We start from the raw sequence: 144179 nt of genomic DNA on the forward strand, positions 1-144179 counted from the left end.
TTGGTGTAAGAAATGACTTCTTCCATATACTGGGAAATTTGGCTGTTTTCAGAGAAAGTTTGAATAAAAACGTAAGGGGTTCAACTAAAGCATTACTATACTTTTTTAGTACTATCGGGGGAATACCATCAGGACCGGCTGAGCAGTCATCATTTAACGCAGATAAAAGATCAAGGACCGTACTCTGTAGCACAGGTATGTGACTACAGCTAGTTTGCGAAAAAATGTGAAGATTATGAAAATATACTTCATCAACTTCTTAACAAATGACTCACGGAAATTTGATGCGAAAGCGTTACAGATATCAAAAGTTTTATCTAACGAAAGGTTCTTGTAAGTGAAGTTAACTGGAAAGCCATCTGATTTTTTCTTCGAGTTTACAAAATTCCAAAATTATTTATGATTCTCTTTCTAAGAGGTAACATCAGTAACATACCAAGCATATAAACAATTAGAAAGAGATTTAAATTGGTTAAAGAGTTCAACATAAAAAGAGAAGTTGACTGGAGACAGAGTTTTGAGATATGTTTTCCAAGACTTATTTCTTTTGTTACGCAGTAAACGCAATTCTTTCGTGTACCAAGGATGGCTAAAGTTTGTATTTCTTGATTTCTTTATCGGTACATTTTTTTCAAAACAACAATTAAGGATCCTATAAAAAGTTGAAACTGCTTCGTCAATGTTAGAAAATGCTAGTGTATCAGCAATTCCGGAAATGGTTAAATCTTCAGACAACTGCTGGAAATTGGCTCTTCTGAAATGAAAATTATATAAGCAATCAAAAGAATTACTGTGATTAGTAAGGTGATTACTTAAGTAAAAAAAAATGTCCAAAGGGGGGTGATATTTGTCAATATTAGTAATTCCTGATCTAGACTCTAGAACAAGAGTACTAATAGCGTCAGAAGAAAAGACTAAATCGAGAATTCGATTCTTTGAGTTTTTAATACAGCTTGTTTGCTGTAAGTCAGTAAGAAGGACTTTATCGAGAAGAGATAGTTCCATTTGTGAAGAAGAAGAAGAGGCTTCAAGGCAGGATTCGTCTTCGGATGGAATCCAGTCAATGTGTGGTAAATTAAAATCACCTAAAAGTAAGATATTGGTGTCAGAGCTGGACAAATTTATAAGATAGTCTAATGCCAAGGAGAGATCGTTATAAACAGACTCCAAACTTTTTGGAGGAATGTAAACGTTTAAAATGAAAAAAGTCTTAGTCTGTACCATTATCTTTACACATACCAGTTCAATTGATAATACAAATGGAAAAGATACAGAAGAAGAGAAATATGTATTTTTTACCGCTATGAGAACACCTCCACCTAAATCCTTTGCATTACCAACATGACGATCTTTTCTGTAAACTTCGAACTCTTGACTAAAAAGTTCTGTGTCGGAAAAGGTTGAATTAAGCCACGTTTCTGTCAAAACGAAAACGTCGTGTGGAAATGATTGGGAGTTAAGACAAAAAAAAAACACTTTTTCTAGAAGCTGGTTAGCTGATGTTGGTTTACAAAACCATATTCTTAGAAAGTAAGCATAGAAATATAGGAGTTTTTAAGTAAAAACTTGTACTTGACTGTAGAACTTTACATAGAGCGTCGTAATTGTCGCCCCATTAAAAAGGCAACAACAATTTTAGTGCAAAAATTTAATTCTACACTTCTGCGTTTGTCAAAATGTCGAAAATATCACTACCATTCAGACGTCCACCCTTTTATCAAAAATTAAGCATCACTCAGACCACATTATGGGGTATTTCGCGTAAGAATCTTTGATTACGCTTATATAAAATAAAACTGCCACAAGAATTGAAGTCGAATTATTGAATTGAAGCACCGCGCCTCATTACAAAGCACTTTATTATAATTCTGTCTAAAATCTCTTGCCCAGTTAACTATAGCAGTAAAATCATTCCTTTTTGGTGGAATGAAGAACTGTCCAGTATAAGGAAAATGAGGAGGACAATTTTCAATATCTGCCACAAACATACGTTTTACCAACTGTATAAGGACTCTCTTAAAATTTACAAGCAAGCCCTGTCATCAGTCAAAAGACAAGGCTGGAGAGAATACTGTCAATCAATCGAACACATAAAGGACTCCACAAGGCTCAGCAAAGTTTTATCGAAGGAACATTGTAATACTTCATTTAAAAAAAAAGGCTGATAGAACATGGACAGCCTCTCTAGCCGAATCTCTTGAGCTACTGATGAAGACGCACTTTCCGGGTTGCGAGAGTGATAACTCCGAACGGCTTGAAACCGTTATTACCAGATAAAATATTTTGTGGGCCATCAATACTTTCTCTCCATGTAAATCCCCAGGCATGTATGGCATACTGCCTGTTATGCTTCCCAAGTTGCATGATGTGGCAGCTCCATGGCTTTAACAAATTTTCAAAGGATGCCTCCTTCTAAACCATGTTCCCATGTCGTGGAAAGTGGGTAGGCGAGGTCATGAATCCGCGAAGGATTTCAGACCAATATGCTTAACATCTTTTGTGCTGAAAACATTGGAGCACATTCTTGATTACCATATTAGAGAAATCCTAGTTGGACGACCTCTCGAAAGCTCTCAGCATGCATGAGGTAGTGCGTACTGTAGAACAAATAATCCATTATAAAGAATTTACTCTTGCCACCTTCTTAGACATAGAAGGTGCTTTTAACAACGTCCTTACTGAATCCATAGAAGAATCGCTCGTTAAGTTCGGTGTAGAAGACTTCATTTGAGAATGGATTATTTCCATGCTCAGTGGTAGGAAGCTTCGAGGCGCTCTAGGCAATACAATCGCAACAAAACACGTGAGTAGGGGAACACCCTAGGGTCAAATCCTATCATTGTCTTCCAGTGCAAAATATTTGGGAGTTATACTCGACCCTGAACTAAACTGGAAAGTAAATATTGAAGTACGGGTTAAGAAGGCCTGTGTTGACTTCTACGCCTGCAGCAAAATTTTCCGCAAAAAGTGGGGACTTCAGTCGAAGATGATTTTATGGACGTACACAGACGTTGTACGTACTTGCCCAACGGACGCCTTAAACGTTATTTTGGATCTTCTACCAATCGACCTTTTTATTAAATACATAGTTTCCTGCAGCGCTATTAGGCTGAAGGAATCAAATAGCTGGTTGTCAAAACCTTATGGTCACAGCAACACTACGAAATTGATTCCCTCAGATATTATCTCGGTAGACACTGACTACTGCACTCCTACTTTGAGCCTTAGTAAAGGTTTTAAGGTTATTTTCCCATCCAGAGAAGATTGGGAGAATGACATCGTGTCGATAGGTTTTGACACAACCATCTTTACTGACGGCTAAAAGATGGAGTGCGGAGTTGGTTCTGGGATCTTTTCTGAGTTTTTAAATGTAGCCAAATCCTTTAGGCTTCCTGACTTTGCTAGCGTTTTTCAGGATGAACTGCTGGCAATAAGGGAGGCATGTAAAATACTTACAAATCAAATGGGGTGGCGCAACAGTCCGTTGTGAACCAGGGCCTAGTGACTTACAACTCTCAACCATTCCTGTGTGCGAGTAATGTTGTCAGGAATGGAAGGGACCTACAATTTAAGGCCGAATCCGAACGGCTAGTTTGAGAAAGCACTTTTTCATGACAAGAATTACTCTTGAAGGAATTGTCAATTCCTCGCAAGAGGCAGTACCCGCGAAAATTATTTTTTTTTAAATTATGGTGGCACAGGCAGGGATTGAACCCAAGACCTCTTGCATGACAGTCCAACGCACTAACCATCATGCTACGGGTACTACGTAAAATACTTACACAAAGCCCAAAAAAAACCGAAATCCTGCTATCTTTACAGACAGTCAGGCAGCTGTCAAAGCCATTGACTCGGCCACATCCTCATCTAAATTGGTCCAGCAAAGTCGCGATGAGCTTGCGAGCCTCGGTGTCACCCTGATCTGGGTTCCGGGTCATAGTGGTATCGTGGGAAATGAACGGGCTGACGAGCTAGCAAAGCAAGGATCGGCCCTTCAAAGCTCACTTAAGGAAATGGTTAACATTCCTCCTGGTGCTATGAAGGGTAAAATCTTTTATATCTACCACAATGAATCAAACCGAAGGTGGGGCAATTAACCCAACTGCATTATATCTAGGAAGATATGGCCCACCTATAATAAAACCCGTACAAACGATCTTCTATGCAGGCCAAGGCAAGAATAGCCAGGATTGTTACGGTTTGTACCGGACATTGGCCTATAGGAGTTCATGCAGAGAAGTTGGGTATCTCTTACAACACCTTTTGCCGTAGTTGTAGTGACCAAAGAGAAAGTGAAACCATAATCCATTTCCTCCGCAAATGTCCTGCTTTGGCAAACACTAGAATGAAATGCTTTGAAAAAGCATTCTTTCACGAACTTGATGAGCTATCTTAGACAAAGATTAGAGACCTAATCTTTTTTATCAATGCGACAAAATGGCTCTTACATAATCGCTATGAAGCTTCTCTATAAATCTGTCTCTTTCAATCGCAGGTCAAACGAGTTTTTGGTATCAAAACGGCACTTTACAGCGCTAATTGGATCTCAGGCTAGGTTGCCTTGAGATCGCCATTTCTACCTTAATACACAATTCTGTCTAAATCTACATAATTATAAATTCATCAGAGTCAAAAGAATTGCAAAACTTGTCTTTCAAATGATTCAAAATTAATTTTTTAAGACTTTTAGCACAGTAAGGCCGAGAGTTTTCTTAGTTTACGACACAAAATAATTTTGCAATTTGGGGTTTGTATAAAGTCCGCCTTTAGTACCCGTAGCGTGATGGTTAGTGCGTTGGACTGTCATGCAAGGGGTCTTGGGTTCAATCCCTGCCTGTGCCACCTAACTTTTTTTCACGGGTACTGCCCCTTGCGAGGAATTGACAAATCGTCCAAGAGTAAATCTTGTCATGAAAAGTGCTTTCTCAAATTAGCTGTTCGAATTCGGCATTTAAACTGTAGGTCCCTTCCATCTCTGACAACATTACTCGCACACAGGAATGGTTTAGAGTTCTTAGTCACTAGGCCTTAGTTCTTAATGGACTGTTGCGCCACATAATTTATTTATAGCGTCCGCCATCTAACTTTTTTTTTAACTAGTGCTTATTTTGTGAATTGTAAAACTTAGCTTATGTCTGATTTGACAGATAATTAGTTTTGTCCTTCCTCTGGGAACAACGCTTAGAGAAGATGCCGATTTTTCCAAAAATATCATCTTTTCAGATGAATTATTTTGATCTTGGCGGGTATGTAAACAAGCAAAATTGTCGCATTTGGGTCACAGAAAATCCGCAAGCGTATACACCCAAAACGCTTCACTGTTTGGTGTGGATTTTGGTCCAGAGGTATAATTGGACCATTTTTTTTTCGAAAATGGGCAAGGAGTGGACGTTACAGTCAATGACGATAGGTATCGAGTATTTTCAGAAATAAATTAACTAAATAAATTGGGTGGCGCAACAGTCCGTTGTGAACCAGGGCCTAGTGACTTACAGGTTAGGTTATAGTGGCTGTCCAAGATGGAAACGGACACACTTAGGCCAGTTTAATGGCCCATTGTGATACCACATGATTCTTGAGGCTTCCTCCTAAGCTCAATGGAAATAGCTTGAGTCCCTTACGAAACGTGAAAGGCTGATTATACCGATATGATTTAGATCGTTTAGATCGTTAAAGAAGAATTCACCTAGGTAATTCTTGCGTTTTCGAGCTAGAGCAGGGCATGTGCAGAGAAGATGAAGAACCGTTTCTTCCTCTTCCTCGTCCATACAGCTTCTGCAAGTCATTTCAGAATACGCCTAGTCGCGTGTCGTGCTTTCGTATTAGACAGTGTCCGGTTATGACACCTATTATCGAGCTTATATACGATCTGCTCAGAGAGAGCAAGCACCTTGAACGTTTTAAATCCAGTGTTGGCCAGATGTTTTTTGTGGCTTGCCACGTGCTGATGTTGTTCCACCTGGTGCCTGCCCTCCCCGCAGCGTCTTGCATTAGCAACAGTTTACAAGTAGCGATTGGTATGCCAGTACTTGCCAAACGTGGTAGGATAGGCTGTACTGTACCGTTCCTGGCAAGTTCATCTGCCTTGCAGTTATCTGGAACGTCTCCATGGCCCGGCACCCAGCAAAGGTGAATATTAAACTGTTGCGCCATCTCCATTAGAGATGATCGGTTATGGACTGTTATAGATTTTGTAGAGACAGAGTCCAGAGATTTGATAGCGGCCTGGCTGTCAGAGAAAATACGGATATAAGATGTTGATATCACGTTCGGTCTGGAACACGCTACAATGATTTTGAAGGCGGAATGAGAGACTTAATTTCAGTCGTTCAGAGTACACACCTCCACCAACCCCTTCTTTGGGTTTCGAGCCATCTGTTTAAAAATGGATTGACTCATCCTCCAAGAATGTCCTATCCTCCCAAAAAGATCTGTTAGGTATAGAAATCTGGAAGTTTCTGTCGAATTGTAGTTGGGGGATGGTGTAGTCTGTGTGCTTTGGAATTGATTCTAAGTACCTTAGAATTACGGAGTGGCCAATCTTGTTGTTAGTCCACTGCGACGAAGCATTGAGGCGAATAGCAGAACTTGCAGCTATTTTTTTGCTAAATATGTCAAGAGGTGTAAGGTAGAGCAAGGTGTCCAGTGCCGCAGACGGGGTCGTGCGAAGCGATCCGCTTATACATAGGCAGGCTGAACGTTGGACTTTATTTAACTTATCCCTGTTTATATCTTTCTCTAAAGCAGTCCACCATACTGCCACACCGTACGTTAAAATCGGTCTGATTACCGATGTGTATAGCGAATGCGTGATTCTGGGCTGTAAACCCCATTTATTACCAATAGCTTTTTTGCAAGAAAAGAGAGCTACAGTAGCTTTTTTGACTCTTTCCTGTATGTTGCGTTTCCAATTTAGTTTTTTGTCTAAGACAAGACCCAGGTATTTAGCCTCGTCTGAGAATTTTAATTGGATTCCTTTAATATAAGGAGGGTTGACAAATAGAATTTTGTATCTCCTCGAAAATAAGACTAGACCGGTTTTGTGTGGGTTAACGGGGTCCACAACCGATCAGCCCAAAGTATTAGTCTGTCCAAGGCATTTTGTAAGAGTTCTTTTAATATGTTAAGATGCTTTCCTGAAACTGCTATAGCAACGTCGTTCGCATAGGCTATCACTATGAAATCCCCCTCATTCAGACTAGTTAGACGGAAGCTCTAGTTCAATTATCTGAACATTTGCTTTGTCTGACAGCTCATCAGCTGTAAAAAAAATGTCAACAAACAAAATATTTGCTCTTTGGAGGGATGAAATAATAGAAATGTCATTCAAAGCAACCTCGAAGCAGGCCCACCGTAACGCAGACGAAGCCGAAGCTGAAGCGTGTTTGTGATTCAGCCATTAGGTATAAAAAAACAACTTTAACTTCTCTCCATACCGAGGGAACATGGACCAAGTAAAGACAGCTGGTAAAAATTGCCTCAAGGATTGGTGCAATAGTGACTTACAACTCTCAACCATTAATGTGTGCGAGTACTGTTGTCAGGAATGGAAGGGACCTACAATTGTATGTCGAATCCGAACAGCTAATTTGAGAAAGCACTTTTTCATGACAAGATTTACTCTTGAAGGATTTGTCAATTCTTCGCAAGAGGCAGTACCCGCGTAAATTATTTTTTTTAAATGAAGGTGGCACAGGCAGGGATTGAATTGAACCCAAGACCCCTTGCATTGGAATCAGTATATTACACTTTCATTTTCGTTACAACAGTACCGATTGATTTAAAATACATCAGATCGCCTGGTAATATCTGTTGTATCTGGAAGTTAATTTCGTCGACTTCCGCATTTCTGCCAAATAGCCCGATGTCTAAGCCAGTTATTTTACTCTAAATCAATTCATTATTTTTTTCGTTAAAAAAATTCCGAAATTGCCTGTTCTATTTTACCGTTCTTAATATCTAGTAATGGTTCTTTAAATATTTTTGCTAATGCATTATTTTGCAATCCTACGCGCATGTTTATGGTCAATCGAAGTGTTTTAACAGTTCTCTATAACGATGATTGTTTAAAACATGCATTTATCTCAACAGCGAAAGTAGAGCGAGGTATAACTGGTAAGGTCTAGCGGAAATCACCAGTAAGAAAGTTTATCACTGCATGCCGTTTAAATCTAGCATAGTTCTGGTGGATGTATATTGGTTATGCTAACAAATTGTAGCTTATGTAAAACATTTCGAAATGTGACATAGCGCCATCTATTGAATACTTAATCAATCCAGTCAACAGATGTCTCCATCTATTGTTTGGAGCTAACAGATAATTGTGACTGTCAAATAATAAACAAATAATCATAAATTGAGATGTTAGGTATCCTATCTCTCAAGTTAGACCAAACTGCACACGGTTGATTAAAATCGGTTCAAATATCGTGACACCTAATTGCTTTTTATTGCAAGCAGACCCCTCTTTACCACTGGGCCCCGCAATCCTTGCTGAACAATTTAAATCATATTCCCTGTGAAATTATATGTACATAATATGTGGATCCGAGAAAAGGAAGAAATCTAAACAACAGAAAGAATTAATTGAAAAATTACCAAAACTGACATCGTATTTCACTTCAATTGCAGGAGAAACGTCTGCCAGTAATTAATAATCAATACATTAATACAGAAATTTCAATGCGCTTTGATGCCTAGTGTCCAAACTTCATTCTAAAAAAGAAATTAAAAATGTTCAAACACACATTTTTATTTCATAAGTCAGTTTATTCAGAAATATGTATACATTTATTTTTATTTAAAAAGGCGAGCTGCATGACTATAAGTCGTCATCTATCATCTTCCCAAGTTGAAAAAATTTCGTCCTCCACATTTTCTAAAAATTCCGAAGATGAATCAAAAAGCCAAGGGCAGGGCCCTAATCATGAAACTGCAACAACTCGGATTGTAGCTGTTGTAAAGTTTTTAGTTCGAGAGAGCTTCCATTTCACGGTGACAATGAGATCCTCGGATCTCCCAATAACGGGAATTGTTTGGGATGCATTGAGTTGCTTATCGAGTTTGACCGGTTTCTCGCAGATCATTTAAGAAATTTTGGAAATCCAATAAGTGGTCATGCGTTTTTTCAGCAAACATCTGTAATGAATTTTTTTATCTCATGGGAAGACAGGTTTTGAAGACAGGTTTTTGTAAAAGAAGTAAAAATGGCAAAATATTTTTCAATTAGCGTTAATAGTCTCATATTGATCAACTAACATTTATTATTCGCTACGTAGAACGAGCCTGTTGAAAGGTTTGACTTTATTCCAATAAACGAAGATCAGATTATTTAGCGGAAACCATACTGAAGTTTTTGGAGGATCATGATCTGATTATTTAGCGGAAACCATACTGAAGTTTTTGGAGGATCATGACATTTTGATAACAGATTGATAACAGATTTCAGAGGCCAAAGCTGCGACAACGCGGCAAATATGTCGGAAGGTTTTCTGGTCTGCAGGTAAGAATGAAAGAAAAATGTAAATTTGCCACTTTTGTACCATATGCAGGGCACTCATTAAACTTGGTAGTGCATGCCCCTGGGTGCCGCTGGGTGTGTCTTAGAAGCAACCAAATTCTTTGACATTGTTCAAAAATTGTATTACTTCTTTTCGGTATCTTCTCATCAATGGAGTGTGTTGACTGCTCATTTAGGTCCAAAAAAAGTTTTAAAAAGTCTTTCTCAAACAAGATGGTTGGCACGAGCTGATGCACTAAGCGCCTTATATAAATGTCATCAAGAAATTGAAGAAGCTTTGATGTCTATAGCGAACGATTTAGGACAGGCACGAGAGGCCAGAGACGAAGCATTTAGTCTTTGCAAACAAATGTCCAAGCTTGAATTTACCATACTTACAGAACTTTGGAAATCTGTATTGCAAAAAATTAATAAAACAAGTACTTTACTTCCTAACCAAAATATTATCCTAGATAAATTTGCTGAGTGCAATAAATGAATTTATAATTGGACTCAGGGACAATTTTGATAACTTTGATTCATCAGCCAGACAAAAACCCCGGATTCCGAATATAAGGACCTTTCTGAAAGGATGAGGTGCAGAAGCTCACACCATACTTTTTTTGACGGCCCTGGACCCTCAGTAATTCTGACTGGTAAAGAAAGATTTAAAATTGAAACCCTTCTTCCCATTGTCGACACACTAAGCGTTCATTTTAAACAGCGACTAGGTTCGTATACGATTAAAAAATCTAAATTCAGAAGACTTAAAACAGAACTGCAAATCTTTTGCTTGATTTTACACTATGAAAAAAGACCCCTTCATTAAATTGTGTTTATTTTATTTTGAATTTTTATATGAAATATTTATTTTTTTGTTTTTATTTTTACTTTGTTTATGTTTATGTTTTAAATGCTGCAATAACTAATTATCTTTTTATTGAATTAAAAAAAAATATTTATTTCAAAAACAAAAAGAATAAATATCAATTCAAAGCTATGTTATTTTTTCTGTATACCTTTTTACATAACATAACATGTTTATATAATCATAAAGGGGTCCCATTTTCGAACAGTGCCCAGGGCCCCCAAAAGGGTAAAGACGGCCCTGATTGCAAGATGTGAACTTTGTTGTTTTAATTATGATGAAGATGATGAGATGTAGGTAAGGATCTCATTTTAAATAAAACAATTCCTTTGAGGAAGACAAGCTACCCAGTTATTCTGCGACAATCCGGACAAATGCTTTATTTATTTTTTGAAATGTACTCGTAACAAAAGCCATTACAAAGCTTTAAGAATACAAACCAAGCTGACAGTTACTAAACCATTGAAATACCGTTAAAATCTATGTATTTTCATTTCCACAGTACTATTTTAATAATTATCAAAAGAGTTAAATGCTTTTATTTACCTTTTCTTTGGGATAATAACAATCATTAAATACAAATTATAATTGCAAATTATTACATAATTTCTAAAACAACTAATTAGTGTTTTACTTTCAATTTTTTGTTTACAATAAATAATAATAGTAAAACTACATTATTTGACAGTATGATAATTTAAGTGCGGACAGTGATGAGTAAATAAAAAATAGTATTCAATGAAAAGTGCATTGCATTTAATATTGTAAGATTATAAATTAAAAAAAAAAGATTCAGAAGATACAAAAAATGCACATATGTATGAACATGATGTACATTTATAAAAAAGCAATTACAACCTGACTCTGATGCTGATGTTAGTGGGAAAAGTGCCCAATGAGAGCATTGAAAGTATTCTTTTTTTCAAAAGTGGTTATGGAAATGTCAGTTTCACCTTAACCTTCGCTATATTGATCCGTAAGCTGGGCAATGATAGTTTAGTAATATTCTAACACCGGAGAGTAGCGTTAGCTAAGTGCGGTAAAAAAATTAAAATGTACTGAAAATTGATTGATATTGTTTTTAATAACGTATAAATAAAAAAAAATATTAATTGAAATTGTATTTTGAAAACAAAGATAGTAAAATAATTGGAAAAAATTGAGTAAGACTTATTATTATGGAGCTTGAAACTGCTGCACCACCTAACCGCGATGTAAGTTTTGGTTCAAAAATTGTATTTCCTGTTAACAATTTTAAATTATTTCTTTTCTTTTGAATCAAAAATAATAGTGAATAGTGAAATAGGCTCTGATATGAGTAAATTAAAAAAACTTTGCATTTTCAACTTGAAGGCGTCTAGAGAATTTAACGACATAAACTATACCGCACATTTATTGTTATAAGTTAAATTACGTAATTTTAAAAATGCATTACATTCGTAGTTCTGATGTCTATAAAAAAGTGATTGTTATTCATAAAAACAAATATATTTCAATTTTTACGGTTTGTTTCTGGAGATATAATTTTTCATGTTTAAATATTTATATCCCTATTATGTAAAAATAGTTGTTATATTATACTAAAAATACAATTTTTATTCACTATATTTGATTTAAACTGTATTAGAAATTATTCTAAAATACCAAATAACGAAAAATTTTCAAAGATATAAAAATTCATCTCAATTAGATTTTTGCAGATATGTGGTTAGATTTCAGTTGCGAGAGAGTAATTTATTTTGTGACAACTAGTTACGTATATTCAAGAAAAACGAATTCCTGATATATTGTTAAATAAATTAAGTTACCCATTTATTAAATTAAACTTGTTTTTTTTATTTGCATTTAAAATTAAATACAATGAATCATTTTGTGACTTTAAAGCGTTCCTATGATACTTAGGAGGTTCTTATTGAGATATTTAAATTTAAAGAACCTTACAAAAAAGTAAGATAGTTTTATGTAACTTTTCCTCATTAAAATTTTGTTCTATTATTTATTTTTACATTTCCTTTTTCTTGATACCAAAAAGCAATTAAACAAGCATTAAAATTTTAATACCTAGTTCCTAAAAAACGGAGTCCATTATTTAAGGGTGTCAATGTCAAGTCTTTGTAGTATTGGAATGTTATAACTTAAAATCCAAATTAAATCGTCTGGTAGGAATTATGTGGCAAGTTTTGCATTCGTGCAAAATATGCAACCATGATATTACGATGGTAGAGAAGTCGAAAAAAGTTGTTCCCGTGATTCAGTCCGGTCTGTTTTGTCTGTCTGTCCACGATCTACAGCCTAAACCATTGGGTTGATTGAGTTCAAACTTGGAAGTTAAGGTGTTAAGCAGATTCACGTTAGGCGTTTTTTTAAATTTTTTTTAAGATCAAAACTAACAGTGACCCTTATACATTTTTTTTTGTCAAAAAACGAAAATTCGAATTTTCTCAAAAACAAACTGATAGATTTTTTTTAATTTTCTCTAAAATCTTATTTTTTAACTTGGCTTCTTTTAATAAGAAAAACATATTTTTGTATTGCTCAGGAGTGGTACCACTCATAGAACCGTTATTTAGTTTTTTTAATTTTCTCAGCAACTTATGAACTGATTCCAATAATTTCAATAACTTCTGAATAAGCTCTTATATTGCCTTAACAATATTTGATTATCGAAAGTGCAATTTTGTATTGTTTGGGTTTTTAAAAAATTTTGAATTATTTTTTTTTTCAAAATTCGACATCTCAAAAACGGGACAACATTTTTTTACGTAATGCAAATGTATAGCGTATATTTTCAATTTCTAAACATCTGCATACCAAAAATATTTTTAGAACAAAATTGAAAAATTTTATACATACAAAATTAATTTAAAAAAAAACGCTATAGCTAACGATTTTTAAAAACAAAATTTGAAAAATCAAGGGTTTTTTTTATTTATAAAATGGCATTTTTGAAAACAAACTTATTTTGCAGGTAAAATTTTGAATCTTAAAATAGTTTTTTTTTTTAATTATTTTAACTGTATTAAATGTAAATTATTTTGACAAAATTTTAGTTACATTCCTATCTTTTTTCGAAATTATTGCATTTGGTACATTTTTATGTATTTTTATAAGTATAACTATTGTAAATACCAACGATGGCCGTCCGTGTAGCGCCAATGCATCGGATTAACGAATATGATATGTTTAATCAACAATCTATTTTAAAGTGTCTATCAAGAAGTATTATCTTGGTACCTATGACTTTAAAGTATTATTCTTTAAGAATAGAGTTGTTTAACAAATATTTTACTTGCCTTCGCCTATATAAAAGAAAGAACCAATCTTCATAACTAAAACTTGACAAGAAGTCTTAGACATAACTCTTGTCTCAGATAGTATACACCATATGATCTTGGACTGGAAAGTATCCAAAGAACACTCGTTCTCTGATCATAGATATACCCAGTTCAATATGAATGTGGATGATAACCCGAGTCCATTGACTTTTGAAAATTATCGGAAAACTGACTGGGCTTCATACAGGAACTCATTACAGAGTTAACTAGAACCTGGACTATCTAGTCCTTCCTCTAACGCTAACGAACTTGAAAACAAAGTCAATGACCTTACCTCAGCTATGAACAGATCGCTAGAAATTGCTTGTCCACTTATACACATAAGAGGAAAGAGGAAACCACAATGGTGGGCCTCAGAGCTTGACTCACTCAGGAAAGAATGCAATAAACTTTTCAACCGGGCCAAAGCTGCATGACTAGCCTATCATTGGGACTCCTACAAAGAATCCTTAAGAATCTACAAGAAGGCACTAAAGAAATCCAAGCTATCTTCTAGGCGATCCTTCTGTGGCATGATAGAAGAAACTTCTCAAGCCTCTAGGTTACGGAAAATTCTTTCAACTAGTCCAGCTATGCCAAGATGCTTGAAAAATGCAGACGGCTCTTGGACAAATTCAAGTAATGAATCGCTGAACTTACTATTGGACACTCACTTTCCTGGTAGTTCTCTTACCGAAACTTGCAACAGTTTAATACGTTCGAGTTCAAATACAACATATCCACAAGGTCTGATCACAAAGAATAAGCTACAATGGGCTCTCAACAGCTTCAAACCATTTAAAGCTGCAGGACCAGATGGAATAATATCAGCCGAGTTACAGAAGACTTCTGACATAATTGCACCAATCCTTGAGGCAATTTTTACCAGCTGTCTTTACCTGGTCCATGTTTCCTCGGCATGGAGAGAGGTTAAAGTTGTTTTTATACCTAAAGCAGGTAAATGCTCCAAAGTCAATCCTAAAGATCTACGACCTATAAGTCTATCATCATTCCTTCTTAAAACCCTGGAAAGATTGATTGATATCCATTTAAGGGCACGTATCGATACACGACTTCTGTCTTCGTCTCAACATGCCTACTGTAAAGGTAAATCGGTGGAAACAGCGTTACACACTTTAGTACGCACCATCGAATATTCCCTCCACCATAAAGAATTTACTTTGGTTGCTTTCCTTGACATCGAAGGTGCCTTTAACAACGTGGACACATCTGTAATCACATCTGCACTGACATTTCTAAATGTAGAGAGTTCGCTTCGGGAGTTAATTCATTTAATGCTTATTAGCAGAATAATTAACTCAAAACTGGGCAACTCTTCTAGCAGACGATTCGTTAGTAGAGAGACACCGCAAGGTGGTGTTCTATCCCCTCTTCTCTGGAACCTAGTGGTGAATGAAATCCTAACTAGTCGGGATGCGGAGGGTTTCAGAGTGATAGCCTATGCGGACGACGTTGCCATAGCAGTTTCAGGAAAGCATCTTAATATCCTAAAAGAACTCTTACAAAATACCTTGGACAGACTAATACTTTGGGCTGATCGGTGTGGACTGGGTGTTAACCCACACAAAACCGATCTGGTCTTATTTTCGGTCTTATTATAACAGTCCATAACTGTCGATCATCTCTAATGGAGATGGCGCAACAGTTTAATATACACCTTTGCTGGGTGCCGGGCCATAGAGACATTCCAAGTAATTGTAAGGCAGATGAACTCGCCAGGAACGGTACAGTACAGCCCATCCTACCACGTTTGGCAAGTACTGGCAATCGCTACTTGTAAACTGTTGCTAATGCAAGACGCTCTGAGGAGGGCAGGCACCAGGTGGAACAACATCACCACGTGTCAAGCCACAAAAAACATCTGGCCAACACTGGATTTAAAACGTTCAAGGTGCTTGCTCTCTCCAAGCAGATCGCATATAAGCTCGATAATAGGTGTCATAACCGGACACTGTCTAATAGGAAAGCACGCCACGAGACTAGGCGTATTCTCAAATGACTTTTGCAGAAGCTGTATGGACGAGGAAGAGGAAGAAACGGTTCTTCATCTTCTCTGCACATGCCCTGCTCTAGCTCGAAAACGCAAGAATTACCTAGGAGAATTCTAAACGATCTAAATCGCTTTACAATTTAAACATACATATTCTTCCTCTTTCTTATCTTCAGATAATTTACTTTCCATCCTGGTTCTTCTTATATGAAATTAAAATAAGGCTATCCAAAGGAAAAAGCTTTGAACGAAATAGTTGAATATATAAACAATTGTTTTCGTTAAGTACGCTTACAAGTAAATTTGACTTGCGGGATGAAATGTCCTAGGATGAGTTGTGTGTCTTGGGATGAATTGCGAGTTTTTTTTAACAAATCAAATGGCATTTATATCTTTGAAGACAAACTTATTTTACAGGTATATTTATAAATATTATATTGTTACTTTTTTAAACAGGCTTTTTGCATACAGGAGCAAGTTCGTGCGACCCAGTCGTGTATTTTATTTTGAATGCCTTAATTATTAAAATAATAATTAAGAGATAAAGGATTTAATTATGATTTTTTTGTAACAGATGCGTCTAGACGTAGGGTTGTGACTGTATTTGCCCTTCTTTTGTTGTCAAAAAATCAATTTTTGGTTAGGAGGCTGTAGCCGGGTGAACAATATATACAAAAATACGAATTACAATCGTTCTTGCGCCACAAGCTCACAACTACTCGTATATATTACAAAAAACACAGACAATCCTGGTTACAAGAAAGGTTTAAACTGCGCCACATACCACCAAAGGTCTCTAAAAAGATATCAAAAATCACTTTTTAACACCAGTGTTAGTTGTACGAATATAATCTCATTATTTTTATAATTCCTAAAGGAATGACATAAAAAAAAGAACAGAATAAAACAATTTGCAAGTTCAAGTGACGTAAGGGACTTGAAGTTAAGTCAAATTTTTAGTATCTGATTGGCCAGCTTGCCAAAAAAATGGTCGCAATCACAAAGGTAGTGGCTACGTAGTCAAAATTCAACTAGCTTCATTGACAAATGTTAATATATAAAATAAGAAATATATTTGATTTGATAACTTTAACTTATCTTTTGTGTTTTTTAATTCAATAAAATCAAATTTAGACACAATTTGATTTATATTTATATTATATACTGCCTCTTGCGAGGAATTGACAAATCCTTCAAGAGTAATTCTTGTCATGAAAAAGTGCTTTCTCAAAACTAGCCGTTCGGATTCGGCCTTAAATTGTAGGTCCCTTCCATTCCTGACAACAGTACTCGCACACAGGAATGGTTGAGAGTTGTAAGTCACTAGGCCCTGGTTCACAACGGACTGTTGCGCCACCCCATTTGATTTGATTTGATTTGATTTGTATACTTATGTCAAAATGAAAGCTGATCATGTTTTTCATTCACCTAAAAGCTGGGGAGTCATTCCGTAATTTCCGATACAATAATCGTCAAAACATGTTACATGGACTGCTAGTGGTGTGATTTTTTCATACAAAATTTGAATAAAAATGGTTCCACTTCACATTACATAGCTACACTAGCCCTTTCAGGCACAGTGGCAAAAAAAGTTATGAAATATTTAGCGACATCTGTTAGTTTTTAGTTGAGATAAGCTTTTTCTGACATACATAGAAAGTATTGACATCTAGTATAATTTGTTGAAGACAAACGATGTCATTTTTTTTTGTATGTTATTGAACAATTTTGACAGTTCGTGCAAAATGAAGCAGAAGCAGGCTGTGCGCTGTGACTGTGAGTATTAAATGTAAATGTTACACAATTTTTCCGCATAGCCCTTTTTGCGCTAGTGTTTTGTCCGTTAAAAGTGGAACCATCATGAAGTTAGCTACTAGCAGTCCATAATTAGTATGTCAATGATTCTTAAGGCCCAACTATAATAGGCATAAGGTAGCATATGCGCGCATAAGTAAACAAAGAATCTCAATACGAGTGAACATAATGGAGTCTAGCTCCGTTTCGTTCAATTTTTCTCAGTTTCGTTAACTTAAGCACACTTAAGCAAGAGCGATCCCAGTCGCTCGCCGCATAAGTAAAATCTGACATGTAGATACGTGAGCAAAATTGCATTATGGCTATCCCAGTAATTTCACAAACTTAAGTGAATTTTCGTTGGGTTTTTGAAATAAGCTTATGTTTGCTTATGTCTATTATAGTTGGGCCTTTATACTATGACTGAAATGTGAAAAAGAACTCAACGAAAGATAATGCTTGTTCAATAACTTGAAAATGTTATTAAACTTGTTTTTTTCTCTATGGGGAAATTTTGAAAATTTTCAAAAAATGTATTGTTAATAAACATTCCAAGGGAAGGAAGTGAAGACTCCATTTTATTTACTGGGATAAAATAATTTTACTTTGGATTAGTGCTTTGTGCAAGAGCGATACAAAAACCGTTGCCTGTCGAATATACCAATGTTATTCTGCCCCAAAGTTTCAATAGTTACAGCAAATTTTAATATTGAAGGTATATACGTTATGTATGTAGAAGGAAAATCGTCTGGGAAATTTATTGTTTATAATATAGGTTAGAATAGAAAGAAGGTCCCATCAATCTCTTAATTTTCTTCGTAACCGAATTCATTGTATTTTTATGAGTTTTTATTTTCATTTTGTAACCAAACTAAACTAGTTATCTATCGTTTTGACGATATCACTTTGACGATTATCGTCTTACATGAAGTGAAACTATCGTCGAAACGCTATCGTCTAACGATTATCGTTTTACGGAATGACCCCTCTGAACTTCATAACTCTGTGACTTATTTATTAAATTCAAAATTTTATTTAAAGTTTTGTATTAAAGGGTTTCTTGTCAAATTGGAAAAGAAATAAGAAATATTTATATTTCAAAGAATTCAGTTGACTGCGTATGAAATACCTTATGTAATCTGAACCTGCCCAAAGAGTTGTTTGATTAGAAATATTTCAATCCTAGACTGTTTAAATTTTAGCTTTTTTTTTTTTGGGTGGCGCAACAGTCCGTTGTGAACCAGGGCCTAGTGACTTACAACTCTCACCCATTCTCAATTTGAGAACCCATTTTTTCATGACAAGAATTACTCTTGAAGGATTTGTCAATTCCTCGCAAGAGACAGTACCCGCGAAAATTATGTTTTTTTTAAATAAAGGTGGCACAGGCATGGATTGAAGCCAAGACCTCTTGCATGACAGTCCAACGCACTTTTTTTTTTTTTTTTTTAAATTAATTTTTATTAGTTCATTCTTAAACCTATCTTAAAGCTAGACAAAAATTCATAAAACTAAACTAGTTATCCATAACTTACAACTAACTTAATGGTCCTATACGGACACTCTAAGTTAAACTATAACACTTTCTACTAATGCCTTTCGGCCCTAAGATCTATTTTAACTTCAATTCAATTTTATTTATTTTTGTATTAATTAGAAAATTTAAAAAAACTAATATCAATATCTTTTTTATTTTTACTTAAAAACTTAAAACTAACTTAAACTACCTATTCTTCCTATAAACTACTTAAAACTAGAACAACCACAGCAGCAAATCTAACTATCTAACATTTTTGTTTTCCATATTTTGTTGTCTTTTTTTTTATTTTTATTTATTTTTTTTGTTAATGTTTTTTTATTGTATTTTTTTTGTATTTTGTTTTCGTGCCACCATGCCTATTCTACTTAAAACTAAACCCTAATACTATTAAACAAGTATGTAAGCCGGCCAAGGCTTTAAACCCCATCTCGACTACCCACTATCAAGTGCCGATTGAAGCCACCAAAACTGGTTCTCCTGCTTCACCCTATCAGTTCGGTCCCGTTCGGACACAGCCCTACTGAACCCTCCGCCTTGTGCCATAACGTCCCGATTGTACAGGAGTCGCCTATCCACGGTTCGTCGTCTGACGTGGTAGATTAACGGAACAGCCAATCTATCCTGTATCAGACCGCATCTATCTAAAAAGAGGAATGCCTCTGGGGGAATGAAGCCGCTCAAGCGTGCACTCTCAAAATACTCGTAGTTCGGATAGAACGCCCCGAAAATTAAATTCTTGGTCGAAGACATAGATCTTGCAATGTGACCTCGAACGAGTTTTTATCACGAAATTGTCAATTCTGTTGATTCGAGCCCCTTTGTATATATACAGGTCCTATAGGACCTCGTTGGAATAGTAATTCACATAAGAAGATTCGGCTGTTCGATATAACCCGGTACAGCATCGTAAATACTGCGGCTCGAACACCCGAAACTTCTCCATCTGGGAAGGGGCAACGTTGAATCACACAGGACAACCATAAACGATCTTAGGCCGTATGAGGGCCATGTAGCAAATTACCTTCACTCTGGGGTCAAGCCGACTGCTAAAAAACAGCCGTTTCCCCAGAGCGAAGGCTCCTCTGTCTGTCGAAATATAAATACTGATCTAACCAGATACCGAGGTACTTCACTACACTTTTGCTCGCTAATGGCTGCCCGTGAAGATCAACGATGACCATCTTGCGCCAATTCTTACACCTATCCCTCATTTATTTTCAGTTTCCAGTCGTCGCAATATCGCTGAATATTGTCGAAATCACGCTGCAAGAGAATTCTAATAACCTCAACCTTTCGGGCCGTTCTGTACGCAATTAGATCGTCGGCGTACGCAATTGCCTTTGTAAGACTACCTATCAGATCAGATGTTGTTTTGATTTATTCCATTAGATATCAGAAACGAGTTTAGACGCAGCATGAATTGTGCCATGACCCGCCTTGAACCCGAACTGTTTATGCGGAATTATTTTGTTGTCCGCAGCCCACTTGGTCAGACCCCTATTAATGATCTTTTCGAAAACTTTACTGATGCCCGGAAAAAGACTTAACGACCGAAGATTTGACGGGTTGGAGTTGTCCTTTCCCTTTTTCGGGAGAGGATGAACCACAGCGGTCTTCCAATGCACTGGATAATATGCAGTATTCAGTGCATTATTGAAGAGCGTGGTGTATATGTAAATTGCTTCCATCGGTAAATGTCTTAGTACAACGTTGGATATACCATCGACACCTGCTGACTTTTTATTTTTTATTGAATTGAAGATGAGTTGAAGCTCAACCTTCGTCACTAAAAAGGGACTTGGTCCCATTTGCTCGGCGATTATGGCATTTCCCAAGGAATCGTCATTGAACCGCATGAAACCGCAGTTCTTAGATCGCCATTGTGTCATATCATTTCGAAGGCAAAAGTGATTAAGTAGGGCTCTGTTTTCCAGGTCGTGGTTGGGGCGAATGCTAACATGCACCTTGTACACTTGCTGGAAAGCAGCTCCCACCGCCTCCACCTTTTTCCTTCGGATCTTCAATTATGTAAAAGTCATCGTCAAAGATGGCTTCCTCTGGATCTATTTGCGCTGTCATGAGTACGTCTCTGTTCTCTTCAGTTCTTTGGAGTTTAAGACACGTGTTGTCAAACTTTCAGAAAACTTAATAAAATATAAAACTTAGAGCTTCTTACAACTTTACAAAAAATACTTTATTCATTTAATTTTATAAAAAAGATATTTTGCCAGTTGGCTTAAATTTTAGTTTGTTCTCGCTCAATCCGTGTTGTCTTCGACGCCGCCGTTATTCAAATGCAGAATTCTAAATCTTAGTCCGTTATCCGAAAATTACATATGTATGTATGTAAATAGACACATATTTAAGGATGTATGAGTGAGGAATCAAAAAAGGCAGAGGCGAACGGAAGTGAAATAAAAATTGGCAACTAATACTAATGTCAAATACTGGCCGTAGCCAGGCAGAATATTTTAAGTGGTTATATTCAGTCGAGGTTTTTCTGACATTCTCCCCCTCGGTACATTTCTCTAGGCTTCTCACAAATGTACCTCTTCCTTCGCTGATATATTCAACTTAGCAAGCTTTACTGAAGGTCTTTGGTAGATTCCGGATTCAGTTTGTACGGTTGCACTGCGTACCTGACCGTCTTTAGTGGCGTTGACTTTTATGATTCTTCCCTTTTGCCATTGGTTGCGAGGGCTCCTTTCATCAATTATTAGTACGATGTCTCCAACTGCTAATGGTTCAGTCTGCATGTCCCACTTTTCTCGCCTAGTTAGTGTAGGTAGATACTCGGCGATCCAACGTTTCCAAAAATGTCTCGCGTGAAGCTGTGACATAAGCAGATTTGATTTAAGTAGCTTTGTATCATCATTGAAGTTGCCAAGTGGTATCATCCCTCCAGGTGACTGACGAAGAAAATGGTTAGGTGTTATGGCTTCGGACTGTTCGCTGTCGAGTGGTAGATAGGTTAGTGGCCGAGAGTTGATCATGTCCTCAACCTCCATCAAAAAACTACGAAAAAGCTCATCGTTAGGTTTATATGATGTTACGTTGCTCACCGCGTATAAGGCGATCTTAACAGATTTTATAAGCCTTTCACAACATCCATTCATGTGAGGTGATGCTGGAGGATGAAAATGCCATTCCAGTTCTGAATTCACAAACTTTTCCGCAATAAGTTGATGATCGACTGATTTTAAGCTAGTTTTTAGTAATTTTTCAGCTCCGATAAAGTTGGTGCCTCGGTCGCTAAACATTTTTCTCACTGACCCTCTTCGACATAAAAAGTTCCTGTAGCAAAGTATATATGAGTCAGCGCTGCAACTGTAGGCAATTTCGATATGGATAGCTCTAGTTACCAGACATGTAAATAGACAGATCCACCTCTTTTCTACTTTTCGGCTATTTACTATTTCAAATGGGCCTCCATAGTCCACTGCAGTGTTAGAAAAGGGAGGTGTAAATGCTTCAACTCGTATCTCTGGTAAAACCGCCATTTCAGGTGGAGTAGAATTGGCCATTCTTATCTTGCAACGGTTACAAAGTTTTCTAGCTCGTTTTAAAACCTGTCGTATTCTCGGAATATAGTACTTTTTTCTTAATTGATTCACCACCGTTTCATGATTAATATGACGGAATATTTCGTGATAGTTTCGTACCAGCAGCAGCGTCCCATGATGATCATGTGGAAGAATTATTGGCCGCCTCGAGTTAAAGCTTAAACAACTTGCGTTGTCTATACGGCTTAGTGATCTTATCACTCTATTCTCATCCAAATATGGTTTCATTGAGAATATGTTACTGGCACTATGGGGACGTTTCTTTTTTGATATGAGGTTTTCTGGCTTTGAAAGATAATTAACTTCGGAAGACAATCCCTCAAGTTGAATTATTCTGAAAATCACACGTTCTGCTCGCTGATACTCTTGTGATGAAAAGGAATCGTTTCCTCTTGTCGTACCACCTAGGGCATCTATGTATCTGCAGACAAATGCGGTAACTCTTAACATCTTGTTTCAATTCTCAAATCTTTTTATTGAAATCACTGGGTCTGTTGTTTGATGTAATGTTTCGACAGCTGTATGATGGCGTTCCTGATGTAAAGATATATCTTCAGGCCATTCTAATTCGGATTCATAAAGAAACTGCGGTGCTTGCATCCAACGATCAGTCATGTTCAATGATGGTTTCTTTTTCCACTTAGTCGCGTCATCTGCTGGATTCATTTCTGACGGTACGTATCTCCAGTTGGCGATGTTAGATATCTCTTGCACTTCTGCTATTCTGAAGGCTACGAATTGCCCTTTCACTGATTTTGCATCGGTTCTTAACCAGCTCAGAACTGTTACTGAATCCGACCAGAACACCACGCGATGAATACGGATTGCTAGAGATTGACGAATGCTATTGGCGAATCTTGCTCCAATCAATGCAGCAACTAATTCCAGTCGTGGAATCGACATAAGTTTAATGGGCGCTACTTTTGTTTTTGAACCTAACAATGAACAAGTAATATTATCTTTTGACTGTATGCGAAGGTATGCCACTGTAGCACTGCAGGTGTTACTAGCATCGACAAAGACGTGAAGGTCTGTTTCTGCGAGATCCCATGTTGATTCAGCTAAGTAACATCTTGGGATGAGGACTGATTCAACTTGCTTCAATTCATTTAACCATCGAAGCCAGCTTTCATGATGATCGTCTTCAATTTCATCATCCCAATGAACTCCAGACCGCCAAACCTCTTGCATGAGAACCTTCAAGTAGCTGGTGAAGTGACCTATCAAGCCGAGAGGATCGAAAATGGACATCATCACCCGTAATACTTCTCGTTTTGTTGGTTTACGATCACCGCTAAGAACATCTTTGTTGCCTTTGTTAAACTTTAAGGAATATGTAAGTGAATCAGTTTTGGTATCCCACCACATTCCTAATACTTTTTCGGTATAATAAACAGTTTCCTTATCTAGGTCAAAATTGTCACTAACCTCCGAAGATTCTTCTCCTAAGGCAGCCATCACTTCTCTTGAGTTAGATTTCCACTTCCTGATGTGGAATCCTCCGGCTTTATGAATCATTTTGACATCTTTGGCTAGTGCAATTGCCTCTTCTGGTGTTCTTAGACTATCGAGCAAGTCGTCCACATAATGGTTCTTGATGATCGCTTCAACTGCTCTTGGATAATCTTTTTCATATTTTTTGGCATTTAGGTTTTTGACAAACTGAGCGCTACTTGGTGAACACGTCGCTCCAAATGTCATAACTTGTGTGATGTATACTGCTTCTCCATTTCCGTCATCCCATAAAAATCTGCAGGCATGTTGGTCTTTAGGTAAAATTTTGATCTGATGAAACATTTCAGAAATGTCTCCACTAATAGCGACTGCATTTTCCCTGAATCTCATAAGAATGCCTAGTAGTGATGGAAGCGCATCAGGACCTTTAAGTAAAAGTGAGTTTAATGATACTCCATTTACTTTCGCCGCTGCATCCCAAACCACTCTCAATCTTTCAGGCTTGTTCGGATTAACCACTGGAAACAATGGAAGATACCAAATTCGCTTGTGGTTTTGTCGTAACTCTTCAGCGGACAGCTTACGGACGTATCCTTTCTTGATGTAATCATCGATTTGATTTTGCATATCGCTTTTCAGTTTTGGATTCTTCTGCAGTCTACGATTCAGTGACAAAAGTCTGAAGTTGGCCATGGGTCTACTGTCTGGAAGTACAGGATCATCGTAGCGCCAAAGTAAGCCGGTTTCGAAACGATTTTTATCGAATTTTGTTGTCTCATCCATTATCATCTTAGCACGACTTTCCTCTTTAGATATCAGGTCATATTTTGGTATTTTTACTCCCAAACTATCCACGGAGAAGAAATGCCTCATCATATCGTCCAAGTTTTCATCGTCTGGATGTGAATACTCTTCAATGTGGTAATTTATATTCTGGCTTTTGGATGAGCTACTTGAACCAAACACTGACCATCCCAGCTTACACTTTGTTGCCACAGGATCATTCCACTCAGCTAGTCGAGTCCTACTAGGAACAGCAAGATGCCAGTCGCTTAGGCCTATCATTATCCTTGGTTGTTCTTGAATATAAGAATTAACTGGAAGCCCACGTAGATGAGGATGTACTCTGGCAAGGTCATCATATTTTAGGGTTTGCCTTGGTAAACCTAGCTCCTTTATTGTATGAGCAACAGGTATTTCGAATTCCTTGGCACCTTCGTATACCCCTGAAATTACCATTGAGACCTTAGTAGAATCCTCCTGTCGACGTACGCCTGCTGTCCATTTAAGGTGCAATACAACTTTAGGTCCATTTAATCCCAGTTCATTTGCAACACTTTCTTCTATTCTTGTTCCACTAGAACCACCATCGAGGAATGCCAATGTAGTAACCCTTTTGTCACCCTTACGAAGTGTGACTGGTATATACTGGAACTGAAAACAGTCACCCTCATTGGTATGACTGTTCTGTGATGTTACTACTATTGGTGTGGTACTGATGACATCTTGATGCATTAACGGATGATGTTTTCTCGTACAACCGGTGAAACTACATTTGACTGCCTTCTTACATACAAAAGGGTATTTAATTGCATGGTCAGTCAAACACTGGCGACAGAGTCTTAACTCCTTAACTTTTTCCCACCTGGCTAAAGAAGACATTTGTTTAAAAACATCACATGCCTCTAGACTCTTACACTGGCTTGCACATACTAAACAGGTTGAATATGGTTTAGCTTGGATGTGAACATTGACCCTACTTTTGCTATTCGACTTTTCGTTATGAACAACTTCCCTCCTACTAATACTTAACTCAGAAATTGGAAGTACTTCATACACCTTTTTTGCTTCCAACTCTAACCAGGAACCGAACGCAATAACACCTTTAACTTCCCTGTCCATTGAGAACGTAGCCCACTTCATCTTCATATCGTTTGTAAGTTTCTTGAGTAACTCTTTAAGAAGAAGTGGGTTATCATACTGGCTCGCGAGTCCCGAAGCCTTCATCACCGCATTGAGATTTGTTACAGCAGTGGAAAACTCTAGGATGGATTCTAATTTATCGGGTTTGACTACAGAAAGTTTAGCGAATTTTTCTAATTGACTTTCTAAAATTACGTTTGGTTGGCCGAACGCTATTTCTAAAGATTTTATAATTTGTGGTACACACGATGGCTCTGCTAATTGGCCGGAAACCAGGTTCCGTGCCCTTCCTTTTAGCGCTTGTTGGAGACGCATAAGATTTTCGTCAATGCTGTACCCACAAGCTTGAGTGGACTGGTCGAACATTCTCTTGAAGAGTGGCCACTCCTCAGGATTGCCAGTAAAGGTTAGAAGTTCCCTATAAACCTTCCTGGCAGCCAATTCCCTCTGGCTCAGTGGTGTTGGAAGTTCAAATACGGTTGGTTGATGCAGCATTGGTGTAGGTATTCGCTTAAATGCAGTCGTAGATGATGGTTTGAAAGCAGGTGCCGATGGGTTCATAACTTGGTTCCTACTACTACGGATGGGCACCTCGTCATTGATCCATCCCACATCGTCCTCGCTTTCTGACATTTCGTCAATGAGTTCTTCTTGGCGTTTCAAAAGTTCTTGCTCTTTTTGTAGATTGTCTCGCTGTTCCCTTAGTATGTCACGTCGTTGTTGAATAAGATTCAAACGCAAATTTCTTTGTGTTGACGAACTGCTTATGGAGGACACTGAACGTCTATCCGATTCATTGTACAAGCCTGTCGAACCAACAGAAACTAACCTGGGCTCAGGAAGCGGAGCACCCTGGCTATCTACAAATGATCCTTTCAAATTTATATAATCCTCTTTAAACCCTAACCATTTCTTATAAGAATTATTTATAACTGTTTTACGTTTTTTCTCAAGAACATTTTTTTCTACTACCTTCATCTGATTTATTAGTTTTATATGTAGTGCATCAATTTTCCTCAGATTTAATATTGAGCACTCCTCGCAAAACCACTTAGAAATAATTTCTGCCTGACTACGACTTATATCTACACAAATATAGTGATACCAATGTTTACATACCCCGTCGCAGAACACCATTTCCTGGTTATACCCTTCTCCACAAATCCTGCACTTTGCTGGATTCCTTCTGGCCTTTGGTGTCTTATTTCGTGGCGCCTGATGGTGTTGCTGCTCCTGCTGCGGCTGATGTTGTTGCAGCTCCTGGTTCTGCTGATGTTGTTGCAGCTCCTTGTGCTGCTGGTGTTGTTGCAGCTCGTTTTGGTCATCATCTTGAATTGGGTGGCCTGCCTCATTATCATTTCCTTGAGACACAGGCGGTGGCGTTCTATTGATGGGCATATTTTTGAGCACGAATTTATTAATTAAAATTTAAGAATGTTGTCAAACTTTCAGAAAACTTAATAAAATATAAAACTTAGAGCTTCTTACAACTTTACAAAAAATACTTTATTCATTTAATTTTATAAAAAAGATATTTTGCCAGTTGGCTTAAATTTTAGTTTGTTCTCGCTCAATCCGTGTTGTCTTCGACGCCGCCGTTATTCAAATGCAGAATTCTAAATCTTAGTCCGTTATCCGAAAATTACATATGTATGTATGTAAATAGACACATATTTAAGGATGTATGAGTGAGGAATCGAAAAAGGCAGAGGCGAACGGAAGTGAAATAAAAATTGGCAACTAATACTAATGTCAAATACTGGCCGTAGCCAGGCAGAATATTTTAAGTGGTTATATTCAGTCGAGGTTTTTCTGACAACACGGAAGGTCATTATCGTTTTTTTTCCTGAATATCTTGTTGATTTTGGGGAATATACTAGGGTCACTCGAATTAACTGACCGGATCTTGCGGTCCCAGTACTTGTTAATTGATAGCCTGTAGTTCTCCTTAATCAACAGATTGACATTTTTTATTGACGACTTCAGTGTCCTAACCTCCAAGTCGTGTGGGTCTGTCAGTGGTCTGTACAAGTTTTTGAGTCTTGTCAACTTGTCTTGCCACTCTTGTGCCTAGGTAGTGTGTCAACTGTCGCGTTTCTGTAAGCGTCCATTTGGTCCCGTTCTCTGTACTTTGGAATTGTCCGTTCCATCGTTCGTTGCAGTCCAACGCACTAACCATCATGCCACGGGTACTATTTTAGCTTGTCCCTTATGTAAGCAACAAGTGACAGTTTCGATGAAACTATTTAAAATAGGGGAGAAACAATATAAACATTCTTTATAAAATAAAACACTATTGCCCGATTGATAATTTTATAAAAAAAATTCGATCGTATAAGCTACTTACTCTTCTTACTATTTAGCATATGAAAGATTCAAAAATAAACCTCCTCGAGCGATTAAATGATCGAAACATTTCTCTGTAATAACTTCTACAAGTTAATCGTTTCGTAAAAACCAAATACTTATTAAAATTTATTTGATCATCGTTATAAAATCCCGCCAAAATTATCTTTCAATAAAACCACATACTAAATCTCTGTCTCACTCTCTAATTAGTGTCAACATAAACATTTTCCGGCAATAGTACCCCCTTGTACTTACCGATTTTTTCCTTTTAAAGTGGGAAAATCTCAAACCAATGACATTCATCTTGATGGAAAAAACAGACAACATGTAGACAGTTTATCAAACCTGTTTTTTTGCAGCTTGTATTTTGTAAATTACATTTTCTCTGGAATTGATTTATTGCAAAAGTTGAATGCAACAAAAAAAATTCTTACAATAATGTAGGTAAACGAATAAAATTATAGCTATAGAAATATAACTATTATTAAAATAAATAAATGGCGGTTACAATTTTAATCGTGGGAAGGAAGTCGAAACCTTTCTCTGTAAAAATCGCACATGTTAGTTTAGAAATAAAATGATGACAACCCCCCATTGTATAATTTTATCTATAATTTTTAATTAAGTCCCATACATATGTATGTAGGTGTTTATCGTGTACTCAAATATGAAATCGTTACTATAATATTAAAATATTCATATTATGATACTTATTGAAGTGTTTATATTATATAGTATATTGTTTATAATTGTTGTTATTGTTTGAAAATACAGTTGACATAATAACGTCATTAGAAGATTTAAAATTATAACTTGTAACAAGTTATACTTAAACTTAAATGTTTTGTTAGAAAAGTCGTCTTGTTTAACTAGTTATTTGTTATTTAGATTATTAAATGCAGCTGAATTCCATAACTAAACTGATTTACAATCAGACAATTTTCTTTTTATCAAAGACTTGAGTAAGGCGTGTAATGGAGGAGTGTGAACTTAAATATTTAGGTTCAACTTAACTGACACATAAGTTGTTATGTTGAGCTTGAATATAGTAATGAGTTACATAAGTTTAAACAATTATTCAATAGGTTAAGTTATTGCTGTGAACTTAATTAAAAAATATATTAATTTATAATTTATTTCTTTTTTGATGATTTACGGTAGTTGCTTTTTATGTTCCTAATACTACGTTTCCACCGGGCACTAAACCGAGATTTAGCTAGATTTGTCACAAATCTCCTTGAAATCTCACAGATTTACAATATAAATTTTAATCTCCTCAAATGAAGATTTCAAATAAAACTCATTGAAATCTACTTGGAAACATTAGTTTGTCAAATCAAACAAACTTTTGTTTCGGAGAATAATTGTTGAACCGACCCATGGAAATGTCAACAAAAACTATCTGCCTCACCATATGATTCAAATTGAAAACAATAAACAATAAACAATTTAAAAACGAAAACGAAATAAAATGTAAGTATACAAAAATAATAAATACATAGGTACAAGAATAAAATAAAACTAATTACGATTGGTTGTCATGACAACGTCAAATTAATCTAATTTTCTTTGGTGGAAACACCTCATGATTTATTTTAAATCATTTGCCTTAAATCTCGGATTATTTTTTGGTGGAAACGTACTATAAGGTTGTTAAAAAGACGTTCGTTAAAAAGTTAGTAATTTTTGAGAATTGCACTATTTTCAGATTATTTTGTCCTCATATACAAATGATTTTATACGCCTTCGAACCTAAGAAGAGAGAAGTTCATTGACTTCACATAGCATATTGTCAAATCATGATATCGGGTTTTTCAACAAGGGCGGGTAGATGTTGAAATGAAAAAAGAGGCTGGGATACGACCCACACTGATAACTTCCCATCCCGTCTGTCGATTTGTCTTGCTTACAAGTTTGTCTATATGTACTCGTATCAATTTTTACCAAATTTGCGTACTATTTTTTGTAGATTTTATTTAAACAATAGTTTTTCAAAGATAAAAGTAGTTTAAAGCCAATATCTCAAAGTTTTGAAAAGATATTTGAGTAGAAAATCAATTTTTACCAACTTTTATTACTTTGTTTTTTAGGTTTTTATTTTTTGTAAAAAAACTGTCACTTCGATTTTTCTCAACATTTTTCAGAATGTTAAAAACAATATTTCTTATCAATACTTTTTCTACATATAAATCCCCAGGCATGGATGGCATACTGCCAGTTATGCTTCAAAAGTTGCATGATGTGGCAGCTCCATGGCTGGAACAAATTTTCAAAGGATGTCTCCTTCTCAAACATGTGCCCATGTCCTGGAGACAGGTCAAAATAGTTTTCATCCCGAAAGTGGATAGGCGAGGTCACGAATCCGCGAAGTTTTCAGACCAATAAGCTTAATATCTTTTGTTCTTGATTACCATATTAGAGAAATCCTAGTTGGACGACCTCTCGAAAGCTCTCAGCATGCTTATCTTAAGGGCAAATCTACGGAGACTGCTCTCCATGAGGTAGTGCGTACTGTAGAACGAACAATCCATTATAAAGAATTTAATCTTGCCACCTTCCTAGACATAGAAGGTGCTTTTAACAACGTCCTTACCGAATCCATAGAAGAATCGCTCGTTAAGTTTGGTGTAGAAGACTTCATTCGAGAATGGATTATTTCCATGCTCAGTGGTAGGAAGCTTCGAGGCACTCTAGGCAATACAATCGCAACAAAACATGTGAGTAGGGGAACACCCCAGGGTGGTGTCCTCTCGACTCTTCTATGGCTTCTGGTCATGGATACAATTCTCGTTAAATTAGAGAGATGTGGAGTGAAGGCGGTAGCCTACGCGGATGATTTGGTACTATTGGTGTCAGGAAAGTACACCTCTGTGATTAGTGAAATCACGGAGTCAGCTTTGAAGAAAGTTAGCAGCTGGGCCATGAGTTGACTAGGAGTTAACCAAAGTAAAACTGGACTGTTGCTTTTTACCATCAAAACTAAAGTACCGCCCTTCACGCTACCTCGACTCAACGGTCAAATCCTATCATTGTCTTCCAGTGCAAAATATTTGGGAGTTTTACTCGACCCTAAACTAAACTGGAAGCTAAATATTGAAGTACGGGTTAAGAAGGCCTGTGTTGCCTTCTACACCTGCAGCAAAACTTTCGGCAAAAAGTGGGTACACAGCCATAGTACGCCCTATCTTAACATATGGTTCAATTGTGTGGTGGCCTGCTCTTAGCAAAGCCTATAACATTAATAAGCTAAAGAAGGTTCAGAGAATAGCTTGCGTGGGCACCACAGGGGCCATGCGTACTTGCCCAACGGACGCCTTAAAGGTTATTTTGGATCTTCTATTAATCGACCTTTTTATTAAATACATAGTTTCCTGCAGGAATCAAACAGCTGGTTGTCAAAACCTTATGGTCACAGCAATACAACGAAATTGATTCCCTCAGATATTATCTCGGTAGACACTGACTACTGCACTCCCACTTTGAGCCTTAGTAAGGGTTTCAAGGTTATTTTATCATCCATAGAAGATTGGGAGGATGACATCGTGTCGATAGGTTTCGACACAACCATCTTTACTGACGGCTCAAAGATAGAGTGCAGAGTTGGTTCTGGGATCTTTTCTGAGTCCCTAAATGTAGCTAAACCATTTAGGCTTCCTGACTTTGCTAGCGTTTTTCAAGATGAACTTCTGGCAATAAGGGAGGCATGTGAGATACTTAAACAAAACCCAAACCAAAACCGAAATGTGGCTATCTTTACAGACAGTCAGGCAGCTGTCAAAGCCATTAACTCGGCCACATCCTCATCTAAATTGGTCCAGCAATGTCGCGATGAGCTTGCGAGCCTCGGTGTCACCCTGATCTGGGTTCCGGGTCATAGTGGTATCGTGGGAAATGAACGGGCTGACGAGCTAGCAAGGCAAGGATCGGCCCTTCATAGCTCTCTTAAGGAAATGGTTAACATTCCTCCTGGTGCTATGAAGGGTAAAATCTTTTCTATCTACCAAACTGAATGAAACCGAAGGTGGAGCAATTTACCCAACTGCATTATATCTAGGAAAATAAACCCGTACAAACGATCTTCTATGCAGGCCAATGCAAGACATAGCCAGGATTGTTTGCAGTTTGTACCGGACATTGGCCTATAGGAGTTCATGCAGAGAAGTTTTGCCGTAGTTGTAGTGACCAAAGAGAAAGTGAAACCATAATCCATTTCCTCTGCAAATGTCCTGCTTTGGCAAACACCAGAATGAAATGCTTTGGAAAAGCATTCTTTCAAGAACTCGATGAGCTATCTGAAACAAAGATTAGAGACCTAATCTTTTTTCTCAATGCGACAAAATGGCTCTAACATAATCGCTATGAAGCTTCTCTATCAATCTATCCCTTTCAATCAAAGGTCAAACGAGTTTTTGGTATCAAAACGGCGCACTACAGCGCTAATTGGATCTCAGGCTAGGTTGCCTTGAGATCGCCATTTCTACCTACCATATTTCTTATAAGATAAAATAAGTTTGAAGCCTAAATTTCAAGTTTTTGAAAAGATATTTGAATCGATATTAAATGTTTACGAACTTTGAGTATTTTTTTTTAGATTTTTATTTTTTATAAAAAAAGCTGTCCATTCGATTTTTTCAAAATTTTATCAGATGCCAAAAAAAATTATTCTTCGTTGCACAAAATTGTTTTAGAGATGAAATCATTTTTTAGTCGTACAATTTTGGATTTCGTTCATGTTAAATGTCAATCGTTGCGTTTGCTGTGTGGCACGTAGTGCTGTCCTGCTGAAATCACATGTCTTCTAGGTCCATATGGTTGGTGGATTGGTGTTTTCATATAGAGGGCAATTTTGCTTGTTAACACAGCCATTCATTCAAAAATACGCCTCTTCACTAAGGATGATTTTTCGGCCAAAATTCTGGTTCTCTCCCAAACGATTCGGAGACTAGTTAGCGAACAAACGGCGTTGTCTATGGTCATTAACTTTAGGCTCCTGGATCAGTTGGATCTTGTAAGGGTGTAGGCCCAAGTCCCGATGCGAAATTCCCCAAGTTGAAGTCTGCGAAAGGCCGAGTTCTTGTGCAGGACGACGAATAGACTGCCTCGGGTTCAGCTGTAAATTTACACGGACCGCGGCGATGTTCTCGGCCAATCTTACGTACGGGTTTTGACTGATTGTTTACTGAATCGGTCGTCTCAAATTTGGCCACCAAACGTTGAAGAGTCAACTAGGAAGGGCCACCATGTCTACCGTAAAATGGGCGCAATGTGCGCAACGTTTGCGTTAACGAACACTCATTTTGATAATAAAGTTTTATCATTTGAACGTGTTGTTCAATCGTGTAACCATGGCATGATTATTTGGCATAAACAACTGAATGATAAAAAAATATTTGACAGATCTCGCCAAAACAAAATGGCCGCCACGGAACGCCAAAATCTCCCCGCGCCGCCTGTTGAAAAACCCTTTATAATGAGCAAGTTCAGGCAACATAAGGGACTCTATTTGCAGTCAACTTTATTCTTTGAACGTACATTTTGACCAAGGCAACTAGTGTCATGAATTTCAAATTCAGAACTTTTCATCACAAACCTCTACATTAACACCAAACCATTATTATCTACAAAACACTTCCCAGACAAGCAACAAGTCCATTACGATTTGTCTTTTGTATTGTAGAGAAATATTACTTAGTTGTTTTTTTAAATTGACAAGAAGCCCTTTTACAGAGAACATTAAATAAAATTGTGCAGAAAATAAATAAATTATAGAGTAGTAAAGCTCAGCTTTCACTTGAATAAAAAAAACATGATCAGTGGTAATTTTGACATAAGTTGACATGACTTGATAGTTATTGAGATTTTTCTTGACTAACTTTCCAGACAATTTTCCAATAAAGTTGCCTTATTTGGAAAGCATTTTTTTGGCAGCTGGCCAATCAGATGCCAGGAACTTGCTTTACTTTAAAGTCCCTTAAGTCGCCTGAATCTATACAATGATATTTTATCTATGCCCTTCGCTAAGCCCTTCTTTGGATTTATGCCAATGAGTCTGAAACTAAACTGCAGTTTCCAAATCCAACAAAAGTTGTTTCCGCTCGTAGCCGACTTTTTGTATGCTATAACTTAGCTTGAGGCCCCCAAACCACTTGAGAGGACGTGTGACCACCATATTACCGAAAAGAATGAACAATTCGGAATACTATACAAGTATTTGTTTGCCTTAAGGGATTAGGCTAGGTGCCTCAAAAGTCCGTAGAGAACCATATTGCCTAGTGATTTACAACTATCGACTATTCCTGTGTGCGAGTCATTTCTAAAATGGAGTAGACCAACAGTTTATATGCCGAATCCGAACGGCCAATTTGAGAAGGAACTTTTAATGACAAGAATTACCCTTGGGGGATTTTTCAATTTTGTGCCACTGGCAGGGATTGAACCCAAGTCCTTAAAATTTACAAAATTTTAAGTCAAATTGTAAAAAAAAGTATCAGTATTGAGATAAACGTGTTTCAAGTTTTTTATAGTAGAAATTGATGGGTAACTTTGCAATACCTTTAATTAAAACATTTAAAAACCGACCATTAAATGGTTTTCCATGCCATAATATTTTGACACAATATTTTTAAAATCTTAATAAACAGTTTAAGACAAACAAAAACCCCATTTTTTCAAAAATTCTAGTGTGGCCTAAACCCTTAAGTCAGTGGTAAAGTGCAAGAAACCAATGAAAGACGTTGATTCTTTCTTCATCAATGCAAACAATTGAATTTTTAAAGATTTAACAACTTATTGAATAAATGGATCCGGGTTCAAAGCTGGGGCCATGAATTTCGTGCTTTATTTAACATTAACTTTCTATTTGTTTTTATAACAGGCCGTAGATAAAGATAACAAAAACAAGACCGAATCTGATGAATCGGGCAGACCAAATTGGTCAAATGGACTAGAGTTTCTTATGTCCTGTATATCAATGTCGGTGGGCTTGGGAAACGTATGGCGATTTCCCTTCACTGCTTACGAAAACGGCGGAGGAGCGTTTCTGATTCCCTACATTGTTGTTCTAATACTGATTGGTAATACAAATTTCTAACGAAACATCTAACAAAAGTTCATTTTTTTAATAACTTGTTTCTCCATATTTGTAGGAAAACCGATGTATTATTTGGAAATGATTCTGGGCCAATTTACAAGCAGAAGTTCAGTAAAGGTCTGGTCAGTTTGCCCGGCTTTTGTGGGTAATAAAAAATGTATTTTATTTTTAATTTCCTTTATTTAATTGTTTTTTTTTTTTATTTAACATAGGTGTTGGAATAGGTCAAGCGTACGCAACAATAGCCATTATAACTTATTACTCATCTTTGCTATCATTGACGCTTTACTATTTCGTGGTATCATTTCAAGCTGTTCTCCCATGGACTTATTGCAGAGATGAATGGGGTCCACAATGTGTTCCGTCAAATGGAAGCAGTAACAACTTTTCTGATGTCACCGAACAACTACAGACCAGTTCAGAAATGTACTTTTTGTGAGTCATTTTAGATGCAATACATTTTTATAAGAAAAACCACATTTTCAGGGAAAAGTACATTTATTTTTAAATTTCTATTTACATTTTTGCAGAAAGAATGTGTTAAACGAGAAAAGTGACATCACTGATGGAGTTGGTTATCCCAATTTAGATCTAACAGGTACCCTCTTTGTATCATGGATTGTAATTTTCTTAGTCATAGCAAATGGTGTAAAAAGTTCTGGGAAAGCGGCTTACTTCTTAGCCCTGTTTCCTTATGTAGTTCTAATTGCTTTGCTTATTAGAGCTGTAACTTTAGATGGTGCAGTAGATGGAATTATATTTTTCTTGAAGCCAAATTGGTCCGAATTGGCCAATCCAAAGGTTTAATAATGCATTTGTCTTATGAATTTCCTATTGTTACTAAGAAAATTGTATTTTGTTTTGCTTTTTTAAGGTTTGGAAGGAAGCTGTTGTTCAGTGTTTCTTCTCGTTAGCTGTTGGTATTGGACCAATAGTAATGTTTTCGTCTTACAATAAATTTAACTATGGAATTTACAGGTATGAAGTATTTGGAACAACAATGAAAAACATTCTATTAATTTATTTATTCTCTTATTTTTTTTACCAAAATAAAGAGATGCTATGATTGTAACGACATTGGACACATTTACAAGTATGTTAGCAGGTATAACAATCTTTGGAATCTTGGGGAATCTGGCACATAATCTAAATACTGAGAATATATCGGATGTAGTAAGGGGTGGAACTGGGTTGGCATTTATATCATATCCAGATGCTATAGCGAAGTTTCAATTTATACCACAGGTAAGTCTTTTGGAGTACAAACATCATTGACAACTTTACCCTCTGAAAAATACAAGCTAACCAATTTACGCCTGCTGACTAAGTCGGTTAAGGAATGAGAAGCTATGGTTAGGTTAGGTTAGGTTATAGTGGCTGTCCAAGATGAAAACGGACACACTTAGGCCAGTTTAATGGCCCATTGCGATACCACATGAATCTTGAGGCTTCCTCCTAAGCTCAGTGGAACCAGCTTGAGTCCTTTACGAAACGTGAGAGGCTGATTATACCGATATGATTTAGATCGTTAAAGAAGAATTCTCCTAGGTAGTTCTTGCGTTTTCGAGCTAGAGCAGGGCTCGTGCAGAGAAGATGAAGAACCGTTTCTTCCTCTTCCTCGTCCAAACAGCTTCTGCAAAAGTCATTTCAGAATACGCCTAGTCGCGTGTCGTGCTTTCCTATTAGACAGTGTCCGGTTATGACACCTATTATCGAGCTTATATGCGATCTGCTTCGAGAGAGCAAGCACCTTGAACGTTTTAAATCCAGTGTTGGCCAGATGTTTTTTGTGGCTTGACACGTGGTGATGTTGTTCCACCTGGTGCCTGCCCTCATCGTAAAGTCTTGCATTAGCAACAGTTTACAAGTAGCGATTGATATGCCAGTACTTTCCAAACGTGGTAAGATGGGCTGTACTGTACTGTTCCTGGCGAGTTCATCTGCCTTACAGCTACCTGCAATGTCTCTATGGCCCGGCACCTAGCAAATGAACATTAAACTGTTGCGCCATCTCCATTAGAGATGATCGACAGTTATGGACTGTTATAGAGATTGTAGAGACAGAGTCCAGAGATTTGATAGTGGCCTGGCTATCAGAGAAAATACGGATTTATGATTGACTTGGGAGCATTTACCTGCTTCAGGTATAAAAACAACTTTAACTTCTCTCCATGCCGAGGGAACATGGACCAGGTAAAGACAGCTGGTAAAAATTGCCTCAAGGATTGGTGCAATTATATCAGAAGCCTTTTGTAATTCGGATGAGAAGCTAAAGGTCGATGAATTTTTTGTTTTCTTTTAGAGCAGCAGATCTTGAAAACTAGAAATGTTATTTGAAAAATTCATACCCAAGCTGGGGATAATTTTTTTTAAATTAGAATTACTTGCGAAATGTAGAGGGGTTGGAAAAAGTGGGTCCTTTGATTCCGATCGTCTGTCTGTCCTTGTCCCAACAGCCTGCATTTTTTTCATTTTTTTAAGGTAAAAATATCAGATGTCCCTATAAAAATTTGTTGGTAAAAATTGAAAATTCAAATCTTCTCGAAAACTGTTGTTCTTAACATGGCTTCTTTTAATAGTTAAAAAAATATTTTATTTTTAATGCCTATTTAACCTATTTCGATAATTTATTAGTTGATTTTAATTTACCTGCTGTAAAATGGGTCTTTGATCCGGAATATAAATATTTAATACCATTTAATGTTATTAGTGATTGCGAGAGTGTGGTTGTTGATACTCTAGGTGGATTTGGGCTCAAACAAATCAATTGTTTTCGTAATAAACTTAATCGTTATCTTGATTTAGTTTTCACTGATAATGAGTTCGGTGTGAGTATTGACAGCCCTACTCCACCTCCTTTACCTAACTCCGAAAATCATCTTGTACTTTGCATATCATTTGAATTCTTAGAATATATAAAGCAAACTTCTGAAACTACTTCTTTTCTTAATTATGATAAATGTAACTTTCTTTAATGTCTCAAATTTTTTGAATAGGGTTGATTGGTTTTCTATGTTTGAAAATGTTGATGTAGAGGAATCGTTTACTCTTTTAACCCATTTGTTACCAAAGAATTAAAAACTGAAAAATTTTAACTTTTGTTGACATAACTTTATTAAACATGGGTTAAACAATACAAAAATATTTTTTTTTTTAAGTTTGAATAATGTTTTTAGGCTCTCTTTCGATGCACAGAGCTATGGCGCATAAATCACAGGTCCATCTGACTCGCATATGGCATACTCTGCACCTAAGAGGCTTTTCAATTTTTTTTTGGAAAATGGTGTTCTCCACTATAGGCCACGCTGGAGGCGATAAAGCGTTTTGATGTTGTCGGTTGGCGAATTGTATACCTTCTAAGGTAATGCCTAGCAATATTTATTTGGAAAGAAAGCAAATCATCTTCGCAATTAACTGCGACTTTATACAGTTTCCAAGCATTCACCAAAGTAGAACTCAGCATTGAAGTAAAAAGCAGCCACCACCATTTTTTGCCTCTGATTTTTATTTTATATGCATTGACCGATTGGTCACGCAAGTCAACGCCACCCATTCCTTTATTGTAATTTGCAATAAGATTGGGTTGTTGAATATGTACTTTTTTTCTCAGCCGATGACCACCGTTTGACAAAATTTATTGGCTGAATTGTGTCAAAATTTGTACCCATGGTGACAACGTTGTTATCATTCCACTTGACGAAAAGCATTTTATTATTGGCATCGTAAATATGTTCAAAGTGACCACGTTTTTCTTTTTTGAATTGTTTTTTTGGCTTCAACGGACATTTTTTTGTTCCTTGCTGTGCCAGTAGCTCTGAATCCCTTGGCTCTCAATAACCGCAAAAGCTCATGAGACGTAAAAAAGTTATCAAAATAAATAACATGATCAGTAGGGTATGGGATTGTTTCTAATAGCTCAAGTACAAGTCTCGATCCCAATGGCATGTGACTTATTTCTGCTTTCACATTTTGTGCACCACAATACGTGTCAATCCAAAACGACAAGGCTTACCTCTTATAAACTACTTCGACGAGTAAGTTAGTTAAGAGTTATCCGCAAAATGAATAAATTTTTTTATTTCAAAAAAATGATTTCGCGGCATGTTGTTGGCTACTAATGCCGTTCTCGTATCTTCATCCAATTTCCAATACATAGATTCACTTGGCATTGAGTGATAACCACTGTAAAACAGAATACCAATAAAGATTTCGAGGTCTTCTTTGTTGAAATTGAAGTTGTGATCATTATGTTGTGAAGCGTAAAGACGACTCTAATCCAAAATTAGTTCCATGACATCATTATCAAAAAGAGTTTCAAAAATTTCCACTGGAGATTTGTTTTCCAAAACAGCTTTCATATTTTTCGTCTTTAGCTCAAAAAGTTGAAATAGTACATTGTCATGTTGACACAACTTTCGGACCATAGTCGGTGAGTTTGGGATTCCCTTCGTATGGAGGCCCTTATCTCAGACAATGGAACTTCGTCCTCACTTTCAAAATCGTCATCTCTAATGAACACTTCAACATTACCTGGAACATCATTGGGAATATGATTATTGTCCAAACTTTCCGTGACTATTTCTTCTTGGTCAGTGTTGAAATCTGCATCTGGGGGTATAATTGCAATGTCAAATACTGCATTGCGTTCATCTTCTTCGATTGCATTTAAAGCATTTGGAAGGTTTTCGAACCTTCTTCCATAAAATGCTGCTGTTGAAAATGCTTTGAAATCACATTTTCCCATTGTACCCAAGCGAGTACAGAGCTGACTTTGCGATTACTTACTATCGTATTAATAAAAAAACCTGATATTTAACTTTTAATAGCTTATCCTGTATGTTCTTTACTTGATTGCAACAAATTCAAATCGAAAGTAATAAAACATATATCTGTTTTTTGGCTCAATATACACCAACCACTGAAAATCGGGGAAAACCCTAATTGCACTTGATGTGGAGTACCAAAAAAATCTACAAATTGTGCGTTTTTTAAATATTTTACAAGCCTACTTACTCAAAACATGTGAGGAAACAAGAAAAATCTAAATTATTTGAAAACAAAATTTAAGTTAGGCTGAGGTTCAACCGTAAACTTGTTCAATTTTCTGTACCCAAACAGGTACAGTGGGAGTATATGGGTTAACGAATCTACTGGGTGAGGCAATCAATTTATATAAACGGTGATTTTTTAAGAGCTTGAGAACTTTTTAAAAAAAAAACGCATAAAATTTGCAAAATCTCACCGATTCTTTATTTGAACCGTTGGATTGGTCCATGACATTTACTTTTTGAAGATAATTTCATTTAAATGTTGACCGCGGCTGCGTCTTAGGTGGTCCATTCGGAAAGTCCAATTTTGGGTAACTTTTTCGAGCATTTCGGCCGGAATAGCCCGAATTTCTTCGGAAATGTTGTCTTCCAAAGCTGGAATAGTTGCTGGCTTATTTGTGTAGACTTTAGACTTGACGTAGCCCCACAAAAAATAGTCTAAAGGCGTCAAATCGCATGATCTTGGTGGCCAACTTACCGGTCCATTCCTTGAGATGAATTGTTCTACGAAGTTTTCCCTCAAAATGGCCATAGAATCGCGAGCTGTGTGGCATGTAGCGCCATCTTGTTGAAACCACATGTCAACCAAGTTCAGTTCTTCCATTTTTGGCAACAAAAAGTTTGTTAGCATTGAACGATAGCGATCGCCATTCACCGTAACGTTGCGTCCAACAGCATCTTTGAAAAAATACGGTCCAATGATTCCACCAGCGTACAAACCACACCAAACAGTGCATGTTTCGAGATGCATGGGCAGTTCTTGAACGGCTTCTGGTTGCTCTTCACTCCTAATGCGGCAATTTTGCTTATTTACGTAGCCATTCAACCAGAAATGAGCCTCAACGCTGAACAAAATTTGTCGATAAAAAAGCGGAATTTCTGCCAACTTTTCTAGGGCCCATTCACTGAAAATTCGACGTTGTGGGAGATCGTTCGGCTTCAGTTCTTGCACGAGCTGTATTTTATACGGTTTTACACCAAGATCTTTGCGTAAAATCTTCCATGTGGTCGAATAACACAAACCCAATTGCTGCGAACAGCGACGAATCGACATTTCACGGTCTTCAGCAACACTCTCAGAAACAGACGCATTATTCTCTTCTGTACGCACTGTACGCATTCGTGTGGTTGGTTTAATGTCCAATAAAGTAAATTGAGTGCGAAACTTGGTCACAATCGCATTAATTGTTTGCTCACTTGGTCGATTATGTAGACCATAAATCGGACGTAAAGCGCGAAACACATTTCGAACCGAACACTGATTTTGGTAATAAAATTCAATGATTTGCAAGCGTTGCTCGTTAGTAAGTCTATTCATGATGAAATATCAAAGCATACTGAGCATCTTTCTCTTTGACACCATGTCTGAAATCCCGCGTGATCTGTCAAATACTAATGCATGAAAATCCTAACCTCAAAAAACTCACCCTTTATTTGAAGAAATTTCAAACTAAGCCCTGCTGGTTCAATAAAAAGCTTAGGTTAGGTTAGGTTATAGTGGCTGTCTAAGATGGAACGGACACACTTAGGCCAGTTTAATGGCCCATTGTGATACTACATGAATCTTGAGGCTTCCTCCTAAGCTCAATGGAACCAGTTAGAGTCTCTTACGAAACGTGAGAGGCTGATTATCCCGATATGATTTAGATCGTTTAGATCGTTAAAGAAGAATTCTCCTAGGTAATTCTTGCGTTTTCGAGCTAGAGCAGGGCATGTGCAGAGAAGATGAAGAACCGTTTCTTCCTCTTCCTCGTCCATACAGCTTCTGCAAAAGTCATTTCAGAATACGCCTAGTCTCATGGCGTGCTTTCCTATTAGACAGTGTCCGGTTATGACACCTATTATCGAGCTTATATGCGATCTGCTTAGAGAGAGCAAGCACCTTGAACGTTTTAAATCCAGTGTTGGCCAGATGTTTTTTGTGGCTTGACACGTGGTGATGTTGGTCCACCTGGTGCCTGCCCTCCTCACAGCGTCTTGCATTAGCAGCAGTTTACAAGTAGCGATTGGTATGCCAGTACTTGCCAAACGTGGTAGGATGGGTTGTACTGTACCGTTCCTGGCGAGTTCATCTGCCTTACAGTTACCTGGAATGTCTCTATGGCCCGGCACCCAGCAAAGGTGAATATTAAACTGTTGCGCCATCTCCATTAGAGATGATCGACAGTTATGGACTGTTATAGAGTTTGTAGAGACTGAGTCCAGAGATTTGATAGCGGCCTGGCTGTCGGAGAAAATACGGATATCAGATGTTGATATCACGTTTTCTTTGAGCCAAGACAAGACTTCCTTAATCGCCAAAAGTTCCGCCTGGAACACGCTACAATGATTGGGAAGGCGGAATGAGAGACTTAATTTCAGTCGTTCAGAGTACACACCACCACCAACCCCTTCTTTGGTCTTTGAGCCATCTGTGTAAAAGTGGATTGACTCATCCTCTAAGAATGTCCTATCCTCCCAAAAAGATCTGGTAGGTATAGAAATCTGGAAATTCCTATCGAATTGTAGTTGGGGGATGGTGTAGTCTGTGTGCTTTGGAATTGATTCTAAGTACCTTAGAATTACGGAGTGGCCAATGTTGTTGTTAGTCCACTGCGACGAAGCATTGAGGCGGATAGCAGAGCTTGCAGCTATTTGTTTACTAAATATGTCAAGAGGTGTAAGGTAGAGCAAGGTGTCCAGTGCCGCAGACGGGGTCGTGCCAAGCGATCCGCTTATACATAGGCAAGCTGAACGTTGGACTTTATTTAATTTATCCCGGTTTATACCTTTCTCTAAAGCAGTCCACCATACTGCCACACCGTACGTTAAAATCGGTCTGATTACCGATGTGTATAGCCAATGCGTGATTCTGGGTTGTAAACCCCATTTATTACCAATAGCTTTTTTGCAAGAAAAGAGAGCTACAGTAGCTTTTTTGACTCTTTCCTGTACGTTGCGTTTCCAATTTAGTTTTTTGTCTAAGACAAGACCTAGGTATTTGGCCTCGTCTGAGAATTTTAATTGGATTCCTTTAATGTAAGGAGGGTTGACAATGGAATTTTGTATCTCCTCGAAAATAAGACCAGATCGGTTTTGTGTCCACACCGATCAGCCCAGAGTATTAGTCTGTCCAAGGCATTTTGTAAGAGTTCTTTTAGGATATTAAGATGCTTTCCTGAAACTGCTATAGCAACGTCGTCCGCATAGGCTATCACTCTGAAACCCTCCGCATCCAGACTAGTTAGGATTTCATTCACCACTAGGTTCCAGAGGAGAGGGGATAGAACACCACCTTGCGGTGTCCCTCTACTAACGAATCGTCTGCTAGAAGAGTTGCCCAGTTTTGAATTAATTATTCTGCTAGTAAGCATTAAATGAATAAACTCCCGAAGCGAACTCTCTACACTTAGAGATGTCAGTGCAGATGTGATTGCACATGTGTCCACTTTGTTAAAAGCACCTTCGATGTCAAGGAAAGCAACCATAGTGAACTCTTTATGATGGAGGGAATATTCGATGGTGCGTGCTAAAGTGTGTAACGCTGTTTCCACCGATTTACCCTTACAGTAGGCATGTTGAGACGAAGACAGAAGTCTTGTATCGATACGTGCCCTTAAATGGATATCAATCAATCTTTCCAGGGTCTTAAGAAGGAATGATGATAGATTTATATGTCGTAAATGTTTAGGATTAACTTGGTAGCATTTACCTGCTTTAGGTATAAAGACAACTTTAACTTCTCTCCATGCCGAGGGAACATGGACCAGGTAAAGACAGCTGGTAAAAATTGCCTCAAGGATTGGTGCAATTATATCAGAGGCTTTTTGTAATTCTGCTGGTATTATTCCATCTGGTCCTGCAGCTTTAAATGGTTTATAGCTGTTGAGAGCCCATTGTAACTTATCCTTTGTGATCAGACCTTGTGGATATGTTGTATTTGAACTTGAACGTTGAAAGCTGCTAGTTTCGGTAAGAGAACTACCAGGAAAGTGAGTGTCCAATAGTAGGCTTATAAAAGTAGGCCAATAAAAAGCTTATTAATTTGAATAATCGAAAAAATAAAGCTTTCAAACTTTATCGTGATTTTAGGGATGATAATAGTCTATACATCAACTATCTTCGGTGTAATCGTGAATTCAATTTTCTCAATAAATTCTTATACAACCAATATATTTTAAGTATTGAAATAAATAAAATAAAAATAAATAGTAAATATTTCTTTAAGTTTATAAATGACAAAAAAAGTTCCACCGGAATTCCGAATTCTATACTTTACGTTATACCGGCCAAACATCAAGTGATCTGCAATTTTTTGCTGACTTTTTTCAATCCATCTTTAATCCTTCTTATAATCAAACGAGGCCTTGGTTGATGTCTTCATCTCAATTGATCAATATAAACCAATTATCAGTTGATAAAGAAGATATTATCTGTGAACTTTTAAAGTTACATGAAGATAAACACTCTATTTCTGCTCTATTTCCTTAGCAATCCCCCTTGAAATCATTTTCAACCGTTCTCTCCGTGAAGGTTGCTTTTTAAAACAATGGAAGAGTTCTTTTATTTATCCCGTTTTTAAATCAGGATCCAAAAATGATGTAACCATAACCAACTATCGTCCGATTTGCAAAATATCTGTGATCCCTAAGCTATTCGAAAAAATTATTTTTAAAAACATACTTTTTTCTGTGAAAGAAATAATCTCGCCTTTGCAGCATGGTTTTATCAGTGAAAGAGCAACTACAACTAATCTTATAATTTTTAGTAATTATGTACTCAAAGCTCTTGAACAAGGAAACCAATGTGACGTGGTGTTTACTGATTTCGCGAAAGCGTTCGACAGAGTTGATCACTCAATATTAATTTCCAAATTGCATAACATCGGTTTTCATTCCAATTTATTGAAATGGTTTAAATCTTACCTTACTGGCAGAATTCAATATGTTCGTATTAATAATGTTACTTCCAACCCTGTTTTTGTTACTTCCGGTGTCCCACAAGGAAGTCATTTGGGTCCTCTCCTCTTTCTCTTGTTTATCAATGATATTCCCAGTTGTCTAAAAAATTGTTCTTATTTGATGTATGCTGACGACCTTAAATTATTCCTGCGCATTAATTCTATTTCCGATTGTATAAAGCTGCAGAATGATCTTAATAATCTTTTCGTTTGGTGTTCTAACAACGATCTTCATTTAAATGTTTCTAAATGTCATATAGTATGTTATTCTGTCGCGGCACCTCTCCAATTATGTTTTCTTACAGTTTACTTGGGTCAACCTTAACACAAGTCACTGAGAAAAAAGATTTGGGTGTAATCTTTGATTTAAAATTCGAATTCGCTAATAACATTGAATATATTATTTCAAATGCCAGTTCTATGCTTGGATTTATTTCCAAGAACTCTAAAGACTTCTCTGATCCATATGCTCTTAGAGCCTTATATTTTTCATATGTTCGCTCAATTTTAGAATACTGCTCATCTACCTGAAATAACTTATTCGGCGAGAATTGAACGAATTCAGAAACGCTTTACTAGAATTGCAATTCGGATATTGCGTTTTAACACGGATATGCCTTCATATAACACCAGGTGTTTGTCGTTGGGTATTCTATCTATATTATATTTAAGTAGGGACTGTTTAAATAAAAATTGTTATTAATAATAAACTTCGGTGGTTAATGTTAATTGTACATTCTTTTTGTTTGTTTTGTTTAATTCATTATTATTTATATAAACTTACTATTGTTCTAAGTAGTCTTTAAGAGTTGTGCCTCTGCTTGATGAATAAATAAATAAATAAATTAATGAACAAAATACATTTGTTTAAAAAATTCAATATATCGAACAAAATATTTTTATGAAAATCAAAAATAATATGAATATTCATATATTCTAAATAACTGCGTACCAAACATATTTTTAAAAAAGAGGCTGGGATGCGAGCCACACTGATAACTTCCCATCCCGGCTTAAAAGTTTGTCTATATGTACTCGTATCAATTTTTCCCAAATTTGCGTATTATTTGTTGTAGATTTTATTTTTTATGAAAAAACGGACTTCTGGATTTTTATATAAAAATTATTGAATATCGAAAACAATATTTTCTGTGAAATAAAATAAGTTTGAAGGCAATATTTCAAATTTTTGAAAAGACATTTGAGTCGAAAATCATTTTTTACCAACTTTTTTTTAATTTTGTATGGTTTTTAATTTTTTGTAAAAAAAACTGTCCATCTGATTTTTTTCGAAATTTTACTGAATGTTGACAACAATATTTTTTGAAAGATAAAAGTAAATTAAAACCAATATCCCAAAGTTTTGAAAAGATATTTGAGTCGAAAATCAATTTCTACCAACTTTCATTAAATTTTTTTTAGGTTTTTATTTTTTGTAAAAAACCTGTTAATTCGATTTTTTTCAACATTTTTTTAGAATGTTGAAAACAATATTTCTTAATAGATAAAATTAGTTTGAAGCCTAAATTTTAAGTTTTTAGATAGATAGATAAGTTCTTTATTTTTTCAATTTTTTTATAAGTACAATATTTCATGATAAAAGATATACAAAGCATGGCTATATAAGCCGTCTGCCGGGAAAAAAAAACTAATTAAATAAACAACCAAAAAAAAAAAGTACAATTTGAGTAAAAAGAGAGAATATTTCACAAAATAAGTTTCATAGTTAAAAAAAAAGAAAATGTACATATAAATATAAATATTAAAGAAAACAATTTTTTTTTTAAATTATTATTTTTATAATGTGACTTTTAGTTTAGTCAAAACAAAGAAAAAAAAAAAGAAAACATTGAACCATATGAAATAATGTTCACCATTAAAGTATATTTTGATATATATATATAGTATAAAGCAAGCAATAACAGGTATTTATAAGTTTAATAAAAAATGTGACTTTTAGTTTAGTCAAAACAAAAAAAAATTAAGGAAAAAAGAAAAATATTGGTAATGGGCTTTTAGTTTAGCTAAAACAGATAATGGTTTGTAAGTGAGAAAAAAAAGCAAAAAGATAGGAAAAGAACTGTATATTTCTCAAGTTTTTTTTTTTTATTTTAAGGACTTTTAATTTGGTTAAAAACAAAAAAAAGAAAGGAGAAGATACAATCACATTAACATCGTCTTACAACTCAAAACAAACTCAAACACTCGTTTCGATATTTTCCAGCCACGATCTCCGTTTAGTACACTGACACATTCCTCTTGAGAAAGAAAACTAGAATAAAAGTAGAGCCTTCGGATTTCCTGTAATATTGGACAAAGTGCTAAAAAATGCAAAACATCTTCGTTTTGACTAAGGTTGCAAAGGCAGCACACAGGGTTTAAGTCTGTTCTATGTGGTCTATAATTCAAATCGAGCATTTCCGTTCTTATCTTGAAGATCAAGCTCATTTCAGAAACTGTAAACTCTTCTCTAAAATAGTTTCTTTCACCAAGTTTCAGATTAAGTTGTCTGTATATATTCCTCGATGTTGATGCAGTCCCTCTCGCTACACAAAGCCTATACATCGAGTCATCTATAACAGAGATACATTCATATAATGCATTTTTTATTGCTTCCACATTGTCCACTGGCAATGATATTGAAAGGTTATGTGCTACAGCAAGATCATACCAATTTTTGACCGGACTATATCCACTACTAAAACAAATTTTAAGGAGTCTGTTTTGCAAGTTTTGGTCAGATCGCTTCATAACTCTGATCATAAAATCGGCGTTAGCCTTTAAGTTTTTCAAGAAAATTTGAGGTAAGCCTGTCTCTAGGTGGATAGCATAATTAGGAGTGTTAATAGGTAACCTAAAAATTCGCTTGAAAAAATACCTCTGTATATTTTCCATTTCCTCCAACTGTTCGAAACCATATACTTCATTACCATAGCAAAAACAAGTATTCACGGTGGCATTGAAGACTTTGAATTTTGAGATTAGATCTAAGAGTTTATTTGCGAAGAACTGGGACCACATTGTATTTATTGCAATTTTTGCAGCGGTAGTTTTTTCTTTTATAAAGGTTTGAATTTTAAGATTATATGTCATTGTATACCCAAGATACTTAAATTCATTAACAACCTCAATTATCTCACCATCTAAAGTCCAATTCCGCCCATAGCCAGTTGATCTATTTCGAGATCTAAAAACCATTATTTTGGATTTGGTGGTATTTATTCTAAGATCCCATAGATCACAAAACTGTTTCAGCTTGTTTATCTGGAGCTGTAGAGTAAGCGGACTGTCTGATAAAATCACTAAATCATCAGCATAAAACAAGACTTTAAGTGTAATATCCCCGAACTGAACTCCCCCAGGTATACTGTTTTCGACATCGTTCATATACAGTGCAAACATGATAGGGCTTAGAACACATCCTTGAGGGACACCTGCTTCACAACTAAATTCTCTAGATACTTTTCCACCATTCTGAACATATGCCATCGTGTTTTCGAGAATTTTTTCGTAGACTCTGATAAATTTAGTAGATATGCCAATTGCTGAGAGCTTATAGAGTAAGGACCTCCTATTAATAGTGTCAAAAGCCACTTTTAAATCAACGAAAAAGGCATATAAGTTCTGTTTTTTATCAATATATCGCCTAGCAGTGGTGCTGAGTACAAAAATTTGATCAATAGCTGAAAGGTTGGCTCGAAAACCAGCTTGAAAGCAACTAATTATGTTATTATCTTCTAACCAGGTCGTAAGTCTAGTATAGAGTATTTGTGTAAACACTTTTTGTAATGAGTTAAGCACAGCAATTCCTCTATAGTTCTCTGGCAAATCACGGTTACCTTTCTTAAAAATGGCTGTAATTCGAGACAGACGAAAATTTTCAAGCACTGTCTCTTCAATGAATATTCTATTGAAAAATTCTAACAGATATTCCAAAAACTCAGGAGTAGCATGTTTATAAAACTCTACTGGGATCCCATCAGATCCAGGTGCTTTGTTATTTTTCATTTTTTTTAAAGCAGCTACTAATTCAACCATTGTAAGATTGGAATCCAGTTCAGGAATAATGACATTAGGGAATGCAAAGCTCATTGTGTTTAGATTAGGGTCAGGCAGAAGTAGAGTTTCAAAATAATTTGCAAGTAGATTTTCATCAATTGTGAACAATACCCTCCTATTCCGCCCACTCAACACTTGTACTGTCTTCCAAAAAGATTTCGAGCCTTTGCATTCAACGAGCTTAGAAGCAGTGTTTTTTAAATAAAGTTCTTTTTTGAGATTGCATAACCTTTTGTATTCTTGGTTTGATTGTAAATACAGTGATTTAAAAACTGCGCTATTTGTTTTTCTATATAGTTTTAAGAAAGCGAAAGATTTTCTCCTATTTTTTTGCATTCTTCGTCGTACCATACAGACTGAAAGGTATTTCTACGTTGGGAAGAAAGTTCTGCAGACTGTCTAATCACTGAAGAAACTATGTCAGTTATAGAGTCTATAGAGTTAGATTTCACACTTGGCATCGCAACCAACTGATGATTAAGTTTAATTTTATATCTATTTGCATGTCTTTCTTTCCATTTTAATTTATCATTTCCGGTTGTTTGTAGATTTACTAATAGATTTTCTAATTTGCAAAAGACAATTATAGGGAGATAAGACGAAAAATTAGCTGGATAGGTCTCAAAGTCATCAATTATACTTAGCCATTCACCTTTAATAAGACAGTAGTCTATTACAGAGCAACCCTGAGCAGACACGAAAGTGAAGTTTCCGTTTGAGTCACTTTGAGATGTTCCATTTAAAACGAAAAAAACCAAAGTCTTCAATCAATTCTAATAAAAGTTTCCCATTTTGATTTAGACAATTGTCAAAAGATTGTCTTTCGCTAGAAGAGTGGAAATTATTTAAGACCGAATTCTGATAGTCGCTTATACGACCATTTAAATCTCCGATAATCATCATATTTTCACAATTGTAGATAGTTAAAGCGCGTTATAATTTATGCTCCATTCATTATAATTTAAATAAATAGGTAAAATTTGGAAATGTTTTGTTTCATAAGTGATGTCAATAACTATATAATTCTCGCAGATTTTATATTTAATAATATTATCAAAGCCAGTGTTTTTTATGCCACACATTATACCACCACTAGTTCTACCAACTCTATTGTTTCTAATTGCTGGTATACTTTTTATGTTATAATTTTTAAAAGAAAACTACTTTGTTTGCTTTATAAAAACCTGTCTTATTGCTTTTTTAAAATGTAGGTTACTTGATAAGCGGGTTACTAATATTCATATGGCACTTATATCGTACTTTGAGCAGTGTTGTTTTTCCTTACAGCAATATGAATGACCCGTTAAGAACTGCTGGTTTTCTATCATATCGTATACATTTTTTGAGTGTACCCGTTTTAAAAAATTACCAAAATACTACCAAAGTGATCTCTGAAATCCATTCTTTTATGTTTATAATGTGGTTCTATAACAATTAATAACTTATTTCTGCTTAAAAAGTACGCCTCGTCTTCCGAAATAATTTATGATGTATTTCCTTTCCTATTTGATTTCAATTTATCAAGTTTGTAACCTTAATTCTTATATTTTCTCTAATCTGTTTGTTTTTTGTTTGTTCCATAGTTATTTGCAGTACTATTTTTCTTCATGTTGTTCGTCTTAGGAGTGGGTTCGATTGTTGCACTGCAAAGCACAATAGTTACAATAATTTGTGATCGATTTACTTCGTTAAAATTTCCATATGTGGCCTTTGTAACTTGTCTCCTTGGATTTTTCTGCAGCATTGTCTATGTGACGCCCGTAAGTATTTTATTCAAAACTTATTCACTGTTCAAATTTTAAACAATTACGAATAATTTTACTTTTCAAGGGAGGACAATGGATTCTGAATTTGGTTGATTTCTTTGGTGGAACGTTTGTAGTGTTCGCTTTGGCAATTTTCGAAATGGTTGGAATCGCATGGATTTACGGTAGAAAATAATTTGTTGTATATTTATAGCTTCCTTAAAAATATGTGCATATTTTTTGTAGGATTACAAAATTTCTGTGATGACGTGGAGTTTATGATGGACAAGAAGGTTTCCACTTATTGGCGGTTATGTTGGACAGTTTTTACACCCGGTCTTATGATCATTATATTTATATATTCTATGGCTACATTACAACCATTAAAATACAGTGGATTAGAATACCCTGAATCTGCGACAAGTGAGACGAAAACGCTTATTTTTTTCTTTCTTATGCTCATTATTATTTTCTTTCGTTTTCAGTTGCTGGATGGACTATATTAGCAATTGGATTTGCACAATTTCCCTTATGGTTCATTTGGGTTGCATCTCAACACAGAGCTAGTAATCCGTGGCTGGTAATTACTTAGCTTTTCTTCTAATATTTATTTTACTGACAAATTCCTTTATTTGATTTAGACATTAAGAACTATAATGAAACCTACTGATGATTGGGGACCACTTGATCCAGAAGTGAGAACAAGTTGGATTCTTTTTAAATATGAATTGGCGGAGAGTAGAAGAAAAACAAATGATAATAACAAGATCAGTTTCTTTTGGCAAAAAATAAATAACCTATTGGGTTAGGTTCTATACAAATAAGTTCCCAGACTGAAAAATTAGATTTTAGATTAAACTAGTTTTTTATAACGAACCTAACTATGTTAAATTTAAGCATACAACACAAATGTTCTAAATCCTTTTAAGCTTAAAATTCAAATAAACAATTATAAAAAAAGAACATGAATATCGTATTGATGACTGAAATTTGCGAACTCATTTTCCAAATTTCTAAATTTTTAAAACGAACACAGTTTTGAAGGGTAAAAATATATACAAAATTATATAAAACTAGCGGACCCGACAGACGTTGTCCTACACGTCTTTAATTTGAAAATTTCAAACTTTTTTTAATAAGCTAAAACATTCTGGACCATTTTGATGAAAATTATTATTCAAATGTTATAACAATATCTAACGTCATTACATGTAAATTTATTACAATTAGACTAATCGATAGCGTGTGAGTATGTGTAATGAAATCTTCAACTTGTTTTAATTAAAGGTAAAAAAACTTACACTCAAACTATTTTATTCAAAAAAATATATTTTTTTATTTACAAAAACTTAATTTATCGTAATGCCATTGGATGTACAATATTTTTGGTTAAACCCTGAGGTGTATAAATAAATAAATTCGATTGTTTTCCAACTCTGGAACACGCAACATATACATAATTGGCCGTGAGAAAAACATGGGTTTTCTAAATCTAAGCCACAAATTGTCATTGTTTGGCCAAGCGGATTGTAAATTGTAAACGTTTAAATGGTATAGGCGAATCTGAAGGAATCATTGGGATCCGTGGTAAAAGTACAACTTCATCTTGAAATTTTCCACTCAAAATAATGGCTTCAAGAATGTTGCCCATGATTTTTTTACAACTAATCGCGTGCCATTACACAATTTTGGGGCATTTAAATTTCGAAGCAAAATTATAGGTGAGCCAATTTTCAGTCGCAAATTATGTGGTGGCATTCCAGGTAAATCTAGTGAACTTAGAAACTCTACAGGATAGTTGACAACTTCGTCAGGATCAACAACAGTGTCAATCGACTTAAATGTAATTTCATCACCAGGCAATAACTGTTGTATTTTAAAATTGATGGCGTCAACATCTACATTTTTTGCGGCTAAAATAGCTCGCTCTCGCAGCCATTCATGATAAGTATAATTATGTCTTAAATCTGGAAAGATACTTGTTATTAACTCATCTTTGGTAGCCACCATGTTGCAAAAATTCTCTGGAAGTTGAATATATTGTGTATCTTCATACAATTGAATTGTTCAGAGAATCCTGACGCTAATGGATCATTTTGATGTCGAACGCGCATGTTCATAGTAAGGCATAATTTAGTGACACTTGGCCATAGATAAGATTCTTTCAAACATGCGTTTATTTCGTCTGCATATGTCGCGCGTGGAATGACTGGTAATGTTTGTCTGAAATCACCAGACAGCAGCAGTAGAGCACCACCGAAAAGCCGAGCATTAGGGACCTGTCGAGGGCTTCAAGCGAATGCTTGTGGGCCATTGTACATTCATCCCAGATAGTAATTTTACATTTTCTCAAAACTTCAGCCATGCCTGAATGCTTCTTTATGTTACACATTGCTTCGGGATCCGTCAACCATCAAGTAACGTTGCTGCAATGCCTGATGAGGCAATGACCAATGCAATATGATTTTGAGATCGAATCCGCGCAAGTATCGGTGCGATAAGAGATGTTTTACCAGTGCCACCTGGAGCGTCTAAAAAAAAGAATCCACCTTGTTGTGCTGCAATTAAAACGTTAATTTGATCATATACATTTCGTTGTTCAGCAGCAAGCAATTGTTCATTTTCCGCAACAAAAGTAGCCAAAGAAGTCTTATCGAACTCTTGTTCACGTTGAACATCGCTGTTGATGATGTCTACTGCTGGGCGATTCGGCGCTGGCATTTCAAAATGGATTAGCGGCATGTTTGAAATAAGAATACAAATATCCTCAATCATTATTATTGACTCGTTGTATATTTCGGCGGAGAATTCAATATTAAGATTTTTATTAGTAATTCTAGTCCGATGCAAAATATCCTCACTCATTGAGCCTTTATATTTGTTCCACAGAGCAGATGCATCAGACGAAAAACACGTTGTCAATATTATTGAAAATAATTGACGAATTTTTTGTGGAGATGAGCTCAGTGCTGCATCTGCAAGTGTGAGATCCCAATGGTTATCATCCTCCCATAAATGTAACTCACGACACGCATCGATAAAAGAGTCGTATGAAGTACCATTGACTTTTCGCAAATATTGGAAGGACGTCGGTCGGTCCAGGAACGTTAACCAATAATAAGCGCAAAAAAAAACATTCGCGTTGCTTAGGATGAACTGTATATAATCGACCTAAAGTTTTTGTCATAAATATATCAGCGAATCCTGGTACTGGAATGCCCCGATTCCGCGGTTCCCAATTCTTTGATTGTTTATTCCATGTAAACAATTTAGAAACATCAGTGTACATCAACGTATTTGCGAATTGACCAACAGCATCTTGTCGACTACAAAGGTTAAAAAATTGAGTAAGAGTTGTTTTTGGACCCGTCAAGCCTGTTGTAGTGCAGTTTCTTCTGTAAAGTAAACACGCTGTCCGTTTTCAGATGAACAACCAAATGTATAACAGCAGGATCCCTTTCATGTAAAGGGAACGTAAAAATGCGCCAAATAGCTTCGTTGCTACTTATGTATCGACCCATTTGATAACGTGTTATTTCGTCATTGTCGTTAACATTTTGAACAGCAAATATAGCTTTATCACTACCCTTGTGAACATACTTACAAATGTATTTGATAGACTTCACCAAACTGCATAGTTCAACGTTTATGTGCTCTTTGTAGGTTTTGCACAGCAATGGCGCCAATGGCGAATATGGAACTACCCAACGATTATCAATATCTACTCTCACACCATTTGACAGACGCAATTCATATGATTGACCACCATAGTCTACGTCTCTACGTCGATAAGATGGATAACCGTCCATATTGGTGATAGTGTCAGTTTCAGATGGTTTTGGAAAAATTTTTTGTACACTTTCAATTATCCATACATGGCGACATCATGTTTAGAGTGCCACATGGACCATGGATTATATTTGTAGTAACAATGCTAAACAATTCTGGATCAACATTTGGATCTGGAATTTCCGCTGAAATAATTTTATCAATTTCTTCTGCGCGTATTTTATCCACCAAACAAATTAAAATATGCGCATGAGGTAAACCTCGTTTTTGCCATTCAACAGAGTAAAGCCAACAACGCGTTTCACCAAATACCGAGTAACACTGCGATGGTAACGCCGTCTGTCGGATCCAATATAAAACATTCCAAAATCAACAACTACTAATAAATTAAAAATTAATTAAAAAAACATTGTCCAGCGGACAAAATTGTGAATATAAACCATTCTCAGAACCCCTTGAACACACACAAAAAATGTCATTAAAATCAGTCCAGTCGTTTAAGAGAAGTTCAGTGACATACACACTTACAGAAGAATTGTATATATTAAGATGTAACAAAAATATTTATTTTTTTTAAATAGAAAAACAATTATAAATATGGATCCCAGCCTGGGTACAAACGACATAAATTATGAACATTCATTGCTTCATTAATGAGCCTTTGAATTTGTACTTCCACATTAGGAGTGCCCATTTTCCCCTCCTCTTTGCCTTCCAGCTTATCTTGAACTCGCAGCAAAGCACGTTGTGCAGTGAGATTCTTCCCTTCACCTGATTGAAAAACAAGAAAAATCAGCACAAATTTACAAGTCAAATTAATTGTTCATACTATCTCCATCCTTATCGGTGTCCAGATTTTTTTGAGAAGACCATTTCCATACATACAATGGATCGTACAGTAATACTTCTAATATTGTAGTTAGAAAAACTTGATTTTTTCTTAATATCTTCATGGTTTTCTCACAAGCCCTTCGAAATACTCCATCCGCTTCGGATATTCCCATTGGAGCAACGATGTCACGGGTTAAACGGAATGGTACTGTTTCTGGAGTCGGCATGATTTTGCCTTGTTCAAAAGCAATTCCTAAACAAAATTTTAAGTTATTACTTAATTTTCAAATATTCTCTTTCATCAAAAGTTTATTTATTTTTACCAAAGTCTATGTGAATAACTTCAGCAGTGAGTTCGTCTATTAAAATATTTTGAACATGTCGATCACCTAGGCCAAGAATAAATCCAACAATAGAAGTTGTTGCAATACTAAAAACATAAGTTTATTCATCAAATATTTTTAAGGAACAAAATATAAAATAAGCTAAGTATGTAATGTACCTTTTTGTGTAAGCAAGCCGACGTTCAAACCAAATACCCGGGACTAAAAATTTCTCGAAGAAAAAGTAATGGAACACTGGTTTTATTTTTTCACAAATATGCTGATAGACTTGTAGGCGTTGGTTGAAATCTTGTTTTTTTAATGCATCCTGTAAGTAAAAATAATTCAAATATTTAGTTAAACTTTTTGAATGGCCCTTTAAATGACTTAGGGGATTTTAACATGCATCTTAATGCATCTTTTCGATATTGAGTAAGGTTTTTCTTTTAGTAAAATAGCAGAATTTTGTAAAGAAAAAATTCAAATAACTAACAGAGTGCCTTTTGAAAAGCGTTGTAGAAGAAGTGCACTTACCATTGACAAAGACCGGCATTTGGCAACAGTATAATCATTTGGTCTATACTTTTTGTGAGCACCATCATTTTTCTTATCTCCGCAAAGATAAAGCCCAATAGGAACCGTATTATCACACCATTCTAATATACCACTTCGCTTTAATGAAATTAAATATATGTCTCTTTTTAGACTTTTATTCAAAAGAATAAATATGTTAATATATTATTTTGAATCACAATTACCATAGAAAGAGGCACAATTCGATAAGTACGCAACATTAGTTTTTGATCATTTGTTTCAGGATCACTTTTCAACAATTCATTAACCATTGAAAGAACTTGTTGCATAACTGCATCTTGTCGAAGATCATCTTTGCCTTTCAAAAGTTGTGGTCGAGAAACACCATCAGAACAAACACACATTAGTTTCTTGGGAGCGTTTATTCCTCCAACTAAACCAACATGGTCTTCCCATTTTCTGATGTCTATAAACATTTTTTTTGGAATAATAATAATTTATTAATAATTTCATACTGAAAATGGCCACAAATGTAGAGTAATGTTTACTTACAAGTTAATAAGTACGATTTGTTTACAGAAATTGGTAAATCCAATGTTGGGCATTGTACATTTTCGAGGTTTTTGAGTCTTTTTACTTTATCACTTAGTGACAATGATGAGCTCTTTCCACTTTCTTTGTTCGCAAAGTCGATAAGAGCTTTGCATTAAAAAAATAAATATATTAATATTTTATTTTGTGATTGAATGAATCTTACCTATAAACATAGATTCCATTTGTTTTATACAAGATGTATGCATTTTGTTCTTAACTTTGTTAATCATATTTTTTGCTATGTCAACACGATCAGAAGATGTAGTGTTCCTTAATTGAAAGAATTTCAAATAGGAATTGAAAATAACCCTCTTTTTTATTACAATTAACAACTTACTTTGGGTCGTCAGCATATGCAAAGACTAAAGCAAAAATTTTATGTAATGTATGATGCGGATGATCTTGAATGCATTTAACTAAAAGTAAAAGACAATAATTATATTAAAAATTAACAAATACCTATAGACAACATTTATTTACTCAAAATCTCTTCAAGAAGTTGTAGAAATGATGGGTTTTTAGAACTTAACCTTGCAGACATTTGATTAAGAACGCAAAGGAATTTATAGCTGGGTATTGCATTAATGTTTTCCTTGATTTTTGCGTGCAATTTTTGATCATGCTTATTTGCGAACCATAGGGCTATTATTCGATATACAGCGGGACTAGTTATATCTTTATCCAGTTTACAAAACTGAATGTAATTTCTGAAAGAAAGTTAATTTTGAGTTTGAAGCGGGTATCGGTTATATGCATGTAGTTATTTTTTTTAAATGTTTCTTTTTTTTTTAACAACAAACTTAAATCTATATAAATTACTTACTCTACTGCAATACACAAGTTTTCTGATCTCTTCAATTCCATCATTTTGATTTCTTTGTCATCGATACCACAATTCCTTAGCATAACATTTATTCCAATTGATTTATCGCGTTCTTTAGATTGCCGGGCAAGACTTTGTGCTTCTTCTTTATTCTTCATCATAATTTGTACTTTAGTGCGGAATGTTTCTGAGTTTAAATAAGTATCCAACTATTTGAAAATACACTTACTTATTTTATCCTGGCTAGAATTTAATTTGAATCACAAATAATTTTACCTGCATGTACTCCTTATCTGCATATTTAGCTATAGTGGCAAAAGCTAATTTACGACTTTCTATGTTGAAAGTCTCAAATTCTTTAGCATCAAACGATGCTACTTTTAAAACCTTTTCTCTATGTTCAGAGTATTTGTTGAGAAGCTCCATACAGCGAATGAAGAATTCTTTATGAACAACTTCAAACGTTTCGTTGTTTGTCTCAAGCAATAATTCGCCATACATCCTATTTTCAGAAAAAGTTTATGTTTGGGAACATTTTTTTTTATGATATATTTGAAGAGATACCTATGGGCCTGAATTCGTTCAAGGCAATAAACAAAATCCTTGTTGGACATAACATTGTGAAGTATTGCCTTTGCCATTCTTGATTTTCCAGTTTTCCAACATATATCTGCATCTTCTATTAATGCTTTTGCCTATGTTTGATGAGTTAATTTATTTATTCAGCTTAATACAAGCTATAACTTATTCGGACTCAAAAAGGGAAAAAGTAAAGGGTATCTTTCAGGTGGGATTTGGAAATGTTAAAATCGAAGACTACTATAGCAGCGTTGCAGTGACGAAGTATTCTGGACATTGGTTCAAAGTGCCCGTAATTAATGCGGTGATGAGGGATATAGAAAAGGGAAACGGATCGCAGATTTCGAGGAATTGTGTTAAGATGAATATCACTCAGGAGTGCCGGTGAATCTATATTGCCCATTGACAATTGGTGAGCAAATAATATATCAGCGTTTTTGGGTCCAATATATAAGGGCTGCAAACCTATCAGTTTTAGTCGATCGGCATAAGGAGGTAAGTTGGATGTATCATCCCAGGGGAGGCCACGTAAGGCAAATCGAACGAAACGTCTTTGAACATTTTCAATTCTGAGTGAATGGTTTTCATAAAAGGGAGACCATACTTGGCATGCATATTCAAGATGAGGAAGGACTAGGGAAATGTAAAGCGCTTTAGTTACATAGGGGTTGGAAAATTCTTTTGACCATCTCTTAATAAAACCGAGAGATCTATGGAATGGAAATTCAGGTGTTTGTCATACATAATACCAAGATCTCTAATAGAATCGACAACGTTGACGGCGTCATTAAGGAAGTAGTATACTCTATGAGATGGGATTTGTTTGCGCGAAAAGGTCATTTGTTTACATTTACCTACATTTAACTCTATAAAATTATGCATGCATCAAACAAAAATGATATTAAGATCATTTTGTAAAAGTAAGGAATCAGATGGAGTAGAGATAATCTTTAACATTTTCTTATCATCCGCAAACATTAGGATATCTGAGTTTTTTAATTTAAGACAGACATCGTTAACAGATAAGACGAAGAGAAGAGGGCCAAGGTGGCTACCTTGTGGGACTCCAGAAGTTGCATGTATAGGATTGGAGACTGAGTTACGGAAAAGGACTATATAAGTTCTATTCACAAGGAAGGAGCTTATCTAGTTTATAAATATAGATGGAAAGCCTAGAGCTCTTAGTTTGAGATAAATTATCTTATGGGGTATTATTTCAAAGGCTTTGCTGTAATCAGTGAATACAACATCAACTTCTTTGCCATTCTTCAGGGCTGACAAAACTTTGGATATAAATTTAATTAAGTTAGTCGTAGTGGATCTACCTTTAAGAAAACCATGTTGAGCGGGGGAGAATAAAGGCTTGCAATGGAAATAAACGGAATCATAAACTAAGCTTTCAAAAAATTTTGGAATGCATGAAAGTTTAGCAATAGGTCTATAATTTTTAATTTCAGTGTTATTGCCTTGTTTATGAATGGGAAATATAAATTAATCTTTCCATATATGAGGAAACATACCTTGGGAAAGAGAGAGTTCAAAGAGTGCAGTTAAAGGCTTTGACAGAGAATGCATACATTTTTTTAGAACAACTGATGGGACGCCATGAGGACCAGGGCGTTTTCTTTGAGGCTTACTATTTTGGCAAGTACCATTTCTTCAGTTATTGTAAACGAAGAAAGGGAGGTTTGAGTGCAACCATCTTAATAACTAAAGTAGTGTGGATCAGGATCATGCGGATGTTCTGCGGATGTTCAGTATACGATTTGCTAAAGTAATTAGCAAATATATTTGATATGGTTCTTGGATCCGAGGAGATTGTGTTGGAGAAACTCATTGAAGGTGGAAACCCATCAGATTTTCGTTTGACATTTATAAACTTTAAAAAATTCCTTGAATGAGAATGAAGGTTATTTTCCATTTGGTTAAGGTATTGGTTATAATCAATTACAAATCAAAAAAAAAAAAAACTATCAATATACTCGCAGCGCGTGTGGTAATTCTTACCCGACCTACTTTACTGCCCATCACCGTTTCCCATTACACCAGCATTTTTTTTTCTACTTGTGTACTAACAAGCATAGTAAAAATTAAAAACAATTAAAAAAAAAAACTTTAACAAAAAACCATATTAATTATGTCGTGCGCCAATAAAATGTGTGTCATCGTTGACTCAAACGCGGAACTTTTAAAGTGCAGTGGCCTTTGTGGGAAATACTTACACCCATCTTGTGCTGGCTTGGCCAGAAAGGCGAGTGTATACCTAAAAGACTATCTACGCAATTTTGCGTTTTATTGCGATGAATGCAATAAAATATCTGTGTCGGATATTATGATTGCAATTCAATTTCTAAAAGAATCCCTTTTTAACGAACATTCCGTTTGCCATGATCAAATTTCTAATATCTCCAAGAAATTTGATCACGTTTGTAATAGTGTTGAGGACTCAAACATCTAATGTCAACAATCGTCTACGCAGTGCCTTTCCACGATACGTTCTTTAGAAAAACAATATTGTGACGTCATAGGTGAGTTGAATTCTCTTCGTGTAGACATTGACGATAAGTTAAAGGTCCTAACTTGGTCGGCGAACGGTCAGAAAAAAAAACTTGTCTGACCAGTTAAACCTACTGATTGCTGTTTGCAAAGTTCGTCATCACGGCTCTCCCCCTCCTTCAATCAAATGAGTGAAGTTACAAACGTTAGACTCGTTAACGAATTTGAAAACTTTAATTGTATGCTTTCTCGGGTTTCAACGGCACTCATATCTATTGCTTACGATATAAGAAATCAAGAACAGAAATATACGAGTGTGTACCACGAGCTTGAAAGCCTAAATGTTAATCTCAAAAAATTGAATCGCTTCTCTACGACATCATTAAACAACCCGGCATACCTCAGTGAATACCATTGCGGAGGACGAAATAATTAACAAATGTGGCCATTCTTGGAAGTTATCGGACTGGAATTTGAGACTAAGCAGGCTTGAATCTGCAAATAATACATGGTTCGTGCTTAATAATTGTCCCGGATATCCTGATGCTACATGGATTCGCTCCTATTTTAAACGAGAATTTTGTGTCAATATCCGGGAATGTCTTCAATTGTCTGGAAGAAGATTCAAGTTCCTGATTCCCTCCAAATATAACTGGATGTTTCATCACCAAAATGGATACTTACGAACTGGTCAAATGCGGCTATCCAGAATGAGTAGCAATAATAATTTAATTAAGTCTAACAAATCCAAACCTAATCCTTAACCTAATCCCCAACCTAATCCCCAACCTAATCCCAAACCTAATCCCAAAAAAAAATATTGAACCTAACTGGACCCTTAAAACACAAATCTTTCTAAACTTTTCTCTCTCTAACCAACTTTCGTCCCTTAAACGGAAAACTTCTCCTACATCTGTAAAGCCTCCATCCAAACGAGTTTCTTTTAAAACTTCTCATCCGGATCTTGGTTTTTGCTCTCCGATGGTTGATGCTCAGATTTGGACTGTAAAATGATCTTCCAAAGCTTGTTACGGGTATTTCTTAGGCTACGGAGCTCTCTGTTGTACCAAGGGGGAGCAGAGGTGAAATCTTTTTTACCAGAGAACGCTACTGATTCTTCAGTATGAAAGAATCAAATAAACCAATATGTAAGGGACTGTTAAGTGGAGGGATCTTAATTCAAAGTCCGCTGAGCTAAGAAGATTGTTAAGAAATCAGCCCTACGAAAATCAGTAACAGTAATTCTCCATTTCAAAAAAGTTTTTTTCAAATTCAATGGGGAAGGAGAGATTAAGAAAAGGATGATAGCGATCCAAGGTTGAGAGAAGGTGAGGGCTCGCGGAGACAACACAGATATCGCAATCAGATGAGAATATGAGATCGAGGTGTCTCCCCATAAAGTTTGCTACTCCATTTAGATGAAAAAGACCACAATCAGACAGACGATCAATGAACAGCGATTCAGATTCAGAAGAGATGTTAGTTGGAAAGAAAGAAATAAATAATTGTTTAACCTTAAGTTGTTCTGATGTGTCGATACTCCTTAAAAGTGTAAGATTTCTTATGGCCAAATTTATGTTCCCAGCATTTTTGCACTCATTGATGCATTTCAAAATACATTCTCCAATGGGACTTTTATCCTATGAAAAGATATTTAGTGTTTCTTTATATAAACGAATTTTATACTTTTTTATCTACCTTAAAGAACTCATTTATTCTTCTGCCAGCTCGAATACCAGCTATTTTATAGAGAGCCATGTTATGAGATAGTACAAGTTCCTTGCAGTTAAAGTTACCATACGTTAATTCTTGCTCAATAATCCATTTTTTTAGTATTGGCTCGGCTTGAGTACCATTTGAAAACTGGATCTAAAAAAAGAGAAATTTATTGAATGAATATTTTGTTTCAGAAAAAGTAATTAAATTATTTTACCTGACAAAAGTCTTCAGCTTGTTGTAACATTTGTAGATATGTGAGATATTTGTAAATATTCTGCAAACATTCAATACTGATCTCTTTTAAAATCGAAACTATTGCTTGGCGGGCTTTATCAATTGCAGACATGCAATTAACTTCTTCTCGGTTAAATATTGACTTAAGAGCATTGAAATGATTTTTTTCAAATTCAAACTCTAGATCATTTAAGTTAACAATTTTGGAATTAGTGTCTACAGCTGTATCCCATTGACCAAGTCTCCAGCAACATTCATAGTCAAGTCTGTTAGTAAATTTATCTGAGCTTGATAATAATAGTAAACCATTTCTAGATAGGAAAATACAAAATTGAAAAGGTTATCATAAATATTTTAAGCTACTCTTACTTTTTTAGACTCTGACTGTAAAGATTTTGGTTTAAATCTTTTGAAGCGTCTATTTCCATTAGTACTTGTGACCAATCGCCTTCCAAATTAAGATACTCGAGTCTTGAATTAAGTGGATCTAAGAACCCAGAAATTGCATCCGGACAATCTATAGATTTAAAGGCCTACTCATAATGGTTAATCTATGTTGGTATATAGTTAAATTGTATGATGCACTTACCATTGTAGCAACTTCTTGAAATATAGGATTTATTATTATTTCAGCATTTTTAGATATTTCTTTATCCTTTTCTACTAATGCCCACATTTCCAAATATAAAATTCCCATGAAATATGCCTGACAAAATATACACGCTTTGGCAACATACAATAGATTTATTGGAACGTTCCTTTATTTGAAAATAAATAATGTTTTAAATAAGATTCACTTATTAAAAAAATAATTCTTACCAATTATTATGAATTCGTATACATTCACAAATATTTAGAAAATACTTAATCACTCGCTTGTCACTATATACATTTTGAGATTTTTTCCATTCCTCCTAAAATAATATAAAATTTGTTTTAAAACAAAATTTTAAAAACTTTTGAAATCATTAAGATTTATTCTTACATTTTGTATGAATTCAAACGTTTGAGAGAAAAAGTATTCCAACTAAAAATAAATAGCAATTTTTAGAAAAAATATTTTCTTTTAAATACATTTTTTATATTACCAAAGCTAAAATGTTTTCAAAATGACTTTCTCTATTTGCTAAGAGTAAATTGAAGAACGGTAGTATTGCTGATTCACTAAAAGAAACCTTTAAATAAAAATATTTTAATTAATTTAATTGAATTGTCTGTTATTTAAAAAAAAAGTTAGCAAAAATAGATAATTTCACCTCATTTTGGCCTCAAATTGAGGTGATAATGGAAACTTGAGTTAAAATACACCAAAAAAAAAGTTGTAAAATAAGAAGAGAACACAAAACTGTAGAATGAAAAAAGTATTGGAAATTGTTTATATGGTCAAAATAGACATTCACTTTAGAATACTTCACATATCAATAAAAATCAATGCAGACACTGAGGACATCCTTATTAAAAAATTTCAAAAAATGTTTAAAAGTCTCACGTGGACCAATAAAGCTATTACGTTTTGTTTTTGTCAAAAATGTCTTTTTCAGGCTGTAAAGTTTGAACAATAAATGCTTAAAAATAGTTTTTCAGTAAGAATTTGTAGAAGTTTCAAAAAACTTTATCTTAACATTCAAATTTCAATGGTTAGGTTAGGTTAGGTTAGGTTATAGTGGCTGTCCAAGATGGAAACGGACACACTTAGGCCAGTTTAATGGCCCATTGTGATACCACATGAATCTTGAGGCTTCCTCCTAAGCTCAATGGAACCAGCTTGAGTCCCTTACGAAATGTGAGAGGCTGATTATACTGATATGATTTAGATCGTTTAGAGCGTTAAAGAAGAATTCTCCTAGGTAATTCTTGCGCTTTCGAGCTAGAGCAGGGCATGTGCAGAGAAGATGAAGAACCGTTTTTTCCTCTTCCTCGTCCATACAGTATCTGCAAAAGTCATTTGAGAATACGCCTAGTCTCATGGCGTGCTTTCCTATTAGACAGTGTCCGGTTATGATACCTATTATCGAGCTTATATGCGATCTGCTTAGAGAGAGCAAGCACCTTGAACGTTTTATATCCAGATGTTTTTTTGTGGCTTGACACGTGGTGATGTTGGTCCACCTGGTGCCTGCCCTCCTCGCAGCGTCTTGCATTAGTAGCAGTTTACAAGTAGCGATTGGTATGCCAGTATTTGCCAAACGTGGTAGGATGGGCTGTACTGTACCGTTCCTGGCGAGTTCGTCTGCCTTACAGTTACCTGGAATGTCTCTATGGCCCGGCACCCAGCAAAGGTGAATATTAAACTGCTGCGCCATCTCCATAAGAGATGCTCGACAGTTATGGACTGTTATAGAGTTTGTAGAGACAGAGTCCAGAGATTTGATAGCGGCCTGGCTGTCGGAGAAAATACGGATATCAGATGTTGATATCACGTTTTCTTTGAGCCAAGACAAGACTTCCTTAATCGCCAAAAGTTCCGCCTGGAACACGCTACAATGATTGGGAAGGCGGAATGAGAGAATTAATTTCAGTCGTTCAGAGTACACACCACCACCAACCCCTTCTTTGGTTTTTGAGCCATCTGTGTAAAAGTGGATTGACTCATCCTCTAAGAATGTCCTATCTTCCCAAAAAGATCTGGTAGGTATAGAAATCTGGAAATTCCTGTCGAATTGTAGTTGGGGGATGGTGTAGTCTGTGTGCTTTGGAATTGATTCTAAGTACTTTAGAATTACGGAGTGGCCAATGTTGTTGTTAGTCCACTGCGACGAAGCATTGAGGCGAAAAGCCGAGCTTGCAGCTATTTGTTTGCTAAATATGTCAAGAGGTGTAAGGTAGAGCAAGGTGTCCAGTGCTGCAGACGGGGTCGTGCGAAGCGATCCGCTTATACATAGGCAGGCTGAACGTTGGACTTTATTTAACTTATCCCTGTTTATACCTTTCTCTAAAGCAGTCCACCATACTGCCACACCGTACGTTAAAATCGGTCTGATTACCGATGTGTATAGCCAATGCGTGATTCTGGGCTGTAATCCCCATTTATTACCAATAGCTTTTTTGCAAGAAAAGAGAGCTACAGTAGCTTTTTTGCAATACTCTTGAAAAATATTTAACGACTTGTCTGTTGGCTCAGTGGCTGCAGACAAGGATCGGAATGTATTCCAAACAAGGTACACATTTGTTTTTTCTTCGAATAATTCTTTCAACAACATAAGTTCTTTGTTTTTATTTAGTGTTCCTGATTCAAAAAATATTCGTATTTATCAAATTTGGCCAAAATCCCGAAAGAGGCTTTTTCTTATTTATTTTTTAAATGACGAATTTTTGACTTGAAATTAGTATACAATTTTTAGTTTCAACAATTTTATTTTGGAAACAAATAATTTTAATTCACTTCATTCACACAACCCAGTTTTCAGGCTTGGAGGACAAAATAATAAAACAAACTAAAAAAAACCTTGAATAAATGTTATCGCTGGAATTTTTAGCGACTTTTTTTTTAGATTTTTAATAATGGTGTTTTTAGAATCTATACCAATTGTCATAAATATTGGAATTTTTCCTTAGCTAAATTTTAAAATTGTGTTTTTTTTTTTTAACTAATTAAAAAATGAATCGTGCTTTTTGTAATTTAATAAAAAAAAAGTGTGTAAAACTTCTTTTGAATATCTGATATTAAAACATTTGTCATAAAATCTATCCTAAGTCTTAAACTTAAATGAGCTTACATGAAAATACATAAAACATACCATACTAAATATTTTACTTGTATAAATTGCCATGATCACCATTACAAGTTTAATTTAAAAAAATTATGTACTCAATGAACTATTGAAATTAAAAGATGAAAAGCAATCGGGATTTGATGGTATTGCACCAATAATTATAAAAAATAGTGCTTTATCTTTGACAACCCTTCTCGAAATTATCTTTAATCAATCTCTCCATTAAGGTTTCTTACTTCTACCCTATATTTAAATCTGGATCAAAAAATGAAGTCATTAATTATCGTCCTATCTGTAACTTATCTGTTATCCCAAAAGTATTTGAAAAAATTGTTTAGATAGATAGATAGATAATTTGGATTTTATTGGATCAACATTTGAATTTAACAATAGATACGTTTTTACATTTACAAAAATCATTATGGCATGGCATTTGCCGTCTGCCAGATTGACAATTATAATATATTAATTTAATTACAAAGATATAACCGTTTTAAATAACATATGTATGTGTTTAAAATAAGGAATTATATGGAAACCAATAAAATTTAAAAATTCAAATAAGATACAGTTAAAGGTTTGTTTAATCAAAAATCTTCGTTAATTATACTTGCTCTATATCTGAGCGCAATTACACAATATTCATAAAGTCTATTAACGTTCATATGATTCAATTCGTCCAGGACTTGCTCTTCAGATAAAACATCGCTCCCAAGAACGTTTCTTCTGGTTTCTTTCAGAGTTGGGCATCTTCCCAAAAAGTGAATGACGTCTTCTCTTTCTCTCATGTTGCAAATGCTGCATTCTAATGGTAGATCAGGTCTGTGAGGCATGAAGTTCAGATTGATAAGCTTGCTGCGAAGTCTGACTATTGTAGCGATAACATTAACCTTATTAGAGTCACGAAAATAGTTTTTCTCTGCCAAATCGTGATTTAATCTACTGTAAACGGTTCTGTAGATGGAACTGGAGGCTTCAGCTATATATTCAGCTCTACATTTCTCATCCACCTTCGAGATTACATTGTAGAAGAGAGTCTTGCAACTACCAATGTTTTTCAGGTTAAAATCAAAGCTTATATTGCATTCTTCAGCTAGTTTTGACCACTCTCTATACCAGCTGTTTCGTTCGTATATGGCACTGATAGCTACCTTCTTGACTAATCTGGATTCTGATAAATTGAATATGTACTGAAGAAAATCGGCTTGCAACTTCAAGGTCTTTATGTGTAAAGGTGATAGTCCTGTTTCGAGCATTACCACGTAATTTGGTGTGTTGACTGGTAAGCTAAATATTCTTTTAATATAGTGTGTCAAGAGTTTTTCCACCGTTTGAAATCTCATACATCCCCAAACTTGTGCGCCATATAAAAGTATTGTCTCCGATACAGCTTCAAATATCTTGTGCTTACTGCTATGCGCAATGTTTTTGTTCATGAAGCATCTTTTCCATGATATGTTAATGGCTGTTTTCGCCTTTTCTAACTTCACAGTTAAAAGCTTCTGCATGCTCAAACTTCTCGTAAAAATTACCCCTAGGTATTTGTATTCGGTAACACACTCTAAGGCTTCTCCGTTAAATGACCATTTCTCGTTAGAAGCATTTCTTCCACCACCGTTTTTAAATATCATCACTTTAGACTTTTGCGTATTAACGATTAAGTTCCATAAGCAACAGTAATTATATAACCTGTTTATCATGAGCTGTATCGCTTCCGGCGAATACGCAAACATGACAATATCATCTGCAAATAATAAGGCTTTCATATGTGTTCCTGCGAAATCCACGCCACCAGGAAGATAATCAATCAGGTCATTTATAAAAAGTGAGAACAAAGTGGGGCTCAATGTGCAGCCTTGCCTTACTCCCGATGAGGTCACAAACCAATCTGACAACTCTGCACCATTCCATACAGCCGCTCGAGTTCCTCTATAGAGATTTTCTAGCGCACGTCCAAATTTCATCGATAACCCCGCGTTATATAGCTTGTAGAATAAGGCACCTCTATTTATTGTATCGAATGCCGCTTGAAAGTCGATGAAAAATACATATAATTTCTTTTTTTTAAACGATAAAGCTTTCTGCAAGACTTCGGAGTACAAAAATATTGTCCATTGTAGAGTAGCCTGCTCTAAAACCAGCTTGAAACTCTTTCAGTATGTTCTGAGACTTAATCCACTTGTTGAGCCTTTTCTGCATCATCGTTGTAAGAATTTTATATGTTGCATTCAAGAAGGAAATGGCCCTATAGTTTGAAGCATCCGAGTATGATCCTTTCTTATGTATTGGGAATATAACAGCTTCTTGAAATTCATTCACTACCGAATTCCCCTCTATGACTTTATTGAACATCGTTAGAAGTCGATCATTAAGTGCAGAAGTGCCATATTTGTAAAATTCGGTTGGGATACCGTTTGCGCCTGCTACTTTCCCATCTTTCAGAGTACATAACGCGAAAAAATTGTTTATAATAAGCTTATTTTTTCATTGAAAGAAATAATCTCGCCTCTGCAACATGGTTTCGTTGGTGGAAGATCTAACTCCACTAATCTCGAGATTTTTAGTAATTATGTATTGATTGTTCATGCACTTCAAACCCGATTGTTGTATATTCCGGTGTTCCCCAAGGGAGTCATTAAGGACCCCTTCTCTTTCTCTTATTTATAAATGATTTTCCAAATGTTTTGAATTTAAGCTGTTCTTAAGTGTTAAATCTATAGCGGATTGTATAAAACTTCATAACGATCTTAATAATTTAGTTGCTTGGTGTACCGATAACGATCTACATTTGAACGTTTCTAAATGTCATAGTATGATGTTTTACCGTGATATGTCTCCAATATTGCTTTCCTACGAAATAAATACATTTGCTCTGTCCAAGAACAAAAAGATTTGGATGGGATCTTTGATTTAAAACTCACGTTTTGCAATCATATCGACTACATCATTCCTAAGGCCAGTTTAATGCTCATTTTTATTTCAAGGAATGCTAAAAACTTCTCAGATCTTTTTACTTTAAGATCTCTATATTTTTGTTATGTACGATCAATATTAGAATACTGCTCTCCTATATGAAACCCCTTTGTATGCTGCTCATGCTAATAGAATTGAAAAAATACAGAAACGCTTCACTAGAACAGCAATCCGGATTTTACGATGAAATGTCGACATGCCATCATATAAAACGAAGTGTCTGTTATTAGGCATTCAATCCTTGGAAACACGCCGTAAATATTTTGATGTCATGTTTGTAAGCGATTTAATTAATTATAAAATCAATTGCCCTGATTTACTTTCGTTAGTGGGTTTTCACGTACCTTACGAAATAATCGTTTATTTTATACTATGGAACCAATGAACCCTTAACTCGCTGTTTAAGACAAGCTAACTCTTTATGTAATGTCATTGATTTTAATTAATATGTGAGTAGAGATTGTTTTAAAAAAAGGTTGTTTCTAAAGGTGGGTGTCCATTTGAGAGTAAACATGCTGAGAGTCGCTCTCAAGCTGCGCTCGAGAGCGATCTTGCAAGTGGACATAGTCTGGAGAGTAGTTCGCGGAGAGTTGACAAACTACTCTCGACATTCGATCTTTTTGAAAGTCACTCGCAAGTGGACACATGTGTTTACCACTATCCGAGATAAGCTCGCGGAATACGGACACAGTTCGAATTTTGCGAGTAGCTGTCGAGAGTAAACATGGCAAAGCAGTGGAAACTATGTCTTTTTTCATATAAATTTGATTTGAAAATAGATTTTCAAATTCCCATAGAAAGTTATTGTAATGGGTTGATTTGTCAAATTGAAAATTTTGACATTTCTCGACGATTCAATATCCCTAGAACCGAAAGAAAAGATTTTAAGAACGATGCCTGTGAGAGCGTTTGTACGTACGTTCGTACGTCCGACGTTTTTTCGTCCTCCATAGCTCAAGAACCAGAAGAAATATCGATTTCAAATAAATTTTGTTATATAGATAATAAGGCAGAAAGATGCAGAAAGGGCTCTCAAGAAAATTGCGTGGGTGTTTTTTTTTACCATAGCAGTTTAAAAAAAGAGGTGAAAACGTTTGTTAACCCCAAATATCTCACGAACCAAAAACGCTAGAGACTTGAACTAAATTTTATATTATATATTTTAACGTGATACCAAACAAGTATATTTTATGAAAAAAATCCAACTAACGGCTTTTTTATAAATAAAAAACACTGAAATCAAATTTGACACCTCGAAAATTGTACGAATAAAAATGATTTTATCTCCAAAACAATTTTGTGCAACGGAAGAATAACGTTTTTAACATATTTTTTAATAAATTTTGAGAAAAATCGAATTGACAGTTTTTTTTTATAAAAAATAAGAACCTAAAAAAAACATTATAACTTATATAACTTTTCAAAAATTTGAGATTATGGCTTCTTCTTAACTTATTTTATCTTACAAGAAATATTGTTTCAACATTCGGTAGACAGTTTTTTTACAAAAAAAAAATTACTTTCGACTCAAAAAGCTTTTCATAAATTAAAAATATTGTCTTCAAACTTTTTTTTATTTTACAGAAAATATTGTTTTCGATTTTCTGTAGTTTTTTTTTTTATAAAAATCCTTATTTTCATACAAAACTAAAACGTATAAAAAATAGTACCCAAATTTGGTAAAAATTGATATTCGGTTCTCGATATCTCGTGAATAGATATTGACTTCATATTAGGATCCAATTTGTATTTATTTATTTAAGAAATAAAATAAAATGCTGCTAAAATTTGTAAAAATAGTTTTTCAATTAAAAATCTCGTTTACAAAAATAGATTTTGAAATCAAACTATTTTATCAAATGCAAAAAGTTGTTGATAATTTTTAAATCTTTTAGAATAATTCAACTTACAATTTTTTTAACAAAACACGAAAGCCTACAGACCACGAAAGCAAATCGACAGACGGAATTGGAAGTAATCAGTGTGGATACCTGGACAACTGATAATATGCTAGCAGAAGAAATCTATCAAGTGGACACGATTATGAGAGTACTCTTAGCAAGAAAACTCTCAATCGGCCCTATCGAGGTAACCGTAGGAGCGGAACTTTCTCCGCAACGCACCCCTTTTCGGAGATTGAATTCCGGTTTGAGGTAGCTGTCATCGGAAGAAATTTTACGGACATGAGACGACGCAATGCGATGGATATAAATTTCAGGCAGAGATGTGCAAATTACCCGATATATCGAAAATGCGATATATTCTCGATAATATGTTATAAAATAAAGGCAATAAGCGTTTTAAACCATAAAAAATTGGTGGCAGAATGTAATATATTGCTTATAAAAGTTATTTTTTCAATTATAATGCGCTAGCATTTTTAAGACATTTAATAAGATGCAACGGTTTTTAAATAAAAACTATCGAATTAAGTCCCCTCCCTACTTCAAACATATGTTTTTGTTTCCATTTGAAGTGTCAAAGAAAAAGAATAAATTGAAAAAAAAAACTGTTGAAACATAAGTTTTATTTATTTATTTGACTTTATACAAGCAATAATAATAAGAAACGCATAGTGTTGGTTTATTTTTGGACGCTGAATCAAATGGGATTAGGGCGCAAAGAAAAGAAAAGCAGCTACAATTCGAAATGAAATAGTTCAACTCAACTTTGATGCATAAACATTTATTAAAAATAAACTTATATATTTGAAAACAAAAATATCACAAGCCTTTATGGTGTTTGTCTTTGGTTCTTAAAAATATTTTTTAAAAAACAAGAACTTGTCGGAGGACTTCGGAAAATTGTATGTTTGTATCTGTCAAGAATAAAACAAAACAAGTACTTCATCGCAAAGCATCGCATGCAAATTGCATTCGCTGAATTTTGTCGGAGAGAATGTCCGATCAACAACAACTACCTTGAAGCAAAATGTCTCCGATTCGGAGGAAATCGGAGAGAATTCCGCTCCGACGGTTACCTCGATAATAGGGCCGAATATTCTTGCAGAGAGCTCGCTATAGCAAAACTTCTAAAATTTGGCTCTCAAATGGACAGTCTCCCGAGAGTTGCTCTCGAGATTTAACTAGCAGAAGTGCTCTCAAATGGACACGCACCTTAAGTCTCAATCTCGGTGGTTAGTATTTAGTATTTATGTACTTATTTTGTTTATTTTTACCTATATTGTTAAATATTTCAAAGTAGTCTTTAAGAGCTGTGTCTCTGCTTGATGAATAAATAATAAATAAATTAAATCCTTGAATATATATTCATGGTTTTTGATTTAATCAATTGGGGAATATATAAATATATAAATATTTCTGACCAAAAGAATTTATAAAAATAAAAGATTAACAATAAAACTATATTTTTATAACCTGAAACGCTTTTAGATATCACTTTGTTTGGGCACTAAATACTACAAATCAACATTTTCGACATTTGACGCTTTTTGAAACCGTTGCTACTTCTAAACACTTACTCAGGGCCTACAAAGTCTAATCAAACAATTTTGTTAGCATTTAACGTTCAAAAAATACCTTTATAACTTTGTATGCCCACATGGGATGTTTAGGGATTTTTTTCACTTGTTAATAGCGATACTCTTAGTGTCTGCTCTAGCCCAATTTTTATCGATATACGCATGTTTTTTTTATATGAATTGTACGTCTGTTTTGACTAGGTTATTGGTATAAAACTTAGTTTCTCCTGGAGGTTTTTCAGTAGTAAGTTTAAAGTTTAACTTAAATTATTGATTTCATCACTTTGCAAATTTGTTTGAATTGGCGTTATTTTCTTTCATTGGAAATCAAATATAATACAAATTTAGTTTTTAAATAGTTTAAACAATTTTACTTTTGAATTTAATTTTATAAGTATACAAAAATTCACACTCACACTGTTTTTGCAAAGTTTAGCAATTGAATCCCACTGACATTTTTCAAAGACATTCGATGAAAATGCTTTTGAAAATTGTTCATATGATAAGTCCTCATGTTTTTTTAATATATCGATAAAATTAAAACCATCAATTGATTTATAATTATCCAAAACACTAACGTAACCTTGTTTCAAAAACAAACCAAACGTTGGAAATGAAACTGAAATAATAAAAAAAAACGAGAATTTTTGAACTACAAATATGAACAGTCACAAAAATCTTACCCAAAACTCTCGAACCAATTTTAGAACTTGCCAAATCTTTACATACTGCATACATATCCACAATAGAAACAGAATCATAAAGCAATAATAATTCATCCAGTATTCGATATAAACTTTCAACAAGGAACGTCATTTCATCTTGGCACGCAAATTCCTATCAACAACGAAGCCACAAACGACAGAACAATAAGATCCAAATGTAATAAATACAAATTCTACTTACCATGCTATAAAAAGTTGATTCACATTCAAAATAGAAGGATATATCAGGAATTTTAACAGATCCTATTTCTCCTAAGCATTTTGCTGACTCCATCGCTATATCTGTTTCTGAACTCCGAACCATATCTATTAATCTTTTTAAAAGATCATACAACAAATTTGAAGACTTTGAAATATTATCAAATTTTAATTTTTCGCCTGCAATCTATATGAAAAAATGTCTCTTGAATTAAGTTAAAACAAAACTATATAAGCAGATTAAATTATTTACACAATTTTTAAGAGATCTTATCCCTTCGACGCCTTTAGTGGTTGTATTCAGAAAGTCCTTTACCGCCCATCGAAGTTCTTTATCTCGATTATCGCTTATACTTTCAACAGCACTCCTTAAATGCTGATAGATATCCAAGTCAGGGAATTTATCCAACAACTTAATGGAATCAATAAATTTTGCCGTGTGTTGGCATATGAGCAGTTCTAACAAATTTATGGCCATATCTTGGTCAACAGATGGACCACTATTTTGAGTTATAGAAACTAGAATACAGGCTATATCATTCAAATGCTTATTTATTATATCGGAAAATGAAGAAATGTTCTTATCGAGAACTTGATGGAGGAAGTGTAGACCAGCTTTATATATTTCTTTTTCACCTTTAATTAAAAAAACTAAGTAAAAACACTAAAAATTGCATAATTATCGAAGACTGTACCCTTTTCCAGAGATTTCAGAATAAAAAACAGAATATCACGGAGGAAAAATGTTTGCGTGCTATTTAAACCAGACTTCGAATTTTGTTCCGATATAGATTCTATCATTATCTCAGCCAGTGAACAGAACCAATAAAATGACTTGAGTCTATCGCTAAGGAAAATGAAATCACTGAATTCCAATTTGAAGGCAGCAAAAACCCTTAGTAAAGCCATTGGATCGTTTTTGATGAGCATTACAAAACAATCACCTAGTGTTTTGGTTGATGGGAGAGCGTAACATTTTTGCTGAAAGTCAATTAAAAAATAAATCATTCAGCATTTGAAAATCAATCAAGTGATAAACTTACAAGATAATATCTTAAAATGTGTTTAAGGCTTGTGAAGTTCATTAACATAGATGGAGTATTAGCGTAGAGAGTGAATCCAAATAAGGTCGCATAGTGATATTCATCCCAGAGTTGCTTTGTTGCACTATAAATTGTGCCCCAGTGTACTTTGGTATTTGAACTCACCAAGTCAACACCAAAATCATTTAAATTATTCAATAGGCCTTTAGCTTGTGCGACATAATTAATTTCAGGGCTGTGGGAATTTTTCGAAAGCTGACTTAGTAAATATGCGTAGCAGATTGGGAAGGCTTTCTATTTAAAGAAACAAAACAAAATGCAAACGTTATGGTTAAGTAACAAAAAAAAGAAGCACTTACGGCAAGAAGTTGTCGAGCTGTTCCGTACTTCAGACGTTGTAGTTCTTCTAATCCTTGAGTCGAAGAAAATCGAAGTTGATAATAGCATATACTGGAAAGATGAGTAGTGAAGCATTTTTCTTGGCTATCTTCACACAAAAAGTAGGGAAACCTGCAAACAATAATATTAAGTGTGATAAGTTTTTAGTACCAACAATATTGTAAGTCTACATACTTTGCAATAGGCAGTTTCTTCTGCGTCCAGACATGAAGCAATGCATCGATGTAAGGTTTAGTTAATGCTGAAAGGGAACAATTGAAAAATGCCGCAATATCTCGAAAATTATAGAAATAGCCTTAAAAAAGAATATTATTAACATAACACAAGTCTGCATTTCTGGTATAAAATAAATCTTACTTTCATTCAGACTTTGTGATCCTAAATAATTGCCTAGTTCTTGAAAAGCAACTTCTCGATGAAAAGAGCTAAATGCAAATAGAGAAGTTAATAATTGAACTGCGACGGCAGTGCTATTCGTTTTAATGTCATCTTTTTCCATCTAAATTAAAAAAATGTCAATAATAGTTAAGTAAAAAAAGAAACTGTGTTCATACTGGTAAATTGTTCCAATCTAATTTTGAATAAAGTTGGGAAGCAAACGTAAAATATTTTTCCATGTGTGTGGTTTTGATTGATATCCACTTTGAATCCAATAAAGCGGTTATTGTATTAACAGCAGCAAATGAAATAATTATACTCTGAGATGATACAAATTTTGATGGCATTAAACATATAACTTGGAAATTGTCTTGATCAATCAAATTCGGACAATAATTGGCTATTTGGCGAACTGAATTAATAAGTTTTGCAGCTAATTTTGTGGAATAATATTTTTTAGATGTGACTTTTAAGAAAGAAGATATAATTATTAGACAAATATCGAGTTCAGCTTGAAACGGTTCCACATATCGAACGATTTCTGAAAAAAATGTATGTTAAATGTTAAGTAAAACATTAATAGGTTTTGATCCAAGTTTAAAATAAAAGTTGACTAGTGTGGCATAAAACGCAGCCGCACAGTAGTTCAGGGACTGATAAAAAATTTGATCGCCGATTTATAGAATATTGCACTGTCTTGCAATCGCAAGGAAGATCAAAAATTAAAATAAATGAATCCAAATATATGTAAATCAATTATTGCAAGCCTTTCAAAATATTAGCGGAACTTATTTTATCAAGTTTAAATCTGAGAAAATCCGCAACAATGTATGGCTGCAAGATACCATCGATCAGCCATATTTAAGACCGTCATTTTCAACAGCGATCAACCTGAAGCAATCAAATCGAACAGTGATCAACCGGAAACATTCATTCTTACTTACTTACTTAAGGTGGCGCTACAGTCCAGGGCGGACCTGGGCCTCAACCAACATACGTCTCCAGCCAGCTCGGTCCCTAGCTAGCTGTCCCCAGTTTCACAGGCCAAGTTGGTTGAGGTCCTCTCCCACCTGGGTGCGCCACCAGAGTCGCGGTCTTCCTCTACTGCACAGTCCCTCGGGATTGGATTCGAAGACCTTCCGGGCTGGAGCGTTGATGTCCATTCGCTCTGCATGACCTCTAAGCCGTTGGACTTTAATTCTGCTAACTAGGTCAGCCCGTACAGTTCGTCGTTATATCTTCTCCTCCATTCTCCATCTATGTGTACGGGACCAAAAATCACCCGAAGAATTTTTCTTTCGAAGCATCCTAAGACGCTCTCATCTTTCTTTGACAGGGTCCAGGCTTCAGCGCCATAAATGAGAACCGGCATGATGAGTATCTTATACATGGTGATTTTAGATGCCCGAGAGAGGACTTTACTTCTCAATTGCCTTCTAGGTCCAAAAGAGCAGCGATTTGCAAGAGTTATTCTTCGTTTGATTTCAGCGCTGGTGTCGTTGTCGTAGGCGGTGCCTAGGTAGACAAAATACTTAACTACCTCAAAGTTATAGCTGTCCAAGGTGACGTTTTGTCCAAGACGTCGTTGTTTAATGTCCTTTTTTCCTTTTTTGATGACAGCATATACTTGGTCTTGCCCTCATTGACCACTAAACCCATCTTCCTCGCTTCCGTCGCAATGCTCAAAAACGCTCCACTGACATCACGCTTTGATCTTCCAATCATGTCAATATCATTTGCGTATCCGAGTAATTGGATGGACCTTTGGAAGATTGTGCCTCTAGTGTTGACGGTTGAATTTTGCACAATTCTTTCCAGAACGATGTTGAAGAATTCGCATGACAGTGCATCGCCTTGTCTAAAACTTTTTGACATCAAATGCATCGGTGAGATCTTTTCCGACCTTGATAGAGCAGCGTGCATTCTCCATCGTCATTCTGCACAAACGGAATTAAACGGATAAGTTTGACAGGGATTCCAAAACTAGACATTGCTATGTAGAGCTCTTCCCTATAGATGCTGTCATACGCGGCTTTAAAATAGATAAAGAGGTGGTGGGTATCGATTTAAAGTTTCTGATTTTTTTCCAAGATCTGCCGTAGTGTGAATATTTGGTCGATATTGGACTTTCCTGGTCTGAAACCACACTGATAAGGACCAATCAGGTTGTTGACGAACGGCTTCAGACGTTAACATAATACGGCAGGGAGGATCTTATATGCAATGTTGAGGAGACTGATGCCTCTGTAATTGGCTCAGTTTAGAGGGTCTCCTTTCTTATGTGTCGGGCACACTATGCTGAGATTCCACTCATCGGGCATGCTTTCTTCCGACCATATTTTGCAGATGAGTTGGTGCATGCTCCGTACCAAGCCATCGCCTGCTGCTTTGAATAGTTTGGCACCGATGCCATCAGCTCCAGCAGCTTTGTTTGACTTAAGTTTAGATATAGCTATCTTCACTTCGTCAAGGTCGGGTAGGCGGAATTGTTGATCTGCGTCGCCGAGGTTGAGTGGTTCTATCTCGCTCTCGAGAAGTGGTCTTTCCAAAATTCTCAGCATCGACTGCGGTGTTTTTTCTCTCCTTTTCTGCTCGTAGAGCTCGCGAGCAGCTCTAGTCTTTTGTGCAGCGCCGTTTTGTATTGCTCTTGTTTCGCTGCGTGCGCTTGCCGGCATTCGTCATCAAACCAGGGGTTTCGCTGTGGTGGCCGTGTGAAACCTAGCACTTCAAGGCAATGTTGCCACTGGTTTTCAAGGCTTAATGCAGGCAGCATAGGACACCTTAAGAGGTTATTAGAGACTCGATTGGAAAAGGACATGGCAGTCTCTTGCGATTGTTGCCGTCTAACGTCGACTATGCCACCAAAGATGTGGCATAGTCGGCATTAAAATCTAAGACAATTTTAATGTCATAGCCAGGGCACTGCTCATATGTCTTGTCCAAGAGCTCGAAGAATATGTCTTTGGTGTCTTCATCTTTCTCCTCTGTTGTGGCATGAGCGCATATTAGGCTTATGTTGGCGAATTTAGCCTTGATGCGGATTGTCGTGATGCGCTCGCTCACACTGTTGAAACTCAAGACTTTTTGCCTGAGCCTAGTTCCAACAACAAATCCACACCCAAATAGACGCTGTCTTTGTTCTCGGTAGCAGTCGCCGTAGTATACTTTGTGCTTCGCAACTAAAGGTATTTTGTACGTGGCCAGGAAGTCACCCCGACGGCACAACCCCCAACATGGAGGGCCAGATCCTTAGTATAACTCCAAGGAGAGCCAGATATACCGCTCCTTACAGTTTTAAAACAAGCAAGCATTAAAATTGGATTAAATATTTTTTCAAGAACACCATACAATCCTAGAGTGTAAAAAGGAGTCATACCTGCTGGAGTTGAAGTAACCCAAAGTTGATCTACAAAATGTTTTGCAGCATACTGCTACACAAGTTTAAAAAAAAAAACGATAAAGGGAAATTTTTCAATTCCCAAAGAATAGACCAATTGGCGGTTCTTTTGGCACAGCCAGTATAAACCAACTTTCGTCGAAGAAGGTATGAGAGAAGGTAATATGTTTATACAGTCCATGGTACTTATCCATTTTCATCAAAAAGAAACCAACTCGTTGGTACATTGAGAGAACACAATGCCTTCGTCAACAAAATTTAGCAAATTGTTGTTTAGTTATTTATTTGCATTGGAGCAAAATTTAAAACCTACTTTAAATCATTTTAAATTCTAAGTCTTTAAAAATGAGTTTAAGAATGAAGGTTGAATCTTTGATAATTTTAAACGATATAAGTATACTTTAACGCTAAAGGACTAATCTAACTTAAAAGGCAGTAAATTGCTTCTTTACCTTTTTGAAAGTAACGTTTGTAATTTTTTTACATAAATTCAAAAAAAAAATGTAATTAGAAGGTGAGAAGAGGATTTCGAGCTTGTAAATCAAAAATCACGAAAGCTGTGTTGGCTTGAATTTGTGTTACATGTACCAAGTAAGTATTACCGCAACAAAAGAACACCATTTTCATCCCTCAATTCAATAGACTTCGACATCAAACAATATATAATATTTGGACAAACTTGCATTTGGTCGACACTCCGAACAAAAGCAACAAAGATTGTGGTAAATAGCATTTGACTACCATGTCGCGGCAAAACATAATCGCCGGCCATCTTACTTGGAAAGGTGAGTTGGCTAAAGGTGAGTTTAAAAAAAGGAAAAAGGTCTAAAAACAATTACAAACAATTTAATTTTTTAAGGGGGGCCCCTGGATTTGCACCAGGGACATATCGACTTATAATAGAATGCTCTCTTACAGCCCATAAAAACCATACAAATGCGTTAGGCCACGTTAAAAGCCTTTAAAGTCTTTAAAATTAAGAACAATTTAAACAAGACCTTTTAAATAAAGAACTGCTTTACCTAGAGCCGCCTTTATAGCATAAATTATAACAGTTTAAGATTTGCGCTATGGTTTTTAGTTAAGCAAAAAATTAACCAAAGTTATACACGTCAAAAATACCAACAGTTCACCTTTCCGATACCAATAAGTGGTTGTAGGTTTGTTTAAAAAAAAATGTTTGCTACACATTCTTTTTTCTTTTTCATTTTTAGAAAAGATTTAATAAATAAGATTTTTGTAAAGAACGCCCTCAAAGTTGGGGGTGGTAAATATTTCGCATTATCATTTTTTTGTTTGCATATTTATAAGCCTGGCGAAAAATGTGTATTGAAGAATGATACAAAATACTTTATCTTCATTTTTTTTTCAAATAACACACCACTAATTGACAGTTAGAAGACTTTTTTAAGTGGGCGTATCAGTGGGTGAAAATTTTCCCTAAACATTTTATTTAAATTTCAAATGGAAGACATGTGCATTCAACAGGACGCAAGCGTCCACAGGTTTTTCTCAAAACCCACCTCTGTCTATCAACTCCTACTCTCACCTCCCCGCGGTGAACATCGGGTGCCTACAGCGTCTTTTTGGGTGTGGATTTGTTGTTGGAACTAGGCTCAGGCAAAATGTTTGGAGTTTCAACAGTGTGAGCGAGCGCATCACGACAATCCGCATCAAGGCTTAATTTGCCAAAATAAGCCTAATATGCGCGCATGCCCCAACAGAGGAGAAAGATGAAGACACCAAAGACATATTCTTCGAGCTCTCGGACAAGACATATGAGCAGTGCCCTGGCTATGACATAAAATTTGTCTTAGGAGATTTTAATACCAAGCTAGGAAGAGAAGACATCTTTGGTGGCATAATCGGGAGATACAGCCTGCACGACACCACCTCCGACAACGGATTCAGGCTGATCGATTTCGCTGCGGGGCGAGACGTTCTGATAGCTAGTACGCAGTTCACACATCTCATTATCCACAAGAGGACATGGAAATCTCCTGATCAATCAACCGTCAACCAGATTGACCACATTGCGATCGACGCACGACACTTCTCCAGTATAGAGGATATCAGAACATTCCGAGAGGCCAACATTGACCAAGACAACTTCCTCGGTGTAGCCAAGGTACGGCTACGGATATCCCGATCCAAGCCAAAACAAGGAAGTACTGTGAGAAGATTCGACGTTAGACGGCTACAATCGCAGGAGACTGCCATGTCCTTTTCCGATCGAGTCTCTAATAACCTCTTAAGGAGTCCTATGCTTCGTGCATTAAGCATTGAAAACCAGTGGCAACATTGCCTTGCAGCCATCAGAGATGCCGCTTCTGAAGTGCTAGGTTTCACACGGCCACCATATCGAAACCCCTGGTTTGACGACGAATGCCGGCAAGCGCACGCAGCGAAACAAGAGGCGTACAAAACGGCGCTGCACAAAAGACTAGAGCTGCTCGCGAACTCTACGAGCAGAAAAGGAGAGAAAAAACACGGCAGTCGATGCTGAGAATATGGAAAGACCACTTCTCCAAATTATATCACGGCGATGACGAACCGAATTCCGCTGTAAGCGATATAGAACCATTCAACCCTGGCGACGCAGATCAACAATTCCGCCTACCCGACCTTGACGAAGTGAAGATAGCTATATCTAAACTTAAGTCAAACAAAGGTGCTGGAGCTGACGGCATCCCTGCCGAACTATTGAAAGCAGCAGGCGATGACTTGGTACGGAGCATGCACCAACTCACCTGCAAAATATGGTCGGAAGAAAGCATGCCCGATGAGTGGAATCTCAGCATAATGTGCCCGATACATAAGAAAGGAGACCCTCTAAACTGCGCCAACTACGGAGGCAGCAGTCTCCTCAACATTGCATATAAGATCCTCTCTGCCATATTATGTTAACGTCTGAAGCCGTTTGTCAACAACCTGATAGGTCCTTATCAGTGTGGCTTCAGACCAGGAAAGTCCAATATCGACCAAATATTCACACTACGGCAGATCTTGGAAAAAAATCAGAAACTTCAAATCGATACCCACCACCTCTTTATCGATTTTGAAGCCGCGTATGACAGCATCTATAGGGAAGAGCTCTACAGAGCAATGTCTAGTTTTGGCATCCCTGTCAAACTTATCCGTTTGTGCAGAATGACGATGGAGAATGCACGCTGCTCTATCAAGGTCGGAAAAGATCTCACCGATGCATTTGATGTCAAAAAAGGTTTTAGACAAGGCGAAGCACTGTCATGCGACTTCTTGAACATCGTTCTGGAAAGAATTGTGCAAAACTCAACCGTCAACACTAGAGGCACAATCTTCCAAAGGTCCATTCAACTACTCAGATACGCTGATAATATTGACATAATTGGAAGATCAAAGCGCGATATCAGTGGAGCGTTTTTGAGCATTGCGACGGAAGCGAAGAAGATGGGTTTAGTGGCCAATGAGGGCAAGACGAAGTATATGCTGTCATCAAAAAAGGACACTAAATAACGACGTCTTGGACAAAACGTCACCATGGACAGCTATAACTTTGAGGTAGTTAAGGACTTTGTCTACCTAGGCACCGCTATTAATGCAGACAACGACACCAGCGCTGAAATCAAACGAAGAATAACTCTTGCAAATCGCTGCTTCTTTGGACTTAGAAGGCAATTGAGATGTAAAGTCCTCTCTCGAGCATTTAAAATCACCATGTATAAGACACTCATCATGCCGGTTCTCATTTATGGCGCTGAAGCCTGGACTTTGTCAAAGAAATATGAGAGCGTCTTAGGATGCTTCGAGAGACAAATTCTTCGGGTAATTTTTGGTCCCGTACGCATAGATGGAGAATGGAGGAGAAGATATAACGACGAGCTGTACGGGCTGATACAGCGACACTGACCTAGTGCGCGACTCAGGTGGCGCACCCAGGTGGGAGAGGACCTCAACCAACTTGGCGTGCGAAACTGGAGACAGCTAGCTAGGGACCGAGCTGGTTGCAGACTCATGTTGGTTGAGGCCCAGGTCCTCCCCGGACTGTAGCGCCACCTTAAGTAAGTAAGTATTTCATTTAAATTGGTTATCTTTTTTTCAGATTAAATGGATTTATGACCGCCTCTCCATACAGCCAGAACCACTGTGCATCGCTTAATGCTTAATAAATGAAAATAGAAAAATACAAACCTGGCATTATTTGAACTATTTTATCGCATAACTCAATGTCCGAGTAATAAAGTTGACACATTGTCTTAAGTTTCCCACCAAACCATACTGCAATTTCTTCATTTTGTTGTTGTTTGCAAAATATCTGTAAAAAGATCGAATAATTTTAATTTTTAATTTGACCTAACTTATATATTTTTTCATCATTACTTTGATTAGAGATAAAATTCCATATAAATTATCCTTTAGAATCATTCGTTGTTGTTTAATATACGCAAATGCTCTTTTTGAATGAATTTTACTGAAACATAGTGTAGCAAGTAGTTTCATAGTATTAAGGGACAACTTTTTGGAATCTTCCGATTTATTGTTTTCTAGATTAAAATTATTGTCATGTTTTTAGAAAAAAAATCTCAATTAAGTGAATTTTTCATACCTGTTATTTTAAGAACACCTCCACAAAAATTAATCAAACCTTCAATATTTTGTTTGTCTAAGAAAGTAAAGAATGAATTATAATCGCATATGTTATTGAATATTTCCAAAAGTATTTCAATAACGTCCAGTAGCTCAGATTTTGAAATTTTTTGAACATTGATACTCTTGAGTTGAAACTAAAATAAATTGAAATGTTTACAATAAAGAAATGTAGATATTCCTGAAAACAGACGCTCACATCTAAATTATCAATAAAAAACCCAATTCTCTTTATAAGAGGACAAGTCAAATATGTGTTTGTATCAAAAATGCCATAAAAGAAAAACTGCCTCAATACCAGAACCATTTTGAGCAAACGAGATAGATCCATGTTGATATTATGTAAAGTTTCCTTCTTGGATGTTTCAAAATTAAGTAATCGCATCAAAAGTTCGTAGTTACTTTGAATAAAACATCTGGCAGGCTTTTCTTTCGCTTTTAAGCCATTAGCTCTCCTAACATCTTTACCATGCTCTTCAATGCAAATATATTTACGGCAATATTTGTAATTAATGAGTTTTGTTTCGTCGTCCTCATCACCATCAGGTAGGTCAACTTGATGACTCTCAGCTTTTGGCATGGAATCAAGAAAATTTATTACCATCAATGCAGCGGTATCAGCAACAAGTTTCTCATTCAAGGGTTCAACATTCAAAAGTAAACTTTTGCCATCAATTTTATTATTCGACTGGTAAAGCCAGCTCAGAAGTTTACCAATAATTTCAGATGTTTTGTCCAGGTTGCAATTTTCATTATAAAGAAGCATTTCTCGAATAGTAGATACGCATTCGTTGCGACGCATTGTTGTATTAATTAGTAAGAAATTCAAAAGCGTTGTGCAATCTTCAAGCTTAATTTTATTTGCTCGGATTAGTTCTTGCAAAAGTAAATGCTTCTCTCTCAAAACATCAGTATTGCTGCATGTATCTGCAATCAAGAACTCCACTATTTGTTTCCAATTTTCCGACGCTAATTGCATGTTTGGAAAAAGTTTAGGTTCCAATTGAAGAAGAGTACCGAAACCCAGTCGAAGGCATTTTAAATTTTGCCAGCAGTTAAACATCGACAGACAATGATGATGTGATTCCAAAATTGGGATAAAATTAATTTCATTTATAAGATGTGGCTGTGTAACAATTAGTTGCGTGAAAATTTGCAATCTGAAATCGTATTATAACATTATAAGGTGATATCAACAAAGGACAAAGAAACCTACGAAATTTGATTAATAGAAGTTTTATCCTTTAAGGTGACTTTATCCAAAATGGTCTCAAGTCTATCAGGTGTTCGTTGAATCTTGGCTCTTGGCTGTTCCTCTTCTTCTTCCTGAGTATTACGACCATCGGCCCAGTTCATCTTTAAGTCATACCAAAGCAATTTTATGTTATTGAACTACCAAAGTCTTTTATAATTCTTACTAGATAAACTATCATTGCTGATGTTTTAAGAAAAACTTTAAAAAGCTCATCGGTTTTATAGTTTGAAGATCGTTGTAGTTGAATAGATTGTTCTTTTGATTCAACCTCTACTATTGCATTAAGCTTTCGCACAACAGTTCTCATCCAGTTTTCATTGAGAGCTACACCAATCGGATTATAATCGCCACTATTGAGATTTGGATAAATAGCTTTCAAAGATGAATACACACCAAGAAAAAAGAAAGTCTATATACAAAATTAGGAATCTTTAAAAAAGAAATATGTCTTAATTGGTGTTTTTTTCTGTGCAAACCTTTGTTTCGATTCTCATTTGGGAATTATAATATTCACATAGAGTGGGTAAAACTTCTTGAATATGGCCACAAACAGTAATGTGATAATCTATTAGGAGCTTTAAAGAAACACAAAGAATTAAAATAAATAAATTAAACGTCTTTCTTTTTTGTGTTACGGTTTATTCTTACCTCTGATGTTAACAAATAAAACAATTTAATAGCTTCTGCTTTTTGTTGCTCATCTCGGGCTTCATTAGCCAAAGATATTGCATCCGGAAAGTAGTCCCTTAAATCAAGTCCAAGTTGAACATATTGCTTGCATAACTCGACCGTTTTGTTGATGCAACGTATAACTGCCAGCTTCAAATTATCATCGTCGGGATTATTCATTTCGAAGAGGTAAGATAGGATTGCTAAAAAACCCATGAAAATATTAGAATAAAAAAAAAGAAATAACTAACTTACAGCTCAACTCAGAGGCTTTTATTCCTCGAATGTTCTCTACTGAATCATAAATTCCTCTTTCCAGGATTTGTAAAAATAGTCTACCAAAGTTCTTACGGACAGTAACATTGCCATATCCGTCTTTGAAGGCAGTCAAAATGGTAGATTGATCCAATAGATAGCTGTCATCTGAAATCATTTTTGTTTTTCGAGCTTACTCTTAAATAAGAATGTTGCTTTTACCTTCAAGACTATAATCAATCAGTCTATTGATGATTGAGTTGTAAATGTGGTTTTTGTTGCGTTGGGTCTGAAAAGTCTTGGTTCCTTCAGCTTCCTGGACTTTTTTTGCGTGCTATTAGAAAAATATAAATTCACACATTCCAATAATATCATTTTCTTTGGAAAATTAAAATTAATTTACATCGATGGCAGCGTCAATGGAACTATTAAATATACGTTTCCAAGAAGGATCAAGCTTTGCAGTGCTTCCTGCATATAACTGCATTACATCGTCTTTGGAATTGGCAAGTAAATTGTCCAATTTGTCCAATGACTTGTTTCGGTTGGTAACCTTTTCCGAACGAAGTTCCGCACATATTTGACCGAGCTCGTGCAGCAAATAAGAATTGGTCATGTTTGTATCGATGGATAATTAGACTAAGTAACTAACATTTATCGTTTTAATGATATTTTTTGTACAATTTAAGCAAACTGATAACAACTATGCAAGACGCAAAAATTAAACAATATACAAAAGAAAACAAAAACCATTTAAAATTGAACGGCAAAAATAAGAAACGTCAAAAGCCAGTAAAAACAACAACAAATAGTAAACAAAACTTGCTAAATTTTCCCGGTCTTTCAAACAACGTAACGTAAGACATTTTTAAACTAATAAGTGCATTCAGAAGAATATAACTTCTATTTTTAATGGTTGATCTACATGTGTCTGCATTTGATTATATATAAAATAAATGTTTTTAAAAAACAGAGAAAATACCAAAAGGCAGATATTTGTTAGGAAGATGTTCACTTCTGCGTTAAAGAAAATTCAAAAATTGCAGAAGCCCATCTTTATTATAGCATCTTCTTCTGCATCAGTGTTACTGTCACAACGCTACAAGGGTAACAGAAGCTTTAATTTTGTCTTTATTTTTTGGTTCAAGAATTTGATTAAAATTACCTTGCAATTGTAAGGTTCATGCAAATAATTGCAATATTTTTCTTACATTAGTGAGATACCATTAAATACTATTTTCCTTTCATTTTAAGACTATGTAAAAAAAAACTATGTGTCTTATTAAAAACACTTATTATTTCTTTTAAAGAGATATTTTTGGTTGTCTGAAACTATTTTCCGATTATGTTCCTATTTTTTGGATTTGTTTTTGATTTATTTTATTACACTTTCTTAAAGACTTGCGACAACTCTCTGCTATCAAAAAGTTATAAAATTTTAAATGAAGTAAAAACGAATTTACATTGGTACATAGTCTTTCACTTTTAACTTCTAACAGCAAAAACAAATTTGAAACTAAAGATTACAAACAATCTTATAAAAAAAAAATTGTAAAAGTGAACATACACAATATGTCAGACTTAGAATGCATTAAACCACCTATGTGTAATTTTTTCTAATTAACTTTGCTGCAACCAATTCCGTAATAAATTCATGAATTCACGACAACTCTACCGAATATTAACATCTCTGATATAATATTTCCATCGGTAACATAAAGGGTGGTTTTTTTGAGGTTAGGATTTTTATGCATTAGTATTTGACAGATCACGCGGGATTTCAGACATGGTGTCAAAGAGAAAGATGCTCAGTATGCTTTGACATTTCATCATGAATAGACTTACTAACGAGCAACGCTTGCAAATCATTGAATTTTATTACCAAAATCAGTGTTCGGTTCGAAATGTGTTTCGGGCTTTACGTCCGATTTATGGTCTACATAATCGACCAAGTGAGCAAACAATTGATGCGATTGTGACCAAGTTTCGCACTCAGTTTACTTTATTGGACATTAAACCAACCACACGAATGCGTACAGTGCGTACAGAAGAGAATATTGCGTCTGTTTCTGAGAGTGTTGCTGAAGACCGTGAAATGTCGATTCGTCGCCGTTCGCAGCAATTGGGTTTGTGTTATTCGACCACATAGAAGATTTTACGCAAAGATCTTGGTGTAAAAGCGTATAAAATACAGCTCGTGCAAGAACTGAAGCCGAACGATCTGCCACAACGTTGAATTTTCAGTAAATGAGCCCTAGAAAAGTTGGCAGAAAATCCGCTTTTTTATCGACAAATTTTGTTCAGCGATGAGGCTCATTTCTGGTTGAATGGCTACGTAAATAAGCAAAATTGCCGCATTTGGAGTGAAGAGCAACCAGAAGCCGTTCAAGAACTGCCCAATGCCCATGCATCCCGAAAAATGCACTGTTTGGTGTGGTTTGTACGCTGGTGGAATCATTGGACCGTATTTTTTCAAAGATGCTGTTGGACGCAACGTTACGGTGAATGGCGATCACTATCGTTCAATGCTAACAAACTTTTTGTTGCCAAAAATGGAAGAACTGAACTTGGTTGACATGTGGTTTCAACAAGATGGCGCTACTTACCACACAGCTTGCGATTCTATGGCCATTTTGAGGAAAAACTTCGGAGAACAATTCATCTCAAGGAATGGACCGGTAAGTTGGCCACCAAGATCATGCGATTTGACGCCTTTAGACTATTTTTGTGGGGCTACGTCAAGTCTAAAGTCTACACAAATAAGCCAGCAACTATTCCAGCTTTGGAAGACAACATTTCCGAAGAAATTCGGGCTATTCCGGCCGAAATGCTCGAAAAAGTTACCCAAAATTGGACTTTCCGAATGGACCACCTAAGACGCAGCCGCGGTCAACATTTAAATGAAATTATCTTCAAAAAGTAAATATCATGGACCAATCTAACGTATCAAATAAAGAATCGATGAGATTTTGCAAATTTTATGCGTTTTTTTTTTTTAAAAAGTTCTCAAGCTCTTAAAAAATCACCGTTTATATACTGTGTCTTTTTCTTGATGAAATTTATACATGAACTTGAAAATATCTTTTGTTAGCTAATCGCACTCTTTTCGGCAATAAGTGCCCAAAATAGGTCTCTCATGTGATCAACAAAAATTATATTCCTTGAACGCACCAATTACTTTAAACTCCGTACTATTTTAATCTTATGCTCTCTGAATGCAAGCATTTAAATGGCCGCTAAAACTAATAGCGAAACTGAGCGAAAACTAACCTTAAATTAAGAAATATTCACAAATATTGTAATCAAAAGCAAAACGAAGGAAAATAAAAACGTTTAAGCAAAGCAATCACAATTTTCTTTAATTTTATTACAATAATTTTTATTCGATTTGGAAAAAAAGAAACACTTGTTTCATTTATAATAATTTCTATTCTGTTCGTTGCAAAGTAAGAACAAACAAAACCCAATCATGTCTGCTGCTATGCCCATTAATCCAAAACCATTCCTAAATGGTTTAACAGGAAAAGCGGTCCTTATAAAACTAAAGTGGGGACACGAGTACAAAGGATATCTGGTCTCCGTTGATGGCTACATGAATATGCAGCTTGCAAATACAGAGGAGCACATCGATGGACAAGTTACGGGTAAGTTTTTACATTGCTTTAAATTAACTTTTTTATATTTAGTAAAATGGTAAATTTTTGTTTGTAGGTAATTTGGGAGAAGTCCTGATCCGGTGCAATAATGTTTTGTACATAAAGGGTATGGACGACGACGATGAAGAAGGTGAAATGAGAGACTAAAACCAGTGTAGACATTGCAACCCTAAGTTTACTACGTAGAATTTAATTTTATTTAAACGAGTGTAAAGATTTATATAAAAACAAAATGAAATGAAACTTTTAATTTGCTTCTTTTTCTCCTTTTAATCATCCTCGCAATGAAAGATGTCCTCGAAATTCGTGTATAAGGTTTATATTTCATATTTCCTTGAACTTTGAAAGATTTACATTTCAAATTCAGCAAAGTTAAAGTGTGAACAAGTTAATTCCTTTATTTCGAGCAACTTATATTAAGTCTCAAACTTCGAATAAAACCCAAAGTTGATTTTATAAACAAGTTTATTTACTTCAGTTAACAATCAAACAAAATTTATTTGTAATCATTTATTCTACCCAAGCTCAATCGTTCCTTCCTTATTTCTGTTCTCAGCCACGATGGTACATTCCTTATTGGATGCGCATTGGGGAATTTCAATGGTGCTTCTTTGCCCTCGAACGGATGTGTTTTTGCAAGTTTCTTCTCCAAATATTCTTTGTTCACCTGTTTGATGTCTCGGTGTTTATCCATGTACAAGTTGAATGGTTGCTTCAATGGGAACCATTTCTGGTCCTGCAGATATGGCTTCGGGAACTCATATTCGAAAATTGGTTCTTTTAAGTCTGTACAGGAAGGGATCAAACAGTTAATTGAATAATTCAGAGCAAAACAAAACTGATAAAACTTACTGAGAACATTGTGATAGAAATCTGTAATTCCCGTGTCCCAATCACTTTGGAAGAAGGCAAGTCCAGCTGGTGTTATGTCATCTTGGTACTTCTTGTAGAAATCTAAAGTTTTGAATGTACGTAGTTCTAGATCGTCGCTTTTGTTAACTTTGTATCCACTGAAGTCTAATTTTGAGTTCTGTTTGTATAGAACAAATATGTAGCGTTGGAATCCGATTCCTTTTGGTGGAATTGGTTGCATGTATTCGACTAAAGTTTCGCCTTTTGCTATATCTCCATTGGGAATGTTGGAACTAGACAAAGTTTCTCAGTTATAAATTGTATAAGTATGAAAAGATCGACGAGGGTACTTACACAAACCAATGAACATACTCGGAGTCACTCTTAGTAAAATGACCATCAGGATTCGTGGCAATTAAGGTCCAGTAAGAATCTTTACTGGATTTCTAAACAAAAGCACGACTAGTTTATTTGATTTTAATTGAAAAACGAATTACAAACCTCTCCTGTTATGGGATCAGATACTCCATCAAAACTCACAAGAGGTTGCTTTGCAGCTTCTAACGGTTTTACAATGTTGCCATTGTAAACTGGGACAAATGTGTCACCACTAGCTTCATACTAAAAACATGAAATTTGCACAACAGTCCAACAAATAATGCATAAACTCTTGATACCTTGATATCCAAAGCCACTCTTGGAACAAAGTAAGCATCACCAAATAGATCCTTAAATATATTGTAGTGATCTGCTATTCTCCTTAGATCGTGTTGACCTGTTGTGTTTTTGTATTCATTATAGACCTTATCCAGGTCGATAGTCACTAAAAAAGGTGATCGTTTATTTTAAATTATATAAATTTGCGATTAGTATTTTTTTGTAATTGGACTTACAGTCGTTCCTTCGAGCTGTTTTCTCCAACTGTGGACTGGTTCTTTGGCTTTTTAAGTGTGCAAGACGTTCCTTCATTTCAATTGAACGTGATCGTTTCAGTTTTGGGAATCCGATATTAATTTGTTCTACAACTTCTGGATCAATTGGATTCTCATCTGAAAAGGATGTGATGAAAAAAAAGAGCGAATATTTTTGTCAGATTTAAATACCTTGTAATCTTTGTTCAAGGGTTCTGGCAACACCTGGTGGTTTACCACGAAGTGTATGCCCATATCTGGATGTTAATAATAGTGGGCATGATGATTTTAAGTAATAGTTTAAACTATTTTTTAATATAAAATTCCCGCAAGACATTTTTTCACGATTACAAAATTCATAGGTTAAACGATGTACGATGGAATACAGATGTCAATTTAACATCTCAGTTGACGTTCAAATGCAGCGGAATAAGGCAAATTCACAATGGCTCTTTCTTCACTTTTAATAGGATGTTCACATCGTAGTTCGATTATTTCTACACTATTCGATTTTGTGAGTAAGAAGTTGTGTGAAGTGCAATGCCGGGAAATTGAAGGTTGCCTTCATTATCTGTTGCTGGCTTCTTGAAGAAAATATGTTGTATGGTGATACCATTATACCGTTATTAATCAGACATGTTATAAATGTTATGATATTTAATAAATGGGATTTGACAAATATAATTAGATACATGCTATAAAAACTTCCCATAATGAATTTTTCAGTGTAAGAGAAGTTTGAGAGTTTCAGATTTCACTCCATTTTATAAATAAATCAAATCTTAAGTATCAACAAGTAAAAACTAATTATTGGAGATAAAACACACTGATCTGGTTCACAAACGAATTGAGTTTTTTTTTACGTAAACTAGATCTAGATATAAGACCGTTTCTATTTTATTTTGCGTGTTTCAGTTAAAATCAATTCTTTGAGAATTTTTTACACTGAGAGAAAAGATTCCTTATATGGACTGGCGTCTAATTGCACCTACGTGTATCTCCATTCACATAAAACTAAATTTCACTTTTTAACTTTCATTGAAGTGCCTCCTTCACTTCCACTATATCCAACCGTTTAATAGAAATAAACCGTTATAACACACATATCTTATTGATAGCTTTAGGTTTATTTCATCGATTTAGACAGATCAAGGTGGTTATGAAAAATGCATAATCATGTTTGTCTATACACGAGTATAGTAGATATATTTTTTCCTAGTCTATGTCAATTCAACTTCATATGTATGTACATATTTACTTTTGCTTCAATATTTCATTACCATTGCCATATTCGGTATAAAAAATCAACTTGCATCCAACGACATAAATGGCGTCAGATTGTCTCGAGTTTCATAAAGAAAAATTACTCTTTTTGGTGGTTTGATATACAAAATGTATGTACGAGTAGATACAGGCTTCAAAATACCAGTCTGGGATTGATAAATGTTTACTTTTGTTTTGCCTCGGCTTCAATGCACTTCGTATGTACATACATCTGTACATTGCAAATGGATTATGGTCACAGCATCACACATTGAAGCTCGCGATTAAATGGTAATAACTTCTTCATTAAGTTTTTAAACGTAGATACATTTTTGGAGCGACTTGTTGTTATTTATGTAAGACCTAAAGGCAAAACAGCAGCAGCTGCTTTTTGGATAGGTAAATGATTTTACAAAAATATTGTTTAAACAGCGAGAGCTGTTTTATACCCTTTTATGCACGTTTAGCATTATTATAGTATTTTTGATGAAATTTATCTTACGATGTGATCTTATAAGGCAGTTTCAATCAATAGACAGATTATTTTAGCAATAGATGATGTACATACTTATTATAGATAAATTTATTCAATGATAATGTACTTTGATAAATTTTGTGGTACATGAAAAGGAATTTACAATCTTTCCTAACTAAATATGAACAATGACAAGAATTCACATTTGCTTTTTTTTTATAATTTGCAGGCACTCAAGGGGTTATTAGTACCCTTTATATGTTTATATTTAAACACAGTGCGAGCATTAGGAAAATAGGGAAGGATTAAAAAGGAGATACCGGTGCACATTGGTCTTAAAGTTCTGAACATCAAAATGGAAGGGAAAAACAGAGTTGGCTAAAGCATTCCACATTCTCGATGTGCGATTTAAGAAAGAATCTCTATACTTGACAGTACGCCCGAAATTGAGCTCAAGGGTAAACTGATGAGCATTCCTGGAAGTGCGAGTATTACGGCTGAATCGTTTAAGGGGTGGAATGCAACTGGCTAGTTCAACAGAACATTGTTTGTAAAAATATCGATAAAACAACGAAAGGCATGAAACATTGCGGCGGTGTTCTAGCGATGTAAATGTTTCAATTATAGTTCTATCGCCCATCATTTTTAAAGCCCTTTTTTGTATTCTATCCAAGAGATTTAAACTTGTTTTGGGGGCACCTGCCCAGATATGCGAATTATATTCAAGCTTTGGACGGATGAAGGATTTGTAAATTACAGCCAGATCAGAAGGGGTGAAAAATATCTTGCACCGTCGGAGAAATCCTAAGCACCTGGCAGCATTTTTGGCAATATCAAATATATGATCGTTCCATAAAAGGTGATCTGTGATACACATACCAAGTACTGACAGTTGATTAGTTTCTTGGATGCAAGTGCCGCTCATAGATAGTGGAGTCGGGGGTATGTTACGCTTTAACGACTGGAGACAGCATTGAGTTTTCGAAGCATTAAATTCTACACGGTTTTTGATTCCCCATTGTACAATGCTGTCAAGATCAGAATTTAATGAGCTTATCATACGCTGCCGTTGAAGTTCCACATCCGAAGGACAATGATATGAATCTATATACGAGTATGAGAAGCTGGGGGTACTGTCGTCGGCGAAACAGGTTAATGGATTAGAAGTGGCAGACATAAGATCATTTATGAATATAAGAAAGAGTGTCGGAGACAAAACGGAGCCCTGGGGAACACCAGCATTTATTTTATGAATTTCAGACCTGTAACCATCCAATACAACTTGTATTGAACGGTTAGAAATAGAACGGTCATCAATACCAAAAGCACGCATTTTCGATAAGAGAGCTTGGTGCCAAACTCTATCAAATGCTTTTGAAATATCAAGTGCAATAATCTTACTTTCTCCAAAACGATGTAAAGATTTGTTCCACTGTTCGGTGAGATGGACCATGAGATCACCAGTGGACCTATTGCTACGAAAACCATACTGTCGGTCATTAAGAAGCTTCCGTTCTTCGAGATATTTCTTGAGCTGATAATTAATCAGCGTTTCCATGACCTTAGAAAGAAGGGACGTGAGTGCTATTGGACGATAGTTAGTGGCTGGACAAATGCTATTTTCCATCTGCTCGGAAAGAGACCTGTAGAGTAGGAAAGATAGAAAAGTTTACGCAGTGGTTTTGCCAGCGATGAAGAACACCTCTTCAGAACAATTGGGGAGATACTATCCGGGCCAGCGGATTTGTGTATGTCAAGGTCTTTCAGTACTCTTGCAACTGCACGGGTGCGAAAGAAGATTCGTCCCATTGAATCATTTACGCTCTCAAGAACAGGAGGACTCATGACACTTTCCGGTAGCGTCGAATTAACAGCAAACTGTGCTGCAAGCAAATTGGCTTTGTCAATCGAGCTTACATAGGGAGTGTCATTGTGGACGAGCGTTGGAACCGAGGATGACGTGGTGTTTCGTACGTTTTTTACAAATGACCAGAAATTTTTACTACCTTTGGGACATTGTAGTATTTTTTGCCTTAATTTCTGATCATGCAAAAATTTGGTTCGACGAATATGACCATTACATTTTTTCCGGTTTTCCTCAGTCGGGTTGGCTTTGTAACAACGGAAACTTACTTACTGTCGAATGCTCTTGTTTGGTCCTTTCTGATCTGTCTGTCTGTAATGCAATTTTCACCCTCCGAAACTCCCATAGTTGTTCCAATAACCCACTTAGGCTTCCTGGACATAATTGAAAAGACAGCTCTAAAAGCGCTAGGTGACCGTTGTCTAACTAAAACATTTACAACTTTTGAACACAGCTGTAATTGTTTCATGCCTGTAATTATTGTCTCGCTCTTGCACCCTTGGCTCAAACAAATTAACCGCAATAACCGCGTGCCTTTTGAATGCTCATCAATTTACTTTTCAATCTAATTTCGGCAGTACTGCTAAGCAGGGAGATTCTTTTCTTAACCACACTTCACGAATGTGGAATGAATGCACATTTAAATGTGGCTCGGTTTCTTCTTCTTTTTACTCCCCGGACTCTGTCAATTAATTGTGGGGGTATTCATAAAAGCAGTTTATTTTATTTTAAATAATTTGTACTTGACGAAAAAAAACTAGGTTAGACAATTTGAATATACATAAATATATATCCAAAGTATGTTCTTTATTGTTTATTTATTTAAACAAATTAGCTTAAAAAAAGAGCTAATTATAAAGTTGAACTCAATTTCCCTTTTTCTAGCACTAATTAAATAGCCATTGGTATGTGCCTCATGGTTTAAGCTTTTTAACTTTTTATTATTAGAATTTAAACCTTTCTTTCAAAAGATTCCAATAAATACCGGTCACTATTTAAAGAAAAAAAAAGAAAAACACAATTTCTGTCCGAATAAAATGCTATATAAATGAAGACTTCTCCGTCGTTACACCACAGCGCTTCCAAACTATAGCAAACGGGTTTAATGAATTATCTTGCGTGCAAGTGCGTTAAATGGAGCTATTCTCACATTTCACCCGTTTTAAATCCATATCGGGCAATACAATAATTATTCATTTCATTTCTTTTATTCAGCAAACAAAAATCCAACGTTGATGGTCTATATGTTCATTCGATTAGACAAAATGCTGGTTTTTATATTAAGACGCTTTCATATCTATCGATGCTATGTTGATTGTATTTTTAACCAAATTTTACCTTACTAGCTGACCTATCCGGTTTTGCTATAGGGTTAGTATTTAATATGCATGCATTTTATAGTTAGCAACAAACTATACTTAAAATAAAGCCACTTGTGTGATCTAGTAAACGCCCAAACGTGTTCTTTCCATAAGGATCATTTTTGCTGTCAAAGTCAACAGGTATGGATGATGCAGACAAAAGTGCTTAACGAGATAAGATTATAAATATTTTGTTATTGATGCAAATTTTTAAAGATTTATGCATAACTTAACATCTTGAAAATGCGACCTTTAATTTTTAAAATGTTTGCTTTAAGCAATTTCTTTAATTATGTATGTGTTTTTGAAGTTATCATTTTGTTTAAGGAGTACATACATATGTATTTGAAAACGAAGAAAGTTCAAAGAGTTACAAGGCATGATGTGTTAAAAGTGCAGAAACATTAAGGGAAAGATATCAAAGTTAATCTTTTTTATTCAAATCCGAAAAAACAGGGTCATACATCTTTTGATTTCGAAGTGATGGATTTTTTGTATTAGTATAAAGCTTTAAATTTGACATCAAGTGTCAAAAAATCATTTCTCAGTAAGATTCAGAGCATACGTTTCTTTTGAAGTAATTTGTAATGTATTTTTCGTACATTTCTGCAGGTATTAAAACCATTACCACAGTAATGTTAGGAGATCGCATGACCTTGGTGGCCAAATTTCGTAGCCAAAACGTAAGATCAAGCTACCGTGACACTTCTTACGCAATAAAATTATAATTGGTGGTATTGTTTTGCTTGTTGTTACTCTTGTTGGAAACAAATATATTCCAAGAGCTTTAATCTTCAATCGCCGCACAGTGGCCCGTTTATGCAAAACTGCTTGCAATATTCATTTTTCGAGTAATAATGCAAAACTTTTTATTGCACTGGATTCACAAATATTTGAAACTTCTTTTACTTACTTAAGGTGGCGCTACAGTCCTGTGTGAACTAGGGCCTCACCCAACAAACTTCTCCATCTGGCTCGGTCCCTAGCTAGATGTCTCCAGTTTCGCGCTCCAAGTTGGGTGAGGTCACCTTCCACTTGTGCGCGCCACCTGATCCGCGGTCTTCCTCTTCGGCGCTGTCCTGTGGGTGTGGATTCGAAAACTTTCCGGGCCGGAGCATTGGTTTCCATGCGCTCTACGTGACCCAGCGATCTTAGTCGTTGGACTTTTACCCTTCTGGCTAAGTCTACGTCGCTGTTCAGCCCGTACAGTTCGTCGTTCCATCTTCTCCTCCACTCTCCTTCGATGCATACGGGACCGTAGATCACACGAAGAACTTTTCTCTCAAAGCGACCCAAGGTGCTTTCATCCGCTTTTGTCATGGTCCATGCTTCTGATAAGGGTCTTATAGAGCAACACTTTGGTCCCTCGAGAGAGGACTTTACCACTCAATTGCTTTCTTAGTCCAAAGAAACAGCGGTTAGCAAGAGTTATTCTGCGTTTGATCTCAGCGCTGGTGTTGTTTTTTGCGTTTACAGCGGAGCCTAGGTAGACGAAGTCCTTGACTACCTCAAAGTTACGTCTGTCGATTGTGACGTTTTGACCAAGTTGTCGGTGTTGTATGTCCTTTCTTGACGACAGCATCTACTTTGTTTTGCCCTCATCAACCGTTAAACCCATTTTTGCCGCCTCTGCCTCAATATTCAAAAAAGCCCCATTGACATCACGTTGAGTTCTTCCGATTATGTCAATGTCATCAGCATATTCCAGTAATTGGACAGACTTTTGAAAGATAGTGCCTCTAGTGTTGACGTGTGAGCTCTGCACTATTCTTTCAAGCACGATGTTAAAAAAATCGCATGACAGCTCATCACCTTGTCTAAAACCTTTTTTGACATCAAAAAGTTCTGTTAAGTTGTTTCCAACCTTTATGGAGTAGCGTGAATTCTCCATGGTCATCCTGCACAAACGGACGAGTTTGACAGGGATGCCAAAACTAGACATGGCTCTATACAGCTCGTCCCTGTATATGCTGTCATATGCGGACTTGAAATCGATGAAAAGATGGTGGGTGTCGATTTGGTGTTCTTGAGTTTTTTCCAAGATCTGCCGTACTGTGAATATTTGATCAACTGTGGACTTTCCTGGTCTAAAACCACACTGATAAGGACCTATCAGGTTGTTGACGATGGGCTTTAGACGTTCACATATTACGGCTGAGAAGTTTTTATTATTTGAAACGTCAGTAATCGAAAAAAATATTCAATTTGGGTTATTGGTATTTGATGTAAGCAACCCATAGACACCACACTTGTGCGCACACCGGTGCACTGGAAAATGGTGTGGCATTCCGCCACACACTGCACACCAAATCATACACACAATAATTGTGAAAGAGATTTCAAAGAGGAAAAAATCAGAACGAGTGAAGTTGAAACTTGCGCGCTAATTGTAATCGCTTCTTGTATGAAAATAAGAAGAATAAAAGAAATTTGGTCGAAAGATTGGTTTTTAAAAAGAAATACATTTTCACATATTGGCCTTCTAAAAGAATTGGATCCATCGTCGATGTTCCTTCGATTTGGGTTTCCTGATCCTTAAGGAACTCCAATTCATTAAAACACCACAATGCTGGTATATGTAGAAAGTCAGTACGTTCATAGGAACGCTCGGTTTTTTATTTTTTCCAACTCTCGATGGTAGGATGAACGCAACGACATTATTTTTCTTTAAACCACATCTATTTTTGCCTGGCGTTCAAAGTCTTTATATTTTTTAGCAAAATTTACCAAGCTTCTATTTTTTATCGCGATTTTTATATTCGCTGGATTTTATTTGCGAGATTTCTGGAAGTTCTCTATACAAATCTATAAAAGATCGCCAGAATCCCGAATTGCCATTTTATTAAAACAACCGCACCACACTCAACAACGATTCACATGCATCTGCATAGGAAATGTGCGCGTGGATCCACATACATACCGATTGAGACACCGACACAAAAAAATCAAAATTTTTTGAAAAGAGGACGAAGCGACTCACACCGAAAATCGGTGTCGACACATTCCCACACACAGTACATATTTCCGCACACCGACACAAGTGTGCGCTTAAGTGTGGTGTCTATGGGCCGCTTTACAGAGCAGGCCAAAGTTGAAGATTTGTTATGATGATAATTTGTTTTTAAATTTTTTGTTCTGATAACCCCGAATCGCTTGAAACCACAGAGCTAAACGTAGCTCATGTGGAGCAAGTCAATTCCGTTATAACCAGAGAAAACATTTTGTGGGCCATCAATACTTTTTCTCCATATAAATCCCCAGGCATGGATGGCATACTGCCAGTTATGCTTCAAAAGTTGCATGATGTGGCAGCTCCATGGCTGGAACAAATTTTCAAAGGATGTCTCCTTCTCAAACATGTGCCCATGTCGTGGAGACAGGTCAAAGTAGTTTTTATCCCGAAAGTGGGTAGACGAGGTCACGAATCCGCGAAGGATTTCAGACCAATAAGCTTAACATCTTTTGTGCTTAAAACCTTGGAGCGCATTCTTGATTACCATTTTAGAGAAATCCTAGTTGGACGACCTCTCGAAAGTTCTCAGCATGCTTACCTTAAGGGCAAATCTACGGAGACTACCCTCCATGAGGTAGTGCGTACTGTAGAGCAAACAATCCATTGCTCTTGCCACCTTCCTAGACATAGAAGGTGCTTTTAACAACGTCCTTACAGAATTCATAGAAGAATCGCTCGTTAAGTTCGGTGTAGAAGACTTCATTCGAGAATGGATTATTTCCTTGCTCAGTGGTAGGAAGATTCAAACCACTCTAGGCAATACAATCGCAACAAAACACGTGAGTAGGGGAACACCCCAGGGTGGTGTCCTTTCGCCTCTTCTATGGCTTTTGGCCATGGATACAATTCTCGTTAAATTAGAGAGATGTGGAGTGAAGGCAATAGCCTATGCGGATAATTTGGTGCTATTGGTGTCAGGAAAGTATAACTCTGTGATTAGTGAAATCACGGAGTCAGCTTTGAAGAAAGTTAGCAGCTGGGCCACGAGTTGTGGACTAGGAGTTAACGAAAGTAAAACTGAACTGTTGCTCTTTACCACCAAAACTAAAGTACCGCCCTCCACGCTACCTCGACTTAACGGTCAAATCCTATCATTTTCTTCCAGTGAAAAATATTTGGGAGTTATACTCGACCCTAAACTAAACTGGAAGCTAAATATTGAAGTACTGGTTAAGAAGGCCTGTGTTGCCTTCTACGCCTGCAGCAAAACTTTCGGCAAAAAGTGGGGACACAGCCGTAGTACGTCCAATCTTAACATATGGTTCAATTTTGTGGTGGCCTGCTCTTAGCGAAGCCTATAATATTGATAAGCTGAAGAAGGTTCAGAGAACAGCTTGCGTGAGCACAGAGGCCATGCGTACTTGCCGAACGGACGCCTTAAACGTTATTTTGGATCTTCTCCCAATCGACCTTTTTATTAAACACATAGTTTCCTGCAGCGCTATTAGGCTGAAGGAATCAAACAGCTGGTTGTCAAAACCTTATGGTCACAGCAACACAACGAAATTGATTCCCTCAGATATTATCTCGGTAGACACTGGCTACTGCACTCCTACTTTGAGCCTTAGTAAGGGTTTTAGGGTTATTTTCCCATCCAGAGAAGATTGGGAGGATGACATCGTGTCGATAGGTTTCGACACAACCATCTTTATGTACTATGACTGCTCAAAGATGGAGTGCGGAGTTAGTTCTGGGATTTTTTCTGAGTCCCTAAATGTAGCCAAATACTTTAGGCTTCCTGACTTTGATAGCGTTTTTGTACAAACTAAAATATTGGTTCATAGACAAACAAAATATCATTGAATATCATTCACTACCACTTGGAGAAGCGTAGGAATGCAAACCCTACCCAGGGCGCTGGATTACGCTTTACCTTATTTGATTGATAATATTTGTGAAGGCCCTCAAAAATTAAATGTGTACTAAATGTGTTAAATAGAAGTTTTAATAAAAGTTTTCTGACATTCTTATCTTTCGTCTCAAGAACGACATTTTCCAGACCGGATTAATTCATCGGAGAATAATTTATCAAATGCTAGGCCTAATACACCCCTTTTCGACTTCTCTCCCATTACCCCGGAGGATGTAGTTGAGGCCCTTCTATCGATAAAATCTAACGCTGTAGGACTCGATATGATGCACACTAAGTTCTTAAAAATTGTTCTCCCTACCTTGCTACCATTCATCCCACTCATTTTTAACTCCATTTTAAGAACACGTGAATTTCCTTCTCTATGGAAAAAAGTAAAGGTTATTCCCATACCAAAAAATTCCAAAGTTGATGAGTTTAGACCTACATATATCTATATTGCCTTTCTTGTCGAAAGTTTTTGAAAGAATACTTCAAAAGCAAATAAACGAGTTTCTAACACGGTTTAACTTATTGACCACAAGTGAATCCGGCTTTCGAAAAAAAAATAGCTGCTTGACTGCCTTGTTAAGTGTTTCTGAGGATATTAGAAAAGCAGTTGATAAGGACAACGTTACTTTTCTAATGCTTCTCGATTTCTCTAAGGCCTTCGATATGGTAAATCACAACATTCTTTACCTTAAGCTCTCAAATTATTTCAATCTTCCTCCTCTGCAGTCGATCTATTGTTTTCTTATTTAACAGAACGTGAACAGGCGGTTGAACATAATCAACAAAAATCGATCTTCTTACGAATGGTGTTCCACAAGGGTCAATACTAGGCCCCTTGTTCTTTTCAATGTATGTGAACGAGTTGTCTAGTATTGTAAAAAATTGTTCCATTCGCATGTATGCCGACGACACTCAGCTGTACTTAAGTTGTCCCTTAGGGATGATTGAACACTACGTTGCATGTATCGATCAATGGTCAATAGAAAATTGCTTGCTGCTTAACCCGATAAAATCGAAATGCATCTTCATCGCTAGGAATAAGATGGATGTGTCATGTTTTTCTCAAGTTGCTCTCAAAGAAAATGCCATCATGTATGTCGACAAAGCTGTAAACCTCGGTTTTTTGTTCAATGAGACCCTGACTTGGGAGGACCATATCAATAGAACTGTGGGTAAGTGTTATAGTGTCATTCGTATGCTTTGGCCATCTCAATATTTAATTCCAATAAAAATCAGAGTTCTTTTAATAAAAACGTTGTTTCTGCCTTTATTAACTTACGGTTGCGAAATTTTCTGCAAACTTGACTTCGAAAGCAAAAGAAAACTTAGTGTCGTCTTTAACTGTGCTGTTCGTTATGTTTATGGACTTAGACGTTTTGATCGAATATCCAATTACGTGATTCAATTTCTTGGAATGACATTTACAAACTTTCTCAAATATCGAACTTTAACTTTTTTCTCTGATATTCTTCAAACCCGACAACCTGAATGCCTTTATAATGAGATAAGATTCCTAAACTCAATAAAAGTAAATAAAAAAAGAGGCTGGGATGCGACCCACACTGATAACTTCCCATCCCGTCTGTCGATTTGTCTTGCTTAAAAGTTTGTCTATATAAACTCGTATCAATTTTTACCAAATTTGCGTACTATTTTTTGTAGATTTTATTTTTTATGAAAAAATGGACTGTTGGATTTTTATATAAAAATTACTGAAAATCGAAAACAATATTTTCTGTGAAATAAAATAAGTTTCAAGCCAATATTTTTAATTTTTGAAAAACTATTTGAGTCGAAAGTAAATTTTTACCAAGTTTCAGTATTATTTTTTTTTGTAGAGTTTTATTTTTTGTAAAACAAACTTTCAATCCGATTTTTTTCAAAATTTTATCGAATGTTGATAAGAAGCTATTACCTCAAATTTTTGAAAAGAAATTTAAGTCGAAAATCATTTTTTACCAACTTTTGTTAATTTTTTTCGGTTTTTATTTTTTTTTGTAAAAAAACTGTCAATTCGATTTTTTCAAAATGTTACTGAATTTTGACAACAATATTTTTTGAAAGATAAAAGTAAATTAAAGCCAATATCTCAAATTTTAAAAAGATATTTGAGTCGAAAATCAATTTTTACGAAGTTTTAGTATTGTTTTTTTTTTAGATTTTTATTTTTTGTAAAAAAAACTGTCAATTCGATTTTTGAAAAATTTTACCAAATGTTGAAAACAATATTTCTTATGAGATAAAATTACTTTGAAGCTAATGTTTAAAATTTTTGAAAAGATATTTAAATCGAAAATCAATTTTTACCAACTTTTATACATTTTTTTTAGGTTTTTATTTTTTGTAAGAAAACTGTCAATTCAATTTTTTTCAAAATTTTACTGAATGTTGACAACAATATTTTTTTAAAGATAAAAGTAGTTTAAAGCCAATATTTCAAATTTTTGAAAAGATATTTGAGTCAAAAATCAATTTTTACCAACTGTTGTTAATTTTTTTTAGGTTTTAAATTTTTTGTACAAAAACTGTCAATTCGATTTTTTTCAAAATTTTACTGAATGTTAACAACAATATTTTTTGAAAGATAAAAGCAAATTAAAGTCAATATCTCAAAGTTTTGAAAAGATATTCGAGTCGAAAATCAATTTTTACCAACTTTTATTAATTTTTTTTTTAGGTTTTTATTTTTTGTAAAAAAACTGTCAATTCGATTTTTTTCAAAACTTGTCCTAATGTTTAAAACAATATTTTTTATAAGCAAAAATTAGTAAAAAGCTATTATCTCAAATTTTTTAAAAGATATTTCAGTCGAAAATCATTTTTTACCAACTTTTGTTAATTTTTTTAGGCTTTTAATATTTTGTACAAAAACTGTCAATTCGATTTCTTTCAAAATTTTACTGAATGTTAACAACAATATTTTTTGAAAGATAAAAGTAGTTTAAAGCAAATATCTACACTTTTTGAAAAGATATTTGAGTCGAAAATCAATTTTTACCAACTTTTAAACATTTTTTTAGGTTTTTATTTTTTTGTAAAAAAATTGTCAATTCGATTTTTCTCAAAACTTGTGCTTATGTTGAAAACAATATTTCTTATAAGCAAAAATTAGTAAAAAGCTATTATCTCAAATTGTTGAAAAGATATTTGAGTCGAAAATCATTTTTTACTAACTTTTCTTAATTTTTTTTTAGGTTTTTATTTTTTGTAAAAAAACTGTCAATTCGATTTTTCTTAACATTTTTCAGAATGTTGAAGACAATATTTCTTATAAGATAAAATAAGTTTGAAGCCTAAATTTCAAGTTTTTGAAAAGATATTTGTATCGATATTCAATTTTTACCAACTTTGAGTAATGTTTTTTTTAGATTTTTATTTTTTATAAAAAAAAACTGTCCATTCCATTTTTCTCAAAATTTTATCAAAATCTTTCTGCCTTATTATCTGTATAACAAAATTTATTTGAATTCGATATGGACGACGAAAAACACGCACGCACAGACATCTTTCTAAAAATCTTTTATTTCGACTCTAGAGCAATTGAAACGACGAGAAATGTCAAAAATTTCAATTTGACAAATCAGACCCATAAATAAAAGAAAGGGTGCCGTGGCACCTAGGGTAGGAAATGTACACTAAATACACTGCCAATCACTAGGATGAGGCCACATATTTTTCAACCGATTTTCGGTCCGATACCTGTTGGAATTTGTTTAACCCGGAAAATTTTACTACATGAGAGTAGGTACATATTTTCTTAAAACAAAGTGATACAATTATAGGGTTAATTAGAAAAGACCGTTGGAATTTCCCTACATTAATGAGCTACCTAAAAAGGATATAAAAAAGTGAGTCACTAGGATGAGGCCATTGCGAATATTTCATTGTAGAAGTTCAGATCAGCAATTTTTTTCAAAATTTGGGTTACAATATTTAAGAACGTTTTACAAATAACTATTTTTATTAAATTTCAACTAAAAGAAAGAAAGAGGACAAATCGATGCTTTCGAGGAAATGGGACTCTCAAGCCGAGAAATAGCAAGGAAGCTGAACAGAAGTAAGACTGTTGTAAACATCTAACTTGCTGATCCTCAAAACTATGGAAAAAACCAAAAAGGACGCACAGCCCAAGCAACAACATCCCGAGAAAAGCGGTTAATTTTACGTATTGCTTCAAATTCTACTCAATCAGCTACTAAAATAAGGTCCAAAAGTGGAGTATCAGCCATTATTTCGTCAGTCCGAAGGATAATAAGAAAAGATGGTACTATCCAGAGAAGAAAACTCAAAAAGAAACCTGTTCTAAAGCAAGTACACAAGGAGCTGCGAATGAACTTTGCAACAGAGCATGTCTCTTGGAGCAGTCAATGGAAACGCGTCGCCTTTTCGGATGAAAAAAAGTTTAGCCTTGACGGCCCCGATGGTTACAACTTTTATTTCCATGATTTAAGAAAAGAGGAACTAATTTTGGGAAGACATCACAGCCGTACATCAGGTGTTATGGTGTGGGGAGCTATCACCTGGAGTTTCTTTCTCTAACAATGAACGGAAACAGCTACAAATACTTGTTGGAACGCTCATTTCCGAAGATGAAAAATATTTTTGGACCTCTGCCTTGGATTTTCCAACAAGACAATGTCCCCATCCACACTTCCAGGGTTGTCAAAAGCTGGATTTTATCAGAAAACGTAGAGCTTTTGCCATGCCCACCCTATTCAGCGGACTTGAACATAATCGAAAACGTATGGGCATGGCTATCTCGAAAAGTTTATGAAGGCGGTAGACAATTTGAAGACAAGGACTCCTTAATTGAAGCTATCCGTGAAGCCTGGGACGAGATTTCCCTTGACTATTTAAGAAAACTTTATGATTCCATTCCAAACCGTCTAATAGAGGTCATATCGAAAAATGGGGGGAATATTCATTATTAATTGAGAAAAACTTAATAAATAAATGTTTGAAAACCAAGAACTGTAAACATTTCTTTCATTTTTTTGATATTTTATAAGATTTTCCATGTGGCCTCATCCAAGTGACAAACTTTTTCATACTGTTTTTAAGTAGCTCTTTAATTAATGTAGGGAAATTCCAACTGTTTTTTCTATTTAACCCCTTAATTTTATTACTTTTTTTAAAGAAAATATCTACCTACTCAAATGTAGTAAATTTTTATTGGTACGAAATTTCCAGCAGGTATAAAGAACGAAAATCGGTTGAAAAATATGTGGCCTCATCCTAGTGATTGGCAGTGTATATGGGTAGGGTTCTAGGGTTAAAGAACAATGGCAACTTTCCATATGTGGTGGTTCCAACGTTATAAATTAAACTAATCATTGCCACCAAAAAAGTAAAAGTCGTCGCTGACTATTTGAAGATATTAGCATGTAAAAAGAAATTGAAATATTTTTTTGCCAGCAAAGTCTGAGATAATTATATCAACTGAACATATGTATACGGAGTAAATAAAATATCGAAAATATTAAAACCATCTGAAAAATATTTGTTTGATCTTTCATTTGCTATCAATATCGTTTTATCATATTCTATGAGTCGGAAGTTTTAATTAGGTTTTGAAAAAACAACGATTTTCTTGATTCTTAATACTTCAACTTCAATCTCAAATATCTCGAAATCTTTCAAAACCGAGTGTACAAAGTTCACTAAAAAGACAGTCTATCATCATTTCCACATTATCACTATTTAGGCTATATGAATCCATACATGCATTTGATATTTTTATTTTCGTCTCACTATTGCTTTTAATCTATAGCTAGACTGAAAACGCCAAGGCCCATGCCATAAAGTAGCCATTACCAAAGAGTCACACTAAGTTCAAGTTCAATATTATTTAATTTCAAATTACAATTTGAATAAATTAAAACTCTTTACACGAGATTGATATGTCTTAAATGCATGAGGCACGCTCACGTCTGGTTTTGGTTTTGGTTTTTTTACTATATCTCGCCTATAACTGAGCTGTGCCGAGCTATAGCCTATGCCGGACTTTTCTTGGTTAAGTATCTAAGCTGCGCTGCGATACACCGAAATTATGGATTTATTTTTTCTTCATAAAAGTTCTGATAGAGCAAACAAAAATGGGTGTGTAGTGTTAAGCCAAGACAAATTTAGCATTAAATTTACGACGAGCACTTACTATAAGAGCACTAAAGCGAAAAGAGGAGAATTTTTTGGATAGCAACTCAGCACAACTACAAAGACGCGAAGTTTATCTGAAATATGGCAACATTCGTCAAATAAGGGATGTGTACGTTCATGCGCTCTGAACACCCTGCCTTATTTGGAAAAATTTATAGCCGGTAAAATGTTTTCTAAATAAGAAATACAAAAATACAAAAAAAAAAAAACAGATAAGCCCTAGGTCACGAGCTATAAAAGTGTCGGCTGAGTTGTGTGTAGACAATCAAAGTTATTGAGACGTACACACATAAATATTATTATTTAAGAATAGGGGTTCGATATTTTTTTTTATTTTTTGGTTCGTATTTTGATTATTTACTTAAAAGGCACAAGATAGAAAAATGGAACTTATAGATACAGCAATGTAGGAAAATTCTATAATTTTGACTGTATTTGGAACCGATTATACAAGTTATTGTTTCAAGAGGGAGGTTGGGCCGAACATGTGGTGTACTTATGGGAAATTTATAGCTAAACACATAAATTTAATTTTTAAATAAGGATAAAGATTAATTTGAGGCTTTTACCAGCCCTGCAAATTATATACACTTATGTAGACAATAATAAATTAAGACATAAAATAAATTGAATTAAGATAATGCTTATTCGATTTTTTAACGTACAATTTTGTGGCCCTTATTCGATGGATCTGTCAATCATTTCATTCACTTCATTGTGTTTTGAGTGTGTAAAAAAAAGTATATTAAAAACTTATAGGTAACATACAAATACTTATTATGCGGGGCTTAAAATAGGGGTTATATGTTTCACATATATAGTCAAAGTGTTATAATATATAAGGTCTTTTTTATCGATCAAGGAAAATGTTGCTAATAAACAAAATTAAATTTGAAAATAAAAACGAATGCCTCAAAATCAAACAAAAATATGTATGTTCAGCTGAAATATTCATAAAGTGTTTTATTTAACTAGACTAATAAATAAATTGCTGATGAAAATCAAATATGTAGATACAGGGTTTTAAAATAAGAGGATTCATTTCAGATATTAAAAAATTAACGAGTAGGTATATTTTTAAAGAGAAATTCATAACATTTCCTATGATAACTTCACAAATTCCATCTTTAATTTCTTGAATCAATTATTAAGTATCGTCATATACCTTATATTTTACGTAGCTGTAAAGGTAATATTCTAAATCACTCGATGGGCAATCCGAGACAAAACACGGTCAAAACATGATTGCGGCTTATGCGGCTGGAGCTCCGCAGGTCACTTACTTTGCATCAGAACTTGAGATTGTTTTTAGGGAACTTAAACTGAGCTTGGAAGAAAACTATTTCATCTTGGCCGGTGATTTGAACGCAAAACATGAAGATTGGGGAAATCAACATAATAATCCCAGAGGTAACCATCTTTTTAATTTGATGAATCTTTACAGCGTTGAATATGGCGTCGACCTGCTGGCTACTGAAAAGCCATCGTATCCAAGAAGCGGCTCCTTTCTGGATCTTTTGCTGTACGACACCAGACTGACAGTAACAGACTAAGTGGGTAATCACCCTCGAAACTGCTTACAGACAGTCGAGTACGACAGTGATCACTGCGGACTGGCTGCTGTAATGCAGATTCCGAACGAACGCGTGGAATTGGAAGAATGCGTTGCAACGCACTCTTGCAATTACAGTAAGATGCGTTGGCCCCGTTTCACCAACGCCTTAGCTAGAGAACTTCGTTCGAGTGACATAGCCCCACCAAACAATAGAAACCTGACAAATACAGAAATTGACCAACACTTACAACAGATGGATGAAACAATAAAACGAACGATGGAACGGACAATTCCAGAGTACAGAGAACGGGACCAAATGGACGCTTACAGAAACGCGACTGTTGGCGCACTGCGAGGCTTACTGACAAGACTCAAAAACTTGTACAGACGACTTATAGACCCGCACGACTTGGAGGTTAGGACACTGAAGTCGTCAATAAAAATGCCAATCTGTTGATTAAGGAGAACTACAGGCTATCAATTAACAAGTACTGGGACCGCAAGATTCGGTCAGTTAATTCGAGTGACCCTGGTATGTTCCCCAAAATCAATAAGATATTCAGGAAAAAAAACGATAATGACCTTCCGTGTCTTAAACTCCAAAGAACCGAAGAGAACAGAAACGTACTCATGACAGCGCAAATAGATCCAGAGGAAGCCATCTTTGACGATGACTTTTATATAATTGAAGATCCGAAGGAAAAAGTGGAGGCGGTGGGAGCTGCTTTCCAGCAAGTGTACAAGGTGAATGTTAGCATTCGCCCCAACCACGACCTGGAAAACAGAGCCCTACTCAATCACTTTTACCTTCGAAATGATATGACACAATGGCGATCTGAGAACCGCGGTTTCATGCGGTTCAATGAAGATTCCTTGGCAAATGCCATAATCGCCGAGCAAACGGGACCAAGTCCCTTGTTAGTGACGAAGGTTGAGCTTCAGCTCATCTTTAATTCAATAAAAAACAAAAAGTCAGCAGGTGTCGATGGTATATCCAACGTTGTACTAAGACATTTACCGATGGAAGCAATTGACATATACACCACGCTCTTCAATAATGCACTGAATAATGCATATTATCCAGTGCATTGGAAGACCACTGTGGTTCATCCTCTCCCGAAAAAGGGAAAGGACAACTCCAACCCGTCAAATCTTCGGTCGATAAGTCTTTTTCCGAGCATCAGTAAAGTTTTCGAAAAGATCATTAATAGGGCTCTGACTAAGTGGGCTGCGGACAACAAAATTATTTCGGATAAACAGTTCGGGTTCAATGCGGGTCATGACACAATTCATGCTGCGTCTAAACTCGTTTCTGATATCCAAGGGAATAAATCAAAACAACAATGCACAGGTGCTGTTCTGGTTGATTTGGAAAAGGCCTTTGACACCGTATGGTTAGAGGGTCTTTACCTAAAACTGAGCAGGCTTGGCATAAGCAAGCCATTGTTGTATATATACTTTATGATATGCTTAACGGTAGAAAGTTTGTTGTCAAAAGTGGCAATGTAACTTCTACCACAACATTCTCAATTAAAAATGGTCTTCAACAGGGAGCAGTGTTTTCGCCGATTCTCTTCAGCATTTACACCAGCGATCTGATAGGTAGTTTTACAAAGGTAATTGCGTAAGCCGACGATCTTATTGCGTACAGAACGGCCTGAAAGGTTGAGGTTATTAGAATTCTCTTGCAGCGTGATTTCGACAAGATTCAGCGATATTGCGACGACTGGAAACTGAAAATAAATGTCCAGAAATCGGATACAATTCTGTTCCGGACTCCGTTGGCTAGGGCCATGAGGGATACGTGTAAGAATTGGCGCAAGATGGTCATCGTTGATCTTCACGGGCAGCCATTAGCGAGCAAAAGTGTAGTGAAGTACCTCGGTATCTGGTTAGGTCAGTATTTATATTTCGACAGACACATAATTGCTGCTCTGACTAGGGCCAGAGGAGCCTTCGCTCTGACGAAATGGCTGTTTTTAGCAGTCGGCTTGACCCCAGAGTGAAGGTAATTTGCTACATGGCCCTCATACGGCCAATGATCGTTTATGGTTGTCCTGTGTGGTTCAACGTTGCCCCTTCCCAGATGGAGAAGTTTCGGATGTTCGAGCGGCAGTGTTTACGACGCTGTACCGGCTTATATCGAACAGCCGAATCTTCTTATGTACATTACTATTCCAACGAGGTCCTATTCAACGGGGCTCGAATCAACAGAATTGACAATTTTGTGATAAAACTCGTTCGAGGTCACATTGCAAGAGCTATGTCTTCGACCAACAATTTAATTTTCGGGGCGTTCTATCCGAACGACGAGTATTTTGAAAGTACACGCTTGAGCGGCTTCATTCCACCAGAGGCATTCCTCTTTTTAGACAAATGCGGTCTGATACAGGATAGATTGGCAGTTCCGTTAATCTACCACGTCAGACGAAGAACCGTGGATAGGCGACTCCCATACAATCGGGACGTCATGGCACAAGGCGGAGCAGAGCTCCTTCGGTTCAGTAGGGCTGTGTCCGAACGGGACCGAACTGATAGGATGAAGCAGGAGAACCAGTTTTGGTGGCTTCAATCGGCACTTGATATTGTGTAGTCGGGATGGGGTTTTAAGCCTTGGCCGGCTTACATACTTGTTTTATAGTTTTAGGATTAAGTTTTAAGTAGAATAGGCATGGTGGCACACAAAAAAAAAAAATAAAAAAAAAAACATGGAATATAAAAAAAAATATAAAAAAAATAAAAAAAACATGAAAAAGACAATAAAATATAAAAACAAAAAATGTTAGATTTGCTGCTGTGGTTGTTCTAGTTTTAAGTAGTTTATAGGGAGCATAGGTAGTTTAAGTAAGCTTTAAGTTTATGGACCTTATTTTAAGTAGTTTTTAAGTAAAAATAAAAACGGACCTTGATATTAGTTTTTTCTCATAATTTTCTAATAAATACAAAATAAATAAAATTTAAATTGAAGTAAAATAGATCTTAGGGCCGAAAGGCATTAGTAGTTAGTGTCATAGTTTAACTTAGAGTGTCCGTATGGGACCATTAAGTTAGTTGTAAGTTATGGATAATTAGGCTAGTTTTATGAATTTTTGTCTAGCTTTAAGATAGGTTAATAAAAATGAATTAAAAAAAAAGTGCGTTAGACTGTCATGCTAGAGGTCTTGGGTTCGATCCCTACCTGTGCGACCTTAAGTTTTATTCACGGGTAATGCCTCTTGTGAGGAATTTACGAATTCTCCAAGAGTAATTCTTGTCATGAAAAAAATCGGAAAATCTGTCACAAGTTGTCCTACGTTTCACAAAAAATACGTACACAATGTATCGTACGGCTTTTTGATGTTATTTGGTATATTTGCAGTTTACAACCACATTAAAATTCTCATAAAATATTTTTTGTTCACTTTTATTTCTTATTTAAATATTTGTCCACTTTTTTATTGAAAAACTATAAAAATATAATCACCAAGTTATTCACTTCAAAAATGGAAACGTCACATGTGTCGTACGTCAAAGTTAAAAGTTGTTTAACTCTTCCGACTACGGCTGCGGCTCCGATATCAGTTGCGTCACGTTGTGTTCGTACATTTGCATTTGCGTACTTTAAATACTTTGACAGCTATTCCAGTTACGACTTCGACACCATTGTGTTCCAGCAGTAATGGCTGAAACACAAACACGCTTCAGCTTCGGCCTCGCCTGACGTTTACGAATTCAGCCATATTAATTCAATGCATGCTATCACAATGGAGCTTCGACCTCACGATCCGTTTGAAAATCGTAAGGAAAAGAACGTAATGTGACGACTCCAAACGAAAGCTCTAGTTCAATTATCTGAACATTTGCTTTGTCTGACATCTTTGTCTGACAAGTCAACAAACAAAATATTTGATCTTTGGAGGGATGAAATAATAGAAATGTCATTCAAAGCAACCTCGAAGCAGGCCCACCGTAACGCAGACGAAGCCGAAGCTGAAGCGTGTTTGTGATTCAGCCATAAAGCTAACAGTTGCCTCAACTTTAAGAGCATTAACTCCAATAATAAAAACTAATAATTGCACCAATCCTTGAGGCAATTTTTACCAGCTGTCTTTACCTGGTCCATGTTCCCTCGGCTTGGAGAGAAGTTAAAGTTGTTTTTATACCTAAAGCAGTTAAATGCTTCCAAGTCAATTCTAAAGATCTACGACCTACAAGTGTATCATCATTTCTTCTTAAGACCCTGGAAAGATTGATTGTTATCAATTTAAGGGCACGTATCGATACAAGACTTCTGTCTTCGTCTCAACATGCCTACTGTAAAGGTAAATCGGTGGAAACAGCGTTACACACTTTAGTACGCACCATCGAATATTCCCTCCATCAAAAAGAGTTCACTGTGGTTGCTTTCCTTGACATCGAAGGTGCCTTTAATAACGTGGACACATCTGCAATCACATCTGCACTGACATCTCTAAATGTAGAGAGTTCGCTTCGGGAGTTAATTCATTTAATGCTTACTAGCAGAATAATTAACTCAAGACTGGGCAACTCTTCTAGCAGACGATTCGTTAGTAGAGGGACACCGCAAGGTGGTTTTCTATCCTCTCTCCTCTAGAACCTAGTGGTGAATGATATCCTAACTAGTCTGGATGCGGAGGGTTTCAGAGTGATAGCCTATGCGGAAGACGTTGCTATAGCAGTTTCAGGAAAGCATCTTAACATCCTAAAAGAACTCTTGCAAAATGTCTTGGACAGGCTAATACTTTGGGCTGATCGGTGATGACTGGGTGTTTACCCACACAAAACCGAGTTGGTCTTATTTTCGAGGAGATACAAAACTCCATTTAACAACCCTCCCTATATTAAAGGAATCCAATTAAAATTCTCAGACGAGGCTAAATACTTGAGTCTTGTCTTAGATAAAAAACTAAATTGGAAACGCAACGCACAGGAAAGAGTCAAAAAAGCTCTACTGTAGCTCTGTTTTCTTGCAAAAAAGCTATTGTTAATCACACATTGGTTTTAACGTACGGTGTGGCAGAATGGTGGACTGCTTTAGAGAAAAGTATAAACAGGGATAAGCTTAATAAAGTTCAACGTTCAGATTGCCTATGTATAAGCAGATCGCTTCGCACGGCACTGGACACCTTGCTCTACCTAACACCTCTCGACATATTAAGCAAACAAATAGCTTCAAGCTCTGCTATTCGCCTCAAAGCTTCGTCGCAATGGACTTACAACAACATTGGCCACTCTGTAATTCTAAGGTATTTAGAATCAATTCCAAAGCACAAACTTCCAGATTTCTATACCTCCCAGATCTTTTTGGGAGGATAGGACATTCTTGGAGGATGAGTCAATCCATTTTTACACAGATGGGTCAAAAACAAAAGAAGGGGTTGGTGGAGGTGTGTACTCTGAACGACTGAAATTAAGTCTCTCATCCCGCCTTCCCAATTATTGAAGCGTGTTCCATGCGGAACTTTTGGCGATAAAGGAAGTCTTGTCCTGGCTCAAAGAGAACGTGATATCAACATCTGATATCCGTATTTTCTCTGATAACCATGCCGAAAGGATGGTTGGAGATTCCAGGGTGGGTTTAAAAATATCAAAGAAGGTCTAGAGATTCCATCCAAGGCAGGTGTTTAATAATCAGTGAAGGATCTGCAATATTAAGAGAGGTCTGTAGATTCCAAAGGAGGTCTGCAGATTACAAGAAGAGTTTTAAAATACCAAGTCAGGTCCTGAAATTTCAGAAAACGTGATATCAAAATCTGATATCCGTATTTTCTCTGATAGTCAGGCCGCTATCAAATCTCTGGAGATGGCGCAACAGTTTAATATTCACCTTTGCTGGGTGCCGGGCCATAGAGACATTCCAGGTAACTGTAAGGCAGATGAACTCGCCAGGAACGGTACAATACAGCCCATCCTACCACGTTTGGCAAGTACTGGCATACCAATCGCTACTTGTAAACTGCTACTAATGCAAGACGCTGCGAGGAGGGCAGGCACCAGGTGGACCAACATCATCACGTGTCAAGCCACAAAAAACATCTGGCCAACACTGGATTTAAAACGTTCAAGGTGCTTGCTCTCTCTAAGCAGATCGCATATAAGCTCGATAATAGGTGTCATAACCGGACACTGTCTAATATAGGAAAGCACGCCACGAGACTAGGCGTATTCTCAAATGACTTTTGCAGAAGCTGTATCGACGAGGAAGAAGAAGAAACGGTTCTTCATCTTCTCTGCACATGCCCAGCTCTAGCTCGAAAACGCAAGAGTTACCTAGGCAAATTCTTCTTACACGATCTAAACGAACTAAATCATATCGGTATAATCAGCCTCTCACGTTTCGTAAGGGACTCAAGCTGGTTCCATTGAGCTTAGGAGGAAGCCTCAAGATTCATGTGGTATCACAATGGGCCATTAAACTGGCCTAAGAGTTTCTCGTTTCCATCTTGGACAGCCACTATAACCTAACCTAACCTTACTCCAATTTTCAGTCTTAATTCTCATCGCAGCTTAGTATAGTTAAGCAATAGCACGTGCCAAGCGAATCTTAACGTAAACGATAAACATAAGGCAGGAATCTTGTCTGACTCAAACGTTGAAGCCGATGTGCTCTTTGAAGCTTCATACGTTCTCTTAATGGGCAAGGCCTTAACATAAAACCTTTTATGTTTCTGTTTCTGAAACGTTTTTTTTAAAATGTTTTTGAATTTTGTATTAAATGTTTCTTTGGTCTGGATTCTTTTATTTCCTTTTATTTGGTACAATTTCTTGTTGATAAATTACTATTCCAAAATAATACCAACTAACTTTTAATTACAAAAAAATCAATTCCAACAGAGTTCTCAGTCTCACTCAACAATACATAGTTAACAGTTTTAAGTCTAAAAATAACTTCCTAAGAAGATTCATCAATCAATCACTTAAGCAATGAAGTTTGATTCTCCAAAAGAAAACACACCGACTCCATCAGCTTTTATGAAACAAATAAAACCTATCAACAATAAAACAAAAAAATAAACAATGCCTATGATTTTACTATGCTGCAGTAACATCCTTTATGACGCCACAAAAAGTCACGTTCAATCAATCTCATTCAATGTGCAAGTGCAAGTGCCAATAAGTCCAAGTGTTTTTTTTTTGTTTGTTTCTCAAGCTCAAGGCATCTTATTATTTTGTATATTTATGCATTCATATTGTGTTTCAATATAGTTGAACACAAGCTAATGATAATATTTATTTTTAAACCTCCATTAATGAAAGACTTGATACCTACTCTTGAACTTGTCGAGCCTGTTGTAATGACTGAGCTGTGAGTTTAAACAACGACGACGACCACAACAACTTATGCTCTCACAATAAATTCAAATATTAAAATGTAAATCCCTTCTTAGAGTGTATAATGTAAAGTGTACACTTACACTGTACAGTGTACAATTCATGTATGTACTGTACAAACATTTGTTCTTGTACATATGATAAATATTTTTATTTTCTTCAGAATGCAGTGACAGTGACAAACTGCCGCTGAATCAAACAAAACAAAAGAAAATAATTTAAACTGAAAATAACTAAAAATGGAAAAACACATAATAAATCGGAGTCGGAAGTGAAGCATAAAATCAATGACTCACTGTCGTCGTCGCCGCAAGTGCCTCCCGGAATTCATAATGAACAGAGAAGCCGTCCTCACCCCTAGCTATTGTAGTTGTAGATACTCGTATTGCATTCGAAATTTAATAATTTGGACAGAAGGGTCGAGGGTGAATTTGTAAGATTCTTTATCTTTAAAGAGAAAAAAAAATCAGTTTCTTTTCAGAAAAACTGATGCAGTTCTTGAATCTCTTTCATTGACTTGAACATAGACAATAGGGGAAGCAGACAAAACCTAAATTAATGCAGTGTTAGTTTCTTCCATTTAGTTTTGACATGCTCATAGCACGTGATGCTATATATTTCTGTATAAATGCATATACCAGTATATAAAATAGTTTCCTCAGTCCCCCATCGAAAATGTTGCGAATATTTTGCGAACTATCATAAACCAGAACTACCCTTATTTGGTCGTGGTTTGCTTGGAATATTGAGGATGTACACAAACAGGGGTGGTGATTCAGTCAAAATTGTATTTTTTTTGTTGTTCGACGATAAACAGGCGAATGACCTTTGTTTTTCGATTATTTTCCCTGCTTTGGTGGATTTACTAAGTTTGCTATTAAAAAGGGGTTGCGACCTAGGTTTATAGCAGCGTTATTTGATCACACATTTAGGTATATCGATTAGGGAAATTGGTTTGCTGTGGTGAATATTTATGTTGGTGCTTGGGTACATAAGCACTAAACTTGTTCGGCTGGAATAGACTTGACGGAAATCCCTAGGCGGACTGATATAATTTTATTAGACGCCCTACAGACTTAAATTTTCGTTTTAACTTTTAGGCATATCTGTTTGAAACTCACGGATGGCTTTGTGGCAACTCAGAGTAATTGTTATTTTAAGAAAATTGAACTAATTCATTCAAACCCGTAGTTTAGTGCGTTCATATGTATATGAATATTCTAAGACTGTACATAAAGCTCTTCCATAGACTTAAAGTAAACCGCCTTTTAGATGTAGACCTATATTAAAAATACACCCCTGGCAGGCACCAGCAGGCCAGCGGCTCGAAAATGTGAATCATATGTGAATATCACTTTCCCTGTTTCATTAACATTTCTTTCTGTGCATTCTGTGTCAATCACTTTTCGTTTTTGTACCGAAATGGTTGACTCATTTTGGTAGACAGAATGAATCAGCTGGGGTCTTTGAAGATATTATTTTCTTTTTTTTTCAAACAACACCCTCATGCTAGATATTCTTTTTTTTCGGGTTCAATGTCAGGGTAGTAGGTATATACAGCTAAATGCATTATAGTCTAATGGACACATGTACATAACTGTCTGCATAAGAATACCAAAAATATAAGCATTTTTGTAAGGGCGTTATTTCAATCTTCAATTGTCTGATGAAGGAAAAGTATCGTAGGTGGTCAAATGAGACATCTACACATGTCTATCCATACATTTTGAAAAGTAAAAATCCATTTAATAAAAATATCATTAGGTATAGAAAATTCATATGTGCTTCAAATAAATAAGAGTAAATAACAAAGTACGTAAATTTGCATAGGTAGCTATATGAATATTTGTATTTTTGATAGTTTTCTAGCTTTAATTAATTTTGTTCTCTGTTCTAAGTATTGTTAAGATTATTTATATTATTTCTAATTGTTTGTTAATTATTCTTATTATGTGTACCTTCTTAGATTCACTTTTTTAACTTCCCATAGAAAGTTATTGTAATGGGTCCGATTTGTCAAATTTAAAAATTTTGACATTTTTCGACGTTTCACGGTCCCTAGAGTCGAAATAAAAGATTTTTAGAAAGATGTCTGTGCGTGCGTGTGTACTTACGTATGGCCGTATGTCCGGATGTAGGTACGACTGTACGTTCGCGACGTTTTTTTCGTCGTCCATAGATCAAGAACCAGAAGAGATATCGATTTCAAATAAATTTTGTTATAATAAAGCAGAAAGATGCAGGAAGGGTTCTCTAGAACATTGCGTAGGTGGTTTTTTTACCATAGAAGTTTGAAAAAAGGTGAACATTTTTGTAAACCCTAAATATCTTACGAAAAAAAAAAATCCATTTAACGGTTTTTTTTATAAATCAAAAAAAAACTGAAAAAATAATATACTTAGTTACTTACTTAAAGTGGCGCTACAGTCCTGTGTGAACTAGGGCCTCACCCAACAAACTTCTTCATCTAGCTCGGTCCCTAGCTAGATGTCTCCAGTTTCGTCCAAGTTGGGTGAGGTCACCTTCCACTTGTGCGCGCCACCTGATCCGCGGTCTTCCTCTACTGCGCTGTCCTGTGGATGCGGGTTCGAAAACTTTCCGGGCCGAAGCATTGGTTTCCATGCGCTCTACGTGACCCAGCTATTTTAGTCGTTGGACTTTAACCCTTCTGGCTAAGTCTACGTCAATGTACAGCCCGTCGTTCCATCTTCTCCTCCACTAACCTTCGATGCATACGGGACCGTAGATCACACGAAGAACTTTTCTCTCGAAGCGACCCAAGGTGCTTTCATCCGCTTTTGTCATGGTCCATGCTTCTGCACCGTATAGCAGGACGGGGATGATAAGGGTCTTATATATAGCAACACTTAGGTCCCTCGAGAGAGGACTTTACTACTCAATTGCTTTCTTAGTCAAAAGCAACAGCGGTTAGCAAGAGTTATTCTGCGTTTGATCTCAGCGCTGGTGTTGTTTTCAGCGTTTGCAGCGGAGCCTAGGTAGACGAAGTCCTTGACTACCTCAAAGGTACGTCTGTCGATTGTGACGTTTTGACCAAAACGTCGGTGTTGTATGTCCTTTCTAGACGACAGCATGTACTTTGTTTTGCCCTCATTAACCGTTAAACCCATTTTTGCCGCCTCTGCCTCAATACTCACAAAAGCCCCATTGACATCACGCTGAGTTCTTCCGATTATGTCAATGTCATCAGCATATGCCAGTAATTGGACAGACTTTTGAAAGATAGTGCCTCTAGTGTTGACGTGTGAGCTCTGGACTATTCTTTCAAGCACAATGTTAAAAAAATCGCATGACAGCGCATCACCTTGTCTAAAACCTTTTTTGACATCAAAAGGTTCTGTTAAGTTGTTTCCAACCTTTATGGAGCAGCGTGAATTCTCCATGGTCATCCTGCACAAACGGACGAGTTTGGCAGGGATGCCAAAACTAGACATGGCTCTATACAGCTCGTCCCTGTAGAAGCTGTCATATGCGGCCTTGAAATCAATGAAAAGATGGTGGGTGTCGATTTGGTGTTCTTGGGTTTTTTTCCAGGATCTGCCGTAATGTGAATATTTTATCAACTGTGGACTTTCCTGGTCTTAAACCACACTGATAAGGACCTATCAGGTTGTTGACGATTACGACAGAGGAGATTTTATAGGCGATGTTAAGTAGACTGATTCCTCTATAGTTGGTGCAGTTTAGAGGGTCTCCTTTTTTCAGGATCGGGCAAACAATATTGAGGTTCCATTCATCGGACATGTTTTCTTCCGACCATATCTTACAGATAAGTTGGTGCATGCTCCTAACAAACTTATCTCCAGCTGCTTTAAAGAGCTCGGCATTCAAGCCATCTGCTCCAGCGGCTTTATTAGACTTCAGCTTAGATATGTCAATCTTTACTTCGTCTAAGTCGGTAGGACGGGATTGTTGGCTATCGTCGTCTATGTTGAATGGATCATCCTGCCTGACAGCGGAATTCAGTTCTTCGTCGCCGTTATACAGTCTGCAGAAGTGGTCCTTCCATATCCTCAGCATTGACTGCGGTTCCACTATGATGTTTCCACTTTCGTCTTTGCAGCCTTCGGTTCTAGGTTTATGTACCTGTGAATTTCGTTTCACCTGTTCATAAAACTTTCGAACTTCATTCTGCTTTTAAACCTCTCAACATCTTCGACTGCACGCTTCTCATGCCTTCTCTTTTTCCTTATGAGAAGTCGGCGGTCCTCTCGCCTCTTCTGCTCATAGAGCTCACGAGCAGCTCTCGTCCTTTTATGCAGCGCCGCTTTGCGTGCCTGTTGTTTGGCTGCATTTGCCTGCCGACATTCCTCATCAAACCAGCGGTTCCTTGTTGGTGGCTGTTTGAAACCCAGCACATCAGAGGCGGCTTCTCTGATTGCATCTTGGCAATATTGCCACTGGTTTTCGATACATTGTGTTGGCGGCAGAGAACTTCGAGAGAGGTTACTTGTAACTCGGTCGGAAAAGGATTTGGCGATCTCTGGCGATTGTATCCGTCCGACGTTGTACCTTCTCCCAGCACCTCCCTGTTTTGCCTTGGGTCTGGAAATCCGAAGTGCTACCTTGGCTACAACGTGGTAGTGGTCCGAGTCGATGTTCGCTCCTCGGAAAGTTCGTACATCCATAATGCTGGAAGTGTGTCTGGCGTCGATCGCAATATGGTCAATCTGGTTGACGGTAGATTGATCTGGAGAAGTCCAAGTTCCTTTGTTAATGTTGAGGTGTGGAAAACGCGTACTGGCTACCATGACGTTTCGCCCCGTAGCAAAATCTATGAGCCGACTATTTTAATATCGTAGCTAGGACACTGCTCATATGTTTTGTCTAGGAGCTCGAAAACATATCTTTGGTGTTGTCGTCTTTCTCTTCTGTGCGGGCTAATGTTGCCGAATTTAGCCTTGATGCGTATGGCCATGAGGCGCTCATTGATGCACCAATAGCTCAAGACTTCTTGCCTAAGTCTGGCTCCAAAGACGAAGCCGCATCCAAATAAGCGCTGTTGGTTTTCGTGGTAGCAGTCACCATAGTAAATATCGCAGTTTTTCATCCTCTTTTTGCCCGGCCCATCCCATCGTATTTCCTGGATGGCGGTGATATCTGCTTTATATCGTTCTAGGTCCTCCGCTAATTCTTCAGCCGAACGTGGTCTGTTAAGGGACCTAACATTCCACGTGCATGTCCGAAGTTCGTTGTCCTTAATTCGTTTGCGTTGGTTGTCAACAGTAAATCCGTCCATATCCGTGGCTTGTTGGTTCTTCGCAGCTATGAAAGCTTTTACGTGGCCAGGAAGTCACCCCGACGCACAACCCCCAAACTTAAGGGCCAGATCCTAAGTATAACTCCAAGGATGGGGAGCCGGATAAAACCGCTCCTTACAGGCCTGGGCTCCGAATAAGTCGAAGAAGCCCTATAAGGGGTTCACTAAGTAGTGCAACCTTACTAGAACTGTAGACGCCACCGTTGATTTCATCTCGGGAATTCCTCCGCTGCCGTCTGGATAAGGAGAGGTGCCTTGAAAAAAATAATATGTCACCCTATAAGGGGTTCACTAAGTAGTGCAACCTTACTAGAACTGTAGACGCCACCGTTGATTTCATCTCGGGAATTCCTCCGCTGCCGTCTGGATAAGGAGAGGTGCCTTGAAAAAAATAATATGTCACCTCAAAAATTTTACGACTAAAATATGATTTCATCTCCAAAACAATTTTGTGCAACGAAGAATAATGTTTTTGACATCTGATAAAATTTTGAGAAAAATCTATTTGAAAGTTTTTTTTTTTATAAAAAATAAAAATCTAAAAAAAAACATGACTCAAAATTGGTAAAAATTGAATATCGATTCAAATATCTTTTCAAAAACTTGAAATTTAGGCTTCAAACTTATTTTGTCTTTTAAGAAATATTGTTTTCAATATTCGATAAAATTTTGAAAAAAATCGAATTGACAGTTTTTTTACAAAAACCAAACTTAAAAGAAACAATACTAAAACTTGGTAACGATTTACTTTTGACTTATATAGCTTTTCAAAAATTAAAAATATTGGCTTCAAACTTATTTTATTTCACAAAAAATATTGTTTTCGATATTCATTAAATTTTATATAAAAATCCAACAGTCCGTTTTTTCATAAAAAATAAAATCTACAAAAAATAGTACGTACATTTGGTAAAAATTGATACGTGTACATAATTAAGCAAGACAAATCGACAGACGGGATGGGAAGTTATCAGTGTGGGTCGCATCAAAGCCACTTTTAATCATTTTCAATCCTAATCGTATATTTTGGGGCTCCTTTTCAATTGACAAACAAAATGTACCTAGGCATTGTTCAAAATATCCTCTAATTTAGGTTGAATGGATTTGTTAGTCAGTTGATCTTTAAGCAATTAAATGTTGTTGTTCAAACTTTTGTATAAGGCCCAAAGACGCTTCAATTTTTATTTTTAATTTTTGTTCATTTTATATAAATACCTATACAAATTAACAATTTATATCATTTGAACCATTATAATTATATTAAAGCCAAGCAGCATCAGACCTCAGCAAATCTATTGAGTTCACCATTCTATGATTTCCTTCTCTCCTTCCGAAACCATTTCGCAGTTTTTTCAATCGATGTCTCACAAATTTCTAAGGGCATTTGACCTCCCTCTGCCTCCCCCCTTAATTTACGTAGGTACTTAAATATGTGTGTAAGAATCACAATTTTAAAAAATAATACAAATATTTTATTTATTTTATTTTATGCTCTTATTAATACTTGGCCTAGATTTGTTTTAATCAATGATATTTGTATGCATATTCTCCTTTTTTTCTTTTAAAAGGTAAACTTACTCCAAAATTTAGAAACAAACAAAAGTCAAAGTATATTTTTTTAAATAGAATTCTACAAATACAAAGATTTGTTTTTTTTATTAAAACTGGATTTTAACACTAATGACATTTTCTAGCAGAAATGAAAAACAAAATATTAGGAACATTTGTTTCAATATTAATTTAACCATTCCACAGATACTTACTTAGAGATGAACTCCAAAGAGATATTCGAACATTTTGTTCAAATTTTACAAAGTCTGTCGCCAAAAACGGTGCAAAACCTATTTCTCTTGTCCTGATCCGTCCATTATTTGCAAACGTTGTGCGTTAATTTATCATTTGATGACGCTTATTGGTAGCTTGTGATGTTGAGTGAGCAAACGTTTTACTTTAAATAGTTGGTTCTATGGTAGCTCGTACTTCAATCTTTATAATGAGTTCGTAAAGCCTCTTTAAATAGTAATTCGTTTCTTGTCTCAACCAGAAAATTCACACTAAGACTTCCCATCAGGTTACCTTTGCAGCCACTGTACTGTAAGGAAGAGAAATTAGTTTTTAGCCGTACTACGCGGATGAAGAATGGCTTACCTGTTATTGCAATGTTCAAGAATTTACAGCCAATGTACACTGAGACCTCTTTCCTAACTTTCTTTCCCTTATTTCCCAATTACTGCATTACTTTGTTCCAAAAAGTTATCAAGGTTTTTAAAATCGGGAAATACTACATAATCATATGAAAAAGAGGCTGGGATGCGAACACAGACAACTTTCCATCCCGTCTGTCGATTTGCCTTGCTTAAAAGTTTTGTAGGTTTTCGGGTTTTGTTAAAAAAGTTGCAAGTTGATTTATTCTAAAAAAAATTAAAAATTACCAAACATATTTTGCAAAGCATGAATTATTTTAATTTTTTTTTACCAATTTTAGTAGTACTTCTTAAAAGTTTTTATTTCTTATATTTTTTATGAAAAAACTGACTCTTGGATGTTTTAAAAGAAATTTACTGAATGTCGAAAACAATAGTTCCTGTGAGATAACCAATTTTGCGTGCTTTTTATTGTAGATTTTATTTTCTTATGAAAAAACTGACTGTGAAAAAAAAATACTGAATGTCGAAAACAATATTTGCTGTGAGATAAAATTAGTTTGAAGCCAATATTTTTAATTTTTGAAAAGATATTTGAGTCGAAAGTAAATTTCTACCATGCTTTTTCAGGTTTTTATTTTTTATAAAAAAAAAAACTTAGATTTATCTCAAAGTTTGGTTGAATGTTGTTAACACTATTTCTTATAAAATAAAATTAGTTTGAACCCATAATCTCAAATTTTTGAAAGTTTATTTAAGTCGAAAATTAATTTTTACCAACTTTTAGTAATGTTTTGTTTAGATTTTTATTTTTTTAAACACTGTCGTTTCTTAAAATTTTATTGAATGCTTTGTGAGATATTTTGGGTAAGCCAAAATGTTTACCTTTTTTTCTTAATTAGTATGGTGAAAAAAACCACAAAAGTTAAAAGTTCTTTCGCCGTTATTATCTGTAAAACTAAATGTATTTAGAGTCGATATTTCTACTGGTTAATGATCTATGGACGACGAAAAAAACTTACCAAACGTACGGACGTACGTACACACGCTTGCTCGTACATATCTTAAAAAATATTTTATTTAGAACCTAAGGACCTTGAAACTTCAAGAAATGTCAACATTTTCAATTCGACGAATCGGGCCGATTGCAATAACTTCCTATGGGAAGTTAATACAATGATAGACTTGGTTACACGAGCTTGCTTTTCTATATCCAAGGAGTCTGTTTTTAAAATTGCACCTATAATTGAAGATTTATAAATATACCTACAAAATAAGTTTGTCTTCTGAAATTTAGATGCAATTGTTATTTGAAAATCGTTACAAAACTTTCTAATTTTTATTTAAAAATATTGTTAGTATGCAGTTATTTGGAGCATATTTATAAACATTTTACATTTGGTTTTAGTAAAAATATGTTGACCCGTTTTTGAGATATCGAATTTGGACAAATAACAATTTAACTTTTTTTTAAATCTAAACGAAATCAAACAATATTTAGACTTTATAAGAGCTTGTGCAGAAAAAATTTAGACTTTATAAGAGTTTGTGCAGAAAAAAAATGTATTCAAATCGATTCATGAGTTTCTGAGAAAACTAAAAAACAAAATAAAAGTTCTGTAAGGGTCCCACTTTTTGTTTTTTTAATCGAAAGAAGCCAAGCTAAGAAAAAAATGTTAGAGAAAATTTGTTTGTTTTTGAGCAAATTTGAATACTCAATTTTTGACCAAACACTGTTAATTAAGATCTTAAAAAGTAAATAAAAAGAAGAATAACGTGCTAAGAACCTTACATATCAAGTTTTAACTCAATCAACCAATGATTTAGGCTGTATGGACGAGGGCAGACCGAATGACGGATCCCAAGTTTTCTAAATTTCGAGTTCGACAATCTTTAGTAATATAAAACTTGCCATATACTTTCCATATGTCAAAAGTAAAAATAAGTTATACAAAAAGTTGTTCAATATTTTTAGTGCCAATCCATTTAGACCCTATTTTGTTTATTTTATAGAAATTCTTTGGCATAAATCACGTTGTTGGTCAAATAATCTCCGACTTGAGTAAAAATTCACGCGATTCACATACTTTTACTTTTATATATTTCATTTTCATGTTGCCAACTTACTGGCCTTCCGATACTAACAAAATACCAGAGGTTATTGACTTTTTCGTAACTAAAGGAACGAAATCACATTAGTGCCGAAGGTAATCACGACCTGTCATCAGATCATACTCCAGTGATTCTGTCACTAAGTGAATCGGAAGTACTAGAAAAAAGTATTCCAAAGCTTGTAAATAAGAAAACAAACTGGAATGATTTTAGAGAAAGGTTTTTAAGTTTTATAAATTTAAGATCTCCCATGGATACAATCGAGCAAATTGACCATGAAGTGGAACAATTTATTGCTGATGTGCAAAAGGCCGCTGAAGAAAGTACTCCAACATTTTCTAATAGAGGAAAAAATGAAATAAAATATCTTTTACAAATAGGAGAGTTGATAATAGAGAAAAGAAGTGCTCGAAGAAAATGGCAAAATACTAGATTTCCAGATGATAAAACAACGTTAAACCGTATAAGCAACAATCTTAAAAAACAAATTTACAAATTCAAAAATGATTCAGATCGGTAACCCGAAAGAAAAAGAAAGAGCTAACCTTTTCGCTGAACTTCTTGCGAATGTTTTTAAGCCATACTCATCAAATGCGGTTGAAAATAGCTTACAGTTTGTTGATAAGATAGATGAAAGTAAAATACCAATTGAAAGACTTAAAGAAATAAAAAGTATGTGTTTACATCAACTATCAAATCAAAAATCACCAGGTTACCATCTTATTACTGCTCAGGTTATGAAAGAAATGCCATTGAAAGCCTTCATAAAACTCCAATATATCATAATTGCTTGCCTTAAGCAACGATATGTCCCGCATCATTTAAAAAATTGCTGAAGCAATTGTCATACCAAAGCAAGGTAAACCACTAACAGAAGTGACGGCTTAGAGATCAATATCGCTTATACCCATTATGGCAAAAGTTTTTGAAGAACTGCTTCTGAAGAGACTTAGCAAAATCATAGAAGAAAGAAGGTTAATCGCAAACCATCAGTTTGGCTTTAGAAATAAACATTCCACGATAGACCAAGTTCATAGAATATCGGATGTAATAGAAAAAGCATTAGAAGAAAAACAAGTATGTTCAGCTATTTTGTTAGATGTTGCTCAAGCTTTTGACAAGGTTTGTGGCATGAGGGACTTGAGTACAAACTGCAAAGGCATCTTCCTAGTCAGTACTTTGAAATATTAAAATCGTACATCTCAAACCGATTGTTTAGAGTAAGTTACGATCAAGAATACTCGGAATTGAAGAAAATAGAAGCCGGTGTACCACAAGGAAGTGTCCTAGTACCTACCCTGTATTTACTATACACAAGGGATATTCCAGTTGGTAATCACACCATAATGGCTACTTTTGCAGATGATACCGCAATTGTGGTACCCGACAAAATATGTGTCTCTAAGGCAGCAGCACAACCGAAAAATGTGGACCGAAAAATAGCGTATCAAACTCAATGAATTAAAATCTTCACATATAAACTTTACAAATAAAAAGATAAACAATATTTCAATAATAATTAATAATAATCAAGCTGTACCTTATGCCAATACGGCCAAATACCTTGGAATGACTTTGGATGCAAAGCTAAAGGGGAAAGAGCACATCAAAAAAAAAGAAAAACTAAACTTGAAATATAGAAAAATATACCTACTGGTTACTTGGTAACAAAATAATGCTGTATAATCCAGTACTAAAGCCTGTTTGGACCTATGGAATCCAATTTCGGGACTGTACAAAGAAAACAAATACCGAAATCATCCAAAAATTCCAAAACATAGTCCTTCTAGGAATAGTTAATGCACTTTGGTACATAAGAAATACCGATCTACAAAGTGACTTATAAACAGAAATGGTTACAGAACTTGTTAAAAAATACGCTGTATTGTACAACCAGAGACTGCAAAGTCATACTAATTCTGAAATGAAGTCCGTCTTGAATATAAGAAACCATGTTCGGAGATTAAGAAGAACCAAGCCTCATGAGCTTATGGTCTTAAAAAAAAAACATGGGAAGGTATATTAAAAGTTTAAACTTCCCCAAAATTGTACAAAGTTAAGAAAGAAAAATCGGAAGTCGATCCTTCAAGATTGGCCCTGATGAACAGGTGGAGTCCCACACTACTTGGTGTCGAGTACTGCCAAGTGTCTTTTGAAGATTTCCTACTGTCAAAAAAAATGTGTAAATTGCAATTCTAAAGGAACTTGAAAAAATTGCATTGAAGCTTATTTCATTCATAAACTGTACAACATCACCTCCACCTTAAAATTGCAATGCGGCAAATGAAATCAATTGGTTAAAAATTTAGTGAATTATTGATTTCGTTCACTTGGCAGCACTTTAAATCGATAAGGATCAATACTTGCAGGAAATCACTTGCAAATTATTGGCAACAATCGTCAAAAATATATCAAAAAGCATTTATTATTTAATGATTACCAAACTTGTATCATTGTATCTTCAAGATTGAATCTGATAATTCATATAGAAGAAACTTTTGAATGAAGGTACAAACTTTCGTGTTCGCTTTGAATTTTGATGTGCACTTAAAATTTAAATAGAAAAATGACTCAGTGTTACTTTCCATCGAGAGTCACAAATTACAAGATGTGTATGCTATGCACATTCTTTTGCCCAGCAACCTCCAGTCTGCACTTTACGCCTTATAACTTCTTGTTATTGGGGCGATTACTGCTGACTATGTTAAAAGTGGAATGGCCATATCTGCTTCCAACATTTTGCACTTCCACCATGGGCGATAAAATGAATGGGAAGTATAAGTACAAAACTATACGAAACGAACGTTAAAAATATCTATTTCTATAGAATGTTAATGAACGTATGTATATTCTTTTGGTTATACAGCACTCGATGTGCGAAGGTTGTTCAACTACAGACACGCAGACAACAGAATCGTGAAATTAACGCAAGATTGACAACAAACATATTCATAGTATGTATGAACTGTACATAGAACTCAAGTCAGTTCGCAAAATAAAACAACAATTTTCTCACGTGGGTGGCTAGACAATGCGGTCGTATAATATTTATTCGAATTCAAAAATTATCTATAGATACATTATGTATGTAGGTGTACATATATTTATGTGCATGTATAACTCCAGCTGTTAGTATTGTAGTGGTATTTGAATTATTATACACTATACAGTTATCATGCGGAATATTTATATGAGACTGAAAAGTGATTTTATTTAATGACTATCGAAATGAAGATGAAGATACCCGATGCTAATTCCGTTCTTCAGTTTTCAGTCTTCGCTATCCGCTCAATACAGAAGCAGTTCAAAAATATTGGTATAGGACAGGTACACTGGCTCTATGACATGGTGCTATGGTTTTTCAAGCACATCTATCAATCAACTTCAAGAGAAATATAACATATCTATGATGGCTTGAGAAAAGATAACATTGCATTTCCATTTGAATATTTTATTTTTTTGTTTGTGTTTTAATAAGGGAAAGTAGTTGGTTGAACTTATAACAATTCATGCAACAGTATTGTATCGGACTGTTACTGTTGTATAAATTACTCTACCAGTTTTAAAAATGCAGAACAATTGGAGCAATATCAAAAAAGTATGAAAAAAGCAACTTTATGTTAGATAGGTATGTAATATCTCTTTGAATTTAATCGGTATCTTTGTCTATGTGCACAACGATCTAATTAATGGTATTTAAGTTATTTTTGTTAACTGTTGTATTAAGTTTGAGTAATTTATTCAAACCACTTAAGACCGCAATACTCAAAATGATCAGTATCTAGACAAATTCATAATCTAAAACTTACGTAAGTTTCCTCCGAAAAATAAAAATTTGTTTTGTTATTTTTTGAAGATCTATAGAAAAATTATTCCAACTATAATGAATATTTACAAAAAGCATTCAATCATAGATTCGATAGAAAGAAAAGAAATATAGTTAAAAAAAAACAGAACTTCGTTATTTTATTCTCCGGTATTGAAAAGCTAAACCATATAAAATTAAATGTGATTATCAAAAAAAAATATATTTTTATACACCAAATAAAACAAATCCACTACCAATAGAAAAATACATTTAAAAAAAGGTGATTTGGCAAACTGTTCAAAAAGGTTATTCCCTTTTGTGTGTGTTTTTTTTAAAAGCTATAGCAAAATTTTGCATGCATTATAGATCCAAAATCGCCAGTAAGATTACTGCCGATGAAGGGTAAAGTAGAATGAATTTTTGACGTTTATTCGAATCTCGAATTCAATTTTGTTAATTTTGTTCTTAGATATTGGTTCGATTGATAACTAAATTGTATCTCAATGATGGATGTGTTCATTGAGTAGTTATATTTTCAATTTTTTATTTCTGTTTTTATTTCTTAGAGCCACAGAGAACTCCGTATTTTCATAAATATAAGAGCAGTCACTCGTTTATGTAGCATTTAAGTACCGTTTTCTTCTCTTTGTGTTTTTTGTTCTAAAGTTGCTTTTAAATAAATTTGTTTAAAAGAAGTGAACTTCGTTCCTTACCCCGCACTTGTTGAAATGTTTTCAAATGTTTACACAACATTTTGTGGTGGCCATATATCAACTGAGGTATGACTACCTATCAGAATAAAGCCTTTCAAGTATCTTAGCAAGACTTAAATAGAAATAAAGATGAGAAAATTCAAATTCAAAAATCAAATCTCAACGTTAAAATCATAAATAAATAATAATCTACGAACAAACCCCTTTCATTCAGATTTAATTTAGAAAATGTTAAATATAAAAACATATTTAGGGCGATTTTGTTCACTATTGCTTAACTTGAAGCAAACTCTCAAGTTGACAAACTTGAGAGTTGACTTTAACTCGAGAGTTAAAACAAAAGTTAAGAATCTATTTTGTTCACTATTTTTTTCATAACTCTCGAGTTTGAAAAACAAAAGTTGGCCAACTTTCAGTTTTGAAAATATCCTTGGGATATTTGTGACAGTCAATACAAATTATGTCAGTTTTTAATTTGAAAAGCAAACGAGCTGTTGATGTTTTAATTTTAAAATTAATAAAAAAAAAAAATAATAAACAAGAATATCAAGGAAACGAGAAAAAGAATGTCCAAAGTGCTTTATACTCCCGAAGAGGAGGATTGGTTAGTTAAAAATGCTCTTTTATACAAATCAGTGATAGAAAATAAAAATAAAAAATTAAATGAAGTTTGTTGAAGCGACCAGTGTTTTTTGAGTTTTGATGTGAAGATTAAGTTTTAAAATATCATATTTAGCTATCTAACATTGGCTGAAAATATGAACGCACCAATCGAGCGCGAACGTTATGAGTAGTTGCGGAAGCTGATCCCAAAAGCGTATCTGAAGGAACATCTGTAGCGGCCAGCATATTAGCAAAATCATACATCTCCGGTGGCGGTTGCGATTCGTTTTGGTCGATGGCAAGCCACTATTACTGATTGAACAGTGTCAAGCCTATACCTAAATACAGTTGCTAAAACTGGAAACCGCCTTTTCCAAACGCCATATGAACGTTCCACACAATTGCGAGTTCGAATTTGTGATTCGTTATACAAGTTTTCTACTGCGTTTGTGACATTGAGAAATGGTGTTGCAAGAAAGGTGGTATTTGTATAGCCCGAATCTCCAACAAGGATAAAATGCTCGAACTCTCCGTCTTCAAACCGTTTCTTTAGACTCGACATGTTGAAAATTCGCTGATCATGAGCAGACCCCTTTCAAAAGAGAATAATGATGAATATCTTTACTAAATTTTTCATTTTTTAAAGAGCATAAGCTGTACCTGCCACCGAGCCACGATATCGTTAATTTTTAAATTAGCTGCAGACACCGTCTGGACGTTCAACCACCCTTTTCGATTTCTGAAGTTTTCTGCATCTGTTCCACCTGGCGATTGAATTCGAATATGGGTGCAATCTATTGCACCAATAGTGCGAGGGAACTTTGCCACTGCAAAAAATTCTTTAGCTGCTTTCAAGCGCTCGTTTTGCGTTTGGGGCATTTGAATATACCGTGGGGAAAGTTCGGCAAGAGCTTTGGACACACGTTTCAACACAACGTGTACACTTGTAATACAAACCCCTGAAAAATCCGCGATTACTAGTTGAAAAGATCCAAGCGCATAATACCTTAATGAAATTAGCAATTGCGTGATAGGTCGTAATTCGCGTGATCTTTTTAGAAAAATGAAAAATATTTCACTTCCACACTTCAACCAAAACGAGAAAATTTTACCTCCTTTCATCACACGGCAAGAAATCCTTTATTTCTTCTAGCACCATCATTGTCGTGCGTTTTGAGAGACGGAAACGATGCAAAAAGTCTAGGTCATCCCACGTGTTTAATTGAATGCGTTTGAACATTTTATATTCACGTCTCTCAATTTGCAGACTTTCTTCATCTTCGCTGCTTGAAGATGAATATGCCGAATTTTCCCAAAAATAATTTCTTCGATACATTTTTGTAATTTTTTTTTTTTAATATATACATAAATCAAAAGTTTTCTTCTTAACTTCTACTTTTTCGGGAAGTTATGAAAATCAAAAGTTTGTAAACTCTCGAGTTTAAAACCGAAAGTTATAAACGTCAACTTTGAGTGAACAAAACCGAATTCTCAAGTTGACAACGAAAATCCCCAAGTTATGTTCAACTTCTAGTGAACAAAATCGCCCTTAATATACATACATTATTTATGATATTTGTTTGACTCATTTTCTTTGAAATTGACTATTTTTTAAGATAAAACAAGTTCTGGTTTGAATTTCCCAAAATTTTTCACAATTTTTTGATAAATTATTCTGACAAATATTCAGTTAAATCAACTTTCAAACATAAAAACCACACTACTGCGAATCACTTTTTGGAAATGTCTGACTTTACTTTAAGTGGACAGAATCACAAAAAAACACGGCTATTGTCTTTATGTACATCATTTTGTGAAAAATTAAATTTAAATAATTTCTAAAAATTTACGGATGACTCCTTGCTCTCTTTTCAATACATTGCATTATAGCTGTGTTCAATCTGCTACAGCTTGAACTATTGTACACTAGTCCTGAATATACTGCATACTACCTTTTGAACCAGTGCCAATTTTACTTGCCCCGAATTAAGTTAATTTTCTTCTTCTTTTTGGTCTGAGTTTTTATGAACCTAAAAAGCACTATACACTAGCTATTTTCTGGTTGAACAAACCTATTGTATGATAAATGTTTGTGAGCGACCTTCTCCTTTCGTTTTACTAACAAGTTAGTTGTTAATTAGCTATTATTAAAAAACAGGCATCCGAAAATGTTTCAACTTTCAAATGAAATGGACCTCCAACTATAGACTGAACCATTCAATCCAATGCTCTTATATTTAGACTGTATGTTTATGTATGCTTTGTTGATTTTAAAGCCGCATTTGATACCGTCAACAGACAGGCTCTGATTTATAAGCTGGAGAGGCTTGGAGTGTCTCGGAAGTTTCTGATGCTTTATAACAATTTCTTGTCGTCATCTCGTACAGCAGTTTGGGATGGTTCCAATTTGTCAGAGTGTTTTGAGACGTCAGCAGGTGTACCTCAGAGATGTATTCTAAGCCCCCTTTTATTAGTGCTTTTTATCGACGATATCTCTGTTCAAATATCAAAGTTCTTCTCTACGCTGATGACCTAATACTAATAGCTGACAACCCCTTTACTCTTCAACTCCAAATTAATCGTCTGGATGAATACTGTAAAACTTGGGATCTCCACATCAATGTCCAAAAAACCAAAGTTATGATTTTTGAGAGTCGGTATAGAAGGGTGAGGTTACCTGAGGAAAAGTGGCGGCTCAATAATCAACAGATTGATATAGTACGTGAATTCAAGTACCTTGGAGTTTTATTTACATCGAACTTAAACTTTGGCAAGCATGCAAAGGATAAAAGCACTGAAGCTAAGCATGCGCTAAATATCTTGTGGAAAAGGTTCTTTGCTAACCAAAACATTGACCATTCAACAAAATATCAATTGTTTAGTGCTTCAGTGAACACTTGCATGTGCTATGGGGTGCAAGCCTTTGGTGTTACGCGCTTCGAAGAATTTGAAGCTGTTCAAAGATTTTTCTTCAAACGAATATTTCGGTTACCGAATTCAGCACCAACCTATTCATTACACGTGGAATCTGGCTTACCACCCATCTACATTAACAACTTAAAAGTGCATGCAGACTATCTAATAAAAGTGATGAGGTGAAATAATACCAGTCTTCATAAATCAATTTTGTTGAGACAACTGTAATTGAATCAGTATCCTTTTAGGGAGTGGAATCAATTGGCCCTGTCCAATGACCTCTCTTTGTCTTTATCAGAGGCGAACGTTTTCGAATGGCACAATATACTTACGCTTGTATTTTCAAGAAAGTTTGATATCACTCAATAGCTTGTAAGTAAATATAGTTATTTTCGAAAGTCTGGATGAGCTCCCAAAAGTCAATAAATATGGACTTCCTCCCTTTTGGATGCAAGGTCCTCAAACCTTCTTTTTAAACGTTATTTAACCTTTTCAAGTTTATGTGCATTTCTTAAACCATGCATCCTTTATAAACTTCCCATAGGAAGTTATTGTAATGGTTCCGATTTATCAAATTGAAAATTTTGACATTTCTCGTTTGAAAGTCCCTAGAGTCGAAATAAAAGATTTTTAGAAAGATGTCTATGCGTGCGTGTGTACGTACGTTCGTACATCCGTGCGTTCGCGAAATTTTTTGTGATAGCTCAAGAACTAGAAGAGATATCGACTTCAAATAAATTTTGTTTTACAGTTTGCAGGAAGGTGTAAAAAGGGTTCTCAAGAAAAGTGCTTGGGTGTTTTTTTTTACCATAGCAGTTTAAAAAAGAGGTGAGAATTTTGGTTAACCCTAATTATCTCACGATCCAATGCCGCTAGAGAATTGAATTAAATTTAATATTATACATTGCAACGTGATAATAAACCAGTGTATTTTTGGAAAAAAAATCCAATTAATAGATTTTTTATAAATTAAAAAAAATTGTCACCTCGAAAATTTTACGAATAAAAAATAATTTCATCTTCAAAACAATTTTGTGCAACGAAAAATAACGTTTTTAAAATCTGGCAAAATTTTGAGAAAAATCAAAATGACAGTTCTTTTTTGTCAAAGAAAAAAACATTACTCAAAGTTGGTAAAAATTGATATTGAGATTATGTCTTCAAACTTATTTTATCTTACAAGAAATATTGTTTTCAATATTCGGTAAAATTTTGAGAAAAATCGAATATACAGTTTTCTTACAAAAAAAAAGAGGCTGGGATGCGACCCACACTGATAACTTCCCATCCCGTCTGTCGATTTGTCTTGCTTAAAGGTTTGTCTATATGTACTCGTATCAATTTTTACCAAATTTGCGTACTATTTTTTGTAGATTTTATTTTTTATGAAAAAAAGGACTGTTGGATTTTTATATAAAAATAACTGAATATAGAAAACAATATTTTCTTTGAAATAAAATAAGTTTGAAGCCAATATTTCAAATTTTTGAAAAGATATTTGAGTCGAAATCAATTTTTACCAACTTTTATTAATTTTATTTTGTAGGTTTTTATTTTTTTGTACAAAAACTGTCCATTCGATTTTTTTCAAAATTTTACTGAATGTTAACAACAATATTTTTCGTAGGAAAACAGTAGTTTAAAGCCAATATCTACAATTTTTGAAAAAATATTTGAGTCGAAAATCATTTTTTACCAACTTTCGTAATTTTTTTTCGGTTTTCAATTTTTTGTAAAAAAAAAAAACTGTCAATTCGATTTTTTTCAAAATGTTACTGAATGTTGAAAACAATATTTTTTGAAAGATAAAAGGAAATTAAAGCCAATATCTCAAAGTTTTAAAAAGATATTTGAGTCGAAAATCAATTTTTACCAACTTTTACTCATTTTTGTTTAGGTTTTTATTTTTTGTAAGAAAAACTTTCAATTCGATTTTTCTCAACATTTTTCAAAATGTTAAAAACAATATTTGTTATAAGATAAAATAAGTTTGAAGCCCGAATTCCAAGTTTTTAAGAAAATATTTGAGTCGGTATTCAATTTTTACTAACTTTGAGTAATGTTTTTTTTAGATTTTTATTTTTTATAAAAAAAAAACTGTCAATTCGATTTTTCTCAAAATTTTATCAGATGTCAAAATTTCTTCTTAGTTGCACAAAATTGTTTTAGAGATGAAATAATATTTCAGTCGTAAAATTTTGGAGGTGACAATTTTTTTTTTCAGTTTTATCGATTTATAAAAAAAAACCGTTATATTGATTTTTTTCAAAAAATATACTTCTTTGATATCACGTTACAATATAGTATATAAAATTGAATTCGAGTCTCTAGCTTTTTTGGTTCTTGAGATATTCGGGGTTTAGCAAAAATGGCACCTTTTTTTAAACTGCTATGGTAAAAAAAACCACCCACGCAATTTTCTTGAGAGCCTTTTCTGCATATTTGCGCACAAAAAAACGTGGAAACGTACGGACGTACCAACGCACACAGACATCTTTCTAAAAATCTTTTATTTCGACTCTAGGGACCTTGAAACGTTGAGAAATGTCAAAATTTTCAATTTGACAAATCGGACTATGGTAAAAAAAAACTAAAAAAATTAGTTGATGTTGGTAAAAATCGATTTTCGACTCAAATGTCTTTTCAAAACTTTCAGATATTCGCTTTAAACTGCTTTTATCTTTTAAAAAATATTTGTTGTCAACATTCAGTAGATTTTAAGAAAAATCTTATTGATAGTTTTCTTACAAAAAATAAAAACTTAAAAAAAGAACAATCCTAAAAGTTGGTAAAATTTTATTTCGATACAAATAGCTTAATAGATTTTCAAAAATTAGAAATTTTGTCTTCAAACTTTTATTATTTAACAGAAAATATTGTTTCCGATATTTTTTATAAAAATCCAACAGTCCGCTTTTTTCATAAAAAAAATAAAATCTACAAAAAATAGTACGCAAATTTGGTATAAATTGATGTTCGGTTCTTAATAGCTCTCAAATGCTACAAAAATTGCAAAAAAAATTGTTTTCGACTAAAAATATATTTAAAAAAATTAGATTTCCAAACTAAACTATTTCATTATATGCAAAATATTGTTAATTAATATTTTTCAAGAATAATTCAACAGACAACTTATTTAACCCAACACGAAAACCTACAAACTTTTAAGCTAAACAAATCGACAGAAGGGGTGCTAAGTTATCAGTGTGGGTCGCATCCCAGCCTCTTGTATTAAATTCAAATTACGTGGCGCAACAGTCCTGTTTATCTATAAACTTCCCTATCTTCAATTTTAGATATGTGTGTACATAAGAACAAAACATTTAAAACAATAAATAATATTTGATCAACAAGCTCTTCCCTCTTACCTCTTGGAAAATATTAATAATCTTTGAAACCAGTTTTGGTATTTAGCTTTTTTGTTTATCTATGACTGTGATATGCTTAATCATTTGTAAACAGTTTTGAATTCTTGTTTTGAATCAACAGTTTACACCAACAATTCAACTATTCTAGTGATATGGCATAAATATATGTTTATTTTTCCAATGCGTATAACAAAAATTCCCCTCCTCAAAAATGATGTCATGTTATAATTTAAATGAGTATGCTTATTGCTTGTATAGAATTCTCGATAAGAATGTTAAGTATCTATAACTGACAAATGCCATACCATATTTGGTAAATAAAGTAGATATTTGACATGTGACAAAACCCAGTAGTTATTTACTTATTTATCGATTTACTGACCAATAAGCTTCAAAACAGTTGAACACATAAAGATACAGATGTAAAAAGACTTGACTAATTTTAAAAAATACAAATGAACTTAAAACGCAATATTTATGTTTACGGTCAATGAAATAAATATGGTGATAGTTTGATTCATTAGAAAATCAACATGGGCGTTGGTCCAATGACGACTTATTGGGTTGGGAGTGACCAAACAAAATGCGTAATCAAAAAGTTTAATTGATTATATTTTACAGTTTTTCAGTTTTTCCCGTGATAAGGTCAACCATAGGATAGGTCTTCAACAAGTAACAGACATTTATTATAAAATATGTTAAGTGAATATAAAAGCCTTTTTTCTGAATTTTCTAGTTAAAAAAAATAATAATTTTTGAAGAATAACTAGAAATCTTCTTGGTTTACTTGGTTTATGACATTGTACAATCATTTTTAATTTTTGAAATAATCCTGATAACATAGTTTTATCCTTTTTATAAATATGTACATATTAACCGCAAAAGCCTAAAAATATTATGTTATCTCAAATGATGAATGTTATCTTTAAAGGATGTGGGAATCTCCAAACCAAATGCCAAACAATGTATTTAAAACCAATTTCTTTGGGATGAAATACATTTTGATATGTTTCTTATCAAAATCTATTTTATGTTTATAACGAAGGCAAAAATGTACGTACTTATCTGCTGCATACAAAACAATTGGTGCAACAGATAAACGACATCCTTGGAGGAATTGGATAACTGGTTGTTTTGAAAAATGGGAAGTATACAAATAAAATAAACAAATTTCATACGTGGAACACAACCCTTTAAATGTTATGAAAAAGATTTTATTATTTAAAAAATAGAAAGATAACATAGAACATTATTAATAGGTTTATATTTATTTATTGATGTTCAAATGGTAGACATGTGCATTCAAGAGAACACAAGCGTCCACAGGTTTTTCTCAAAACCAACATCTGTCTATCAACTCCTACTCTCACCTCCCCGTGGTGAACATCGGGTGCCTAGTACCTCAACTGGAGATTGGGTTCCAACCCCAAATTCTCGAGATGGAATCAACGGTGGCGTCTACAGTTCCAGTAAGGTTGAACTACTTAGTGAACACCTTATAGGGCTTCTTCGACATATTTGGGGCCCAGGAACGTAAGAAGCGGTTTATCCGGCTCCCCTTCCTTGGAGTTATACTAAGGATCTGGCCCTCCAGGTTAGGGGCCGTGCCGTTGGGTTGACTTCCAGGCCACGTAAAAGCTTTCATAGTTGCGAAGCACCAACAAGCCTTGGATACGGACGGATTTACTGCTGACAACCAGCGCAAACGAATAAAGGACAACGAACTTCGGATATGCACGTGGAATGTTAGGTCCCTTAACAGACCACGTGCGGCCGAAGAATTAGCGGAGGCCCTAGACCGCTATAAAGCAGATATCACCGCCATCCAGGAAATACGATGGTATGGGCCGGGCAAAAAGAGGATTAAAAACTGCGATATTTACTATGATGACCACGAAAACCACGAAAACCAACAGCGCTTATTTGGATAAGGCTTCGTCATTGGAGCCAGACTTAGTCAAGAAGTCTTGAGCTATAGGTGCATTAATGAGCGCCTCATGACTATACGCATCAAGGCTAAATTCGGCAACATTAGCCTGTTATGCGCGCACGCCCCCACAGAAGAGAAAGACGACAACACCAAAGATATGTTCTTCGAGCTCCTAGACAAAACATAGGGGCAGTGCCCTAACTACGATATTAAAATAGTCCTGGGCGATTTTAATGCCAAGCTAGGAAGGGAAGACATGTTTGGTGGAATAATCGGGAAGAACAGCCTGCACGACAACACTTCCGACAATGGATTCAGGCTCATAGATTTTGCTGCGGGGCGAAACGTCATGGTAGCCAGTACGCGTTTTCCACACCTCAACATTAACAAAGGAACTTGGACTTCTCTAGATCAATCTACCGTCAACCAGATTGACCATATTGCGATCGACGCCAGACACGCTTCCAGCATTATGGATGTACGAACTTTCCGAGGAGCTAACATCGACTCGGACCACTACCTCGTTGTAGCCAAGGTAGCACTTCGGATTTCCAGACCCAAGGCAAAACAGGGGGTGCTGGGAAAAGGTACAACGTCGAACGGCTACAATCGCCAGAGATCGCCAAATCCTTTTCCGACCGAGTTACAAGTAACCTCTCTCGAAAGTCTCTGTCGCCAACACAATGTATCGAAAACCAGTGGCAAGAATGCCAAGATGCAATCAGAGAAGCCGCCTCTGATGTGCTGGGTTTCAAACAGCCACCAACAAGGAACCCCTGGTTTGATGAGGAAAGTAGGCATGCAAAGCCAGCCAAACAACAGGCACGCAAAGCTGCACTTCATAAAAGGACGAGAGCTGCTCATGAGCTCTATGAGCAGAAGAGGCGAAAGGAACTCCGGCTTCTCAGAAGGAAAAAGAGAGGGCATGAGAAGCGAGCGGTCGAAGATGTTGAGAGGTTTAAAAGCAGGAATGAAGTTCGAAAGTTTTATGAACACGTGAAACGAAATTCACAGGTACATAAACCTAGAACCGAAGGCTGCAAAGACGAAAGTGGAAACATCATAGTGGAACCGCAGTCAATGCTGAGGATATGGAAGGACCACTTCTGCAGACTGTATAACGGCGACGACGAACTGAATTCCGCTATCAGGCAGGATGATCCATTCAATATAGATGACGAAAGCCAACAATCCCGTCCTCCCGACTTAGACGAAGTAAAGATTGCCATATCTAAGTTGAAGTCTAATAAAACCGCTGGAGAGGATGGCTTGAATGCCGAGCTCATTAAAGCAGCTGGAGATAAGTTGGTTAGGAGCATGCACCAACTTATCTGTAAGATATCGTCGGAAGAAAGCATGCCCGATGAATGGAACCACAGTATTATTTGCCCGATCCTGAAGAAAGGAGACCCTCTTAACTGCACCAACTATAGAGGAATCAGTCTACTTAACATCGCCTATAAAATCTTCTTTGCCGTAATATGTGAACGTCTAAAGCCCATCGTCAACAACCTGTTAGGTCCTTATCAGTGTGGTTTAATCGACATTGACATAATCGGAAGAACTCAGCGTGATGTCAATGGGGCTTTTGTGAGTATTGAGGCAGAGGCGGCAAAAATGGGTTTAACGGTTAATGAGGGAAAAACAAAGTACATGCTGTCGTCTAGAAATGACATACAACACCGACGTCTTGGTCAAAACGTCACAATCGACAGACGTAACTTTGAGGTAGTCAAGGACTTCGTCTACCTAGACTCCGCTGTAAACGCAGAAAACAACACCAGCGCTGAGATCAAACGCAGAATAACTCTTGCTGTTAACCGCTGTTTCTTTGGACTAAGAAAATAATTGAGTGGTAAAGTCCTCTCTCGAGGGACCAAAGTGTTGCTATATAAGACCCTTATCATCCCCGTCCTGCTATACGGTGCAGAAGCATGGACCATGACAAAATCGGATGAAAGCACCTTGGGTCGCTTCGAGAGAAAAGTTCTTCGTGTGATCTACGGTCCCGTATGCATCGAAGGGGAGTGGAGGAGAAGATGGAACGACGAGCTGTACGGGCTGTACAGCCAGAAGGGTAAAGGTCCAACGACTAAGATGGCTGGGTCACGTAGAGCGCATGGAAACCAATGCTCCGGCCCGGAAAGTCTTCGAATCCGCACCCGCAGGACAGCGCAGTCCGCGGATCAGGTGGCGCGCACAAGTGGAAGATGACCTCACCCAACTTGGACGAAACTGGAGACATCTAGCTAGGGACCGAGCTAGATGGAGAAGTTTGTTGGGTGAGGCCCTAGTTCACACAGGACTGTAGCGCCACCTTAAGTAAGTTAGTAAGTTATATTTATTTTGTTGATAACTTAGCTAATCTATTTATAGAAAGAAAATCTCTAATACCAACTAACACTTTTCATTTTCAAAGCAAATAATCACATATTGTCACATAATAACAAACGATGCGTTATTAATTAGACCGAAGATACATTTCAATTCACATCTTATAATACAATTAAAGAAAAATAATTGCCATTTAATATTTGCCATTAAAGAAAATATACTATATAAATAAACATAATAAATGAAATTCAAACCAACCAGAGCGAATATTTTTTTTTAAATTCAAACATTCCCATTAATGAAAATTATTACTATTATTTTACTAATTAACTTAACAGATGCACACGACTAGGCATAAAATACACGATAAACATTTTAAAACGTTTTCGTTCAAATAAATCATTCTTAAAAAAATAATAATAAAATAATGTTTGCTAGTTTTATTATCACATTCGTATAGCTAATCATTTATTTTATTGGTTTAATCAAACTTCAGTCTGGTGCATTTTATGTTTAAGAATTATTATTTATATAAAGACGTTAAATATGCTAAGGATTTTTTCTTCTAGACAATGTACAGAATAAGCCAACCACTAGTGGCTCATGTAAACCTTTAATAACTTTGACATTAGCTGTCAAATCTACAAACGTCATTCCACAGGCACTTTTTTTTAAAGGGCAGGCGAAACTAAGTCACCGCTTTTTGTATGCAAATTTATTCTGTGAAGAAAATTAATTCCTAACCTCTGCACCATATGCCATACTTATGGTGTTTTCCATAGGTAAATCCAGATTTTCTTTAAAAATTGATTTTTTTAGTGTTGCATGGAACACAATTGGAATTGTTTTCCTTTCATTACAAATTTGATTAGTATTGGTACAAAGAGGGGTAAATTTGCCAAAAAATCCATATCTGCAGGTTTGATCTTAAATAAAAAAAAAGAGGCTGGGATGCGACCCACACTGATAACTTCCCATCCCGTCTGTCGATTTGTCTTGCTTAAAAGTTTTTCTATATGTACTCGTATCAATTTTTACCAAATTTGCGTACTATTTTTTGTAGATTTTATTTTTTATGAAAAAATGGACTGTTGGATTTTTATATTAAAATTATTAAATATCGGAAACACTATTTTCTGTGAAATAAAAAAAGTTTGAAGACAATATTTTTAATTTTTGAAAAGCTATTTGAGTCGTAAGTAAATTTTTACCACGTTTTAGTATTGTTTTATTTTTGAGTTTTTTTTGTAAAAAACCTGTCAATTCGATTTTTTTCAAAATTTTACTGAATGTTAACAACAATATTTTTTGAAAGATAAAAGTAGTTTAAAGCCAATATCTACAATTTTTGAAATGATATTTGAGTCGAAAATCAATTTTTACCAACTTTTATACATTTTTTTTTAAGGTTTTTATTTTTTGTAAAAAAAACTGTCGCTTCGATTTTTCTCAACATTTTTCAGAATGATGAAAACAATATTTCTTATAAGATAAAATAAGTTTGAATCCTAAATTTCAAGATATTTGAATCGATATTCAATTTTTATCAACTTTAAGTAATGTTTTTTTTAGATTTTTATTTTTTATAAAAAAAAACGGTCCATTAAATTTTTCTCAAAATTTCAAAATTTTATCAGATGTCAAAAACATTATTCTTCGTTGCACAAAATTTTTTTGGAGATGAAATCATATTTAAGTCGTACAATTTTGGAGGTTTCAGTTTTTTTGATTTATAAAAAAAAACGTTAAATGGATTTTTTTTTTCAAAAAATATACTTCTTTGATATCACGTTACAATATATTATATAAAATTTAATTAAAGTCTCTAGCGTTTTTGGTTCGTAAGATATTTAGGGTTAACCACTTCTACTCTGAACGTCAAACTTGTCGAGTTGTAGAAGCTGAGTAAGGTCAATGATTCTCGAGAATTTTCTCCAGATGAGTCCTGAAACTAAAGGACGTTCTTATCCCTCTACCTTCCCAAAATCATCATCCATTCCCACATAAACAAGGCATACCAGTCTACGCTTATGTCACCAACTCCCATCCCACCTCCCACGTTTGTAATGGCGAAAAAGCTAGCAACGGTCCTATCTCTTATACTCCTTCTCACTATAGGTAACCTAGCTGAATTGCTGTTACCGAATCCCAATATTTTCCTTACAAGTCAGAATGATGAATTAACGTCAACTGACTCCTCACCCTTTCTCTTCCTCCCCAACCACATCTCATCATTATTGGGCAGGATCTAAGGTGTTAAACGACCCGTGCCGATGATCAGTCTGGCTGGGTCCCCAATTCAAAAATAGCCCAGTCTCTAACGGAGTGTCCGGATACCTGACGACCTCCGGATTAACTAGCCTTATCTGTACATGCGAATCTCTGTGCAGATGGATCTTTTTTTCTTCACGTCTCGTGGGACCAACAAATGTACAAAACAAAC

At 35.5% G+C, this 144179-nt stretch overlaps 6 protein-coding genes across 6 annotated transcripts; 2 read left to right on the forward strand and 4 right to left on the reverse strand.

The window, feature by feature from the left end:
• Positions 1-11347: 11347 nt before the first annotated feature.
• LOC129946056 (sodium-dependent nutrient amino acid transporter 1-like) lies at positions 11348-52160 on the forward strand. Its single transcript, XM_056056082.1, has 12 exons — positions 11348-11581; positions 35191-35389; positions 35462-35551; positions 35619-35841; positions 35937-36207; positions 36281-36384; positions 36462-36651; positions 51036-51212; positions 51283-51382; positions 51444-51620; positions 51683-51777; positions 51839-52160. The coding sequence occupies exons 1-12, from the start codon at positions 11546-11548 to the stop codon at positions 52004-52006; spliced, it is 1830 nt and encodes a 609-aa protein (XP_055912057.1). The 5' UTR covers positions 11348-11545; the 3' UTR covers positions 52007-52160.
• A 1443-nt stretch (positions 52161-53603) lies between these two features.
• On the reverse strand, positions 53604-55006 carry LOC129944965 (uncharacterized). Its single transcript, XM_056054626.1, has 3 exons — positions 54573-55006; positions 54333-54523; positions 53604-54172 (listed from the first exon to the last, which is right to left on the reverse strand). Exons 1-3 carry the CDS (start codon positions 55004-55006, stop codon positions 53604-53606), a joined length of 1194 nt encoding a protein of 397 aa, XP_055910601.1.
• Positions 55007-55530: 524 nt separating this feature from the next.
• LOC129944641 (serine/threonine-protein kinase ATM) lies at positions 55531-86985 on the reverse strand. Its single transcript, XM_056054207.1, has 42 exons — positions 86635-86985; positions 86454-86565; positions 86232-86399; positions 85956-86179; positions 85784-85882; positions 85471-85716; positions 85269-85408; positions 84252-85212; positions 84012-84189; positions 83786-83949; positions 83597-83720; positions 76206-76570; positions 76009-76150; positions 75826-75946; positions 75612-75762; positions 75253-75546; positions 74905-75190; positions 74463-74845; positions 74193-74396; positions 73970-74123; positions 73703-73905; positions 64208-64294; positions 64105-64146; positions 63939-64033; positions 63709-63877; positions 63489-63652; positions 63100-63430; positions 62865-63035; positions 62681-62806; positions 58656-58786; positions 58368-58593; positions 58092-58300; positions 57749-57975; positions 57606-57684; positions 57432-57538; positions 57227-57373; positions 56899-57140; positions 56675-56812; positions 56320-56468; positions 56141-56247; positions 55816-56070; positions 55531-55757 (listed from the first exon to the last, which is right to left on the reverse strand). Exons 1-42 carry the CDS (start codon positions 86845-86847, stop codon positions 55576-55578), a joined length of 8316 nt encoding a protein of 2771 aa, XP_055910182.1. The 5' UTR covers positions 86848-86985; the 3' UTR covers positions 55531-55575.
• Positions 86986-89489: 2504 nt separating this feature from the next.
• Positions 89490-90137, forward strand: LOC129944640 (small nuclear ribonucleoprotein F). Its single transcript, XM_056054206.1, has 2 exons — positions 89490-89875; positions 89943-90137. Exons 1-2 carry the CDS (start codon positions 89701-89703, stop codon positions 90032-90034), a joined length of 267 nt encoding a protein of 88 aa, XP_055910181.1. The 5' UTR covers positions 89490-89700; the 3' UTR covers positions 90035-90137.
• A 197-nt stretch (positions 90138-90334) lies between these two features.
• LOC129944639 (39S ribosomal protein L38, mitochondrial) lies at positions 90335-92017 on the reverse strand. Its single transcript, XM_056054205.1, has 7 exons — positions 91843-92017; positions 91633-91788; positions 91417-91562; positions 91241-91360; positions 91094-91185; positions 90740-91032; positions 90335-90673 (listed from the first exon to the last, which is right to left on the reverse strand). Exons 1-7 carry the CDS (start codon positions 91985-91987, stop codon positions 90384-90386), a joined length of 1242 nt encoding a protein of 413 aa, XP_055910180.1. The 5' UTR covers positions 91988-92017; the 3' UTR covers positions 90335-90383.
• Positions 92018-131317: 39300 nt separating this feature from the next.
• On the reverse strand, positions 131318-132428 carry LOC129944966 (putative nuclease HARBI1). The gene is made up of 4 exons (XM_056054627.1): positions 132301-132428; positions 131849-132239; positions 131568-131780; positions 131318-131494 (listed from the first exon to the last, which is right to left on the reverse strand). The coding sequence occupies exons 1-4, from the start codon at positions 132426-132428 to the stop codon at positions 131318-131320; spliced, it is 909 nt and encodes a 302-aa protein (XP_055910602.1).
• Positions 132429-144179: the final 11751 nt, after the last annotated feature.

Source organism: Eupeodes corollae, chromosome 2 (genome assembly GCF_945859685.1).
Source record: "Eupeodes corollae chromosome 2, idEupCoro1.1, whole genome shotgun sequence".
Taxonomy (NCBI): Eukaryota; Metazoa; Arthropoda; class Insecta; order Diptera; family Syrphidae; genus Eupeodes; species Eupeodes corollae.

Excerpts from the sequence above, each read along its gene's own strand:
- LOC129946056 (XM_056056082.1), top strand. The coding sequence starts at position 11,546 with ATGGAGCTTGAAACTGCTGCACCACCTAACCGCGAT. Across the intron at positions 35,552-35,618 it reads AGTTTGCCCGGCTTTTGTGG|GTGTTGGAATAGGTCAAGCG; the intron begins GTAATAAAAAAT and ends TATTTAACATAG. Across the intron at positions 36,652-51,035 it reads AGTTTCAATTTATACCACAG|TTATTTGCAGTACTATTTTT; the intron begins GTAAGTCTTTTG and ends TTTGTTCCATAG.
- LOC129944965 (XM_056054626.1), bottom strand. The coding sequence starts at position 55,006 with ATGGACGGTTATCCATCTTATCGACGTAGAGACGTAGACTATGGTGGT. Across the intron at positions 54,524-54,572 it reads AAGAAACTGCACTACAACAG|TCGACAAGATGCTGTTGGTC; the intron begins GCTTGACGGGTC and ends TAACCTTTGTAG. Across the intron at positions 54,173-54,332 it reads TCATCCTAAGCAACGCGAAT|ATGCAGCACTGAGCTCATCT; the intron begins GTTTTTTTTTGC and ends TCACACTTGCAG.
- LOC129944641 (XM_056054207.1), bottom strand. The coding sequence starts at position 86,847 with ATGACCAATTCTTATTTGCTGCACGAGCTCGGTCAAATATGTGCGGAA. Across the intron at positions 86,180-86,231 it reads AAAAGCCTCTGAGTTGAGCT|CAATCCTATCTTACCTCTTC; the intron begins GTAAGTTAGTTA and ends TGGGTTTTTTAG. Across the intron at positions 58,594-58,655 it reads GAACGAATTCAGGCCCATAG|GATGTATGGCGAATTATTGC; the intron begins GTATCTCTTCAA and ends TTCTGAAAATAG.
- LOC129944640 (XM_056054206.1), top strand. The coding sequence starts at position 89,701 with ATGTCTGCTGCTATGCCCATTAATCCAAAACCATTCCTAAATGGTTTA. Across the intron at positions 89,876-89,942 it reads CATCGATGGACAAGTTACGG|GTAATTTGGGAGAAGTCCTG; the intron begins GTAAGTTTTTAC and ends TTTTGTTTGTAG.
- LOC129944639 (XM_056054205.1), bottom strand. The coding sequence starts at position 91,987 with ATGTCTTGCGGGAATTTTATATTAAAAAATAGTTTAAACTATTACTTA. Across the intron at positions 91,563-91,632 it reads AACAGCTCGAAGGAACGACT|TGACTATCGACCTGGATAAG; the intron begins GTAAGTCCAATT and ends CACCTTTTTTAG. Across the intron at positions 90,674-90,739 it reads TTTCTATCACAATGTTCTCA|ACTTAAAAGAACCAATTTTC; the intron begins GTAAGTTTTATC and ends CTTCCTGTACAG.
- LOC129944966 (XM_056054627.1), bottom strand. The coding sequence starts at position 132,428 with ATGTTCAAACGCATTCAATTAAACACGTGGGATGACCTAGACTTTTTG. Across the intron at positions 132,240-132,300 it reads TTGCCGTGTGATGAAAGGAG|ATCACGCGAATTACGACCTA; the intron begins GTAAAATTTTCT and ends TTTTCTAAAAAG. Across the intron at positions 131,781-131,848 it reads ATATCGTGGCTCGGTGGCAG|GGGTCTGCTCATGATCAGCG; the intron begins GTACAGCTTATG and ends CTCTTTTGAAAG.